The sequence below is a fragment of the Squalius cephalus genome, assembly GCF_949319135.1.
Source record: "Squalius cephalus genome assembly, chromosome: 9".
NCBI classification, from domain to species: Eukaryota; Metazoa; Chordata; class Actinopteri; order Cypriniformes; family Leuciscidae; genus Squalius; species Squalius cephalus.
This window is the reverse complement of record NC_137130.1, coordinates 38,540,744-38,684,922: the sequence shown is the minus strand read 5'-3', so window position 1 is coordinate 38,684,922 and position 144,179 is coordinate 38,540,744. Positions and strand designations below refer to the sequence as shown.

General features: G+C 40.7%; 3 protein-coding genes and 1 long non-coding RNA gene across 4 annotated transcripts; 2 read left to right on the top strand and 2 right to left on the bottom strand.

Annotated features, from left to right (window-relative positions):
• The first annotated feature begins 10,543 nt into the window (after window positions 1-10,543).
• Window positions 10,544-41,268, top strand: LOC307164171 (sacsin-like). Its single transcript, XM_079880627.1, has 8 exons — window positions 10,544-10,594; window positions 17,483-17,570; window positions 17,685-17,796; window positions 20,355-20,501; window positions 28,480-29,908; window positions 29,996-30,084; window positions 30,182-40,319; window positions 40,473-41,268. The coding sequence occupies exons 1-8, from the start codon at window positions 10,560-10,562 to the stop codon at window positions 41,260-41,262; spliced, it is 12,828 nt and encodes a 4,275-aa protein (XP_079736753.1). The 5' UTR covers window positions 10,544-10,559; the 3' UTR covers window positions 41,263-41,268.
• On the bottom strand, window positions 19,126-19,803 carry LOC307164182. The gene is made up of 3 exons (XR_013822233.1): window positions 19,732-19,803; window positions 19,583-19,646; window positions 19,126-19,507 (listed from the first exon to the last, which is right to left on the bottom strand). It is a non-coding gene; the product is annotated as an uncharacterized lncRNA (long non-coding RNA).
• A 13,147-nt stretch (window positions 41,269-54,415) lies between the features above and the next one.
• On the bottom strand, window positions 54,416-55,312 carry LOC307163963 (putative nuclease HARBI1; the record flags this gene model as incomplete). The annotated part of the gene is made up of 1 exon (XM_079880310.1): window positions 54,416-55,312. The coding sequence occupies one exon, from the start codon at window positions 55,310-55,312 to the stop codon at window positions 54,416-54,418; it is 897 nt and encodes a 298-aa protein (XP_079736436.1).
• Window positions 55,313-91,338: 36,026 nt separating this feature from the next.
• Window positions 91,339-132,119, top strand: LOC307164363 (sacsin-like; the record flags this gene model as incomplete). The annotated part of the gene is made up of 7 exons (XM_079881158.1): window positions 91,339-91,373; window positions 93,600-93,687; window positions 93,803-93,914; window positions 95,964-96,110; window positions 119,130-120,558; window positions 120,656-120,744; window positions 120,842-132,119. The coding sequence occupies 7 exons, from the start codon at window positions 91,339-91,341 to the stop codon at window positions 131,740-131,742; spliced, it is 12,801 nt and encodes a 4,266-aa protein (XP_079737284.1). The 3' UTR covers window positions 131,743-132,119.
• Window positions 132,120-144,179: the final 12,060 nt, after the last annotated feature.

Genomic DNA, 144,179 nt, shown 5'->3' with positions numbered 1-144,179 from the left:
CCAGGTAATCTTGGATGTCCTTGCCCACTTTTCCACTGAACAATAATAAGTCTATATAACTTTTTCCCCAGTTTACCCTTGGTGATGATGCCTTTTCATAATTTCCCATAGTTTCAGTTAAAATATTAACATAATTTTGATTTGAAATAAAGACAGTAACATCATCAGCATAAGCTGATATCGAGATTCCATGCATGACATTTACATCAGGAACCTTAATTCCATTGAGATCTCTTCTTAGCCTGCACAACAATGGCTCAATAACAAGGCTATATAATTGTCCAGACAGTGGACAGCCTTGCCTAATCCCTTTTAACACAGGTATTGGTGCACTCAATCCTCCACCAGCTTTCACAATCACAAAAACTTCAGAATATAGCAGTTGAATATATGATGAAATTCTTCCCAAACCCAACATTTTTCAGAACCTCAAAAAGATATGTATGATTGACTCTATCGAAAGCTTTCTCTTGGTCTAACAAAAACACACCCAGGTCAACATTATTGAATTGATTAAAATCAATGACATCTCTCAACAAAAAAAGATTATCCGTAATTGACCTACACTGTAAAAAATAATTCTGTGAAAAAACGGTAAAGTACTGGCAGCTGTGGTTGCCAGCATCATACTGTAAAAATACGGCGTGTTACTGTTAAAGTTTAAACAGCTATATGCTGTTAAATTATAGTTTCAGACTGTAGCTGACAAAACGGCATTTAGCTGTTTATTTCAAAAACAGTAACATATCGTATTTTTACAGTATGATGCTGGCAACCACAGCTGCCAGTAGTTTACCGTTTTTTAACAGGATTATTTTTTACAGTGTATTAGGAATACAATATGTTTGATCTCTGTGAAGTAATAATTCCAAAACATGTTTCAACCTATTTGCTAAACATTTTGAAAGTATTTTATAGTCCATGAACAGTAAAGAGACAGGTCTCCAGTTCTTTAGAAGGCACAAATCCCCCTTTTTATGGAGCAAAGAAAGGACTGCTCTTCGACAACTTATAGGAAGTAACTTATTCCTCATACAAGTCATTTCCCAGTACATTCCGAAATGTCTGATAAAACTCTGCTGGCAATCCATCAATTCCTGGAGAGCGGCCATTTGATAACTGTCTCATTGCCTCAGTGATCTCCTGAAAAGTAATTGGTCCATCCAAAGATTTTTTCTGTTCATTTGTCAGTTTTCGGTAGATCCCTCAACAAATCAGAAACACATTCAAGATCACAAGTCTCAACATCATACAAGTCCGTATAAAAAATAACTGCCAGGTTCCTTATTTCCACTGGGTCAGAGGTTATGACCCCATCAGGCCGACGAAGATGATACATTTGCTTTTGTTGGACTCTTTTCTTTTCAAGATTAAAAAAAAATTTGAGGAAGGAGCATCCATGTCTTTAATGGAACAAATTCTTATTAACGCTCCCTTCACTTGTTCTTGTAATAATGAACCAAGTTCTTTCTTTATATTCTAATGTTCATTTTGTATCTTTCCATCATCATTATTTTTCACAAGAATATTCTACAAAGCTCGTATATCCCTTTGAAGTTTTTGTATCGCTGCTTTCACCATAGAAGTAGAATGTGAAGATTCTTAGGTTTGCTTTACCAACCTCCCATCACATAAGAAAATTTTCATTTTTAACTTCCAGTCATTCCAAAAGAATTTGAAATTCTCACAAAGTAAAGCATCCTGCAATATTTTAGTATTAAAATGGCAACAATAATTTAGTTTTGAAGTTCTTTTCATATTTGTAAAGGCCACCCATTGGCCCAACAACGGAATCCAACGGATGTGGGCGAAGGTATAATGAGTACATGTCTTTTCAGCGCTCCAGTGAAGTTCACTTAATTTATTAGAATTTAGTTTCAATATTACTTTAGCTCTACGCTTAATCTGACTCCAATTTCAAATGATTATTAAAATTAAGATCACGTTTCTTATTAGAAAATATTCATAAATATTGATTATGACTTAATTTCGATCTTTGATTATTCTGAGTATCCATACTTTCAATTATTAAATCATTATGGACCCAATGCCGCATAGAGATCATGTCGGCCGGATCATGTTTCTCACGGACACAAACTTGTCAGTTCTGACTTTAGTCAGTGGATGTAGGGTTTGCTAATACCTAAAGGTCGGTTGCCTACTGCTCACTCATACAAAAAAAGTGTAGTTCTCCTCAGACCCTGAGTTCCTCTGGCACTGTTGATACCGTCACCAGAGTGCATGCCCAGTTGGTCAGCCCTGGTGATTGGCTAGGTGCTCAATGTGCATGGTTCCCCCTGTGCATGGTTCCCCTGTTGGGCAACCCCCACGTTTATTTCCACGGTAAGTCTTTTCCGAGCACGTGTTTTCCCTCGGCAAGACCCCTCTTGCCACCTCGAGGTTAAAACATTCCACCCTGCAGGCTGGGTACCTCTGAGTTTTCCATATGCATCCCGCTCTCGGGTCATATGTGTATTCTAAGTCCTTATACTAGCTTATAGTCACTGCACAGGAGGGAGATCGGCCACCAGCACTTGATGTCTGTCAGATCACCCTTTTTGGGTAGGAGAGTCAAGACTGCTCTTCTGCAACTCAACGGCAGTAGCCCTCCGGCTAAACTGCCTCCAGCAAGTCTTCTCCAAGCTCCGACCAAAATGACTTATAAAAGTCAACTGGCAGATCGTCAATCCCTGGTGCTTTTCCCAGCTCCATACCTTGGAGGGCTTTACACAGTTCCCCATAGTCAAAGCACGTGAAATCCTTACGTTGACTTCCTCTGACACTTTATCAAAAAAAAAAAAAAAAACACTAAATAATCTGGACCAAGCTCTATTTTATATAAAGACTCACAGAAAGTGACTGCTCTCTTAGGAATGTCTTTGGGGTCAGTTAATAATGCTCCAGATTCAGAACATAAAGCATGAATGACCCTGCTCTGTTCATTTTTTCTTTCCAAACTGAAAAAAAAAAACCTTGACTGTGCATCCATCACATTTACACTTAAAAATCGTGACCTGACCAGAGTACCCTGTGTTTTAACCCCTAATAGGTCAGATAACTGAGTCTTCTTATTTTTCATGAGAGAATCCACATCGCTTTGATTTCCAGGCAAGTAAGCCAATTCTTGCAGTTTTAAAAGTATCAGTCTCTAAGGTGTTCAATCTCAGACTTACCTCTCTAGTGACATTCTGAGAGTCTTGTTGACAAAACTGCTTTATCCGGAATTTCCCGAAATTCCACCAGTGCTGCAGTGTTTCAAAAATAATTCTTTGTAGTTTTAAAAATATCGCCCAAAAAATGTAACACTTTCTTTGAAACACTTATCACCCAATAAAATGGTATGTAAATGCCAATAAGCAGTCTCTGGCTTAATAGAGTTTAAAAAGATAGGACACTGCTAGCAGACCAATCACAGCGCTTGCGTCCGTGTAGAATTGACACGTTACATTTTTGGAGAGGCACCTCTCCAAAAAGAAGGGTATGCATGCTACACACAGCCTACGACGTAGCTATGGCGTGAGTTCAACGCAGACATATAAATTGGGCTTAAGTTGGACTCTGTGCTATTAAAATCACCACTCAAGAATAAATGCTCATCAACATTTTGTAAAACAGAACGCAAAGTATTTAAAAATAACATTATTTTAACAACTGAAGTTGGTATATATACACAAATAAAAACAAACACAACATTTTCAAGGCTCTTACTTTCAATAGACTACCTTTGATAACCTCTTGGAGCTTACCTTTGATAATTTGATAAGAGTGTGGGCTGAAATCCTTAGCAAAAAGAATAGCAACTCCTCCACTAAGTCAAGTATTATGACTTAAAACAGCAATCCCATTCCATTCTACTGCCCAGTCAGCAGCATTATTAGGATCAGTATGTGTCAGATTCAAAGTAGTAATATTAACATGATACATACAGTGAGGAAAATAAGTATTTGAACACCCTGCTATTTTGTAGTAAGTAGTTCTCCCACTTGGAAATCATGGAGGGGTCTGAAATTGTCATCGTATGTGCATGTTCACTGTGAGAGACATAATCTAAAAAAAAAAATCCAGAAATCACAATATATGATTTTTTAACTATTTATTTATATGATACAGCTACAAAGAAGTATTTGAACACCTGTCTATCAGCTAGAATTCTGACCCTCAAAGACCTGTTAGTCTGCCTTTAAAATGACCACCTCCACTCCATTTATTATCCTAAATTAGATAGGCACCTGTTTGAGGTTGTTAGCTGCATAAAGACACCTGTCCACCCCAGTAAGAATCCAACTACTAACATGGCCAAGACCAAAGAGCTGTCCAAAGACACTAGAGACAAAATTGTACACCTCCACAAGGCTGGAAAGGGCTACGGGGAAATTGCCAAGCAGCTTGGTGAAAAAAGGTCCATCTCACCTCGTGGGGTCTCAATGATCCTAAGAAAGGTGAGAAATCAGCCCAGAACTACACGGGAGGAGCTGGTCAATGACCTGAAAAGAGCTGGGACCACCGTTTTCAAGGTTACTGTTGGTAATACACTAAGACGTCATGGTTTGAAATCATGCATGGCACGGAAGGTTCCCCTGCTTAAACCAGCACATGTCAAGGCCCGTCTTAAGTTTGCCAATGACCATTTGGATGATCCAGAGGAGTCATGGGAGAAAGTCATGTGGTCAGATGAGACCAAAATAGAACTTTTTGGTCATAATTCCACTAAACGTGTTTGGAGGAAGAAGAATGATGAGTACCATCCCAAGAACACCATCCCTACTGTGAAGCATGGGGGTGGTAGCATCATGCTTTGGGGGTGTTTTTCTGCACATGGGACAGGGCGACTGCACTGTATTAAGGAGAGGATGACCGGGGCCATGTATTGCGAGATTTTGGGGAACAACCTCCTTCCCTCAGTTAGAGCATTGAAGATGGGTCGAGGCTGGGTCTTCCAACATGACAATGACCCGAAGCACACAGCCAGGATAACCAAGGAGTGGCTCTGTAAGAAGCATATCAAGGTTCTGGCGTGGCCTAGCCAGTCTTCAGACCTAAACCCAATAGAGAATCTTTGGAGGGAGCTCAAACTCCGTGTTTCTCAGCGACAGCCCAGAAACCTGACTGATCTAGAGAAGATCTGTGTGGAGGAGTGGGCCAAAATCCCTCCTGCAGTGTGTGCAAACCTGGTGAAAAACTACAGGAAACGTTTGACCTCTGTAATTGCAAACAAAGGCTACTGTACCAAATATTAACATTGATTTTCTCAGGTGTTCAAATACTTATTTGCAGCTGTATCATACAAATAAATAGTTAAAAAATCATACATTGTGATTTCTGGATTTTTTTTTTTAGATTATGTCTCTCACAGTGGACATGCACCTACGATGACAATTTCAGACCCCTCCATGATTTCTAAGTGGGAGAACTTGCAAAATAGCAGGGTGTTCAAATACTTATTTTGCTCACTGTACTTAAGGAAAAATTAGGCTTTCTCACTGTCCTCATTACTAAGCTCAGAGTTAAGTTTCCTCTCTATTTTTTTCAGCCGATAGACCTATTTATAAGCCCTCCATCATGAAGCACTTCGTTTTCTCAACAAACCGCTTTACGTTAGGAAAGTATTCATTAACACACACTCCTCTCTTATTTTAAGTAGCTCTAAGGAACAGTTTAATGTCATATACCTCATAATGACGTCCAGAAAAATCACGTCAAGAAAACACTTGAATCAGACGATTCACTATCACTTTCCGTTTCATCCTTACCAATTAACTTGGTTTGCATGCTTAACAATCAAAGCTTCTCTAGCCTTCTTCCTCTTTAACGGGACTTTAAACTCTGCCTGCCCTGTTTCCATTTGAGTATCATCACAGATTTCTCACAGTAGATTGCAAGTCATTATTGAAAGCATCGTTCAAATGCCTATCTGTCTCCATAACAGCTGCCCCCGCCTGAACATTAGACACTTCTACACTGATAACTGTGTTTTCAATTGCTAATTCTTTACCATCAGTTACCATGATCACAAGAAAATCATCATCATTTTTGTCCTTCACTGCTTGTAACCATGATACACCCGGAGCCTCGTCTGATGGTCCTGCTTCATCGGGTTCAGCATTAACGACCACATCACTTCCGACAGCGACTATGTCACCATCAGCTGACGGATTGTTCAAGTTTTTTGCGGGACAAGCATGGATTAAATGACCAGATTGCCCACAATTAAAACATTTCATTTTGTCAGTTGTTATGTAAATAATGTAATCGTACTCATCAGCCCGAAAATGCAAGGAAACATCTAAATCAGCATCGTCATTCATAATCATGTAAACGAAACTCCTAATCGAAACAACATGTTTTAGTAAAAAAGCGATTCACTGCCAATAGGGATCTTTTTAATGGGAGAGACCAGTTTGCCATAACGAGACAAAGTTTTGGCTAATATCTCATCACTTAAGAGCGGTGGTACATTGGATAATGTGACTCTTTAGCACAGGGGTAAAAAGATCATCAACAACTATCCCTGCTTCAGCTAGCTCGTTAGCCTTTTCAGCAGTGCTGAGAAATATAACTGTAGCGTTATTCATCCTGGAGGCAGACAATATGATATCATGTCAATGTCAATGTCAATGTCAAATTTATTTATATAGCACCATTTATCCCAACCGAGGTTGTCCAATGTGCTGCACATATTGTAATAGACAATTGCACAAAACAAATAAGCAATAAAAACATTGTAATAAAACAAACATTTCAATACCACTTCCTCACTAAGTATATGCTAATTCAAAAAGATGCGTTTTTAGCATAGTTTTAAAAACAGATAAGGATGATACAGAGCGAATACACAGAGGTAAAGCATTCCATAATCTGGGGGCAGCTACTGAAAAAGCCCGGTCGCCTCTGCACCTCAGCTTTGACTTTGGGATACATAGCAGTTTCTGGTTAGATGACCGGAGAGAATGAACAGGACGATACTCAGTGAGTAATTCCGAAAGATACGGAGGGGCCAGACCATTTAATGATTTAAACACCAAAAGAATAATTTTGAAATTTACTCGGTAACGCACGGGCAACCAGTGCAAAGAACGTAAAACTGGTGTAATGTGCTCCCGTTTTTTATGCCCAACAAAATGGCCCACTGACAAGCAGCATTTCTCTACACTAACTGCGGACGCCACTTTCACTCCATGACGCCGGGTCAGTGAACTCAAACATGGTCAAACAAAGGTACATTATAAGTGTGTTTGTAATATGCAAATTTAATAGCAACTCTAAATTCTACCAATGATTTAAAAAGAGACAACAAATCAACATCTTGACCAGCATTTTTACATTGATGTGTTTTCAGGATTGCTAACTTAGCTCGGTCCATTAAAAAATTGGCAAGCACTGTTCGCGCTATGACTGTTTATACTTGCAACCAAAAACCAGGTGACTTTCTGGGATTCAACTCCTGACAGCTCTCGCAATTTCAGCCATTGTCAAAGGGTTCTCAAGATCCATCTTGTCCCTGTTTGATAATTGTGGTAAATCCCTCAGTAGAACGTCAGCTTCTACTCTATTACATGGCTCTGAATGGTAAAAATCTTTATAAAAAGAAATAGCAAAAGCATTCATTTCTGTTTGTGTTGTAATACTCTTCCATCTGGAAGCTTCAGTTGATGAAGATGCTTATGCGGAGAGAAAAGCAGTAGGAGAATCCATATCATTTAGGCGGGTGAACTTGGCCCTTAAAAGAGCAGTTTTGCCTTGTTCTTCCGCTAAGCTGCGTAAAAGAAATGTCTTTCTTTCGAAAGAGTCAGTGGAGATGAATCCTGTGGCACTGTGACTGCTTTGTCCAAGGATTTCTTGTTCAAGGGCTTTCATTTTCTCCACTAGGGCACCCCTGGTATGTGCAGTAAACTGCTGACAAAAGATTTTTATCTGCACCTTGCCCACATCCCACCATTGACTCAAAGATGTGAAATTTCCTCTCTCCTCTCTCCAAGAATCCCAAAAGAGGTGAAAAGAGTGGATAAAGCAGTGATCCTGAAGTAACCCGTCAAAGTGCCAAAGTGAATCATAAGATTTATAGTGGAGTCAACAGAAATAGCCATAGAAATATAATGATGGTCTGAGAGAAAAGTGGGTGAAATAGAATTTCTAAAAAACCTTCCCCTATTACACAATTCAGTATAAAAACAATCAAGTCTAGCTCCAGACATATTATTTTAATTCATTTTCATCCAAGTATACAGTCTAAGCCCAGGAAATGCATCTCTACACAAATTTATAACAAAATTATAATAATCAACTATACTTTTCAGAATCTTGGCTGAAGGAGGATGTGGTTCATTATGATTCTGATCCAATTGCTGATTTAAAGTGTGATTAAAATCCCCCCTGTATAATAATATTATACCGGGGACAGTGCAATAACGCATCTGATAGTTTTTCAAAAAAAGCAATACGCCCCGGCCATCACTTGGAGCATACACATTAAACAGAGAAAAACCTAAAGTAACATCTACTCATAATATTCTCCCTGGTATTATCTCAAAACTCTTTAAAATACCACAAACCTGGGGTGAAAACAAAATTGCTACCCCTGCACTAACATTTGTGCCATGGCTCAGAAGCACACTACCCTTCCAAACACTAAAGCACGGTTCTGAAAATCTGTGTGCGTTTCCTGAAGATCACATCAGTCTTTTTAAGAATTAAATAATTTAAAAGATCACTTCTTTCTACTGTACTACGACAACCATTAAAGGAGACATATCATGCTTTTAAATTGTTCCTTTTTACATATAAATCATACATTTGTAGTCTATATAAAGCGGAACTGCAATGCTTGGGTCTGAATTCCTCATTATTATAGCTCCACAGGCCCCTTTTCTACCCCTTTTCTGATGTGCGTCTGAGAGCAACTCGTTTTGGTGCGGTCTCTTTAAATACAATTGAGACACGTCATACCCCGCCCCCTCTCCAGTTTGCAGAGGTTCAACTCCACCCCGTTCGGCCATTTTTGTAGTTTGATAGCAGAGATACGATTATCTAGCGGCACAGAAACTTTTTATTCACACGTTATTAACAAAATGTCAACAACGGAAGACTTGTCCAGCCAGCCTTACATGTTCGAGCCAGAGTCGGAGCAGGAGCGAGATGAAAATGAAGACGACGAGCCTGCAGAACAACGTCTTCATATGGATGTATCGCAATGGTGTGTACTGTATTTACACATGAAACTTTGGTCTTCCGACCTTTTACCACCGTGTCGATTTATTTTGATTAATATGTGCGAGGGAGAGAGAGCAAGACAGCGTCTATTTTGGAGACGGTGTCTTGTTTACACTTTCGGCTGGCTCTGAAGAGAGAGAGTGAGCGTGCACGCGACCGAGTCTCTCTCTCTGCTCGTTCTTTCAGTTAAACATGCGTCCTGTCACAAGCGCGGCAGTTCATCTACATTAGACGGTGTAATGAAGCGTGTGGGTTACTACATCCAACAACCGAACATTTTAACTTACCCTCTCATAACTTCTGCATCCTTTAGCTTGGACTACAAAATCACAGCGAGAAATAAAAATGGCGGATTGCTCTAAGTGGTGGGCCGGAAGTCAATGTCCTTATTTGGCAGTTCCGCTGCAAATACTGTGACATAATAGTTCAAAAAACGTCATAGATAACAGAAAAATCGGAACAGGTTGAAAAATATGACCAAAACAGAATATATAGATATATATAAAGATATCAACGAAGCACCTGAAGAGAATAATGTCATATTTTCTGTACTTCTAAACACTCCAAATATACAACAAAATGCATTTAAGGGCTAAAAAAGTGCATTTGGCATGATATGTCCCCTTTAATATTTAAAGATCCAATATTTTAAAAAGTCATGACAAAAATTATAAAGGGGTATAAAACAACCCACCACATCTGCCTTTTAACACTTTTCATAAGATCAATGTTTTTTCAGACGTGAATTTCTAATCATGCTAACAAGTTTTTTAAGGCAGTGGCGTTTTGGTTGATTTAGTTCCTCCAACATCGCCTTTCACATAGTAATACGCATCGCAACAGAAAATGCTGGAAATCAAAGAATGTGCAGGAGCTGGAGGATTTTTCTGAAGAACAGCGGACAGTTTCACTTCTAGACTCATGAACAACCATCACAAAACATGAAAACAGTCGTAGATCAACCAACAACACACAGTGCTCTGACCTGGTTCAGTTGTGTAAACTCAGATATTATTTTCTCTTGTCGACTTTACGGAAAAATCTGTTATGCTGTTTAGCCTATTCAGTGCAGTACAAAATAAAGAACAAAATAAAAATTTTATGATCGCATAAAAATATTTTTTTCTTCAAAAATCATATTTTTTTCAAAGATTAACATTTAGCAGATTCTGCGAGGTGTGTGTAATCTTTTTTATTGAGATTACATTTACAGTATTGTAACAGTTTCCACGGAATAACTGTTCGAAAAGTTGGCTTCTTTTAAGAATTTGGAGAATTTTAAAGTTAATTGTTGTTCTTTAAACAGATTTTTTTTTTTTTTTTACCACACAGGAGAATGTAAAAGAAGAACAATGAGTTCAACATCGAGGCAAAAGAAGAAAAAGAAGTATGTGGTTTTATTCACTACATGTTTTTGTAACGATTATGTCCAGTTCCCTTTCGTAAAGGGAACTCCCGCTGCATCGATACTCGGTACTTTGGGGAATGCCTTCGGCATGAAGCGTCTGAAGTCTACTATACAACTATCCCAATCTGGATTGGTGCAACGTCATTACGTCACCCGTGACGTCGCATGTGACGGTGATCCGGAAGCTATAAAACGGTCACAGGAACCAGGAAATGTTAGCTTCTGGTCTTCAGCAAGCGCTCTATGTACAACTTGTCAGTCTTATTTGGTGTTGTTTGTCCCGTGAAAAGAGTTATATATACATATATATATTATTATGGCCGAGAATCAGTTCAGGCAGTGTGCGTCCCCTTGCCCGCGTTATCTCGCTGAGGGTGACACACACTCGCTGTGTGTAGTTTGTTTGGGAGTGGAGTATGCACAGGTAGCGCTCGAGGGTGCTGTCTGTGCTAACTGTGAAATCATGCCCCTGAGAACGCTCCGCTCCCGGCGAGCTATGTTTAATGAAAGTGGCCAGCCCCGCGATCCCCGTGGATCAGGTCCCGCGTCTGTCGAGGCAGCGCGGCGGCTGCATTCATGGGGATCGCAGCGGGATCTAGTGGATGATGTTGAGACGGCTTCGGCCCTTTCTCAGCATTCTGAAGCTAGTTCCCATAGTTCCGCTCAGGGTGCGGAAGCCCGTGCTGCGGCTTCTTCCGCCCCAGCAGTGGAACCGATGCTCGAATTATCTGGTTCCGAGGAGCTAGATATTTTGGGCATCGAGGCAGGGGAATGTGAAAGTTCGCCACCCCATTCCCCTGCCTTTGAGGAGCTGCTAGAGGTTGTGACCAGAGCAGTTAAAAAATTAAATATCGACTGGCCATCTGAGACGCAGGAAGCGACTGTAAAAAGTAAACTCGATGAGCGCTTCCTGCAGTCTCGGTCACAACCTCTACGCCGGAGTCTGCCATTTTTTCCTGATCTCCACACCGAGGTGTCGAGATCGTGGAACAAGCCCTTCTCCTCAAGAATATCTAGCCCCAATGTCCATCTATATTCGAATATAATGGGTGCTAGGGAGGAGGGCTATGGGATGATGCCCAGGGTTGAAGAGTCGTTTGCGTCGCACCTCTCCCCTGACGTTGCGTCATCCCTGCGGGCTCCGGCGCTTCCCACTAAGCCCTGCCGTACAACATCGGCTTTAGTTGGGAAGGCATATATGGCGGCAGGTCGGGCTGGTAGTTGTCTGCATATGATGGGGCTGTTGCAGGCATACCAGGCCGACCTCCTCAAAGAGGTGGACGACGGTGGGGAGGTCGCCTACGACGACATCCGAGAGATGCGTCGTGTGGTCGACTTGTCTCTCCGTGCTACCAAGGCCCTTGCCATCGGCCGCTCCATGGCAGCACTGGTAGCCACGGAGAGACACTTGTGGCTGAATCGGTCGGGCATCGGGGACAAGGACAGGGCTTGTCTCCTCGATGCCCCGGTTTCGCCTTCTGGCCTTTTCGGCGACGGTGTCAACAATGTCGTCGATAGGTTTCAGGAGGCGAAACGACAGTCAGCCGCATTCAAAGAGCTTATCCCCCGCCGTCGTTCCAGGTCTCGTGGGTCTGCTGCCAGGGGGTAGTCCTAGCTCCTCACACCTGCTGAGGCAGAAGGAGAGTGTGGCCTCTCGTGCTCCCCCCCAAGGGGCTTGGAGGCAGAGGCAACACCCTCAGTCGAAGCCTTCCAAACCGAAAACAGATCTGAGGACTGTTATTCAGGCGAGGAAGGCTTCGACTAAGAGGCCATGACGGGACATCCAGGCCTCTGAGGGCATCCCCCTCCGCGGGGGCTTTTTAAAACTTCGCTCCGCGGAGCCCTCAGGAAATCGATGTTGCTTCCCGCCGTCAAGTGCGCTTCGGGACGCATCGAATTCTAGCGAATGTATCTCACAGAATGTTCCTATGAAATCTATTATTCTGAAACGTTTGCTACCTCTCACGAGGCCTGTAGAAAAAATGATTCGGTTAGTTCCTGCTAGAAGAGTGCTTCAGGTCACCGAAAATATAAATGAGAATAAAGATGAAACTAGAGATGTGAATAGAACACCTGAGGTTAGTTCTGAGAGACTGATTCCCTTAGTAGATTATTTAGACACCTGGAAGGGTCTTCAAAATATATCTCAGTGGGTCCTGAGTACAGTTGAGAAAGGATATAGAATCCAGTTCCAGTTTAGACCACCCAAATTTAGTGGTGTTATTCATACGCTGGTATCTCCTGATCAGGCTCAGGTGATGGAAGATGAAGTTCAGACTCTCCTAGCTAAGGAGGCCATAGAATATGTGCCCTTAGAGCAGAGGGATTCCGGGTTCTACAGCCGGTACTTCATAGTTCCAAAAAAGGATGGTGGGCTGCGTCCCATTATAGATCTTAGGGTATTGAATAAATCTTTGAGGAGATTTAAGTTCAAAATGTTGACGATACCTATGATCATTCAACAAATCAGATCCGAGAATTGGTTTGTGACGATAGATCTTAAGGATGCATATTTTCATATTTCCATCATCCCACATCATAGGAAGTTTCTTAGATTTGCTTTTGGGGGAAAAGCTTATCAATACAGAGTTCTTCCTTTCGGCCAAGCCTTATCACCTCGCACCTTCACTAAATGTATGGACGCTTCCCTTGCTCCATTGAGACTTCAGGGGATTCGTATCTTGAATTATATAGATGACTGGCTTATTTTAGCTCAGTCAAAAGAGCTGGCGATTCAACATCGAGATGTTGTTTTGCGTCATTTGAGGTGCTTGGGGTTGAGACTCAATGTGAAGAAAAGTTCCTTAACTCCTCTTCAGAGGACTATGTTCCTGGGAGTAGAGTGGGACTCAATCACGATGCGGGCACAATTGTCTCCTGCTCGTATTAATACTATTTTAAACACAATGAAGAGTATTAGGTTAGGCCAGGCTATCACTGTCAAACATTTTCAAAGAGTTTTGGGTCTTATGGCTGCAGCTTCCACGGTAATTCCCTTTGGTCTGCTCCATATGAGGGCCTTGCAGTGGTGGCTCAGGAACAAGGGGTTTTCTCCTCTGGGAAACCCTTTTCGCACGATCAGAGTTACGAGCAGATGCCTTCGTTCTCTTGTCATTTGGAAGAAACCATGGTTCCTGTCTCAAGGCCCGGTGTTGGGAGCACCATGTCAGAGAAAGACTTTGACTACGGATGCGTCCCTCACGGGCTGGGGTGCGGTTATGGAGGGCCGTTACACCCGAGGTACTTGGAAGGACCATCATCTCTCATGGCATATTAATTGCTTGGAGATGTTGGCCGTATTTTTTGCCCTGAGGCACTTCCTTGTGGACCTCAGAGGCCATCATGTTCTTGTTAGGACAGACAATAAGTCGGTGGTCTCTTATATCAACCGCCAAGGAGGTTTGAGATCTCGCCCTCTTTGTAGACTGGCTCATCAAATTCTTCTTTGGTCCCAGGACAAATTTCTCTCTGTCAGATCTATTTATATTCCTGGGGTTGAAAATATGGGAGCAGACATCCTGTCGAGGCAGGGGCTGAGGCCCGGGGAATGGCGGCTCCACCCTGAAGTGGTTGAGCTTATATGGAGAGAGTTTGGCCCGGCGGAGGTTGACCTGTTCGCTTCTCATGAGAACTCTCATTGCCCGCTCTGGTACTCTCTCTCACATCCAGCTCCTTTGGGCTTGGATGCCATGGTACAGATATGGCCGAGGTCACGTCTGTACGCTTTTTCCCTGATCGCTCTGCTCCCTGGGGTTCTAGAAACGGTCAGGAGGTACGGAGTGAGACTACTCCTTGTAGCTCCGTACTGGCCGGCCCGAATTTGGTTTTTGGACCTTATTAGTCTCTTGGAGAGTCCTCCATGGAAAATTCCTATTAGGAGAGATCTTCTGTCTCAGGCTGATGGTACATTATTTCATCCCCGACCAGAGTTATGGAGACTATGGTTCTGGCCCCTGAGGGGGTCCCACCCATAATTAGGTTGCCCTTTCCACCGAGGTGGTCAGGACATCCACACTAGAACCCCACTCTACTAGGAACTAAACAATTAAGTTAGGGAGGGCATTGAACCCAGTTTATTACTGCCCACTGGCTTCAGTACTGGTGTTCCATCCCGCTCTCTAACGGGATCTCCTGTTCATGCTTAGGGCCTCTGTGGCGGCCTAAGTGCCCTCCGCAAGCCTTTAGGGTGTTCTCAATAGGAAGTTCCCGCTGAAACTCCATGTTCCTGTAGATTGGAGGATGAATCCTTTTCATCCAGCCTATGGGCATCAGGCTGATGGGTTATCCCTGGCACCCATCATGTCCTGTGGATGACATATATGAATATATACAAGTATATATGAGTATATAGGAGAATCTATTGAGTCTGCTTCATGCTCGTTTTACTCCCTGGAAGAGGGGTGGTGCTGCCCCCTCTCACTTACTAGCGTGGGAGCCACTCTACATTATTGTTGCCCCGGTACCGAGGTGCCGGTAGGCGATATCATGATTCTTCAGGTATTCCATCCTCCATCGCATGTGTCGGATGGTCAAGGTTTAGCCTTGGAGGTTCCTATGCTAGGCCTCGGGCTGGGAGGAGTCAATTCAATTAGTAATGTATCAAGGGTTAGGAGCTATTCCCCATCTATCAAGTAGACAGTTGGTCATCTGCAGAAACCACTTATAATTGAAGTACAAGGTGCGCTTTTGCCTTCACCTCTTATCTAATACTTTCTACTGTCTGGGGTTTCCCTTTCCATGAGGTCAGCTGAGCCTCCGGCTCCTCACCTCCCCTTCTTACACCAAATCTTACAACAAGCTAGTTTGGATCTGCCCTCTACTCATTCTATCATCCTTGAATGTACCAGATCTTTGTACCAGGGCGTTTTTCTCTCAGTGTGGCGGCGTGGGTATTTGTTCCCCAAAGTATCGAGTATCGATGCAGCGGGAGTTCCCTTTACGAAAGGGAACGTCTCGGGTTACGTATGTAACCCTCGTTCCCTGAGTAGGGAACGAGACGCTGCATCCCTCGGCCACACTTTTCGTGCCCCTGAGAACGACTTGCTTTGACCAATTAGAAGCTAACATTTCCTGGTTCCTGTGACCGTTTTATAGCTTCCGGATCACCGTCACATGCGACGTCACGGGTGACGTAATGACGTTGCACCAATCCAGATTGGGATAGTTGTATAGTAGACTTCAGACGCTTCATGCCGAAGGCATTCCCCAAAGTATCGAGTATCGATGCAGCGTCTCGTTCCCTACTCAGGGAATGAGGGTTACATACGTAACCCGAGACGTTTTGTTCCTGTTTGCCTGTGTTCCCCTTTGCTAGTTTGTCTCCTCATTTTTTGATTGAGTTTGCATGTTCCTGGTTACGTTAATCATCCCTGTTTGCATTTAAAGTCCCACTGAGTGCCTTGAAAGGCACAGCATTATTCAATGTGTTGATGTAATGTCCACTGAATCAGGAAGACAGGACGGGGCATATCTATCAGCTCGTCCCCTTTTTAAATAGCCAGTAGTGTTTAGTTTAAATCACAGCTCGGCCAGAGCCGTTGAGTTCAGTAAAGCCTCAGTTTCCTCCTAATCTCTAACCGTTTCTCCTCCTGATCTCCTCCATATCGCTTTAAAATACAGCATTCTGTGCAGAATTCAAATGGGTCTGAAAAGTTTTCTGGTCTGTGCCGACTCTTCATTCGCCCCAATGGAAAGCATATTTACATTGTCTGAATGCACTATGTGCTGCAGCTTTAGAATCTATTTATAATGTAGGGGGCGGAGCTTCAAATTCTAGAGAGCATTTGATTGGACAGAAAATCTGATGAAGCTGAAGTGCAAAATGATGCCATCAAAATCATTGTTTTGAATGCTTATATCTTGTAAATGCAAATTGCACAAACACATTAGTAATTGATGATTAACTTAAAGTGGTGTTTGATTGTGATTTCACTTTTCTAACTTTAGTTAGTGTGTAATGTTGCTGTTTGAGCATAAACAACATCTGCAAAGTTACGACGCTCAAAGTTCAAAGCAAAGGGAGATAAAGAAATCGCTTTTTAAGGACTACAACAAACGGCTGGTAGGGACTACACAACATTCCTCCCGGGTTAGTGACATCACCAACCCTAGAATTTACATAATCCCGCCCTGGAACGTGATTTATAGATTATCAAGACAGAATATGCTAATCAATGACTAGAAGATAACTACACATAAGCTACATAAACTCATCAAGTAACCATTAAGAAATGTCCTGTTGCTTCTACATGTTGTCACTTCTTCTTGAGTCTCTCCATCTTTGTCTGAATCCGGTTTGAACATAAAAGGCTAAAACTTTTTGAAATTTTCAGTGCATGTCTGTGTGAGGTTAAAGGGGTGGTATAATACCATTTTCACAAGATGTAAAATAAGTCTCTGATGTCCTCAGAGTGTGTGTGTGAAGTTTTAGCTCAAAATACCCCACAGATATTTTTATACAGCATGTTAAAATTGTCACATTTTGAGGGTGAGCAAAAATGCACCGTTTTGTGTCTGTTCCTTTAAATGCAAATGAGCTGCTTCTCCCGGCACAGGGGGCGGAGCTTCAACAGACAAAATTTGTATGTATACAACTAAACGCGTCTCCGTGTGGACAAGGCCTTAAATACACACGATAAAGAGATGATAACGAACAGGTGAGATGATTAGATGAGTGTTCATGACAACTGATTACTGGCGGGAAACTGAGACAAAGAAACACATGTGACTGATGAAAACAAACTAAAAGTGGGAAAACAGAAACTAAGAACTAACAAAACTGAATAGACGAGACAATTACATGAACCTTGATTTTGCTCTGTCTGTGTTTTGTGCAGTTTGTAATAAACTTTACATTGTTCAATGCAGAAATAAATTTGGTGCGACGTCTCCACCATTCATTGATTACCTGAAAGAAATTTTGAGAAGGTACCCAGATGGAGGACAAATATTGAAGGTAGGCTAAAAAAGGTTTAAATATTGCCTGAATACTTTCACATCATTGTTAAATGGTATGTATCTTAAATATCGTATCGTATCTTTGCTTAATATTAATCCTGTAACGTACCAGGAGCTGATCCAGAATGCAGATGATGCAGGAGCTTCACGTGTGGTGTTTATTCATGACGAGAGGCATTATGAGACTCAGAGCCTGTGGACTGAAGAGCTCAGAAAGTATCAAGGTATTTGTGTTGCAAACAGATTTAAATCACACTAGACTTAAACTTTATAAAATTACTGTAGAGCCCGCCACAAAGGACATTACAGTCTAGGGTTTTACATTTGTCCTCATTCATATGTCACATGAAGAGTTTTGCAACTACACCTTCTGCCTTTTTTTAATGGGGAGCGAGTTTTGAGCTCTGAAAGTTACAGTATGTTTTTATATTAAATCCAATTTTTTGGCAGCGGCTTTTTGCACTGAGTGAAAATAGCATAATTTCTTAGCGATAGATGATATTTACACCGTGCAAGTAGCAATAGATTCTTATTACACTACAAGTAGTTAGATGCTATTTATACTTCAAATAGTGGCAGACAGCATTTGCACCTCAGTGTTGTTGTACATTATACAGTATGCAATTATAACTTAGAGTGTAAATTATTATATTTATTAAAATTATTAAATGGATGCTGCCTTATTGGGACAATAAAGCCGTCCCTACACCCACCCCTAACCCTAAACACTTTATTATTAAACACATGTATTATTAAACACATAAACACACTTTTTTTTCCACTTTTCGAATGTTGTCTTCCTTTTTATTGAAAATACATGCCTTTCCGATCTGATATGCGATGAGAAAAGGAAGTAGAGCGAGTTCAGCAAAAGGCAGATTATGATCTCAGGTCGATTTGGGTCAAAACTTTCTTCCACACACTTTACCCCTACACCATTGCTACTGTTAATAATGCAGTGATTTAGTCTGGCCCAACCAGACGTCAGTGGGCGGAGTCAGTGTAAATAGACTCTGCCAACAAGATGGGCTATTTGCTTATCTTTCAGTTTAGTGAATAACAGTATAAGTGTTTAAGTATAAGCTTTATTATATGTGACTATATCAGTAGGAGTGGATTGAAGCTCAACTGAAGCTCTGTAAATGTTGTGAGGATCATGAGAACTATTTGCATGTGTGGCAGAGTGGGGGGCTAAAAGAGCAAAGCTAGACAGCAAGGAAGTTAACATCAAATAAACTGATAAGATTTTCAATGTAGCCAACTACGCCACCTTGGGACTTTCGCCCAAGGATATACTCAGACAACACAGGTTCGTTTCTTTGGCAAAGAGGACTGAGACGGTTCTGACAATTAAAAACAACAATTTATTACAAAATCTTCTCACATTGAAAAAACACATTCACTAATAAATACCTTCCAAACATTTACCTCTTAATTACCTACATGTTAGCACAAAAAGGAAGGCATCACTAATAAATACCTTCCAAACATTTACCTCTTAATTACCTACATGTTAGTACAAAAGGAAGGCATTTAAATTACAATTAAAATAAAATAAAGAAAGAAAAACAAAAAAAACAAAAACTGGGGATTAATCGAAGACACTAACAGGAGAAAGAATCTCTGACCCACCTTGTAAGTAATCACTCACTACACCCACACATTAGTGTCCCACACGACAAAGGCAATGAAACAAATCCACACTCAAGTGTGTTTAACACTGCACCCCAAATGGAGGTGGGCCAAATGACCCCCGTTCAGATGTCCCAGAGAGAACCCACTTAAGTTACAGATTCCATAAAAATAAATAACCAAAACAAATTTATAAGGGAGACAAAAACAGCAGCGTAGTTTGGGGTCCGTGTATCCTGCTGATTACAGATGCACTTATACGGCTCTGAGCTGGAAGCACGCCGTTAGGCACGCCCCCCCAACCTGCACACACATTCACAACAGTGAGATTTAAACACTTTTTAAATCAACAGAATCCCCCAAAGAAATCATACTCACTGCATCAGGACAATGTATATAAAATGACTGCATGCTGCAACATGCCCTCACTGCACTGTAGCAACTGCAGAACAGGCTTTAGGTTACACACCAACATTAAACAAAAATAATAAATTAAATCACCTATCACTTTACACCCATCCACATACCTGAGATTGTACAAATAAGCGACCCAAACTACACGACTCCATCAGGAAAAGGCAGAAAAAGGGACAGCGAGAGAGTAACCAGAAACAGCTAAACAAACTCTGCTATGGGTGTCTTGCTTTTATTATAAGTGCAATCATGATAATGAGTAACCAGCCGGTTTCTAACACAGCTGAGTCTATGGGGAGATTATTCCCATTCTCCACCAGGGGGAGTAACAGAGGGAAATACCCAATCTGCTACACATGGGAAAAAATTATCTGATTGTTGATTGGACATTGATGATAATTGGCAGCAAGATAATAAATTTGAACCCACTTTGCCATTAATAACTGACATCTGTGCTTCTCTCTTTAAAAGCTCTGGTCACCAGTATTGTGCCTCAAAACTCTTTGTATCTCAAAACCAGGTCAAAATCACAGTTTTGTCCTAAAATAAAATAAAATGAGCTGAAAATAAGGGAATTCAGTAAATACAGTATGAGAGACATAACTCACTTTTTATATGTCATGACCAGTATTTGTCCAGATACTGAAGGTCTTTACTGCGCTATAGGCAAAGTGTGTTATTTTCAAAGTTGTTTGGTCAGTTTTGTCTGATCATCTGTTTGTATCTTTGATCGCAGGACCGGCTCTCTATGCCTTCAATGATGCAGCCTTCACAGAGGAAGACTGGGAGGGAATCCAGAGAGTTGGCAGAAGCATCAAGCAGGATGACCCAACAAAAGTCGGGAGATTTGGGATCGGCTTCAACTCTGTTTATCATATTACAGGTGAACTAGACTTACAAGTTACTAAAACGCAAACCTTCATAGAATGATGTACAGAAAGAGACTGTTACAGAATACAGTAACCTTTTTTATTGGCTAGTCTATTATTAATAGTAAAATGTGTATGCTTATTTCCCTTTTTCTTTTCCATCATCTAACACTCACTTAAAATTAATCTTTAAATAAAACTAAAATAACATAAAATATATAAATTTAATATTATATAATTATATAATTATATAAACGCATAAAAATTTAACTCTTTCCCTGCCAGCATTTTTTTTTTTTTAAATACACAAAGATCGCAGAGGACCCCAGATTATTGTTGTTCAACCTTCACACTCTTACTTGATCTGGACAAACTGAGCATCATTAGAAATATTTAAGACTCCAGCTTCAGTATTCACCACTGTTTATGATAAAACTAGGTTGCAGTGACATTAATGTCCTAATTTATTTCAGGAGTGCAAAATAATCAATCTGTATTTTTTTTAATATTTTGAATAGAATAACAACACATTCATATTCAGTCACTGAATATGTCAGTCTGCTCCTGTTTATTTGTGTAGACATAGTTCCCTTTCGAGGGAACTCGCGATGCGTCAATGACGCTTTGGGAACGCTTCTGCGTGATTGCGTCTGAAGCACTTGTATCAACTAGTCCAATGGCGAGAGTGGGCGTCACGGGCGGGTGACGTGATGACCAGGAAAGGATAAAGGACATCCGGTTTAGAACCGCGCTAGCTTCTGTGCCTCAGCAAGCGCTCTGTGTTATACTGTCTGTGTTATTTATTGTTGTCTGTCACAAGCATAGATATTATGGCGAACAAAACAACCTTAGATCGTGTGTTCCTCCCTGCCCTCTGTCTTTACGGGTGGGGATACACACGATGTATGTGTTGTTTGTTTGGAACGGAGCATGTTCTGTCAGCGCTCGAGGGTGCTGACTACGAGCATTGCGAGTTACTATCGTACTCGCTCCGTTCCCGCTTGTCACTCTTTAAGGAGGGTGTTCAGGCCCGCATTCCTCGCAGTACCGACCCCGTGTTGCCGAGGCAGCACGGAAGTTGGTATTGTGGGTTCGCAAATTGATCTCGCGGAGAGGTTAGAGACGGGCTCCGCCTTTTCTCTGCTTTTATCCGAGGGATCCAGCGCTCTCTCTCTGGGATCGGAAGCCCGCGCTGCGGCTTCTTCCATCCTGGTTAGAGAGCCCGGTGTTTCAGCAGTCTATCTCTGAGGAGGTAGAGTGCTGAGCATCGATGCATGTTCACAACCACAAGCATATAATATATATCTAGACAGGAGTATGGGAAGCAAACAGCTTTGGATTGTGTGTTCCTCCCTGCCCTCGCTTCATTACGAGTGGGGACGCGATTCATGTGTTGTTTGTTTGGGAGTGGAGCATGCACGGTCAGCTCTAGTAAAATAAGGGGACTGACAGTGTTCATTCATAAATTCCCGACGTGTAACATTTGCACTATCGAGAGTTTAGCTCTGCTCCCGATGGCTTTCTTCTCGAGGGAAGAAAGTCAATAAAGATTATTTGGCTCGGATCTCGCGTGTGCTGAGGCAGCGCGTAGATTACGGGGTCTGCAATAACAATAATAGTGGACTGGCTACGTTCATTCATGAACATTACCGACGTGTGTTCACTATCAAGAGTTTCCCCATGCTACTGTTTATTTAAAAAAAAAGACTGCAATAAGAATCTAGTGGTTATACAAATGCAATGCATTGATTAAAGAGATACATAGTGTATTGCAAGCTACGAATTTAGGATTCTTTTATTGTATCTTGAAACTATTTTTATATATAAGCTTATATATAAATATATATTCAGCCACAGACTATATTAACTTGTCTGGTTGATCTTTTGCTGTTTGATTCTGAGGAATTAAATAAGTGGGCTGCATTTAAATTTGCTTATCTGACTTTCATTAGTTAGATTCATGTATAAGTTCAGCATTTCATCCAGACTGTGTAACTTGTCTGGTTGATCTTTTACTACATTTAATTTGGAGGAATTAAATGGTAAAATTATGTGCTGAGCATCGAGTTAAGGGAATTGAAGATTCTCAATCTCCTGTGTACAATGAGTTTGGAGTTTATAACTTCGTAAATGGGGCTGCTGGGCGGAGCAGCGTCATTTCCTGTGCTCCCCCTCAGAAAGATTGGGGACCAGAATGGCATTCTCAACAGAAGCCTTTAAAGCAGAAGATGGATCTGAGAACTGTTTTTCTGTGAAAAAGGCTTCGACCAAGGTCCTGATGCCACTGGTGTCAGACCTCTGGGGGCAACCCCGACCGGGGTGGAGCGGTGTTCACCTCAGTATACGGTGCCCGCCCCACCTCTGTGCCCTCAGGAGGCCGTTCTGCCAACCCCGCCACCCTTGGTGCCTCGGGGCGCAGCGAGCACATGGCTCAGTGTCATCACGACACCGTGTCAAACTCGCACCCTCTTAGGGGGTGCGAAAACAGTCGGTTCAAAAACAGTCAGTTCGGTTGTTTCCTGCCAGGATGCTTCAGGTCACCGAAGTGGCTGTTACAATAACATCAGAGGCCAGAGACTGGTACCCTTAGTAGATTTTCTGACAGAGTGGAAGAATCTGCTGAATATATCTCCATGGGTCCTGCAAATAGAGAGAGGTTACAGAATTCAGTTTCGTTCTCCTCCATCTTGTTACAACGGGTGCTACTCGTGTTAGTACATCCCGAGCAGGCTCTGGTAATGGAGCAAGAAATAGAGTCTCTATTAGCGAAGGGAGCTATAGAGCAGCTGTACTCGCCCGACAGAGAATCGGGGTTTTACAGCGCTACTTTATTGTTCCAAAAAAGGATGGGGGGGGTTGCGTCCCATTTTAGATCTCCGTCTGTTGTATCGTGCAGTCATGAAACTCAAGTTCAAGATGCTCACACTCAAACAGATTGTGACTCAAATCAGATCCGAGGACTGGTTTGTCACGATAGATTTAAAAGGCGCTTACTTCCATCCTCCCTCTACAAAGGAAGTTCCTGTGGTTTTCTTTTGGGGGCAAAGAATACCATTATCGGGTGCTTCCATTCGGTCTAGCTCTATTACCCCGCACGTTCACAAAGTGCGTAGATGCAGCTCTGGCCCCGTCAGGCTGCAGGGCTACACGTTCTGAACTACATCGATGACTGGCTGATTCTGGCGGAATCAGAGCAGTTAGCGGTTCGGCATCGAGATGTCGCCCTCGCTCCGATGAAGAAATTGGGGTTGAGACTCAATGCCAAGAAGAGTGTGCTTTCTCCATTACAGAGAACCACTTTCCTTGGTGTGGTATGGGATTCAGTCACGATGCGAGCCACACTATTGCCCGTTCGTGTAGCTACTATCCTCACAGCCACAAAAGAGTTGAAGCTAGGCCAGTCACGCACTGTAAAACAGTTCGAGAAACTGTTGGGCCTCATGGCAGCAGCGTCCAATGTGATACCCTTTGGCCTACTGTACATGAGACCCTTGCAGTGATGGCTCAGAGCCAGAGGGTTCTCCCAGAGGGGAAACCCACTTCGTACGATCAAGATCACGCAGCGGTGTCTCCGCGCCTTGGTTATATGGAGGAAAAACTGGTTCCTATCCCACATGAGCAGTCACGCACTGTGAAACAGTTCGAGAAACTGTTGGGCCTCATGACAGCAGGTCCATTGTGATACCCTTTGGCCTACTGTACATGATACCTTGCAGTGGTGGCTCAGAACCTTTGGTTGTTTCTTCCGTGGTGCTTTTAGACCAGGATAGGAGTATGGCGGCTTAGAAGCCTTATTATATATGTAGATATCCCTGTAGGATATGGTATGCGGCAGCCTGGTCCTCTCCGCTCACATTCGTAAGGTTTTGCAATTTCGACCTGGGCGCTTCCCCAGGTTCTCAAATGCTCTTGTCTTAGTTGTGCAGTATTCACAACCTTTGGTTGTTTCTTCCGTGGTGCTTTTAGACCAGGATAGGAGTATGGCGGCTTAGAAGCCTTATTATATATGTAGATATCCCTGTAGGATATGGTATGCGGCAGCCTGGTCCTCTCCGCTCACATTCGTAAGGTTTTGCAATTTCGACCTGGGCGCTTCCCCAGGTTCTCAAATGCTCTTGTCTTAGTTGTGCAGTATTCACACAGACAGGTTCTGTTTTGTATGGCGTATTGGGCATTCTCGTTCCCAAAGCGTCATTGACGCATCGCGAGTTCCCTCGAAAGGGAACGTCTCAGGTTACGACTGTAACCCTAGTTCCCTGAGAAGGGAACGAGACGATGCGTCACTTTGCCATACTTCCTACATCCCTGTGATCGACTTGCTTCGGCCCTTTTCGAAGCTAGCGCGGTTCTAAACCGGATGTCCTTTATCCTTTCCTGGTCGTCACTTCACCCGCCCGTGACGCCCACTCTAGCCATTGGACTAGTTGATACAAGTGCTTCAGACGCAATCACGCAAAAGCGTTCCCAAAGCGTCATTGACGCATCGTCTCGTTCCCTTCTCAGGGAACTAGGGTTACAGTCGTAACCTGAGACGTTTCACTGAATAGTGTTCATCGGGGCTTTTAGTCCAAAAGTGCTAAAATCTGGAACTATTGATATATTTATTACACTTCCACAGTCAGTTCTGTACACAACAAACACAGAAAAATGCTTCTACACTTGAAACATGAAGCTAATAAACACACAATTAAGATATTAAATGATTTGCATGTGATTTTCATGCGATTTGGCTTATTTTCATAACAATAAAGGATTACATGAAATTCTAAGCAGGTGCAGCGGTTCTAATAAAAGGTTATAAATAAAACATTTCAACAACATAATATGACCAAAACACACATTAGATCGCAATAGAAAGTTAATGCAAACACTCCACATAATTTTTTATACATTTAAAATAAATATTGTTAACATTTGACATTATATATCTCTATATTATTAATAACAGTCAGAGTAATTCTGAGTCTTGAACGGTAAACTCTCAAGTGTTGGCTTTCTAAATATATGTTAGTTGTGTGTCTGTTCAGAATGACTTATGAGCAGCAACCTTTTTATTTTGGGTATGTCATTTATGACCCCCTTTCCAAAATGGGGGGTGCAGAAAAATGGGTAATAAAAGTTGTCAGCCACCGCCAGCGTTTTTGAATTTTTTTTACAAAAAGTTCATGGCGCCCAGAATATTTTGTCATGAATATTTGAACATTCAATACTGTATATCAAAAGAAAGAACAGAGCCTCTGCTTAAAAAAAAAAATTATTATAGCTTCATTCATACTTTTTTATCATCACTTGAATGATTTTGTACTAGTTGAGATCTGTCATAACGTCCCCTACTGTATAACAGTGAAAACACAAAAAGCCAAAAAAATCTGTCAATTGCGGGGAAAGAATTAATATTGACTTCTTGTATTGGGCAACATTTTAATATTTGGTGCACTCATTTATAAACATGGCATACGCACAAAATGGGGCTGGAAACGTGCATACGCCACTTCCCATGCAAAGGTTGTGATCTTTTAAAAAACTTGACGGGAGAATTTAATGGCGCTTTTCCACTGCATGGTAAGGCTCGGTACGACACGGTACGGCTCACTTCACTTTTCCACTGCGTGGTACGACTCGGCTCGGCTCGGCTCGGCACGGCACGGCACGGCTCGGTTCGCTTTAGCTTGGTTTGCTTTTCCACTGCAGTTAGTACCGCTTCAAAGTGGGTGGGATTATAGAATGATCGTTATTGTTGCGGCAACCAATGAGAGGAACGTCTGCACTTCGTCCACTGACCACGATTCAGCCATTTCTTTTTTGAAGTTTTTTTTTTTTTTTCAAGAAAGTCAAGCAAGTAGTTTAAAAATAGGTGCTACTGCGGTGGCTGTTACTGGCTATTTAAATCTAGCGGGTTTGGTGTCTTGTATTGCAAATACAATGACGCTGGTAGTGACGATTCTATCTGACCAATCGTGATCTGCAGTGTTTTCACGTCACATTTTAGTATCGGTACGGTACGCTTGGTACCTCAACAGAGCAGTGCATGCAGTAGAAAAGCGCCACAAAGTGAGCCGTACCGTACCGTGCCGTACCATGCAGTGGAAAAGCACCATAAGTGTACCTGTAAGTACAGTACCTGTTAGCCATGCGTACGCAAATTTTCGAGACACCGATGGTGAGCTGAGGGACTGACGGCAGATGAAGGAAAACCACTTTAAATCCTCATTATGAGTCCTAATCATAAATACATAAATACAGTGCATGTTCACAATAACAGTTTAAATAAATACAAAATTATTAACGAGAAGTTCTGAACACTTTTTTAATATTCTAATAAATATTTGTATGGGATGCAATGCTGTTGAACACATTTCCTGTGGCATGCTGTGTTTTAATGTGTTAACGACAAAGTGCATGATAATAGCAGAACTCATGGTCTGAGAAAATATTTTTGTGCAACTAATAATCAATAATGCAGAATAAGGCCTATTTGTTTGCACTAAATATATAAAGCAATTAAAATAACTATTTGGCCAGTGGAAAAGATTGAGAAAAAACGTTCTCTAAAAATGTATTTTATACAATTTTGATTTATTTATTCAAAACAAAAGCAAAGATATAGGCTACTAAATGATTTTTAGCAATGGAATGTGACGGCACATCCCTATCTCACATTTTCCTAATGTCTTGTACCGTTAAACACTGGGCTTTATAAATGGAGTTTTATAAGTCTAAATATTTTTTGGTATGCCATTTTTGGCTTTTTGGTATGCCATTTTTGGCCAAAATAAACAATAATAATAAAATATAATTTTGGGGGGGGTTATTTCTATAACCTACAGAGAACGTCACCATCAGAGGTTATTTAAGCCAAATTCTAGTCGTGTTTGCCGCACGTGTTCACAACCGGTCAGATGTGTTCTGGGAACGTTCTCAGCAGGTAATTTTGGAGTTTTGTTTCATGTAAACTAATTAAAATGTTGCAGATGATACCAATATGCTACAGATATTATTCAAATGCTGAAGTGTGTTATTTTTTTATAAACAAACTATATTATGCTCGAACACACTCGGTCTCTCTCGCGCACTATCGAGCGCACTCTCCAACACACCGGTCTCTTTCGGACACATCGGTCTCTCTCGCGCACTATCGAGCGCGCTCTCCAACACACCGGTCTCTCTCGGACACATCGGTCTCTCTCGCGCACTTTCGAGCGCGCTCTCGGACACATCGGTCTCTCTCGGACACATCGGTCTCTCTCGCGCACTATCGAGCGCGCTCTCCAACACACCGGTCTCTCTCTGACACATCGGTCTCTCTCGCTCACTATCGAGCGCGCTCTCCAACACATCGGTCTCTCTCTGACACATCGGTCTCTCTCGCGCACTATCGAGCGTGCTCTCCAACACATCGGTCTCTCTCCGACACACCGGTCTCTCTCGGACACATCGGTCTCTCTCGCGCACTTTCGAGCGCGCTCTCGGACACATCGGTCTCTCTCGCGCACTTTCGAGCGCGCTCTCGGACACATCGGTCTCTCTCGCGGACTTTCGAACGCGCTCTCCAACACACCGGTCTCTCTCGGACACATCGGTCTCTCTCGCGCACTATCGAGCGCGCTCTCCAACACATCGGTCTCTCTCCAACAAATCGGTCTCTCTCGCGCTCGCGGCGTTCGCCTCGCTTTTGTTCGCCTTGCTCTCGCCTTGACTCGCCATGACTGCCGCACATAATTAATTTTAAAAAGTAACGGACAACGCACCATATGGTAGCGGTAACGGAGTTAATTTATTTAAAAAGTAATGCGTTACAGTATTAGTTACTGTCAAAAGTAACTGAGTTACAGTAACGCGTTACTGCCCAACACTGTAAATGACACCCCTGATCAGCTGCAACATCAGTTTTTACAAATAAATGCCCCTCAGGGTACTTGTGGTGTCGGATTCTGACATGTAACACTGGCGACGCTAACAATATTTATAATTATTATTATTGTTTATTTACAGACTTGCCATGTGTGTTCAGTTCTGAACACCTGGCCATTTTTGACCCACAAAAGATGATGTTCGGAGATGATGAAGAAGGCTATCGATGGTCTTTGAATGACGAGGAGGACAGAGAGAGCGTTTTGAACTTGAAAGATCAGTTCCAGCCCTTTCAAAATGTAGTCAGTCAAGTCAACAGTTGTTCCTGGGAGAAGATCATCAGCGAGGAGCAATACTTCAAAGGAACGCTTTTCCGTTTTCCTCTGCGCAATGAGGCTTCTGAGATCTCAGATAACTTGTATGACTCCACAAAAGTTACACAGCTTTTTGACAGTTTCATTGCTGATGCAGACATCAGTCTTCTTTTCCTGAGAAATGTGTCATCCATTACTTTGCTGCATATTGACACCAATGGTTTCTGCAGCAATAGGCTAAAAGTTTCAGCGTCAAATCAATTTGACACTGACCTTTCTCTTGTTAAGCAGGAATCATTTGACAGAAACCCTTTTTTCAAAACGATATCGCACATTTCCCATCAAATGGAAGAAACAAAGTCCCAGTGGCTTGTGACACCTTGCCTTCTGAAACATGGATATATACCAGAGATTGACTCTCTAGCCAGTAAGCTGAGCTTCTACCCTCAAGTTGATGCAGCTTTTCGAATAGATAAAGACGGATCACTTTGCAATGGGCGACTAAGTTGCTTTCTGCCACTTCCAAATAATGAATCAAACAAAACTGGGCTTCCCATTCATATCAATGCTTGCTTTGGCCTGACAGATAATCGGAGGTTCATTAAGTGGCAAGAGGAGGATCAGAAGAATGACGAGTCTGCAAAGTGGAATGAGCTACTTATAAAATATATTCTTCCTCATGTATATCTTATGATGATCCTGGATGCCATTCAGTTATCCAGAAACTCGACCCTGCCTGCTGCCACTGTGTACAATCTCTGGCCTGACCTATCCAAGACTGTACATAAAGACAGATGGCATGAAGTTGCAACAGACACTCTGAAGCGTTTAATTGAATACAAGATTTTTCAACTTGCCAGAGATGAGAAAATCTGGGTGTCTCCCTCAGATGCGGTTTTTCCAGTCAACAATATATGTAGTGACACAATGTCTGCGATATCAAGATTATTGATTGCTGAAGGAGAGAACCTGGTCACAGTCACAGAACATATTTTGAAAGATGTTCAAGAAATCTTCCCTGAAAATGATACCTTGACATGGGTGACTCCATCTTATGTTAGAGATGTCCTTCACAGAAGTGAGGCTGAAAACCTCAGTAAAGATGACAGATACTCTCTTCTTGAATTTGCTCTCAGTGATGAGAAGTACACAGAACTACAAGGTCTTAAGCTTCTGCCTCTCAGTGATGGAACCTTCACTTCATTTAGCAATGAAGTGCAGAACACTGTTTTGATCGACAATGAAAAGTTTTCACGGTAAAGTTGTCTCTTTCCTACTTTAATTGTTTAGCGTGTTTATATTGTGTTTTCAAAGTAATTATAGTCTGTTTTTTCTTTCTTTAGAACATTGCTGCCATTTTGTAAAGAAAGATTTATACCCAACGATCTGAGCCATGTTTGCACTAAGCAACTAAGGAAACTAGCAACAAAGAGTAAGAAAATTGTTTAATATATTTTATCTGGAGTGCTTATAAAATATTTAATTAATATCATGCATGTTTGTGAAATTTGGTCTCACTATTTTTTCAGGCACATACAACATAATCGAATTGGATGCAAATCATGTTGTTGCACTCACCAAGAAGCACTTACCCATGGACTGGAAGGTGACCCAAGGTCATGTGACATGGAAAACAGCAGAAGATCATCATCCACCAAAGAGCTGGCTGGCTGAATTCTGGAAGTTTCTTAGAACTGAATGGAATGAGTTAAATCACTTTATTGACATGCCTTTAATACCACTGGAGCCACTACAGAGTTCAGGCAATTCTATATTGTTAGCAAGGTTGCAGAGTAACACAACTTTGATTTTTCAGAGTAACACATTGTCTAGCTTGTCAGATCATGTTCAGAAAGTGTTAGGAATGGTGGGGTGTACAGTCATAAAAAAAGATGTGTGTCTTAGACATCATGACATTGAGAGATATGTTCTTCCCGCTTCACCAAGAAGTGTTCTACAAGTCTTTGTGAACTCACACAGAGATCAGGTCATCAAAGGTATTGCCTCTGCTTCATCACAGGAAAAAGAGGAGTTGAAAGTGTACCTCTCTTCTTTGGATTCTCTCTCAAATGCTGAAAAGATCCTGCTTTCCATGTTGCCAATCTTCAGAATGATGTCTGGGAAATATGTTGCAGTTCAATCAAAGCAAGCAGTTGTTTCAACCACCAAACCAGCCATTCCAAATGATTTTCCAATGCCTGAGACCATTGTAAAGTGTGCAAATGAAGCTGATCGCAGACTTTTGACTCTTCTGAATATTGAACTCTTAGATGCCGCTAAGGTGGCTGTTCATTTGGTTGACTGCATTGAGACAGCCTCTTTCCAAAAAGGTGAGGAACAGACAGTAATGACCTGGATATTGAATAATGGTAGTCTTCTACTTTCACAAAGTGAGCAGCTGCTCATGAAAACTAAAAATCTCAAATTTATTGAGACAACTCATGGACAACACAAACAAGTCTCAGATGTTTTTGATCCAAGAAACAGGACATTTCAGGATCTTTTCGAGACAGATTTCTTTCCCCCACCTATTTACACAAAGACAGAGGAAATGCTTCAGAGTTTGCAGCGCCTTGGCCTAAGGACAGAGCAAAAAGAAATATCTACAGAAAATATACTCCAATTCATAAATCATATTGAAAAGCTTTGTGTCCACTCACCAGATAAGGCATATAAAAAAGCACATACTCTTGTTCGAGTCCTGAATGAGAATGATTTCCTTTCAAAATTCACCAAGGCGCAGATAGAAGAGCTGAAGCAAAGGCAGTGGGTGCCCTGTGAAAATCCAAAGTTCTTGAATGGAAGCATTTGTAGAAATCTTAAGAGAGGTCTCTATACGCCAGTTGAAGTACGGGATTCAAAGTATTCTTCAATTGTTGGATATGTAATGCCACTTGTCTTTGAGCTAACAGGACATGTCTGCAAAAATCTTGGACTTTATGAACCCCCTCCTGTTGAAAAAGTCTTGGAGAACCTCTCTGCACTGAGACCAATGGTCAACCCAAATTCAGATTTTCAGTTTAAAACTGAGCTGCACAGTATTTACAAATTCATGCAAGACAACATGATAAATTTCACAGATTTAATGGACACAAAAAGCATCCCCTGGATTTGGAATAAAAGTGAGTTTGTCTGTCCAGGAGATATAGTTTTAGCCTATCCACCTGAATTGGATCTAAGCCCCTACATCAAAAAAGTGCCTGAAGAGTTTTTGCAATATGAAAACCTACTAACAAAATTTGGGGTGAAGAAAACACTGTCCGATGAAGAGATTGAATACATACTCCATGACATAAAACAAAGAATTGACTGCAGGTATCCTCCTCATGGAGACTTGACAGAACTTAAAGTGTCAATTGTCATTCTTGACTGGATGCGAAAGAATGAGAAGCTTTTAAAGGACAGTACCCCTGTGCCTGTCATGGTACAAAATCAAAACTTTACTCTGCAGTCTTTGTCCAAAACTGTCTTCTGTGACATCAGTGCTGAAGGACTTGATGACCTGAAACAAGACAATGAGGAGTTCTATGTCATTCATGAAGAAGTTCTACCCATCACTGCAAGATGGTTGAAAGTCCCATTCTTAAGTACTCGCATCTTAAAACCACAGTTCATTCAAGCAGAGCAAGAGTCATTTGGAATAGAACAATGTGGACAGTCTGAACCAATTACTCAAAGAATTAAAAACATTCTGAAAGAGTATGATGAAGAAAGTGACATTTTCAAAGAAATGCTACAAAATGCTGAGGATGCTGGGGCAACCACATGTAAATTCCTCCTTGACTTCAGAAAACACAAAGACCCCCCTGAAACTCTCTTTGATCATGGAATGGCTCTCTGCAATGGACCATGCCTTTGGATCTTCAACAATGAGCTTTTTTCACAAGAAGACTGGAGAAACATTGTCAAAGTGGGATCAGCATCAAAGGAAAAAAAAGTTGAAATGATTGGAAAGTTTGGCCTTGGATTTAATACTGTTTACCATGTGAGTGATATTCCTTCAATTTTGAGTGGGAAAACCCTTCTCATTCTTGATCCAAATGTCACCCATTTGGAAAAGCACATTCTCAGCAATGGACACCCAGGAATTAAACTTGACCCATTCCAGGAACGACTGTACAAAAGGTTTCCTGGACAGTTAAAATCTTATGAAGGAATTTTTGATTGTGATTTGTCAGTGCAAAACAGCAAGAAAGCTTACAATGGCACCTTGATTAAATTACCATTTCGCACTCAGGAGGAGGCCAACAAGTCAGAGATCAGTTCAAAGGTATATGATGAAGAGCGAATTAGGAGTTTTAAAAATCATTTGACTGACAATTCACAAACACACCTACTATTTCTGAAAAGCATTACATCTATGTCCCTTCAAATTGTCCCTGAAAACGCATCTACTCCTCTATGGAATGATCAGATTCAGACTCCTCTCAAAATATCCAGAGAAGTCATGAATTCATTTGCTGTCTCGAATGACACTCGTTTCCAAGAGATCGAGAACACCTTCAGAAATAGTGATATCAAATCCCACAACATTATTGATGTCAACAAAGCACACATTGTTAAAATAGTTCAGGAGAACTCAGATAAATCCCTCACCCAGTACTGGCTTTTGTACTCATGTTTTGGAACACATGATTCTTTGCAGATGTTCCAGAGAAGAAATGAACAAGAACCTGTTTTTTCACTTCCAATTGGTGGTATAGCTGTACCTTTGCATAGAGAGGCAAACACTAATGCATGGTCCCCCGATGAAAGCCTCTTTGGCCAGGCTTTTTGCTTTCTTCCTCTCTCAATTGAGACGGGTCTTCCAGTTCATGTCAATGGAACTTTTGCAGTCACATCAAATAGGAAAAGTCTATGGGAAAAAGGAGTGAAGTCTGAGTGGAACAAAGCTTTACTGAAAGATGCTATAACCTCTGCTTACATCACTACACTGCTTGAGCTGAAAAAAATGGCCCAAAATGGACATATCCAGAACTATTCCTTCCATACATTCTGGCCTAACACAGAGACAGTAAGCAAAGCATTTTTACCCATGGTTGAGTCTTTCTACTCAGCAGTTGTGCAGAATGCCAATGGCAAATCTCTGGAGTTTTTCAGCAATGGACATGATTGGTATTCTATGGACAGTGTGAGATTTCTGAATCCAAAAATTGAGGAGAACAAAGTAATTGGAGGCATTGCCATGAAAGTGTTCTTGAGCTTGGGAGCTTCATATTCTAGTGTTGTTTCTCTCCCATCATGGGTAAGACAGAGTTTCATCGATTGTGGCTTCGAGCCAGAAATCAAACAGAGAACAATCAACTGGCCTGAGTTTTACAACATTGTTTTTGAGAACTTGAGTTCTGTGGACACACACAGCAGAAATACTCTTGTAATGAATGCCATTGACTTGAATGATCCTGCTGTTGATGACCTACTGAAAAGCTACCCTTGTATTCCAACACAGAGTTGTAAGAAGCTTCAATTAATCAAACGACTTGTGAATCCTTCTGGCAAAATGGCTTGTTTGTATGAACTTAAGGAAGGACAGTTTCTTGAAGGGACAGAAACGGACTTTCTCTTTCCAAAAAGGTTTAAACGACTTTCAGATTTGGGAATGCTGAGTGACCGCCTCCCTTTAGAGGACATCATAGAAAGAGCAGGGAAGATATCCAGTGTTTGGCAACAGGATAAATCAGAATATCGTAAAGGTCTTCAGTGCCTTGTGGAGTCAATGAAAGACTCCTCAGAAGATGTGAATTCTCTGCACTGGCACACACTGTCTCAAATACCATTCCTTCCTGCCTTAGTTCCTTTAGTTCAGCAAAACAAGAAGGCCACTGTTCTTAAAAAACCCTGTGAAGTTTACAGTGACAGTTGTCTCAATTTAGTAAGCATGACTGGATTCACAGTTGATCATTCAAACCTTCAAATACACAATTATGATCCAGTTCTCCAAAAATTGAGAGTACTGACAAATCCACCAGTTGAGACGGTGCTTCAGCAGCTGTTAAAAGCACACCAACACTGTGATACATTTGAAAAGACAGCTCTCTTCAACATTGCCCAGTCTTGCTATGAATATCTCAATAATTACTTGTTTGAAAGAAAAGATCCCAATCCCATTATTGAGCATGCAAAATCATTTCCATTCATTTTCATTGAGGATCAATTTGTAAATGTGAGGTCAGTGGCCAGAAGTACAGAATTTGAGGAGAAACCATATCTCTATGTACTTCCAGTAATCTTCTCCAAATTTGAGAGGCTCTGGGACTGCCTTGGTGTCAACAAACAATTTACAAAAGAGCAATTTGTTGCTGCACTTGATGAAATTGAGAATTTAAATAAATCTCAACCTCTTTCCACGTCAGACCTCAATAAGTATGTCGCAATACTCATAAATGGGCTATACAACTTTAAAGACGAAAAGCCTACAAACTGTCTCATACCTGATAAGAGAGGTGTGTTGACATCTTCTAAAGAGCTGAGATTTAATGACAGCCCATGGATGCCTGTCTCAGCTGGTGTCAAGCTCGCCCATGATCTGATACCTCGGCCTGTGGCCTGTCATTTTGGTGTAACAACAACAAGACACCATACTCTGAAGAATCATTTAGTCAGTGAGTTTTCCCTTCATGCCAAAGAGTTTGGACAAACTGAGAAACTTCCTATCCGAATAAAAAATATAATTGATGCATATCCCTCTAAAAAGGATATTCTGAAAGAGCTCATTCAAAATGCTGATGATGCACAGGCAACAGAAATTCACTTTGTGTGGGACAAAAGAAAACATAAGACAGAAAAGATATTTGGAAAGAAATGGGAACTGGTTCAAGGCCCGGCTCTTTGTGTGTACAACAACAGAACATTTTCTGATGATGATCTGCAGGGGATTCAGCAGCTGGGGAAAGGAGGAAAACATAGCACTTTAGGGAGAACTGGAAAATATGGACTTGGCTTCAATTCTGTGTATCATCTGACAGACTGTCCATCTATCCTGACCGGTGACAAGTGGCTCTGCATTTCTGATCCAAATCTAAAATATGTGGAAGGCATAACAAAACAGTCCCCAGGCTGCATGTTTTCAGTTGATGATGAATTAAAAAAATCTTTTGAGGATGTTTATCATACATTTCTTCCAGAAATGTTTGCACTCAGTTCTGGAACCATGTTCAGGCTCCCGCTCAGGACAGAGGAAATGGCAGAACAATCTGAAATATCTAGACACACAGTCACAGACCATGACATGAAGGAACTTTACTTTGCCTTGACTGGAGATCCTGAAGGACTAATTCTCTTCTTGAAACACATCACAAAAATACAGTTCTTGGAGATCAGTGAAGATGGAAAGGGTAAAAAAAGTTCTTTCCTTATTGAAAAGAAAATCACAAAGAACTTGGTAAGCAAGGAAACCTTTGACAGACATGTTCGAGAATCCCTCATGTCAGGAACAGCTGAACCCTGCAAAACCATCTATGACATGCAAATCTCATCTCGAAATAAACACAGTCATTGGATGATTGCAGAGTGCTTTGGCTTTTCAAAACAAATCTATGAGCAAAAAAAAAAGCATTTTAAAGTTCCTCAAGCTGCTCTGGCTGCATGTTGGAAAAGCTCATCTGACCACACATTTACTGGCAAGGCATTTTGCTCTTTGCCTTTACCTGGAAAACTTGGGTTACCAGTTCATGTGAATGCAAATTTTGAAGTAGATTCTTCTAGAAGGGACTTGTGGAAAGAGGATGGCGATAATCTGAAGACAGAGTGGAACCAGTCACTGAAAGTAAACATCATTTCACCACTCTATGCTGACCTCCTGTTACATCTGTGTTCAGTCATGAAGGAGGATACACCAACAGATCTTGTAGTCCTTAAGTCACAGCTAGAGACTTCTTGCCTTAAGTACTTTCCCAGCACCATGCATCCTTTTCTATGCATTTCTCTGGGAGAAGACAAAGTCTGGCATGAGATGATCCATGAGGTCTATAGATCAATAAGCCTGCGTGATCTTCCTGTCATACCTACTGTACACGCTGTTTCTGTTGAGTCATCACACCTTTCACAACAAAAATACACAGTTACCTGGTGCAGTCCATCTAAACAACATTCAGAAAATTGTCCATATTTTACAAGTAAGGACAATGATGAAATTTTCGAAATTTTAGATGACACCGGGATGAAATTAGTGCCTAACACCTGCAAAATTGATGAAATAAAAAAGAATTTTAAAGCAGCTGGTGTGAATGTGACAGAAGTCAGCGCTTCAACAGTGATGAACTTCTTGAAGCAAAGATCGTTAAATGATCCTTCACAGACAACCAATAGTTTGCCTTTGCCCATCAACCAGACCTTGATCAAAAACAAAACAAGATGTTCAAAACTTCTGAGTTTCTGCTTGACAAATGCCAATGAGAAAAATTTCTATGACCTCAATGGGTTGCCTCTTCTCCTCACAGAAGATCAGATGTTAAGAGTCTTTGACTCTAAATCCCCAAAGTTGATATCAAGATTTAGCAGTCTTTTCCGAGGACATCAGGAAATGTTTGCAGACAGTGAAATCAATAGACCTCATGTCCAAATTCTGTGTGAGGGAAAGTTAATTAAGGACTTAACAATTGACATAGCAGCAGCGTATTTGAAACCAGAACTTACTCAACTCCTCAGTCAGTCATTACCTGATCAAAGGTGCCAGCTGTACAAAGCGGAGGCAGAGACCAAATGGCTGAAAACATTATGGATCTTCTTTGAGGATCAAGGAAAATTCTACCAAAATGAAAATATGAATGTCTTCAGTGAGATAAAAAAGCACTTTGATGACAGTCCTATTTTACCAGTCATTTGCCCCAGTCAAAATAACACACATTTCTTACAAACACTGGGAAACATATCAAAAGTGATTCTGAAGCCAGATGAAAAAATAGCATCCATTCTCATAAAACTCGGGTTCATGAAATTAGACTCCAGCTTTTTCATTGGTCTCATTCCTGAGTTCCGTTTCATGTATGTGAATCCAGAACTCCTGCAAACAGGAGACATCAGTGCTGTTTTAGAAGAGGTTTATCATGTACCTCATTCACAGTTTGAGGAGCTCTCAAAAGATGAATGTGTAGATCTTCAACGCTTCTTACAGAATGGGATCAGAGATTCCAAAAAGAAGAGTGGACATGTGAGTATGCTCAAGTCCTTGCCCCTGTTTGAGTCAATAACAGGAAAACGGGAAAGGATCGATTTACATAGAATGATTTTCATTCTAAATTCTAAGCATCAGAATGACTTTCCAAACTTATACCATGTTGATGGATGTGACAGTATTTTCCTGAAGAACACCTTGGTGAACCAAGACTTGGCAGAATGTCTAAACATACAGATTCTAGATGATCTGGAGTTCTGTGTACAGTTTATTCTTCCTTCTGTGCACATGATGACAGAGGCCCAGCTTCTTGATTTAATGTTTTTTTTAATGAAATTTAGACCAGTGGACCCCAGGATTGTCTCTGCATTGAGAGACGTCAGATTTATTCGAGACATCCATGGCTCTCTTCAGGTGGCTTCATACTTCTATGATGACAATGTACACCTTTACAGGGTAATGCTTCCAAAAGAGAGATTTTTGCCAGAGACGTTTTGGGAGATTTTCAGAGATGAATGTACTGAATCAAAGGTTTGGGACAATGTCCAAGGTAAACAAACTAAAGCACATGAAGGACCTCTTGATCTCTTGAAGGACCTTGGATTGAATCATGAAGTGTCTGATGAGCAAATCATTCAGTTTGCAAAACAAATTGAATCTGAAACTAGAGGCAACACTCCTCTGGATGTTCTTGAGGAAAGATCAAATCTCCTGTTTAGGACTGTTTTGTCAAAGAGTATTTACAAAACCTCTAAATTACTGAAGAGAGTTGCTAACATTAAATTCATATTTCCTGTGAAAATTCAGCAAAAACTTTGTGATTATAACAAGGCCTTTGCTCAAGAGAGGGAAGTATTTGCAATCAGTGGATCACTTATTGGCAAAGACAGTGATCACCATTATCTGATATGGACATCTATGCCAATCCTACCTTCAGAACTCTGCTCTTCACATCACATAAAGAAAATGAAGGATGTCGGAGCCTTGGAGACTCCAACCCTTGGACAAATAGTTGCTAATCTGAAAAACATCTGCACATCTCAGTGCCACAGTGACAGATTGCTGGAAACAAGAGAAACAGTATTTAACAAATTGTACGCATACCTGCAGTCAATAAATTTTGATGCCTCTCTGTTCTCAGACCTCCCTATTATCTTGGTGGAAAACAGGACAAAACTTGTGAAGGCCAAACTGACAGCACTTGTGCTAAATGATGCTCTTGAGTTTAGGCCTTATTTGTACTGCATTCCCTCAAAGTATATAAAATGTGAAGACTTCTTCAGGAAGATTGGTGTAAATGAGAGGCCCACCATCAATCAATATATCACTGTTCTTCAAGAAATCTATTCTGATAGTTCTGACAAAGACAGCCTTCAGGCAAACCAGCAGATAGCTGTGAAGCGTGTTGTACAACATCTGTTTTGCCTGCTGAATGAGGAACAGAACAAAACTTGTTTCCGAAACAACCCACTTTATCTTCCATCAACAGATGGAAGACTCTATGAATCCAACACTTTGTTTTTCAACGACACAGTCTTCCAGCCTGCAAGACTTGAGGGTCCTTTGGAAACCAAGCTGAAATTGCTGGAAAAATTAAACTGCTGTCATCTTGGAAATGATCACTATGAACATCAAACATTGTTGCAGTTCCTTCCTCAGCAAGTTCGCCCCAAATTTCTCTCGGATGTAATTTCTGAAAACCTAAAGGGAGAAAGTGTCCAATATTGTGATGAAGGGGGATGTGAATTTAGTGGCTGGTTTGACAAACACTTGTCTTCTGCTGCATTTCTTCATGGACTAGTCTGTCTCATCAGAGAAGACAGCAAAGGTGGGGTTTCACAGTCTGAAGCTGCAGGAAAGTGTGAAGAAATATTTTCTAAGATTCAGATTATCTGTTGCAAAACTCTTCAAACTGAACTTCTGTTAAACCATGAGCCACTTGAAGGTAGTAAGGCTGAGACAGATGTTTATGTGAAAAAACAGCAAGATGGGTGCAGATTCTACTTGAAACACAATGATGACATGACCCACAAAGTAGTGAATGAAGTTAATATGTGTCTTACTAAAGAAATCAATGTTCTTCTAAAGAACTGTCTTACCGCCTCAAGCCTTCCAGTCCTTGGGCATCTTCTGCTGTGTGATAACATGGAGGATGTTGAGAAAACCTTGGCAAATCATGGCATTCATAACAGTGGCCACGAAGAAGGTTACAAATCCTTACCGAAACCTGGATGTCTCATACCTGAAGAATGGCATGACTGCCTTGATATGAACTTCCTCAACAACTTTGAAAGTGGAGAGTATGTTGGCTTCAGCAAGGACGAATCCAGTGAATATTTCTATGCCATTGTTATCAACCGACTAGATGATTCAATAGGACAAATGAGACATTTTCCTGCCAGATATAAAATACAAGTTGGCAGTGATGACTTCATTGAAGTAAGCTCTCTTGACCTTTACCAATTTAAACGAGAAAAGAAGGCAACTGTGTCAACAGGGTCCACTTGCACAGATATAGAGCGTCTTTTAACATCCAGGCCTCCACCCAACACAGGGTCCACTTGCACAGATATAGAACGTCTTTTAACATCCAGGCCTCCACCCAACACAGGGTCTACTTGCACAGATAAAGAACGTCTTTTAACATCCAGGCCTCCACCCAACACAGGGTCTACTTGCACAGATATAGAACGTCTTTTGACGTCCAGGCCTCCACCCAACACAGACTTTCCAGGGACATTTGAAGAAATCAAAAGAGAAATTGACCAAAATTTAAAAGATATCTGGAATATGTCAAGTGAGGACAGACAAAAAGCCCTCAAACGTCTTTACCTCCAGTGGCATCCGGACAAAAACCCAGGCAATGAAAAACTTGCCAGTGAGGCTTTGAAATACCTGCAAAACAGAATTGAGGAACTACAACAAGGGAAAACTGTACATAGCACATCCTCAACCTGTAGAGACTTTCGAGATTTCTATGACACGTGGAACACAGAGGCACGAAGACACAGGAGGGGACGTGAGAGTTTCTATCAGAACTACTCTAGAAGCCACTATAACTTTTGGTCATACCACAGAGAAACACCAAGGCCAAACACAGGAGAAGCAAAACGCTGGTATGAACAGGCTCAATGTGACATCAGCGCAGCTCACAATGACACTGGAGGAGATTGCTCAGAGTGGTGTCTGTTTAAGGTGCATCAGGCTGTGGAAAAAGCCCTGATAGCAGCAATGTACAGGAGAAGTGGAGAGCATCCCAAAAGCTGCTCAATAACTAGCCTTGCTCAGCAGGTGTCCCATTACAGCTCACAGTTGACTTCTTTACCAAACACTGTGAGGCAACTGACTGAACTTGGTGTTGATGGCAAAAAAACTCAGTATCCGAACTATCACCAATTTCCTCACATTCCAAACAAGCAGTTCAGCGTTGATAATGCTAGAAGTGCACTGGATATTGCAACAAAGCTTTTAGAAAAAATAGAAGAATACATTTCTTGAAGTAGCTTGAAACTATCGACTATGTTCCACTGAGATAATCATGAGGATCTATTCATGTAACAATGCTTGATCTGTTTAGTACTGCTACTGTACCATGCATTCTTGAATTTCTTAACTCTATGTAAGCATGTTTTGATAATTATAAGTCTGCTTCTCTTCTTGCTTACTGTTATAGCCTATTTAGCATATTTTTGTATACTGGGCATACTTGTATAGCAAACAGTAGAGCAATGCCAAGGTCATGAGTTTGATTCCCAGGGAAAGCATGAAATAAATGTATATCTTGGATGCAAATGTAAGCTATTTTGGATAAACATTTTTTGCAAAATGTGCATTCAAAATTACATTAGAATTAAAATGTCAATGTGTCAATCATTTAAAAGCATGGTTTTATTAAGAAATATTAACAGAAGTCAAAATCTGTGTCAACCAAATATTCACTAAATGACAGAACTGCAATTAAAATGAATATTAAGTCACACAATCATCCTGCGATACAGGTGCTTTATGTGCTTTACAATCTTTGCAGCAAAACCATTTCTTGAGTTATTGCAATATAAAATATGGATGAATGCTGTGTGATGAAAATACAAATTACAAACAATCCACAGGCATATGAAAATATTTAAGGTCATGCTGTAATTCTGTGAAATGAAGTGCATTACACATTTTCACATGCCCTTGAAAATCCAATGGTCCAAGAATCTGGATCCTGCTTTTGACATCAGGCACTCCAATGCCCATTTGGGCCGGTCCTCCTCACACAGGGAACATTCAACACGCATGTGTCGTATGTGCAGAACGAGTGTGAATGAATAAAACCACTGGTCAGCTAGGAAGCCGTCCCGCAAGAGCATTTGCTGCTTCTCCCCTCTAGAGTTGATAGGAATGACTCCAGGGTCCACTACCACAACAACCCCGATTATGAAATAGTGCTCTTCCAGAACCACTTCCAGAAGGTCCATGACAATCACAACACCTGACAGCGATATTATCACTGGTACATGTCATATACTGTAAACAAAGGGAAATCAGTTTCTCTCTTTGGTGGAAGCCATTCAGTTAACAGCCTGGTCACTGCCATGCTATCAAAATAAAAGTAGCCTAATGGCAAGAACACTCTTAATAATAATATGTACTTAATTAATTATGGATCCCCTAATAAGTAGGGTATGCAATGTTCCTCATATCAATAAACAAATATACCTTTTTATTACATCTTAGGTCTGCACATGCAACAATTGACAACAACACTTCATTCTCGTGTTCTACACAGCTTGCCGGTAATTGTGCCACTACTGACACCTGGTGGTTAGTCTAGAAATACACCATCAAATACACTTTCCCCCGGTTTCACAGACAAGGCTTAAGCTAGTCCTAGACTAAAATGCATGTTTGAGCTGTTTTAACTTGAAGTAACTTGCACAGACAAATATTAAAATATTTTTTTCTCAGAATGCACATCAGTAATGTTTTTTATTTTTTTATTTTTTTTTTCTATAGCACGTTTATTAAAGCTACTTAAATGCCCTAATTGAACTAAGGCCTAATCCTGGCTTAGTTTAAGCCCTCTCTGTGAAACCGGGCCTTTATCATGACAGGGTAAATCAAAATGACACTGATTAAAATAAAAACGAAAGGATATTTAGGCCTTAGCCAGCTTCTCTATAGCTAAGCAAGAATGTTCTTGTGTACTTCAAAAGATTCAACACCTTCTGCCACTATAACCCATGGGTTAAAATAAGCCATAAAAATATAGAAAGGCCTAGTTTTTACAGACAGGGCTTAGATTAAGCCAGGATTAGGCCTTAGTTTAATTAGAACATTTAAGTAACTTTTATAAACGTGCCGTAGAAAAAAAACATTACTGATGTGTCTTTAGACTAAACACTGACATATTTTAAGAAATGCTCTGTGAAAACAGCTGAAACATGCATTTTAGTCTAGGACTATCTTAAGCCTTGTCTGTGAAACCGGGGGCAAATATACGAAGACTGCATAATCACTTTACTTATTAATGCGAGAAAGTGCGACACACAATATGACAGGATAGTCCCGCCCTTTAAATAAGAGTCAATCAGCGATCCGTTATGTCATTGTGTCGCTGCAGTTAAAAGCTGGTTGCTATAGACCCGTATGGAAAAGGTTTGCTAAAAACTCCTGTGATTCTTATACAGGGCTTGACATTGACACCCGCCAACCCGCCAAATGCGGGTGGATTTTGCTCGTGGCGGGTAACATAGTCACTCCAACTAGCCACTTTGGCGGGTTGAATAATTGTAGTATTTTCAAAAGGCATCTGAAATAAGTGTGACACTACAACTCCCACGAGTATTAGGGCTGTCAACGAATATTCTAAATTCGAATATATATTCGAATAGTTTTAAAAGACAGAATTTCGAAGGTGAAAATTAATATTCGAATGTGGAAAAACGCCCGCGGTAGCAGAGGCGCGGCTGTCTGCTTTGCGAGTGGGCGCGCTGCCTGAGGGGTCTCAGGGACAGGTCATTTTATTTAACGTTACAGAAACATTACTAAAGTGTAGGCTACTGTACTGACTGAATAGATATTGCACGAATAAGGTAGGTTAGATACAGCAGTTTCATACACTGCAGGCTTCCACTGGTTTGATTTTTTACCGTTTCATGTCAAAGAAAAGTTCCATGTTTACCACAGCACAGCTCGCTCGGAGCATTCAATGTCGGTTCTATATAGCCTACTGTAAAACTTCAATTAATGTTAATAATATTTGTTTCAATCACTGAATGAAGCCTGCTATATACTGTAAGAGTCGCGATCTTAAATTGCTTGCACAAAACTCTTGATCAGCACTCAACATTGTTGTTGTTCATTTAAACCGTTATTCGCAGAGAGCGTCACGCCTCATTCGCGCCGCAAGACCTCCAGACGCGCGTAAACGCGTCTTTCTCTTTACATTGACTTAACATTGAAATCACTCGCGCCAGACGTTCTATTCGCGTTTGGTGTGAACCATAGACTGTAAAAAATGGTGTGAACGCAGCATGAGGGTGAGGGCGAGAGAGAGAGAAAGAGTGCCTGCGAGTAAGAGTGAGCGAGCGAGTGAGTGCGAGCAAGCGAGAGTGAGGTCTGCAGTCTTGGCCATTAGTTGATTTACTTGTTTTTGTGTAGGTAATACGTTGTCAAATATGTTTCAATTTAAATAAACTACCTATACAAGTAGTTATGTCTCTTTGTATTAATTTGTCCTGTTATTGACGTAATGCGCATCATTGACAAAATGCGCAACCAGATAGTTCGAATATAGAATAGTTCGAATATAGGCTATGTGGTTTTTTTTTTTAGATGGGAACATTCGAACATCATTTTTGAGCAATTTTGACAGCCCTAATGAGTATTACATGCACACAGTGTTGCCTTGCGCTTGCGCGCTAGTGACCGACAACACAGAAACGAAGAGACCGCTAGCTGCCCTGCTGGAGTTAGGCCTACGTCGTATGCCAGTGGAGCTGTGTGGCGACATATAATACATAATACATGGTTTTATTTAAAAAAAGGAGCTTTATCCCATACACAAAAGAAATATATTTGAAATATATTTTCAGGATATATTTTGGAATATATGCAAATATTTGAAATTGGCCCAATAAATATATTTCATACTTATATTTCATATATTTTTGTTATATTTCAGAATATATTTCAATGTATTTGGAATATATGCCACATATATTTTTGACACTTTTGGGGACCCATACAGAAAAAAATACATTGAAATATATTCTGAATATAACAAAAATATATGAAATATAAGTATGAAATATATTTATTGGGCCAATTTCAAATATTTGCATATATTCCAAAATATATCCTGAAAATATATTTATTTTGTGTATGGGTACACACAACCTTATCAGAGCTAATGATAATGACCTGTATTGTTATATATTTATGTAGTCTTGATTTGGGTGTGTACAGTGGTTTTACATTTAAAAGGGTTGTAAATCTAGTTCAAGTAAATTTTAGCACGCCATAGTCAACTTTTATCAGGTAATTTCACAACAACAAAAAATGTGGCTAGTAAAAATGCTGTGTGGCTAGTAACTTTGGAAAGTCACTAGCCACATTGGCTAGTGAGCTAAAAAGTTAATGTCAAGCCCTGTTCTTATATGTTCCAACAGAATTTTGTAAGGGACATATATGCTGCAAAAACCACATATATAAATTGCATAATATTAATGTATTTTTAATCATATTATGTCATATATGTCCGACATACAACTGAAGCCATATAGATTTTCATGATGTAAAAACATAGGAAAATAATGCTAATTTAATATGAATGTCCAGCATGGATGTGTATAAAACACAGTGCAGTTTACCAATCAGTATAAGGCTGTAGCTACTTCACTCATGCTTGTTCTTATCTGGTCCTAAGTCGAGCCCTATGCCTGTAGTCAATCATGGTTATATACTGTATAATCAGCCTTCGTAGATGAAACACAACATTTAAACTACACACACAAGCACACATTTTAATTACAAAATTATTTATTAGAGTGTGTTCTACAAGATACAGTTGCATATTTCACATCAATAGTTTTCATTTTAAATCCTGCATCACCAGATTTCATTTTCATTTGTGACAATTTCTCTAAACTTTATCACAGTACCACTATGGTATACAACAGTTCTATTCTTAACCTACAAACATAAAACTTTCCTAAATGTCGAAGTGATTCTTATGGGTAAAAAATAAATTCTAAAAAATCTAAAAAAATAATTCAGTGGCTTAGTAAATATCACAGCAATAATTAACTTTATTCACTTAATAAAATCTCTGAATATCATTTACTTGATAGTTTGAGTTGAACATACAGAAATAATTGACTAAAACTCCAACAATTAATTTTGTCTGAAATTTACAGTTATATTTAAGTTTGAAGTTTTTCACTAAAATAATTTAGTATTTGACTAACCAATTATTTATTTAAAATACACTGAGCTACACTGAGAACTGTGCACAGAACTGTGCACTGTTTGTTTATTGGCAGGTTATGGAGTCAGTCATGTCGCAGCATCTTTCGGCTGTGAGTGACGCAGGACGGCGGTCTAAAGTTAGAAGTTCCCCCGCAGAGGCGAGTCTATCTCCGGGATGGGAACCAGCGCTGATCCGGTGGATAACAGACCGGTTGATTACACTTGAATTACTTGAATGTTTAGGCCTAAATGTTTAATTTTTACTTCGAAAATGTTTCTTACATGAGTTTAAATGTAGGCAATATTGTATACGTGTTAAAAATATTAGAAAATATGCTGTATTGCTGTAGGCTACTCATCGACAATAAAGGCCAATGTCATGTAGTTATACCGTTGGTTGTATGGAATATTTTTACAAAGGTTTAGAGCAGGGGTCGGCAAATAACTTTGGCCGCGGGCCAATATTTTTTTTAGCCAGTAGGTGGCGGGCCAGCTACATGGAGTAGGGATACAAATTAAACTGCTTAAAATACACTCTGTATTCACCCGCTTTATATCCCGAGCTGACGGGTCCGCAAAATTTAGATCTCATTTCCAGAATCTCACATTCAAATGTCTCTAACGGAAAGAGAGCGATTAAGTAGCCTATAAAAATTATAAATGTTATACAAAAATTGTGTTCGTGTCAATATAAATAGGCTATTATTTTAACATTTTACTGTCAGCAGAGAAATGTCACAGAAAAAAATAATGAAATAGCCTATAAATAACAAATAAATATCAAATCACTCAAGCAACATAAATGAAAACCATATTGTCCAACTGACAAATGAAGTAGCCTAGGCTATTTTCTGCCAAACTATTTCAAACATCCTTGCACAAAAAAAAAGAATGTTGTTGACTGACAATGGTTTTAGTACCAAACAGCTCCTCGCTAGGCTACAGGTGGTCAGAATGAAGTGCTGATGCGCTGTCAAAACATGTCGGGAGTGGGCTATTGTCAGTCAGACCGCCCGCTCTGTCCAAACTAGGTACACCAGAGTTCTGACCGCTACCGTCTTTATACTTTAAAATAGAGTCCTGCACGGGTTCGGGTACCCGACGGCTCACCCGCAAAGTTTGCTTAAATGGGTGAAAAATATCCAACTGTGTCGGATACGAGTGCGGGTCGGGTCGGACACGGGGGAAACACGGGTTTAAAACAATCACATTCAAACGTAAAAATATATGCATATTTTTAGGAACACATCTACAAAAATATGCCTGTATTTCAAGTTTATAAAATAATTTAAAATCCACATCAGTTTATTTGTGCCCACGCACCACGCCCTCCCAGGATCTATAACGTTACCTAGGTTACTTTTACTTTTAAAAATTCATCATAACCTAGCGCGCGCGATCTGCAGTTGTCGAGATGGATGGTGAGGAGTTGAAGAAAAGAATAGCTAGAGGAGATTGTAAAGTTGTCGACAATAGTCATCAAAAATCAAGTCCAGTGTGTGGGAGAAATTTGGAGTTATCTGAAGAAAATATTGTTAAAGGCTTTGCTGCATGCATTTTCGTGTTGGATAGCCGCAAATGTGGAACTTCATCGCAGGAAGCACGCAGATAACTGTGGTAACAAAGCAGTTCTATCGAACAGTATTTTTCAAATTTAACACTGTTAAGTAGCCTATGTGTGGTGTGCAGGGGGTGTTTGAACCCAACATTGTCAGATGTAGGCGCACGGCCATGGCTTTTCTCAAGTAGTGGAAGAGTTTTGTGCAGCATTTAGTGCAAATATATTTTATCAGGTAATACATATTATTTATCAGTGTGTTATACCTGAATAAATAATAATGAAAAAAAGTTCAAAAGTCGGACTGTAAGCGAATGAGACTTACAGCATGATTGCTATTCACACCCTTATTAAAATGGCTGTAATCTGTTACCACAATAATACGCAGGTTACTGGTGTAACCTTGGTTCTATGAATAGTGGAAGACCGCCAGAGACGATCGAACATAGTGGAAGGAGTCGCGTCTCGTGAGCCATATCGAGAATCTCGTATTGATTTGTCACCTGTGACCCTGACCGATGACGTGTTGGAAGCTATATCCGCTTCATTCGCGTCAAGGTCGTTCTCTGAAGTCATTCTCTCAGTCCGAGTGACCAGAGACTCTGGCGGTCTTCCACTATTCATAGAACCAAGGTTACACCAGTAACCGGCGTTCTATTTCACTGTTACAGACCGCCAGAGACGGTCAAACATAGTGGAAGACGAATACAACCAAGTCACGAGGGCCACCCACCTAGATACTGTCCACTAACACAGCAGAACTGATCAAAGGAATAGGGGCCACATTGATCCTGTAGAATCTTATGAACGTGCAAGGTGACGTCCATGTAGCCGCTGCACATATTTCAGAAAGGGACACCCCACGTAGTGCTGCCCAGGAAGTAGCAACTGACCGAGTTGAATGGCATTTAATAGACGTTGGAACTGTCTGACCAGCCGACTCATATGCCTGAACAATGGTATCCACCACCCAATGAGACAACCTTTGCTTCGACAAGGGTGAGCCTCACTGACAGGCATCAAAACGGACAAACAGCTGATCAGTGGTGCGCCACGAAGCAGTTTTCAACACATACTGTCGCAATGCTCTCACTGGACACACAGCTGTCTGGGAAGCCTCCTGATTAAACGCTGCAAGCTGAATGGGTTGATTCACAAAGCGATCAGACAACACCTTAGGTCGGAAAGCTGGATTCGGCCAGAGTGTTGCCTGATTGTACTCGGGCCCCCATCTGAGACATTGTGGACTCACTGAGAGGGCATGAAGCTCACCTACTCTTCTGGTTGATGTTATAGCCAAGAGAAAAGAGTATGAAGTGCGGAATGAAGTGCCAACAGAAGATGAGCCATGGAATTCCCCACACGACTCAAGCCTGAGACAGTATTATAAATCCTCACCAACAGATCATCTGTGCGTCTACACTCTGGGTTAGGACAGCGAAAGTTCTGTCTAAGAGCCTCATCTGGTGACACTATCAGTGAAGAAACGCATGGCTCAACTGGAGGCATGTTACCAAGGCCCTTCTCCTCGGCCTCAGCCATTGCTGCTAGTGTACGAGCCACACGATCAGGTCTGGATAAAGGAGCTGACCGAAACGCAGAAGAGACAACATCTATGAAGTCAGGACAACTCGGCATTAGGAAATCCTCTTGCCGGGAAACTGAGCGACGCAAGAGGTTTGACTGGCCTGGCCCAGGAAGTGGAGGATCCAAATTCCGCTTGGCAAGCGCCATCTTGAGTGTGTCCTGCAGAGAGAAAACCACTGAAGAAGGCGCATCCTGAAGGCTAGAACCGTCGTCACTATGGGAACGTTGGAACTCGGAATGTGAGGGTATGGTCTCCTGCATGGGCGTATAATAATCCTGTTCCTCCCGGTCTAAGGAGTCAGAGGCCGCAATAGATAAGGTGTCTGATTCTCTTCTGGAAAAGCTGGATGCCGGCTCACACCTGGGCAAGGGAGGAGCTAAGACACCCATATTCCCCTCACTCATATTCTGACGAGTAGGGGGTACAGATAATAAGGCCTTAATACCCTGAACAGCGTTCGCAAGCTCAGCTACTTGCTGGGTCAACGTACTTGACTCCGAAGAGGTTCGCATCTTCTTCGAAGGCCTTCCAGTCCCACTGGCCACACGCTTGCTGGCCACACGCTTGCTACTCACATGTGACGCTGCCTCAACTGATGGAGCAGAATCCCGGAATTCAGGATCTAATTCAGCCAGCCGATGTCGTCTCATCTCCAAGGACATCAAACCACATTCAGGACACGGGTCTACTAAAGCCTCTCAGAGATGATCAATGCCTAGGCAAGTGGGACATTGCATATGAGTATCCATGAGATCCATTGGACCTGAGCAGATGGAGCATGAAGCTGCCATAACCTCCAGACCAGTAGTTGGAAAAAAACCCTGGTCAACCAATGGGATTATAATCACAATACAGGCAGAAAGAAAAACAGCCACTCCAAATAAAAAGGCTTTGCAGTTGCTACGATAAGCCTTGTCAATGTATCACCCTGGTTAACCAATGAGCATACACATAGCAGTCGTTAGACAATAAACAATACTACACGCAGTCTGAATGAACCCTGGTTAACCACTAAGTTCACGTGAGTACTCACCTCAACACTGTTAGTAGCGATCGGATCCAAACAAACCCCATTTAGGCAATAAACAATCTCTCGAGATCTCTTCGCGAGAATGACAAAGAGAACGACCGTGACGCGAATGAAGCGGATATAGCTTCCAACACGTCATCGGTCAGGGTCACAGGTGACAAATCAATACGAGATTCTCGATATGGCTCGCGAGACGCGACTCCTTCCACTATGTTCGACCGTCTCTGGCGGTCTGTAACAGTGAAATAGAACTGCTTGATCTTTTTAAAATGATTTAATTGATATATGTCTGCTAGGTGTTAAATTAAAATTCAACATTAAAATTCGTCTAAACCTGTTATTCATTTTTTCTATTTTTGATCTGAGCGCACAATCAGAAAATCGGAAAATGAGTTATTCATTTTGTCCTTTTAGTTCAGGAAATAAATAATGGAAAAACAAGTTGTTTTTCATTTTTTATTTTTGGTTTTAATAAAAAAAAAAACACAAAAAAAAACGATTGAACTAATGATACGCAGGGCCTATTTGTAAACCGTTATTGTAAAATAAAAATAGGCTGATTAAAAAAAAAAAAAAAAAAAAAAAAACGGATTTCCAAAATAATCCGGCGGGCCAGAAAATATTGCTGACCCCTGGTTTAGAGGAAATAAAAAAGTTAATATTACTGGCATATAAACGCATTTAATATTACTCAAAAATATTTGCCGTATACAGCGATTCAACATTTTAATCACTGTTCTAGAAACATATTTGACTCAACTTTGTTTATTTGCAATAATATGTTATGATTTGTTCACAAACAACAGGCCCAGATAGTTCACAATCTATCTATAAATTACAGAAACGTCTGTCTGTCTGTGTGTCTGTCTGTCTGTTTGACTGTCTGTCTGTCTGTCTGTCTGTCTGTGTGTGTGTGTGTGTGTGTGTGTGTGTGTGTGTGTGTGTGTGTGTGTGTGTCTTTTAACCGCATATCTCTCGAACCGTTAGTCCGATGGATTTCAAACTCGACAGGTGTCTCGCTACAGGCACGAGTAAGTGCAGCGCCAAGTTTGACTTTGTTTGGAAGAGAAATGCAAAATATATCGTTAAATATATCATTTTTAGAAGGTTGTGGTTTAAAAATAAACATTCTGACATTAGAGGGTTGCATCGGTCAAAGAATCCCCAAGAAGGTTATGGTTTAAAAATAAACATTCTGACATAAACACTCAGGCCACGTCCACACGAAGCCGGTGCGTTCCCTATCCGATTTTTTTTTTTCCTCGTTCTAAAAATAAATTCCGTAAACACTGCGTCGTCTCCAGAAATATCTGCGTACACACGAAACCACTGAAACCGACTGAAAACGGTGTAGTATATATACCAGATCAGTATGGGGCGCTATAATTCTGCCACAGAGATACACTATACATGGAGAAGAAGACTTTGAGCATGCGCATAACCTTGCGCGCTGTATACGGACCAAGAAGAAGACGACGAAGATGGTGAACGCAACAACTTCAAGAGCAAGAGTGGAGTCTTTCGTATGGACTGACGATGAAGTCGAACTACTACTTAGAGTCACACTCGACTACAAGTCCACTAAGCTCCAAGAAAACGTTGACTGGGAGTCGTGTCACTCCAAATATTGTGATATAACGGACGCGTTTCAGGCACAGTATCCGAGGGAGCTAACCGAGAAGGATTTCCCTCACGATGCTAGCATGGTCTCAAAAGCCCAAGTCACCGCAAAGTTGAAAAATATACGCAGCAAATACAGGCATGCGGTGGACACAGGGCGTCAAAGTGGTCAAGGACGGGTAGTACTCATATTTTATGAGCTTTGCGAGGAGATCTGGGGTGGTTCGCCTGCTACACGCTCCATCGACGCCAGCATCGAGACAGGTGACCTGGAAGAGTCGTCTACATCGACAGTGGAGCTGCCTTCCGATTCTCCAAACTCCACTGAATCCCTCGACTGTCTTCCATCTGCGGTTGTAAAGCAGCGCCGGGATTTGCTCCAGGTAAAATTTGCTCCAGGTTTATGATTCAAGCTTAGCGAGTATGAATGTGTGAGACATATGAATGTGTGCGGCAATATGTAAAGTGCTTTGGTGGCCATGGGTCCGTTGAAAGCGCTGTATAAATGCAGTCCATTTACATATGATACAGTATTGTTTTATGTGGGCATACACTGAAAAAAAAGATTAATTTAATTTACTAAAAAATGTTATGGTAAGTGGTTGCAAACAATTGATTTTAGCTACATTTAAACAAATGCATTAAAGGAGCATTGCGTTGGTTCTGAAATTTCTAACAGTTACTGACACCAGTGGTCATTAGAGGAACTGCAGCCAGTCTCATGCTCGTTCTCGGTGCACACACGCTTGTACGACCACATCAACCAGGGTTGCCGCAGCAACCACTGACTCATCGAGATTAACCAGCATAATGTTTGAGGTAAGAAAACACCATTTGAAAACACTACCGATTGCCGCTGCTTACTAATAATGGCTGCCGTGCCGTATGGATGTAAGCCCAAGTAGACGAGAACGCGCATGACGTCACATTTTGTGAATTTTCGCGCTGATTCGGGCCCGACTCCTCCACACCCAATTGAGCCTACAGGCTGATAGAGGAAACCGTGGTGGACAGTCAAGATGTCATTCTTTCTATTACATCATGGTTGGCTCATACATGTACAAATGAAAACTCTATCTTAAAGATTTTTTTAAGTAAAAACCTACACAGAGCCCCTTTAAAGGAGAACTCCGGTCAATTTTAACATTGAGCTCATTTTTTTGTACATTTGGAGTGCTGTCAATACAGAGAACAACGACAAAAATCGGTGTTGCCTACACCGAGTTATTCTATTTTTAAAATTTGCACCCTGTTGACTTCAATGGGGCAAGTACTAAACCTGCTTTTAGGCTCTTAACATCCTTGATGTGTCATTACAAGTGCACAGAAAATGTGAGTGATTCCTTCTGAGTGAACACGAGTGGATCTGACTGCAGTAGATGTGAAAGATATGTATAAAAATGATGTTATTTAAGCCAGCGCAAATACCTGTTTACATCCTGTTTTTCGGTTGAAGTCCAAAGTAGTCGATTGCCGAGTTCACGCGCATAGGTTTAGTTACCTATGATCACGCGCGTGAACTCGGCAATCGACTACTTTGGACTTCAACCGAAAAACGGTGCAAATTTTAAAAATAGAATAACTCGGTGTAGGCAACACCGATTTTTGTAGTTGTTCTCTGTATTGACAGCACTCCAAATGTACAATAAAATGAGCTCAATGTTAAAATTGACCGGAGTTCTCCTTTAAGTTGAACTTAAAGGAATAGTTCACCTCAAAGTTGAAAATTGTGTCATCAGTTATTCACCCTCAAGTTGTTTCAAACCTATATGAATTTCTTTCTTCTGCTGAACACAAAGAAAGTTATTTTGAAGAATTTCGGTAACCAGACAGTTTTGGAAGTCATTGGGTACCAACAACTGTCTGGTTACCGACATTCTTCAAAATATCTTTCTTTGTGTTCCGCAGGAGAAAGAAATTCATACAGGTGTGAAACAACTTGAGGGTGAGTGAATGACACAATTTTCACAATTAACTATTCCTTTAATAGTTAAATTTAATGCATTTGTTTAAATGTAGCTAAAATCAATTGTGTGGAACCACTTACCATAACATTTAGTAAATTCAATTAATTATTATTTTTTCAGTGTAGTTAGGATGGATGCATGTTCTTTATGTAGGTGTGTTGGTTTAATGCATTATTCACATAGCTTTCTGAACTTTTTTTCTTTATTTTGCATAGTAATAATGCAAATTTTCTCTGCTATATTTAAGGCAAAGTTGAACAGCCATAGAGGAGACAGGCTGAAGAGGAAGGTTCCCACCGATCCGGCAGAGGAGGACCTTAAAATAAAGAGGATGTTGGAGTTGATGGAGGACTCTTCTAGACGCAACTCCGACAACATGCTGCAGATAAATACAAACATTGCTAACATTACCAGCACCATGGGTTTTTCCTTCATGAGGGAATTGTTCCTTCATGGGAAAAAGCACACTCAATGACCATCCGTGCCCTACACAAACTTAGCCCAAAGTACTGTTCTTGAGGTGTGGAGCCACCGTTTGCATATTCCTTCATCAAGTAAGGCAGCAGAGGGTAGGCTGGGTCACCAAGAAGATAAATTGGTATGTCCTCCTCGTTGTCCACAATCTGTTTTTTCAGAGGAGGGATCTGGCCAGTCTTAAAGTACAGGTTGAGCTTTGAATTAGCAAAAACCCGTGCATCGTGTACACTCCCGGGCCACTTTATCACAACATCCATAAATCTGTACTTATAATCACAGACCGCCTGTACATTGAGAGAATGTTTGCCTTTCCTGTTGATGTAGTCCATCGAGTTGGTAGACGGCTGCTTGATTTCTATGTGTGTGCCGTCGACCGCTCCCAAACACTGTGGCATGCCATGAGCACGATGGAAACGCAAAACCAGATACTCGGCCTCAGACTCCGTAAAAGGCAACTTGATGTACTTTGGACCCAGGTGGACAGCGATCGCTTTGCAGGTTTGCCTGACAACAACAGACACAGCCTGTCGCGACACGCCGAAGGCGTTAGCAGTCTTCCTTAGCCGTCCCTCGTCGCTCAAATAATACAGAGTTAACGCAACCCTTTTGAGTGTAGTAATTGGTGCCCTCATGTTTGTTGTTTGCCCTTCAACATACGGACTGAGTTCCTCGCTCAGGGCGACGAGAGATGCTTTGGACATGCGGAAATTCTCCCTCCATTCATCTTCCACAACAACGCCATTGACAAAGTTGTCCCACCAACTGCTAGTTCTACCTGGTCTTATCCAAAATTTTCTCCTGGTTGTCTTCCGCGGTGGATCTAAGAGCATGTGGTGTATGGTGTTGTCCATTATCGCTTGTTGCTCACCACAGTTGCATAGAAGCAATAGATTTTGCTGTAATAAAGCTAGTAGGCTTAGTAGCTTCTGCAGCACGAACACAATCATGTAGTCCGCCATTATTGTTGTAGCTGTTACGTGTGACGCAGCCGACACGTGATGTGATGACATCATCGTTTCACAAAATATACGGATTGGCTTTACACACGAAACCGCAAGGGTGTCGTTTTCAGATTTATCCACTTTGGGACCCGGTTTAAAAAAATAGCGGTTTCAGTCTCCCAAAAAGCCAAAAAGCCGGATCCGAAATGCCAATACGATAAAAAATGTATACGTATACAGCGAAACGCGTCTCCGTGTGGACGGGCCCTCAGTCAGCTACACTGTTTACTACTGAATATTATAGTTTGGTTCCAGAACATGACAAATCCATTTTGATTAATTTGAGTAAAAATGTGTTCTCTTACGAGAGGTTCTCTCGTATTGCGTAAGTTGCTTACGCATCGGGAAAGTCTTCTTTCTTCGAGATCTGAAGCCAAAAATTATCCTTAATTTTGTATTCATTGTCAACGCAGTGCGGCAGCCGCCCTCCACACCCCTCTAACCGTCAAGATGGGTGTGGCCAGTGTGTATATAAACAGGGCTCACAGGCTGAAATTCTGATTTTCTTGTCTTCAGCGAAGCTCTTCGCATCGCTGGATCTTGAGAGCCGCCGCCGTTGAAACCAGCGACCAGCAAGCCTAGGACAGCGCCTGAGGAAGCCGGCCGCCTTCGCCGCCTTCAGCCATCCGTGCCTGCTACGCTATCCGGCGACATATCCTTTTATTACTGCTGTGTGTGCTCGCCCTGCGACACACACTATCTCTCACTGTTCTAAAAGAGCGCGAGGCGTTTTTGTCAAAACGCCTAGTTTTTTTCCTGCGGCTCGTGCCGCGCCCCGCTCAGCAACAGAGACCGCCACCTCTTCTGCGCTCTCTGCCTGGGCCGCGAGCACGCCGCCACCGCACTCTCTATGGGCGGCTACCCCGAGTGCGAAGAACTCTTCAATGACTTGAAGTTTTCGACCAAGCTGTCGCTCCGCCTGTCCCTGCCGATAGGAATAGGAAGCGCCGCTCACAGAAACCACCGGAGACTGATATGACTGAGGTGCTCGCCGGAACCTCTCCCTCGAGCTTCTCTCTCGCTCTCTCCGCCCCCCCTCCCGGCCGCTCAACCGCCGGCTCTCGCCCGCTCCGCCGCCGCGTCAGGGGATGAGGCGAATGAGATAGACACCCTCCCTCTGTTCGAGCCGCGCTACTGCGCCGCTCACAAGGGATGGCAGAAATGGACGGTCTCGGAGCGAGCTTCCTCTCCCTCTGTTCGAGCCGCGCAAACTGCGCCGCTCACAAGGGATGGCAGAAACGGACGGTCCTGGAGCTCTCTTTACGTTACAAGAAAGCTACTCCGTCCTCGCACGGACCTACCTCAATTTCTCACACATTTCTCAGTCCCCTCTTAAGTTCAGGCGACTGGAATTGTTCATATTGCAGTATACGAGCCTGTTATAAATACACGCACGCCTGCAAGCAAACGCCATCATCACAAAAGCTAATGTGTTCTCCCCTGTGGCTCAGTGGCAGAATCTTAGGCTTTTGTGCCAGAGACCCGGGTTCGATCCCGGCTCTCGCGGCAGATAAAAATTTATGCTGTTCGCTTCTCCAAGCTCGCGACCAGTTTTTCTTACATACAGAAAGCGAACCCGCACTCCCCCTTGTTGGGCCGCGCAGATTGCGCCGTTCACAAGGGATGACAGAGCGGACGGTCACGAGCAACGTTCAGCGCGCGCGCCTCACTCACCGGCGAAAAGAGGAGAGAGAGTGTTTTCGTTTCGCTGTGGCCGGACAAACCGCCAATTCTCAGTCCCCTCTTAAGTTCAGGCGGCTGGAAATATTACTATTGCAGTAAACGAGCCTGTTTTTTATACACGCACGACTGCAAACAAACATGAGGTCGTCTCTTATATGCTCGCGCTAACCGAAAGCTAATGTGTTCTCCCCTGTAGCCCAGTGGCAGAATCATAGGCTGTAATGCCAGAGACCCATGTTTGAGCCCAGCTCTTGCGGCAGATACATTTTTTTACTGTTCGCTTCTCCGAGCTCGCGGCCAGCTTTTCTTACATACAGAAAGCGAACCCGCCTCTCGCACCACTCGCACCACATGGTGCTCGATTATTTATGAGCGTCTATACACGAGGGAAGAAAAGACGGTTAAGTCCCGCTGCGGCTGGACCACCGTCAAAGCTTCACGCTCTGTCAGTCCCCGTTGCCACGGCTACTGCAGATGTTTACCTCGCAGCCAACCACCGTTCTCACGGCGACCCAGAGAAATCTCAAATGAGCATAATGTCCGGTTGCACGGCTCACGCCGTATGTGTTTCAAATGCAGTGAATGTGCCCACGTTTCCGTGTTCACCCCTGCACACAAGCACTATAAATCCCGTGTCTCTCACAGAGCCCACTCTCATAAAGTAGGCAGAAGCCGCTCGAGTGTTAAAAGTAGGTCACGTGTCCACCTCACCGTGCCCACACCTACTCACTGCCCGCTCTGTCACACGGCCTCTCACGACCGGTCATGTTTTAAATGTAAATCCTGTGCCCGCCCTCGAGCGCTCACACATACTAACGAACATTTCGCCCCCGACGCCGCCCTCGCGCGTCGCGCCTCACACTATATGTTCCCCGTCCAAGCCACCGGGACACTGTGTGTAAAACGGCCAGCTATCGCTGTGTGCGATCCGCCGTATCTAAGCACAGAGAGCGCGCGCGCTGCGCCCGCCCCTCCGTTTCGAGCTCTCGAGCCCGCGATGCGCGGCGATCAGAGCCCGGAGGCCATTCTGCCCCTGGCTGCACACGCAAGAGCGTGGGAAGCTCTTCCAGGCGCATCAGAATGGGTGCTAAGCACAGTAAAACTAGGCTATACTCTGCAGTTCGCTCGCCACCCCCCGCACTTTCGGGCGCATACTGAGACGAGAGTGAATGGGGAAGTAGCACATCTACTTCGAGCAGAAATAGCCACACTTCTGTGCAAAGGGTCTATAGAACCGGTTCCCCCTTCTATGAGCGAGTCGGGCTTTTACAGCCGATATTTCCTCGTTCCCAAGAAGGACGGAGCTCTCAGACCGATTTTGGATCTGAGATATTTGAACAAAGCTCTTATGAGAAGACCGTTCAAAATGCTCACAACCAGGCAGATCCTCGTGCAAATTCGCCCGAGGGACTGGTTTATCTCTCTCGATCTAAAGGATGCATACTTTCAGATCCAGATAATACCCCGTCACAGGCCATTCTTGAGATTCGCCTTCGACGGTCAGGTATATCAATACACCGTCCTGCCGTTCGGCCTGTCTTTGGCACCCCGTACACTCACGAAGTGCATGGACACGGCTCTCGCTCCCCTGAGAGGTCAGGGGATGCGAATTTTGAACTATCCGGACGATTGGCTAATTCTAGCACAGTCAGAGGCCGAACTCATCGCCCACAGAACAGTGCTTCTCAGCCACCTGGAAAGCCTGGATCTGGACACTGTAGCAATGACGGCCCGCCTATCGCCACGGCGCGCGCGCTGCGTTCAACGCCTGACTGCGTCCTTCCAACAGGGCAGCACCGCACCTCTCAAGACATTTCAGAGGATGCTGGGTTGTATGGCTTCAGCTGCAGCAGTGCTTCAGCTGGGTCTATTGTATATGCGCCCGCTGCAACGCTGGTTGAACGCCCGAGTGCCTCTCAGAGCCTGGGCTTCCGGCGGCATTCGAATCAGAGTGACTCAGAGCTGCGTTTCAGCACTGAAGCCCTTGTTAGCGGCCGACTGGTACCAGCGGGGAGTGACAATGGGAGCCGTCTCACACCGCAAAGTTATCTCGACGGACGCTTCCACCTCAGGTTGGGGCGCTCTTTTCGAGGGCAAACCGGTCTTTGGCCTGTGGTCAGACCACCATCTGTCCGTGGTGTCCTATGTGAACCGACAGGGCGGTGTCAGGTCCAGGAACCTGTGCAACCTGACAGAACGCCTTCTCGTGTGGGCTCGCCGCTCGTTGCGCTCGCTGAGAGCCGCGCACGTGCCGGGCCATTTTGAATGTCGGCCCAGACAGACTGTCCAGAGACATTATTCCCCCGGGAGAATGGTCCCTGCACCCTCAGACAGTCCAGTTCCTCTGGCGCCTATTCGGCAGAGCGGAGGTCGACCTCTTTGCGTCGAAAGACAACGCTCACTGCCCGATATTTTTCTCGAAAAGCGAGGATGCGCTGTCCCAAACCTGGCCCAGCCTCCCCCTGTGCGCTTTCCCTCCGATCTCCCTGTTACCTCAGGTCATAGCGAGGATCAGGGAAACGCACCACCCAGTGCTTCTCATAGCCCCGCTTTGGGAGAACCAAGTCTGGTACCCAGAGTTAGTGAGGCTGTCGCAACTCACCCCCATGGCCGATCCCGGTGAGAAAGGATCTCCTCTCTCAAGCCGGTGGATCGATCTGGCATCCCCATCCGGAGCGATGGTCTCTGCATGCATGGATAATCAACGGATACCCGTTGACCTGCCAGAAGGGTTTGTGAACACGATCACACAGTCTAGAGCTCCCTCCACGAGACGGCTTTATGCGTCTAAATGGTCTGTGTTCTCTAAATGGTGCGCTACTAAGAGCTTTGATCCACGTACATGTGGGGTCCCGCGAGTGCTCTCCTTCCTACAGGAGCTGTTGGATAAGGGCAGGTCCCCTTCTACGCTCAAAGTGTATGTGGCGGCTATTGCAGCATTCGCTGAGACGACGCGCAGCCGGGCAATAGGAAGGAATGAGCTTATTATCCGTTTCCTCAGAGGAGCCAGATGGATGAATCCCCCGCGGCCCCCCTCGGTTCCTATCTGGGATCTGTCCTTGGTCCTGGAGGCCCTGAAGGCTTTTCCCTTTGAACCGCTTGAATCCGTGGATCCAAAGTACCTTTCGCTCAAAACCGTTTTTCTGATAGCTCTGTCTTCAGTAAAACGCGTGGGGGATCTGCACGCGCTATCTGTTAGCCCTGCATGTCTTGAGTTCGGACCAAATGACTCAAAAGTCATTCTCAGACCGAGACACGGTTACATCCCCAAAGCGATTGGAACCCCCTTTAGGGCACAAATCATCTCCTTTTCGGCTCTGCCAGCATCCGATAACGGTGACAGTGATAACCTCCTATGCCCTGTTAGGGCGCTGAGAGTTTACATCACGCGCTCCGCCGCTCTCAGGCGTTCCGAGCAGCTCTTCGTTTCTTTTGGCGGACGCACCAAGGGTCTCGCCGCCTCGAAACAGAGCCTGTCCAGGTGGATAGTGGACGCGATTGCAGCAGCTTACGCCTCCAAACACCTGCAGTGCCCTTTGGGTATCAGAGCCCACTCCACTAGAGGCATGGCCTCTTCGTGGGCCTGGTCCAGCGGAATTTCTATTCACGATATTTGTATGGCAGCGGGCTGGGCCTCCCCATCAACATTCGTGAGGTTTTATAACCTGGAATTTCCTGCCTTGCAGGCTAAACTATTATCAGTATAAGTGGCATGTATGCTCTGCCCAGTCGATTATGCGCAGACTACGTTCACATACTGGTGATATTTCTGGTATGGCACCAAGGGAAGGAGTATTTTGTGCTCAGACCGGCTGTGCCGCTTTGTTCCTTTATTCCCCGTTACGCGCTTGTGTACTGGTGCTGGCCCGGGCCGCTGGCCGCCCGCCCTACACTCTGTCGCGCTGGGATTATTCTCCCCACAAATAGACTGTGAAACCGCTCTATTTCTTTCCCTAATATGTGCTTATGTACTGTGTGGGCCCGTGTAACCCCTCTCACCCGGGTCCTTCACACCCCGCTCCGTGCGGGTCTCGAACCCGGGTCTCCGGCATGAGAGTCAGGCGCTCTAACAAGGAGGCTAAAGATTTTGATTTTCAAAGATTTATTATAAAAACTGATTATTTTTTTCCAAAAATGCAATAAATTCATGACACTTTTTTTTCCAAAATGCAATTAATCCATTGAATCAATATAAAAGTTATTTTTTATCATATTGAAACTGTTGAAATCAGCCATCGCTAAGAAATATCTCCTGAACTTTTTTGTTCAGCGATCAGCTCACAAAAACTGATTTTGCATGGGCACTTTGCACTGCTCCCTGAATCAACGCGCTTATTCATTTGTTGATGTAAACTGAATCTATAAGTCAGCTATGCTGTTTACTTCTGAATATTATATTTCATTCTGGTGCGCTTAACGTTATGCTACTACTGTGTAAATCCTATTCACCAACTAAACATCCTATTCAATGCCTTCACATTGTCTTTCACGGGCATCATTTGTAGTAGCCTATTCACAAACTGTTTGCTCAAGCATAGCGTTTTCTCGGAGTTCACGTTGTGCTTTCTACCATGCACAAATAAAAATGTCACTGAACTTTTGCTGTGTAATTGTAACAATGTGCACTCAAACACACCAAACCAACAATTACTAAAAACACACTTAAAAACTGATTTTGCCCGGGCATTTTGCACTAGTTGCTCCAAGGGCACATTCATATCAGTAATGCCATAAAAAATCAGCAGAATGGAGTGTTTATAGCGTTAAAGTGAATGGAACGGTATAAACAATTTTAAAACTAAGCTTCATGTTTTACAGTCTTGCATTCAATGTAGATTACAAGATGTAGTAAATTACAAGCATACACGCAGCAACGATTACATATTAGAATAGAAGAATAGAATAGAATGAGGCATTTATATAGCGCTTTCATATGTACTACTGTACACCCAAAGCGCTTCACAATCATATCAGGGGTCTCTCCTCAACCACCACCAGTGTGCAGCATCCACTTGGATGATGCGACGGCAGCCACAGAACAACGGCGCCAGTACGCTCACCACACACCAGCTATAGGTGGAGAGAGGAGAGAGAGTGATAGAGCCAATTCAGTGGATGGGGATTATTAGGAGGCCATGATTGGTAAGGGCCAATGTGTGGAATGTGGCCAGGACACCGGGGTTACACCCCTACTCTTTACGAGAAATGCCATGGGATTTTTAATGACCACAGAGAGTCAGGACCTCGGTTTTACGTCTCATCCGAAGGACGGTGCTCTTTGACAGTATAGTGTCCCCGTCACTACACTGGGGTGTTAGGACCCACACAGACCACAGGGTGAGCACCCCCTGCTGGCCTCACTAACACCTCTTCCAGCAGCAACCTGGTTTTTCTCAGGAGGTCTCCCATCCAGGTACTAACCAGGCTCAACCCTGCTTAGCTTCAGTGGGCAACCAGTCTTGGGCTACAGGGTGATATGGCTGCTGAATAAACACTATATTGTGTTTATACAGCAGCAGCAAGCCATTTATGTGAGAACACTGTGACTAAGCATTGCGGACCTGGGAAAATGTTTAGTGAAATGCATGTATACACATTTAACTGGGGCTCACACTATTTTCTCAACTTCCATCGACACCTTCATTATTTTTCCAAGGATGAGGTTTTCGTTTATGCACATGTGTTCAGGGTGATTTCAGTTGAATGCGTGGTAGAGTCATGCTTTGTTACTTAGCTATTGTTCCAAATTACTTCAACATATATATAAATAGGAGAATAGAGGTTTTTGACAATGACGATTATCAAATTACATGAAATCATCATAATATTTGCTCAGGTAGTTGTGGGGGGTTTCTCATCTCATCTCTTTTAGCCTGCAACATGATATAATTTGTTGAAGCCACACATAATGAATTCACCTATAGGTGTATAGCTTTTACATTTCCTGAATTAAGGATTCAAACTTGCTGCTAGTTTTTTTCAGGCCCAGTAGCACATTTACTGTCAAAGCTGTGGACCCTGGGTGTGGTAGAGTGACTGAGATTTTTTGGGTCTATAGATCTACCCTCATCAACTGTTCAGTCTGAAACCCACCCAGCTTCCTGATCTGTCCTCAATACATCAGCATATAAGTTGGCATCATGTATTTCCTTATATTCCTGATGCAATTTTTTTTGCAATCAGGAATTAAATGAACACAATAAGGAGAGTGAATCCTGGTTCTACTTGCTATACTTAAGACAAATCTCAACCTCATCGATGAAAATTCTTGAGTTGTATCATCAGTCAATCAGCCCACTCATAAATGTAATATTTTCTACTTCCAAACATATGTAAATTAGATCCTGTGTCTTTAGAATCATTTGGTGTTAAATTACTATTTTATCGGCACTGAGCACTCTTTGTTTTCAGTTTGCAGCTAACGGGGGTCCTGATCAATCATTTTCTGTTTAACTAAAATTACGATGTATGGTAATGCTTTTATTGATGTTATCTGGAAATGTTCAGCCAAATCCTGGGCCTACTAAATCTATGCATTGTTTACCCACTCCCTCAGATTTGAAAAGTAGAACAGGCCTTGGGTTTATACATTAAAATTTTGGTCCCTAAATTGGATATGATGAAGGGTAAATACAACAAACGCTGACATAGGGCCCTATCATACACCAGTCAGGCGCAGTTATAATTTTCACGTCCTGTGTCACATTGTTTGAATAGCAAATGTATTTGCGCCCATTTGTGCGTCCATGGGCATGCTGGTCTGAAACAAGGTGTGTTCAGGCGCATTGGTGGCGCGTTGCTATTTTGAAGAAACTGAAAGAGACTGTGCCATTGACCAACTGAATCCTGGTCTAAAGTCAATGGCGCAATTTATTATTATTTTAGAGCACGTTAGTAATATGCTCCTATAGACAGGTCCACAACGCGCATACACTCTGCTTATTACACAAAGGGACGCACATCAGCACACAAACATGCCAAATATTAAAAATAAAAGGATTACAATGTAAAAGATTATTATTGTGTACATAAAAATATGGTGGAATCCGCCTTGTCCCGTAGATGGTCTGCTTGCACACTATAACCTTGCGCACGAGCAGATCCGTCTGCGCTCTGGAGACGCGTTCAGTCTTTCCACTATCAAATTCCGCCATGTAAATAGCGAATATGCCATGGCGCGAGCGCAAGTGGCTTTTAAAGGGAATGGGAGATGAGACTCTGATTGCTTTATTTCACGTTACACCCAAAACACACCCCTTACTCATTAAGAGAATAGGGACAACCCTTTTAGACCATGCGCATTTTTCCCGTTGTTAAACTAGCAAACTATTTTACATTTTCCTGTTGGGTAAAGGAGGTGGAGTGGCCATTTATGTCAAATCTAAGTTTGTTAGCTCTGTAACTTTGTCAATTACTAGAGCTAAACACTTTGAGGTCTCAGCCATCTAAGTGGGTGTTTCAAAAGTCTCTAATATCACTGTGGTTGGCTGCTATAGATGCCCATCTGCCACAAAGGATGCTCTCAAAGACTTTTCAGATATTTTACATGAGTTAAATTAATAAATGAGTTCATCCTTATAGGTGTTTTAAATTGGGACTGACTCTCAGGGAGCTCAAATTGTTTTTTAAAAAAAATCATGACTTCTTAAACCTTGCGCAACTCATAAATGCACAAACCAGGCCAGATCCTAAAGTGCAAAATAAATTTACCTTACTTGATTTAATTATAACAAATACTGCTCTCAACTTTACTTCAACTGGCATATTCTGCAATGATGTCAGCGATGACTGTGTCATTGCTTGTGTCAGGAATGCAAAAGTCCCTAAGGTAAAACCCTGTTTTATTTTTAAAAGATATTTTTGAGTAGCAGGATTTCTTGCATGATTTATACTACAGTGATCTTAGTAGAGTAACTCTAATACAGGATGTTGAACTGGCATGGGAATATTTTCAATCATTTTTTCTGTCCATCTCTAGTAAACATGCTCCCATTAAGAAGTTCAGGATCAGGGGTAGGGACAATCCTTGGTTTTAAGACAGTCTTTCAGAGTTAATTCATTTAAGAAATAAATCATGGGCACAAACCAGATTTTCAAACGCCTCTGCTGATTGGTCTACATTTAAAACAGATCTACAGATTAGAAAGTCTAAATCAGAGTTTTATTTAAATTCAGTCACAGAGAATTTAAATAACACCTCAAAATTCAATTCAATCTCTGTCAGGGACTCATGTAGCCTCTAGCCTTCCTGTATACATTCAGGCTGACATATATAAAATAGGATAAAGCTGCTATGATTAACCAATTTAATAAACACTTTATTCATTCTGGGTCTGTATTTGACAGTTTAAATGCAGATACAACTGTCCCATGTTCTGTGGTTACATCAGTGATTGGAAATCTGGATGTGTTTGTTTTTTAACATGCTTCAGTATAACTTTGTAAAGCCATTGACCAAAAAAAAAACAAAAAATCTGTATGCCCAGATAACCTAGATCCTTATTTTTTAAAGGTGGCAGCGGATGTTATTGCAGAGCCAGTTACTTATATTTTTAACATGAGTCTTTTGTCGAATTCTATACCTAAAATTTGGAAAGCTGCTTATTATTTTTAATTTTCCCATTAATTAAAGGTGGTGATCCCTCAGACCTGAAGAACTACCGTCCTGCTTAAGATCCTTGAATCTCAGGTAAATATACAGTTAAAACAGTTTTATTTGATATTAATATTTTTAATCTTGTTTTAGAACTGGTCAAAGTACCATTACTGCTGCTACAGTGGTGATAAACAACCTTATCACCTCTATCCAAGGCATTTGATTCAGTGGACCATGAATTGCTGCTGAACAAACTTAGCAGTGTTTGTTTCAGACCAGGGACCAGCAATTATTTGGCAGATTGGACTCAGTGTGTTCATATGGAGGATCACAAATCTGATTTCCTTGATATATCTAAAGGGGTCCCCCAGGGTTCCACTTTGGGAATTGGATTTTGTTTTCTATTTATAAAAATGATTTGGATGCTATTATTTATACACTTGCTCCATCCATTTAACAGGCGGTTAACAGCAAGAGCTTCAGACTGCATTTTAGTCATTGCAAAGTGCTCTGGTGAGCTTAAAATTGATTTTAAATTCACAGAAAACAAAGTTGTTGTTTTTTTGTTTGTTTTTTAAAGCTCACAAGTGCATTTTTACATCTGGTGGTTAAACTTTTGAAAGGGTATCCTCTTGCAAGTACTTGAGCGTTTGGATAGACGAGAAACTTTCATTCAATATGCATATTGCTAAACTAATCGGGAAGCTGAATAAGTGAAGATTGGCTTTTATTTTAGAAATAAATCGAATTTTACTTTTAACGCCAAAAAATTGTCTGTGATTGAATATGGAGACATTATACATGCATGCAGCCTCCTCCATCTTAACGAGCCTTGATTCAGTGTACCATCCTTCATTATGCTTTATTACAAATGCATAATCATGTACTCATCATTGCATTCTTGAGTGGTTGGACATCACTAACCATACGTAGAAAACAGCACTGGTACATTTTTATGGTAACACTTTACAATAATAGTACATGAATAATCATGTACTAATACCTGAATTAATAATTACTTTACTATGAACTAATGATGAGTTAAGACATGTATTAATGAGGTACTAACCTTAATTACGACATGAGTATCATGAATTCCTACATGAATATACCATCTTAACTACGCGTTAGTACATGCTTGTTAATTAATGTATTAATTAACATTTCGAGGTAAAGTAAATCAAACATGCTCTAGATCAGAAGAAAGATGTACTAAAAGGGCACAATGTTAAATTGTTCATAAATTTAACACCATCAATTGTCACATACATCAGTGAATGACACAAGATGTCTTGAAATATTTATATTAAACCTACTCATTGAACACACATTCCGTTTTAAGTGATTCCACTGCTGCCTTCAAGTGTAAAATACCTACTACACTAGCATATTCATTAAACAGATGCAATTTTCAAAATTAAAATCAGTGTTAGCACAGATGATGGTTATTTTCTGGATTTGTTTACTGTCTTTATATCATAATGCAGTCGGATGTTAGTCTTGTTTGCTGGCTCTTCTTTGGGGCCACTATTGCCCCTTCAAAATTTGTCCACTTTTTTCCTACCGTTCAGTTCCTTCTCCATCTAAATTCAGGCACAGCACCTCTGCTCTTCCACTTCTTTACAAACCACCGACAAGCACCAAATGATATCTGATTTAGAAGAGCTGAATATGTATAAAACATGTGTAATTGATACATTTTTGAAGATTTACTCTTGGAGGGCCAAGACAAGAAATTACATGATACATTAACAAATCATGAATTCATGTTACTTTCCAAGTAATTAATGATGAGTTAGTAATGATGTGCCCCCCCAAGTAAAGTCATGACATTATGATACATTAACAAGTCATGAATTCATGTTACTTTTACTTCATGGCGGGGCACATTATTACTAACTCATCATTAATTACTTGGAAAGTAACATGAATTCATGACTTGTTAATGTATCATAATGTCATGACTTTACTTGGGGGGGCACATCATTACTAACTCATCATTAATTACTTGGAAAATCCAAGAGTAAATCTTCAAAAATGTATCAATTACACATGTTTTATACATATTCAGCTCTTCTAAATCAGATATCATTTGGTGCTTGTCGGTGGTTTGTAAAGAAGTGGAAGAGCAGAGGTGCTGTGCCTGAATTTAGATGGAGAAGGAACTGAACGGTAGGAAAAAAGTGGACAAATTTTGAAGGGGCAATAGTGGCCCCAAAGAAGAGCCAGCAAACAAGACTAACATCCGACTGTATTATGATATAAAGACAGTAAACAAATCCAGAAAATAACCATCATCTGTGCTAACACTGATTTTAATTTTGAAAATTGCATCTGTTTAATGAATATGCTAGTGTAGTAGGTATTTTACACTTGAAGGCAGCAGTGGAATCACTTAAAACGGAATGTGTGTTCAATGAGTAGGTTTAATATAAATATTTCAAGACATCTTGTGTCATTCACTGATGTATGTGACAATTGATGGTGTTAAATTTATGAACAATTTAACATTGTGCCCTTTTAGTACATCTTTCTTCTGATCTAGAGCATGTTTGATTTACTTTACCTCGAAATGTTAATTAATACATTAATTAACAAGCATGTACTAACGCGTAGTTAAGATGGTATATTCATGTAGGAATTCATGATACTCATGTCGTAATTAAGGTTAGTACCTCATTAATACATGTCTTAACTCATCATTAGTTCATAGTAAAGTAATTATTAATTCAGGTATTAGTACATGATTATTCATGTACTATTATTGTAAAGTGTTACCATTTTTATTTATAAAGCAATGCTATAGGTAAACTTCCAGCTTATCTCTGTAAACTTATTTGTCTTAGTTCCAAGTGTTTGGTTTTTAATGTACCTCGAGTTATTGCATAACTGGGGAAAACTGCATTTTCCTACCATGGAATAATTTGCAAAAAGATCTGAAACTAGAAAAATTTGTGTCTATTGGTTAATTTAAAGGCATCATAAAGAGAGTGGTAATGGAGGCTTGTGATTGTTTTTGTTGAGAGGATACTATGTTCTAATATTTCTGTTATATTCTCTGTAATATTTTGACACTGACAAATGCTATTTGACCGCTGAGGCAAGATCAGAAGTTTGGTTATCGGCGTTGTGCACTATCCTTGCAGCACCAAAGTAGAGTTAATATGAGGCAATTATTTCACAACCTTTACCATATAGGTACAACGGGGCTAAAGGTGCACCGGGGTAAAAGGTGCATTTGACTTTATTCTTTTTTAAACCACTAGATGGCACAAAAATTCAGCTCTGCACTTTTCTTACACTGAACAAAATTATAAACGCAACACTTTTGTTTTTGTCCCCATTTTTCATGAGCTGAACTCAAAGATCTAAGACTTTTTCTATGTACACAAAAGGCCTATTTCTCTCAAATATTGTTCACAAATCTGTCTAAATCTGTGTTAGTGAGCACTTCTCCTTTGCCGAGATAATCCATCCACCTCACAGGTGTGGCATATCAAGATGCTGATTAGACAGCATGATTATTGCACAGGTGTGCCTTAGGCTGGATAATGTGCAGTTTTATCACACAGCATAATGCCACAGATGTCGCAAGTTTTGAGGGAGTGTGCAATTGGCATGCTGACTGCAGGAATAGCCACCAGAGCTGTTGCCCGTGAATTGAATGTTCATTTCTCTACCATCCCATACACAAAAGAAATATATGTAAATATATTTTATAGTGTCAAAAAATATGTGGCATATATTCCAAATACATTGACGTTGTCCACTTATATTTATCATTTTGAAATATATTCTGAAATATAACAAAAATATATGATGTTATGTGTGAAATATATTTACATTTATAACATGTAATGTAAAATATATGACAAAATATATGGTCATAAAATGTTTAGCTTGCTAAAGAAGGGTCGAAAATGTATTTTGATCATAGTAATTCCTCTACCTTTTCCCCTATACACAACAGTAGGCTACCATATTTCACTACTGTATTATGACACACAGCTATAATAAATACTGTACTTACATTTAAAAGACTGCAATGTAAAATGACAGATAGTTGCTTTCCTATAGGACTATTAGGCCATATTAGGTGGCACGTACCTCACACTAAGTGCAATTATTAGATTTATTGTTGTTTTATTGACATCTTTCCTGAAGTCATTTAAATATTGAAAATATGCACAATATTTATGATGCAAGTATAGCAGTGTCACTCCAACAGTGAAGTGCACTTAAACAATAGATAGAACTCAGTGTCTAACACTGCATACACACACTATTAAATATCTGTATTCAATTCTGTAAAAATAGGGAAAAAAAACTCTGCATTCTGTGTTATTTCCCACATAAAATTGTAATTTTAGGCCAATAAAGTTAGCAAAGGGGCAGCCGTGGCCTACTGGTTAAGTCTTTGGGCTTATAATCGAAGGATTGCCGGTTTGATCCCCGACCAGTAGGAAAAATGTGGGCGGGGGAAGTAGAGCACTGCTCTCCCATGCCCACATCCACAGCTGAAGTGGTCTATCTAAAAAATAAATTGAAAATGTGCAGTTTGTTTGTGAAAATGTTGACTTTTTACATTTCAAAATATATTTACATATATTTAACTAAAATATATTTATTGGGCCAATTTCAAATATTTGCATATATTCCAAAAATATATTCTGAAAATATATTTCAAATACATTTCTTTTGTGTATGGGATAAGCCGTCTCCAAAGGCATTTCAGAGAATTTGGCAGTACATCCAACCAGCCTCACAACCGCAGACCACGTGTAACCACAGCAGCCCAGGACCTCCACATCCAGCATCTTCACCTCCAAGATCGTCTGAGACCAGCCACCCGGACAGCTGCTGCAACAATCGGTTTGCATAACCAAAGAATTTCTGCACAAACTGTCAGAAACCGTCTCAGGGAAGCTCATCTGCATGCTCGTCGTCCTCATCGGGGTCTCGACCTGACTGCAGTTCGTCGTCGTAACTGACTTGAGTGGGCAAAAGCTCACATTCGATGGCGTCTGGCACTTTGGGGAGGTGTTCTCTTCACGGATGAATCCCGGTTTTCACTGTACAGGGCAGATGGCAGACAGCGTGTATGGCGTCGTGTGGGTGAGCGGTTTGCTGATGTCAACGTTGTGGATCGAGTGGCCCATGGTGGGGTTATGGTATGGACAGGCGTATGTTATGGACAACGAACACGGGTGCATTTTATTGATGGCATTTTGAATGCACAGAGATACCGTGACGAGATCCTAAAACCCTTTGTTGTGCCATTCATCCACGACCATCACCTCATGTTGCAGTATGATAATGGACGGCCCCATGTTGCAAGGATCTGTACACAATTCCTGGAAGCTGAAAACATCCCAGTTCTTGCATTGCCAGCATACATGTCATGCCAATATGCCAATGCCAATATCCAGCAACTTCGCACAGCCATTGAAGAGGAGTGGACCAACAATCTGATCAAATCTATGTAAGGAGATGTGTTGCACTGTGTGAGGCAAATGGTGGTCACACCAGATACTGACTGGTTATCGGACCCCCGAAAAATTTGGCTGATCCTTGAAGCTGATCCTTTGGCTGATCATTTGTTTGTTTCCTGATCACCTGCCACCCATCAGCGCACCAATCATTGCACTACATAAGCACACACACATCAGCCTCAGTCTTTGTCTGTCCTCTCCTCCTGTCTTCAGCGTTCCTTTCCCTCCTCTCCTCTCCTCTCCTCTCCAGCGTTCCTTTCCCTCCTCTCCTCTCCTCTCCTCTCCTCTCCTCTCCTCTCCTCTCCTCTCCTCTCCAGCGTTCCTTTCCCTCCTCTCCTCTCCTCTCCTCTCCTCTCCTCTCCTCTCCAGCGTTCCTTTCCCTCCTCTCCTCTCCTCTCCTCTCCTCTCCTCTCCTCTCCTCTCCTCTCCTCTCCTCTCCAGCGTTCCTTTCCCTCCTCTCCTCTCCTCTCCTCTCCTCTCCAGCGTTCCTTTTCCTCCTTTCCCTGCCTCTGTGTACATCCCATATCACCGTGGATCTCACCTGTCACCGGCAACTGAGGTGTGTGCTATCCATATTTCTGCCCATCCTTCCCGTCTTTTTCACTGGCTCTATGAAAGACAGAAATAGACGTTCATATTCATCCTAGATCACCGGTTTCCATGGCATTGCCATCCTCTATATTCACCTGTCTGCATTGCTCAGTGTTGTTTAAATAAACCCGTTGTTCACTTACATCTGTTCTCTCTGAGTCTGTATTGTCACAGTTGGGTGTCTACCTTAGAGATAATCACCATATTTAAGATGAAACTATGTAAAAAATATATTTATAATAAAATATAATTTATTTGTTACTACTGTAAAGCTTTATTGAATTATTATGGGATCTCATTCAATGCTTTCAGAATCTTTCCTTTTTTTAAATAATTTTGTTTCTGTATTTTTAAAATAAACAATTTAATGACAGTATATTTATTGAACAAAAAAAAAATATTTTGTCAAAATAAACAGAATTTTTTTAACAAGTATTAACTGAGACATTATTAAAAACATTGTTTTAGCTAAAGTATTTGTATCAATAATGTATGTTTTTGTCCAATGCTGGTTTTACCCCGTGTGTCTGTGGGGTAGAAGAATAAGTATGATGTTGTTGGTGATGATAAAACAACAAATTTACAAATTGCTGTCGGGCGAAAACCTCGTATTTAATCAAACACTGTCATTGAAGTTATCGCTATGGTCAGACACTTGTACTTGTCATTATAATATTAACATTTTATGAAAATCAAGCTCTGAAGCTTCTGAAGGTTTTCCTAACCACGTCAAGACATCCTTTTATGCAGAAGACTTTTTGAAGGTATTCAGTGTTTTTCCTTATTTAAAATAAGGTATTTTCACCAAATATCCTGTGTTGGAATTGATTTGTTAAAGGGGGGGTGAAATGCTATTTCATGCATACTGAGTTTTTTACACTGTTAAAGAGTTGGATTCCCAAGCTAAACATGGACAAAGTTTCAAAAATTAAATTGTACGTTTGATGGAGTATTTCTGTACCAAAAATACTCCTTCCGGTTTGTCACAAGTTTCGGAAAGTTTTTTTCGAGTATGGGTCTGTGTGACGTCAGATGCGGCGGAATTTCCTTATATGGGTCCTAAGGGCACTTCTCCCGGAAGGGCGCGGGCGCACCTGTAGACCAGAGAGAGAGAGCGAAAGCAGTAACTCATCTAGCGCTGTGCTCGGCTGCAGTCACAGGGCTTTTTTTGTTCCCTGCATTTCGACGATGATTGTTTTATAAACAAGGCCCAGTTCGACGCCGGATATAGCAGTCCCAACGATAAAGGTTCACGGTCGTGCGTTGGAACCGCAGGCAGTGAGTAAAACTCATAGACAAACTTCTTCAAATGTCTAAGTGTTGTTAGCTATCGGCACGTAAGCTCCGCCCACACGGCACGCCTCCAGCCGCTCGCTTTTTTCCGGAAAGACTCGGTACAGCCTATCTTTCTTTTATAAATATAATGAAACTAAAGACTTTTTGGAGATTTGAAGGATGCAATAATACTCTATAGGTACTCAAGATTAACATGAGATTGACTGAAACTGAGTGTCTAAACGGATAACGTCTCGCCTGAGACTCTACATGTTGGGGAAGAGATGGTGAGCTGAGACTGTTGATTGAGCCTCTGGTGTCATAAGGGGATACTCGTCCGAGCATTGGGAGGTTTCCGGTGTTTTGAGAAGAGTTAACCTGTGCTGCGGTTTCGTCCAAAAGCTGATCAATGTTTCTACTACGCCAAACCCTGTTAGTTCCCACTCGTACAGTGTAAGTGAGAGATCCAGTCTTAGACAATACTGTACCGGTTTGCTACTTTGGGTGTGATTGTCTATAATCTCTAGCAAGCACATTTTGGCCAACTTGCAGAGTTCTGAGTGCTGACAGTTTCAGATTTTGGTTACACTGCTTGGTTTGCACATTTCGGCGTAAGTCAGTTTTAAAAATAATAATTTGTTACATTTATATAGCACTTTTCTGGAAACTCAAAGCGCTTTACAATGTAATGTAAATGCAGTAGTTTAATGTAGTACTGACACTAAAACTCTGTAAACTTTTTTTTTTTCTCACACAGAAATTTTCATTTTGGGTGAATTAATCACAAAACATTGTCACTATCCACGACATATTGATGCATTTTTGTATTGTGACACAATATATATTTTTATACACCTAATATATTTAATTTTTCGATCTTTTATTTTTGCTGCTATGCATTTTGTAGTGCCAGAGGGTATTGCATGATTTCCAATGAACACAGTTTCAGGCTCCCCTCTCTGCTGAATTGTCAAGTATGTGATCAGCATTTTTTTAACTGTGTTATTAGTCATTTCATTAACTATTATCCCGTCGTATCTGCTGTTGGTGATACGCTCATCCACAGTGCTATTTATGGTCATTGCTATAGCCTCCTCCATCTGACTGACAGTCTCGTGGTGGGTGTACGTGTGTGCATTGTTCAGGTTTGGACACCCAGCAGACTGTAAGAGGTGTATTAGGTTAGGATAAATGTGGCTCGGGGTGTTTGTATGTGCCATATGCAACACAACCTTGAACTGTTTAATGCCTCATTACAGGCAGCCTGTGATTGTTCGACATTCTTGACCATTGCCACGCTCTTGTTGAGCACCCGTGAAGCTTTGATGTGACTATCGCTACTTTTGGGATCATTTAAAGCTGATTTCTGCATCGTCATGCAGCCTCGGACAAATCCGTTACTCATGTTAGCTTTTCTACAGATGTCGCAGAACATTTTGCCACCTTTCCTCCTCACCCATGTGAACGCAGTACTCCCTTCCTGACCTCCTTACTGCCAGTTGGTTCCCCCGTAACATCAGCTCCTCTTTTTTCACCTTTTTTAACACGATCACAACTATTTGGCCTTTGGAACAAACTTTTCACACTCAGCTGCCGTGACATTTTTGCAACTGTATGCAGCGGTGACCCTACAGGGTTAAACCTTTTTCCAAAGGACATCCTGGGATTCAGGGGCGGCGTTAGGGGTGGGCTAAGGGGGCTGGAGCCCTGAATGTTTTCAGTAAAGCCCCGAATGTTTTTATTACTATACCATCAATGAGTTTCCATGCCCAATAAAGTAATTTATATTAGAATTTAAATAAATAAACAAATAAATAAATATCTCTCGACTCTCACGTCTACAGTGTCTGTCAATTTACGCGTTGTCATTCACACCCGACAAAAACCACCCACTGAGTCTAGTGCTTCTGACTGACATGTAAACTGGCCAACCATCGATGAGCGTCTGTACGATCCAGCCAATGAAATTAGATCTTTTGGAGCCAGGTGGTTTGTTGGCGTGTAGTATTTTACTAGATCAATTTATTTGAAAAAAAAAAATGGATATTTCAAAATTCTTCAAAAAAAAGGAAGTAAAACACCCCCAGCCAACACTTGAACGCCAAGATACAACAGCTTCAGGTATCTGTAACTTTTAATCATAGTATTATATTTCTTAATCGGTTTTAAATTGTGTCTGATTTAACGTTACATTTTGAACATCTAACAGTTAATGGTTGCGCAGCACAGTCTTTAGGACACACACACACACAGAGCGGTTATAATGTTTGGTTAGCACGGTCTTTGGCAGACTTTTCGTGTCAGGGCAACAATTCAATAAACAAGATAATAAAAAAAAACATATTTCGCAAAGGAAATGGTTCCAAACAAAGCATGTTGTTGTGCTCTGCAGCAACACACAGCGGTGTTTACTGAATAAATTTGCGTGAGTAAATGATTCACTGACCCATTCATAAAAACAGTTGCTTACTTTTTTTCTGAATGAATCATCTGTTTCGAACGAATCAATTGATTAAATGACTGACCGACTCACTCATTAAGGCAGTGGCTTGCCGCCACCTAGTGGCAAAGTACCATTCTAATTTTTTTCATCATTTCATATTTCTGTATTCCAAATTTTATATTTGATACATTAGCCTCATAAGATTATTTATGCAATTTGTAAGTGCTGTGTAAGTGCTCCTTCAAAAATATAAGTGTATAGAGCCCTGCGTTTATAATTATACTTGGCTTTAAGTGTTTGTGTGTGTATTATGTGTGTGAGTGTATAAAGTAAGAATAAGGTAGCCTGTAAAATGTAATATGTGCAGGAAGAATGGGTGAAGGTTTTTTTTTTTATTATTATTATAGATTCTTTATTCACCTTTTTTTTTATGAGGCTAAGGTTAATCTGCTAGACTGAATAACTTGAATCTGTTTACTGTAATGCATAAACACAGAGATAAGGTCCATTGACCGGTATATGTTTGTATAGTAAAAGTATGTCAGTGCACTGCTTAATATTTACTTCTTATCCCTGTTCTACCAGGACGAGTGTAGCCAGTCAGGCTTGATTGGAAAAGAAAAGAAAACTGAGAGACAGAGACAAAAAAAAAAGTGAGATAGAGACACAACCTCAGCATGTGTCAGGATACAAGGGATAAACTTTAAACATTTTATTTAAACATTTTTTTTTTTTTTTTTTTTTTTTTTTTTGTATATTTTAAACAAGGTAAATCTTTCTGACTTATTAAAATAAAAAGTCACATACATGGATTTTTTCTGGGCTAAGCCCCAGATCTCCACTCACCCTAGAACCGCCCCTGCTGGGATTATTTATGACCACAGATAGTCAGGACCACAGTTTAAAGAAAAAGTTCACTTAAAAATTTAAATTCTGTCATCATTCATACCCCATTGACTTCCATAGTAGAAAAAAAATACTAAAGAAGTCAATGGGGTCCATCAACTGTTTGGTTACTGACATTCTTCAAAATATCTTCTGTTGTGTTCAGCAGAAGAAGCTCATACAGGGTTGAAACAACTTGAGGGTGAGTAAATGATGACAGAATTTTTATTTTTAAGTGAACTATTCCTTTAAGCACGATTTTAAAAACGAGAGGCATATTTTGTCAAAACACTACACACAATTCACACATCCACACACACGGGTAGCAGAACACCTCAGATCTTTTGCAAAACGAAACACTTCATTCAACACTTTACGATAATTTTGACACTGTATGAAACATGCATGGTTCATACAATCATCCTCAGATTTGAAAAGAAGCATGATCACACTTGTGGCTTTACTTTAATTGTAGTTATAAGTTGTTATAACTTCTCATGCTTTTTGCTTTTTGCACATAATATTTTTTTATACATTTAAAAATTATATTCTTAATATTTTTATATGTTTGAGCTTATCTCCATATTAATTATTAATATTAATGAACAGTCTGAGTAATTCTGAGTCGAAATGTAAACTCAAGTGAGAGTTTTCTAAATATATCTTTTTAAATATATGTTGGTTATGTGTCTATTCAGAATAACTTATGAGGTTAATATCTGGTTGATAACTACTGCTTTATAGTGATAACAGTGATACAGGAAAAAGATTCAAGGATGCAAACAGTTCAATAAAAGACTCTAAAAGAACAGTGTCATTGTTCAGCTGAAGTCAGTTTAGTGTTGATCCATTGTAAAGATCATCAATTATTAATTTAGTTCATTTAATCTATAAAGCAGTTCTGCAGAAAACAGTGATGTCATCATCCAGCTCAGCTCAGTTTTCATCCAATATTGTCAGTGCAGTTAAATCAATAATATTGTAATGAGGACTTCAGCTGAATGGGATCTATGTGCGTTTTTTAAAACACAGCAAGTTCAGAGTACAGGCAGTGTGGATCGAGTAACCAGGGCGAACAACAATATCAGAGGCAGGGCAGTAAACGTGGTCATAACAGGCAGAGGATCAGGTAATCAGAGGTAATCAAAGGCGAAGTCAAACAAGAGCAAAACAACACAGGAAATGATGCTCAGAAATGTATCCGGGGCAAACAAGACTTCACAAAGAGTGAACTGAGGTTCTGAGTGATGAGGAACAGGTGGGCTCTTGGAAAATGTAGTCCAATGTTAACTCTTTCCCCGCCATTGACGAAAATTTTCGGCTTTCCGTTTTTTCACTGTTAAACGGTAGCAGCTTTGATTAGCTCGCCTTGATGGCTCCTGGTATTAAAGGGGTCATATAATGTCATTTTTGTACAAGCTAATATGATTCTTTAGGGTCTAAATTAAAAGTTTGTAATATACTTTAATTAAAAATTCTCATTAGTATTGTAAGAAAACACTCATTTTACCTGGTCAAAAACAGCTCTGTTTTCAGCACGCCGTTTCAGTGCATGTGCCTTTAAATGATAATGAGCTTTGCTCACCCCGCCCCTCTGTTCTGTGCGGACACCGTTTGTAACACAATAAAACAATAACCATAACGCGTCGTTCATTATAAACGTGGGATTATGAATTGACAGCTCGCTCACGAGGGCGCGAGGGCAGGGCTGTGTTGAAACGCTGCTGTCAATCAGCCATCGTGGAAGGGGCGTCGATTTTGTGACGTCACAATATCGAACAGCTTGATTTGAGACAGGAGGAAACATATAAGAAGATTTAAAAAAAACAACTGGATGGATTTTTATCATTTTATGATGGTTGTGTACAGGCACTGCCAACACACATTTCAGTACAATCAACTTGTAAAAGTGCATGTACCATTATATGACCCCTTTAATGGCATTGAAGGCGAGCTAATGAAAGGTGACGGTGAAGCCGTAGTCTGTCACATACACAAGTTTTGCCAAACAAATTTTGGGCCACTGGTGAGTTTCCTATGCTATGGACGAAATCCCTGTTGGTTACCATCTCAAAGAAAGGGGATACAATTAAATGCAAAAATCACCATATAATAGCCTCATCTGCCACTGAAGTAAGATCATCCTTGAGATCATCAGGAGCAGGATGAAGAACGATATTGAATCGCAAATGGCAGAGGAACAAGCCAGATTCAGACCAGGTAGAGGCACTATCGAACAGATTTTCTTACTCAGATTGATAGTAGAGAAGTACCTCGCTCTGCAAGACAAAGAGCTTTACTTGATCTTTATTGATTTCAAGAAAGCCTTTGATTGAGTGTGGCATCAAGTCCTTTGGAAAGTACTACACCACTATGGAATCCATCCCAAGCTGATCAGTCTGATTTAGAATACACAACGTGCTATAAGAGTCGGGAATGATGTGACAAATTAGTTCTAGCAAACAGTCGTCTGCATTTTGTCTCCAGATCTCTTCAACATCTATCTGGAACACTTTATGTGAGAGGCACTTGGTCTGGAGAGCCACGGAGTATGTGTAAACAGCAGAACAGTTAACAACTTGCGTTTTGCAGATGATATTGGTCTCTTGACACAATTACTTAGACGTGCTTTTGGACAAAGAGTCGACAATGTCAGCTCAAAGTATGGGCAAGAGATTGTATGACAAGTGACTATAAAACGGAGGGGATGCTACAAAGTACAAAATCTGAGCTAACAGTGAAAAATAGAAACTGGGACTAGGACTGTTGCTCAGAGGGAAGGAATTGCAGCACGTGGAAAGATTCAAGTATCTTTGGAATGACTCTGATTGCAAACTGTGAATGTAATAAAGACATCAGAATAAGAACAGCCACGGCCTTAAAGTTATGAGCGATCCGGACAATATCTGGAAATACAAAAACATCAAGAAATATAGCTAAAAGCAGCGATTGGGGGCCAAGCCCCTATGGCTACTAGACATCTAAGATCACTTGGTCACTACCATAAATTATGTTTAACCTGATCGTCAAAATTCACATTAGAAAGAATAGCCTTTGATTAGCATCCTATTTGATTGACATGCTAAGCTAACTAGCATATGGCAACAAATACAGGCAAGGTCACATTTGGAGACGAATATATCGGAATGGTAGAGAAAATCAAAAATCGGCTTAGTCATTTCTGTGCGTCTCGGCCCAAAGGTCAGTTTGAGTCGATTTTGGACAAAATTGGCCAAAATTTGTAGGAGGAGTAGCAGAAAAAGTGTTGTCATTTGCTTCAATATAGCGGACAGTCACAAGGAATCCATAGACATCAAGTTTAGGATTTTCTGACTACCTGTTCAAAAGTTATGAGCAAAAATAGCCTTTTTCCAGATCTCATGACCTGTAGGTGGTGTTGTTCCCAAATTTGGCATGGCCACTCAGATCATGGTTCCGATGAAGCGTACCAATTTTCGTTTTGATTGATCAAAGTTTGGCCGATAAACAGCCTCTGAACCAATTTTGGGTCGACCTCGTAAAGCTTGTGACATCATAACTTTTGAACAGAAATTAATAAACAAAAATCTGTTTAGTCATTTCTGTGCGGCTCAGTCTAAAGATCATCTGATCAGATTTTGGAAAAAAATCTTCTGTGTCGAACTCCCACCATAGCTGTCGTAGGCTGTGTGTAGCACGCGTACCCTTCTGCGTACCCTGACGTGCACCTCTCCAAAAATGTAACAACGCGTCATTTCTACGCGTACGCAAGCGCTGTGATTGGTCTGCTAGAACCCCTCCCTCGGGTTTCACATGCTCCCTCTGCATGTGTAATTGCGTGTCAATGCAGACAACGACTCAGAAGTTTAAATGAAAACCAACGTGTTGCCTACATCGTAGAGTCTCCAGCATCATCAGTGCTGGCAAGATACAGTGTTGGACAACAAGTTCTACTGAGAATTGCGCAAGATAGAGACAGATGCCGTTTAGCGTCGACTCGTGCGAGAGCCTACGTTGAAGTGTAATAAACTGTATGGAGATATGGCATAGAAGAAGAAGACGGTAGGGGGTGCTATTACACATCCTCTGAAAGAGAACTGAATCTGATCAAATCCGAGCGGCAACCTTCCAGTCTCTCTTTTGAAGCCAACACGGAAGTGAATTAAACTGCAATTCATCGACTGGCCTCTAGAGACAGGCTCCAAAAGGGAGTCAATTCCACATATCTCCTCATGTTAAAATGCCCAATTTTACAGCAGAAAAAAATATGTTTACAGCCTGGAACAAAAATTGGGTTTGGTATATATAGCTAATATTGCCCTTCATGGCTACTCTGAGGGGGGTGAATTTTTTTATAACTCATCCATTTAAATTATATTAAGCCTTAAAGTTCTGCATAATTAAGGGCGTGGCCACTTGAGTGACAGGTGGATTGTCTTCTGTCTGTTAGCGTCACGTCACCTCAGCTTATTCAAGCTGCAGAACTTGGCATCTCTGCCGTGTTTCTGCTTTTTTTGGGATAATTTCATACAATTTAGTAAACGCATTATACCTTCGCCCACGTCGTTGGACTCCGTCATCGTCGAGAATCGACAGAACAGAACTGAACTGACATGTATGCGCATGAATCACTGTCTCACACACACACACACTCTCAGATCAATACTGTAAGTTACTGCATAATACATTTTCAACTAGCAGAATAATACAGCATTACGACACACAAAGTCTCAGTTTTAGCTATATCTTTTAACTATTATAGTATTTCTAAGGGCAAAAACATGAACTTTAACTATTGGCTTTACATCATCAAGTCAGCTGTCACTTTAGCGCGAGGCTCTGTGCGGTCGCACACTTGGCACAGCACTTGCAACGGTACTGCCAGTAGCATATAGCATTAGCTCCTTAGCCTGAGCTAACTCAATCTCGTCGAGCTAGGCGGGCATGGTTTCAGCATCCAGGCCCCTCAGCTTTATCCACGTCCCGCCTCTTTGCCAATTTTCTGTTATCCGGGAGTGATGCGCTGTCAAGATGGCGACGACCGGCTCCGCCCACATTAGGCTTCAAAAATCAAATGCATATGTAAAATAACACAATCATCAACATTAAACAGTATTTAAATCAAAACTGCCTAATGTTACTGAATGAAATGTTGACCCAGGACGAGCAACAGGACTTTGAAGCTTTGTTTTTTTTTTTTTTTTTTTTTTTAAAGCAGAGGCACTTCTCTTTCTTTTGATATATTGTATGTGTCACGGATACATCCGTGTCACATACATCACGGATACATCCATACGTCAGCGCCAGCTCTCTACACTCCGCCCACCCGATCTGCATCCCCGGAATACTAATCACCTGCACCTGTCTTCACCACCTGTCATCAATCTCCTGCCACTTCCCTCACTCCTTATATTCACCACCAGTTCCCTCAGTCCTTCGTCAGGTCTCGTTGATACCTACTCAACATTCTGACTCTCTCATGCAAATACCAAGACTCAACTTACCTTCTTCAGCTACTTACCTGCCGTCAGCCTGTTCTCCGACTCCCCCGTCTTCATCTGCTATCCTGCTTCCGATCGTCAAAACTCATCCAGTCATCTTCAACCTGAAACTAGTGATGGCCAGATCGAGGCCTCGTGAAGCAATGAAACAGTTGAACCAAATGTGCCATATTGTTTCGAGGCTTCGAATCAATCCGACACCCGTCTCAACGGTGACACCTAGTGGTCACTTGCAGGTGTTGATCTGAAACAACCTTGACAAGCCATTAAAAAAATGTGTTGTTTTTTTATTATTGTATTTTTCTAATATGTGAAGCTTGTAACCTATAGGCTCCTCACTGTGCATAATGTTATTTTGGTCCTTCAAAATGAATATTAATAAAAGAAATCAAGCCACAATGTCTCACTTTTTTAGAGATATTAATTCAAAAATATTAATTTCTCTGCTGTGGAAGGACTTAGCCTACTTCTTTTTTTACAGATAATTTCTCCAGCCTTTGAAAAAATCCTCTCACAAGGGACACTTGTTGCTGGCATACAAAGATATTTTTTAGCTAGGACATACAAATGAGGAAAGATTACTGCTCTCTCTTTCCAGTAAGTTAGTGGATCATGAGTTCTGGGCAAATACGCATCGTTGATGTATTTTTTCACTTCCACTGTGGCATTAGCTGTAGCATTGTGTGTCTCATATGTAGACCTATAAAATGTATATTCACACAATATTATATTATATTATATTATATTATATTATATTATATTCACATTGAAGCTATTTTTAACATGATTGGCAGTTGTGATTGGGACATTAGTAGGGCATAGGGCTATGGACTTTTTAAACAGTGTCCCAAAAATTTGTAATTATATTTCAATTATAATTATATTTCAAACAGTGCATTGCTTAGATGGCCCAGCAGTGTCAGTTGCAGGCCTTGGGTAATGATACCATCCTCTGCACCCTGCACAATGGCAGGATGAGTGCTCCTCAAATGGCGCATCATGGATGATGTATTGTTGCAGTAGGCTAGCTGGCGATCACAATACACACATCTCACTTTATTTGGGGTTTCTAAACAGAAATACTCCCACACCACAGATGTACGGCATCTCTTCTGGGGAGCCTCCATTTGATCTATCTATCCAAATCTATCTATCCAAATCTATCTATCTGTATCTATCTATATGAATCTATCTATGTATCTAGATATGTATCTATAATCTATCTATGTATCTAGATATGTACCTAGATATAATCTATGTATCTATATGTATCTACCTATAATCTATCTAGATATTTATATATGTAGCCTATCTATAATCTATCTGTATCTATCTATTAATCTAGCTGTCTATATTTATATTTAGGCTATGTATTAATGTGTCACTATATACTCTAGCCGCGTTTCCACCGCAGGAACTTTCCCCAGGAACTAGGAACTTTGGGCTGGTACTCGATGTGTTTACACCGCAGGAACCAGGGTCTAAATGAAGTTCCGGGTAAATATTTGCCCCTCCGATAGTCCCTGCTCACGAGGTAGTACTTTTTCAAAGTTCAGGAACTTTCAGGGGTGGGACTTGTGCGCTGCACAAGCTGATTGGTTGTGTTCACGCCGCATTTTGGTTGGATGACTCCACGCAGCATTTTCTTTATTTTTAACCTCCCTTTTAAAAAGTGGCTTCATGCAGTAAAGTTGTCTGTCTGCAAATATGGAATTTAATAAAAAAAACTGGGGGACTGGCGACGAGTTTCAGGCTTTATTATTTGGGTATTTGTGGAAGAGGAAACTTTCTGCGCGTTCGTCACAGCCATCTCACGGCCAATGTCCGCAATAGCTGATAACATACAATTTTATATCTAACGTTAGCATTACGAGCTCTGAACACGCTTTATCAGTGCTCGTCTCTTTTCTGCCACAGCTTTTAATATTAAGTCATTATGTTTACACATTGTCATCTATTGCAAGGCAAACCATGTTACAAATTTACTATAACAGGATTGAAATAGCGCATTGAGGTTGGTAACAAACAACTATTTACAAGACTGTCACTATTTATGATTGATAGACGGGGTTCAGGCTTTTTTTAAGAGTATTTGCGCAAAAGGAAATTTTTGCGCGTTCGTCCCAGTCATCTCACAACGTACCTTGTCTAATTTTATACGCATACGAGCTTTCTGAACACGCTTTAGTATCAGTGCTCGTCTATTTTGTTATGTTAATTAGCCTACCTCGTTAGTAAACCAATAACTGCAGCACAGTTTGAATCTCCTCCATACTTATAAATGTGGCGCTCAAAACTGATTACTGTCCGTCGCAGACTGGGAGGAGCAGTTGCGCGCAGTTTACCTTCCCGGTACTTTAGACCGCGGTGTAAACGCAGAAAGCAACCGGTCTGGGGCAAAAAAGGTTCCTGGGAAAAAAGTTCCTGGGACAAATTGTTCCGGGTAATTTCGGTGGAAAAGCGGCTTCTGTCAGTCTCAAGCCTATCAGTCAATGTGTAGTGTAAATTTAAATGTAAGCCTAAATAGCCTAACTAATCAAATCTCACTATGTCACTATATAATCTAAAATCCGCTATCTCGAAATCAAACTCCCAAACAAAAACCCACGAGGTCAAGATTCGTTGATTTCACTTTTATACAGATGTGCGATTGTGTGGTCTGTTCCCGACCGTGTCAATCAAACGCTGATTCGGCGGACCACACCTGATGAAACACTTAGTGAAACACTTCGAGGCTTCGTTTGGTCATAGTCACGTGACATGGGTGTTTCGAATCACGCTTCGGATCAGTGTTTCGACACATCTGCGCTTCGGGATCTCGCAAAGCTTCGGAACGACTGTTTCGCGTCAGCCATCCTTACCTGAAACAGATAAGAGACTTTGTCAGATCCATCACATCAATAAACTCTGCAAGATTAATTCACTTCTCCTCAAACTCACCTGCCGTGAATGTTCCTTGTGTTAATAAACATCCTTGCAACTTACCTGTTTGTTCTGTGCTGATTTGTGACAGTATGCTCCAATACTCATACTACAAAATATTCTGGGGAAACCTTTGTTAAAATGATTTAAAAAAAAATGCTGTCGGTGGCTGCCAACTTTTTTTTTTTTTTTTTAAACGCTAGCAGGGAAAGAGTTAATACTCAGGTGAGTGAGACCTGCGGTAGCTGACTGTGGAATTATCACCAGCATTCGTGACAAATGTTGTTGAATATTAAGCACAGGTATATCTTATATTCCTTTAGTATTTTTCCATGACTGCCTTACAAGGAATTGTTTTACAAGTAGGATTATTTTTGCTTCCTCATTTTACTATGTAAGCTGTATGTAAATAGCCTATCCCATGTAAATAGAGACTGGTCAGGATTGGCTGAACTACAGAGCAAAGTTTGTTGTAAAGGTTAATTTTGTTTTTTAACAACTCTGTATCATGAAGATGCATAACTTTTTTTTTTTTTTTTAAGTAGGCATTTTTATTTCTGTTTTAGGTTTGCACCAGTTACTTTAAGTGTCTGGCTAAGTTAAAAATTAAGCTATTTTGAGTGAAAACTGATTTATTTGACAACTCATTTACTGAACTATGAGCGAAGGAGGAGTGTAAGTTTCATGTTCACTAAACAAGCTCTTTCTAGTGAACAGAAACCTAGAGTGGCTTTATCTGTCTCCTCCTGATCGCTGGAATACACTCTGCATCAGAGCACTGAAGGACCACTTAAGGTAGGAGAGAAAATGAAATGTTACGGTAAAACTTTATTTCGATAGTCCACTTTAGACATTCTACTAACTATAAGTAACTTTGCAACTACATGTCAACTAACTGTCTTTAGAGTATTAGTAGACTGTATGCTTAATATTTGCTAACACTTTATTTTGATAGTTCCCCAACAGATATTCTATTGACTATAAGTAACTTGGCAACTATAAGTTAACTTATTCTACTAACCCGAACCCTAACACCTAACCATAACCTAACAGTCTACAGATAGTCTACTACAGTCTACTAATACTCTAACGAGAGTTAGTTGACATGTAGTTGCAAAGTTACTTATAGTTAGTAGAATGTCTAAAGTGGACTATCGAAATAAAGTGGAACCAACGTGACTAATATAATACTAATGTAACATAACTTAACATAAAAACATTTTTAATTATAGACCTAAGTGTATATATATGTATCATACAAATCACATTTAGTTTTTTTTTTTTTTTTGCACTAAACTGAATGAGCTATTTCACATTTACATTTTACAGTTGTTCTTATTCTTTTGGAAATCATATCTCAATTATCTTTTTAAAGTATTTTAAAAAGATCTTTCAAAAAAAATAAAAAAATAAAAAAAAATAAATAAATAAATAAATAAATAAATAAATATATATATATATATATATATATATATATATATATATATATATATATATATATATATATATATATATATATATAGGGTGTCACGATTCTCCAAATCCTCGATTCGATTACATTTACGATTCTAAAGTCACGGTTCGATTCGATTCTCGATTTAAAAAAAAAAAAAAAAAAAAAAAAAAATCGAAAGCACAAGCTATGCCATTTTTAGACTTTTATGCAATATAATAATATCTGACCTTTGTTCGCAATGTACCACACACTACACTGTCAAATTTAAAACGTTTAACAACATAATGTAACAATAACTTATATCTTCAGTCAGTTGGAAACTTAAACAATATAACCTATTACCTATTATAGTCCCGGGGCTCCCTGGACTCCTCAGAGCAGTCACAGGCGAATAGCACGGCGTTTTAAATTGGGTTCCCACAGCGTTTGCAACACAGTACGAGAGAACGTTCTCGTAAGGGAACGTACTTGGTTACTTGCGTAACCTCGGTTCCCTTAGAGATAAGGGAACGAGTACTGTGCGTTGCCTTGCTATTTCGCTCATATCTGGTACTTCGCTTCAGTCGATTTAAACCTAAAGTCCTTTGGCGAGTTTTCTCTGAATTTATACACTTCAGCCGCGTCCAAATTGGCGCGCTCGAGGTTAGCACGGCGCCAAGCGCTCTCATTGAACCGCACGCCACTGCTAACTCGCCATAGGTTCGTGCAGTTGCCGCAGCACAGCCAATCAGCCTCGCTCAGACGAGCTATGATGCTCTCGCTGTGCAGCTGCAATGCGTTTTAAAAAAAGGCTTCAATATTCTCGAGAAAAGGAGTTTTACCTATTACAGGCAAGCCGAGGTGACGTGACATATGGGGCGTGGCAGCATCGACGATTCCATTTTTTGATTCGATAATCGAGATTGAGCATTAATTTCGATCGATTTCGTGACACCCTTAAAAAATATATATATATATATATATATATATATATATATATATATATATATATACATACACACTCACCTAAAGGATTATTAGGAACACCTGTTCAATTTCTCATTAATGCAATTATCTAATCAACCAATCACAATTTTGCAATTTTGAGCGTGGCATGGTTGTTGGTGCCAGACGGGCCGGTCTGAGTATTTCACAATCTGCTCAGTTACTGGGATTTTCACGCACAACCATTTCTAGGGTTTACAAAGAATGGTGTGAAAAGGGAAAAACATCCAGTATGCGGCATTCCTGTGGGCGAAAATGCCTTGTTGATGCTAGAGGTCAGAGGAGAATGGGCCGACTGATTCAAGCTGATAGAAGAGCAACTTTGACTAAAATAACCACTCGTTACAACCGAGGTATGCAGCAAAGCATTTGTGAAGCCACAACACGCACAACCTTGAGGCGGATGGGCTACAACAGCAGAAGACGCCACCGGGTACCACTCATCTCCACTACAAATAGGAAAAAGAGGCTACAATTTGCACGAGCTCACCAAAATTGGACAGTTGAAGACTGGAAAAATGTTGCCTGGTCTGATGAGTCTCGATTTCTGTTGAGACATTCAGATGGTAGAGTCAGAATTTGGCGTAAACAGAATGAGAACATGGATCCATCATGCCTTGTTACCACTGTGCAGGCTGCTGGTGGTGGTGTAATGGTGTGGGGGATGTTTTCTTGGCACACTTTAGGCCCCTTAGTGCCAATTGGGCATCGTTTAAATGCCACGGCCTACCTGAGCATTGTTTCTGACCATGTCCATCCCTTTATGACCACCATGTACCCATCCTCTGATGGCTACTTCCAGCAGGATAATGCACCATGTCACAAAGCTCGTATCATTTCAAATTGATTTCTTGAACATGACAATGAGTTCACTGTACTAAAATGGCCCCCACAGTCACCAGATCTCAACCCAATAGAGCATCTTTGGGATGTGGTGGAACAGGAGCTTCGTGCCCTGGATGTGCATCCCACAAATCTCCATCAACTACAAGATGCTATCCTATCAATATGGGCCAACATTTCTAAAGAATGCTTTCAGCACCTTGTTGAATCAATGCCACATAGAATTAAGGCAGTTCTGAAGGCGAAAGGGGGCCAAACACAGCATTAGTATGGTGTTCCTAATAATCCTTTAGGTGAGTGTATATATATATATATATATATATATATATATATATATATATATATATCTGCACATGAAATTTGATAAAGGGATGAAAATTGTCATTGTACATGTCGGGATGAAAATGACCATTTTCAGCCATTTTTGGTAATTTTCCAAAGAAACAAAGTTTTCAACCTATAAAACTTAAAGTGCCACCTATCGCACGTTATATGTTTGCATGCGTTTACATAATTTTATAAAATTCTAAAGTTTCATTTAGTATAGGGCCAGGCATTTGGGAACACTTGGTCACATTTTTTGGATGGCCCTCTTACACCCATCCAAATGCTAAATCTATAAATTTTTACAAATTATTTTATTTTATAATAATTATTGCTGTAGGAAGTTACAAGATTTATATTAAATCTATAGTTGACTAAAGTTACATTTTTGATTGACACAACATTTTGATTGACACCAGTGGTTCTTGAGTCAAAGTTGTTCAGATTGAGGAGCTCTAACATAAGCATTTGTGACCTTTGTATTTCCTGACCCGATTTGTCCCAGCCTTCAACAGGACACGTACTCTGAACGTGGATGATATTGGCCTCTATTTTATGCCTGCACACAGAGCAGTGAAAGAGAGAAGATAGTAAGTCTTGTAGTGTTGTTACAGCTCCACCTACAGCAGTTCTCTCTAGCTCTGCTGCTCTCAGTGTAACAGTAAACATTACTCATTAACATTATATTGTACTTAATAAAACTGCAAACAAAAATAAAACTTACATCTGTAATAATCTCTCTAGGAAAATTACACAGACTTTAAACAATTCAATGTTGTCTTCTTGAACGTATTGCTTTGTGATCTTTTAAAACATTTAAAACAAAGAGCAAATATAATATTGAATATAAGACAGATTACACAGTTTACATCATCCACTTTTTGTAACTCTTAAATGTAGTATGAAATTAATGGAAATAACATTTTTAGTAAAACCATGAATTAAGTGCTTTATGAAAAAGTTTGTACCAAATATTTTCTATACAGAAAATGCAACTACGTGAACAGAGTAAATTCATAAAAACTAAATTATAAAAAGCAATTACCTGCACACAGTGCAGCGAAAGAGAGAAGATAGTAATTCATGTAGTGTTGTCACAGCTCCACCTATTCAAAATACATTTCACCTCGTTAGAAATCACATGGAAAAATGGCACACATGGAAAGATCATAAGGTGCATCAAAACGGACATAAAACTACCCGTATAAATAAGAACAGAAAAAAAACACTCAGTGTCTATTGTGTGCAATCCTTTTCATACAGTGTCTAACATTTGATGTAAAATTATATTTTTAACTTTTAGCGTGGAGCTACAACAGAAACGACTTACCCACAGCAGTCCTCTGTATCTCTGCTGCAGATCGTTCGAACTCAGTAGGCTATAGCGCCACCAGCGCAGCCAATAGGAAGCTTGATACCATTACTGCAGGATTTACTTAAAGAACCCTCAAACTATGATATTTATCTCGTTACACATTGACTACACTATAGCAGTGGTCTCAAACTCAATTCCTGGAGGGCCACAGCTCTGCACAGTTTAGCTCCAACCAGCTCCAACTCACACCTGCAAGGAAGTTTCTAATAATCCTGAAGACCTTGATTAGCTGGATCAGGTGTGTTTGATTAGGGTTGGAGCAAAACTGTGCAGAGCTGTGGCCCTCCAGGAATTGAGTTTGAGATCACTGCTATAGTGTGTTTGCAAGTATGTGTGACTTATCACATGATATACAATAATTTAAACGTATGTAAAATGCGATAGCACCTCCTGGTGTGGTGTGTAGCCTTCTTGAGCGTCAGTGAATGTTTGCAGCTTTAGTAATAGTTGTATATGAGTCCCTCTGTTGTCCTCAGTGTGAAAACATGGATCTCAAAATTTGGAAAGGTGAAAAAAGCTTTAAATATGAGATCCTTCTCAACTGAAACGGAAATCAAATCAACTGGAAATCAAAGAATGTGCAGGAGCTGGAGGATTTTTCTGAAGAACAGTGTGCAGTTTCACTGCTAGGACAAACATGGGACTCATGAACAACAATCACAAAACATGAAAACAGTCATAGATCAACCAGGTTACAACACACAGTATAAGATTCAAGTGTGCAGTATGTAAAGTTTGAAATAGTTCAGTTGGGTAAATTAATCTATTATTTTCTCTTATGAACTGTATGGAAAAATGAATTAGGGCAAAGTGCAAATGTTTATGATCCCTCTTATTATTTTTATTTTTTTTAAATGATTAACATTTTGCACATGTGTGTGCCTCAGTTAACCCTTTCAAGGGAACTTGCGCTGAGCCATTGACGCAGTGGGAACGTCTATACCCACGCCGCCATAATGAACAGTGTTTGTCTAGTGTGAATCGAGAAAGCACTAGGAGGAGAGCACCTGAGCCCCAGGTGTGGAGCCCAAGACTAGGTCGTAAAACCTCACGAATGTGTGCGGTGAGGACCAGCCTGCCACATCACAAACATATTCAACAAACTCCTGACACTAGAGTCTTAGAGGCAGCCATATTATCAGATGATAGTATGATAGTATGTCAGGGGTGAACACACAATCTGAACTGCTGCTTGCTCGCCATAATATATATATATATATATATATATATATATAAAAGACAGACAACACCAAATAAGACACACGATTCACATAGAGTGCTTGCTGAAGTCACAGAAGCTAGCATTACACTGTTTGGGCAGGCTTTATTGTTTCCTGGTTGGTGAACCTGGTCGTCACACCATTGGACTGATTTCACTTGTGCTTCACGACACAATCACGTAGAGTGTTCCCACAGCGCGTTACCAATCGACGCAGCGCGAGTTTCCTTGAAAGGGAACTGTGATTTAGGCCACGATTTGAAAGTGATTTTTTTTTTTTTTAAACAGGAGAATGTAAAAGAAGGACAATGAGTTCAACATCAAGGCAAAAGAAGAAAAAAAAGTATGTGGTTTTAATCACTGCATGTTTTATGCATAATCCCATAACTGATATAATGGAGTGGAGTGTTAAGGTACTATAGCCGCTTTCCGACCAAGTATTTACAGGAACTTAGTTATAGGAACAGTCCACTTATAAACAGTTCTAAGAACTACTCTCCTCAAACTCGGTTTGGCTGTTTGCGTTCGCACTGGCCAAGTGGCCATAGGAACTGGTAGGAGGGGTAAGGGAGTGATGCAAGCACGGTGACTTTTATTTTGACGGAGCGACGGACCTTTATTTTGACGGCGCTGAGAACGCCAGAGCAAACAATGCTCGCATTCTCTGTGTTTATTAGTTAGCGATCTGTCTAACAGTACTGTTTAATATCTTATTAGATAGAACTGTTATAGAAAGTAGACAGTATATGAAAAAAAAGGTATTAGCCTATGCCGTGTGGTTGATGTCCAGTGTTGCTAGCTGAGCAGAAATACATAATCATGTTTGACTTGGTCCCCTCAAAGTTGATTTTCTCTTCAGCATAAAGGTTTAGAGGCCCATCTATCACTGTTTTACATGTTTGTATCTAGTTTCTGGAGTAAATATATAGGCTATAATCTGTGTGTTTACATATAGCTGTTTTAAAAATGGCAGGTGCTGGTGTATTGCGTGCGCTCGGTCATCAGCGTACACTAACGTCACGGGTAGTTCCTATAGCGCTGGTTTAGACCCTACTCTGAAGTAGGAGCTCAATTAGTTCCTCCAAATGGAGTTCCTAGAACTAAAGTCGTTCCTAGTCGGTGTGTTCGCACTGCAGGAACATCCGGGTACTTTAGCCAATAGTTCTAGGAACTGTGAAAATGTTCCTCCGGTCGGAAAGCGGCTATTGAGAGTCATCAGATAAAGCACATATATGAAAAAAAGTCATATTAGCCAATAAGTTAATATGTTTTGAAATTAAATTAAATGAGACTACTGTACACCCAAAGCGCTTTACAATCATATCAGGGGTCTCTCCTCAACCACCACCAGTGTGCAGCATCCACTTGGATGATGTAACGGTAGCCAGTGTGCTCACCACACACCATCTATAGGTGAAGAGGAGAGAGAGTGATCAAGCCAATTCGGATTATAGGGATTTTTAGGTGGCCATGATTGGCAGGGGCCAATGGAGGGAATATGGCCAGGAAACCCCTACTCTTTACAAGAAGTGGGTTTTTTAATGACCACATACCCTTTTCCACCAAGGCAGTGCTGGTGCTGGTTCGGAGCCAGAGCCTAGTTTCAAATCGGTTCTTTGTTTTTTTTCAACACCCAAAGCACCAGCAACCAGTAAAAGTGGTTCTTAAGTAGCACCAAAACATTGCTGGGCTAGAAGTAAGAACCGCTTGCGTCAGGGGCTGGGGGCGGGGTTACCGTGACCAACAAGACGAACAGAAACTTGTGACCGCCATTTTTTAAATAGCAGCTAATCAAGCTAATAGCAGCTCGATTGTAATCTCCGTCTATGCAAGTTACGGATGTTGTTTGGATGCCGATGTAGGTTCGCAAAGCCATGAGCATCAATAGTAACGCAACGACCGCCATTGTTGATGGAAGTCTTGATGCATAGGAGCGGTGCGGACCGATCGGAGCTGCGGGAGTGTTTGGAGAGCATACGACTCCTTGTGCTTTTGGATCGCTTTCGCAGTGCTTTGATGTCATGTGCCGATCGGTCTGCGAAAAGCCTAACCATCTCAAACAAGCCTGGTGTGTTTGTTTTTAGCGCTGCCGCGCAACATGAGATGTGACGTAAGATCTGGCTCTGTGGCGGCTCTCTGGCCTGTGGAAAGGCAAACCGGTTCTTAGAATGCTTGTCAGTTGAACCAACTCCGAACTGGCAATAGCTCTGGCTCTGAACTAGCACCCGGTTCTTGCTGGTGGAAAAGGGGTAATAAAGTCAGGACCTCGGTTTAACATCTCATCTGAAGGACGTGCTCTTTGACAGTAAGTGAGCACCCCCTGCTGGCCTTACTAACCCCTTTTCCAGCAGCAACCTAGTTTTCCCAGGAGGTCTCCTATCCAGATACTGACCAGGCTCAGCCCTGCTTAGCTTCAGTGGACAACCAGTCTTGGGCTACAGGGTTATATGGCTGCTGGATTACAAATAATTCCAGCTGATTTTGTACTTATTTTATTACACAATGAACCTTGAATTTGCTCTGTCTGTGTTTTGTGCAGTTTGTGATTAACTTTACATGTTCAATGCAGAAATAAATTTGGTGCGACGTCTCCACCATTCATTGATTACCTGAAAGAGATTTTGAGAAGGTACCCAGATGGAGGACAAATATTGAAGGTAGGCTAAAAAAAGGTTTAAATATTGCCTGAATACTTTCACATCATTGTTAAATGGTATGTATCTTAAATATCTCATCGTATCTGTGTTTAATATTAATCCTGTAACGTACCAGGAGCTGATCCAGAATGCAGATGATGCAGGAGCTTCACGTGTGGTGTTTATTCATGACGAGAGGCATTATGAGACTCAGAGCCTGTGGACTGAAGAGCTCGGAAAGTATCAAGGTATTTGTGTCATTAACACTGACAGCAGATTTAAATCACACTAGACTTAAGATTTAAAAATTACTTTAGAGCCTGCAACAAAAGATTGTTTAAGGTTTTACATTTGTCCTCATTCATATGTCACAACCATGAAGAGTTCAGGAGTTTCACTGCTTACCTTCTGTTTTTTAAACAAGGGAGTAGTTTTGTTTTTATAGTAAATATTTTTTTTAATTCAGAGATCAATATTTCAGAAAGATTTATCTAAACATTTTTACTTTGTGACTGACACCAGCGACTATGCTGTGGAGAGGCTATTCATTTTATTCTGCAGAAAAAAGTGAAACTGCATTCTGTAAAAACTTCAGAATAAGCAGCAAAGGGACTTCCAGTGTAGCGCTGAAGCAGATGGCTTGTTTGAAATAATGTCTCCAGACCGGTCGATTGTAATCCCCTGGAAAATATAATTGGGAAGTTAAAAACAAGCTAAAGTTTAACATGGAAGGGGAGAAGCAAAAAAGGGTTAAAAATAAAGCAGGCTCCAAACAGGAAAAAGGACGGTAATGGAAATAATGGCGATGCCGGAAAAGCAAACAAAGCAGTAGCTAGCTCTGGTATACAGGTCATTTGAGATGAAATACGAGCGTTTAGAGCAGACTTCAAAAATGATATGGGTGCATTTCGACTCTCACTTCGGGATGATATGCGGAATGAGCTGAACAATTTTAGAGAAGAAATTAATCAGAAATTTAAAGACTTCTCAGGCGAACTGCAAACCACGAACACCAGAGTGAGGGAAGCAGAACAACGCATAGCCGACATGGAAGAATGGAATGTAGAAGCAAGTGACGCACTCCTTGAAGAATCAAGATGCTCTGCAAACAAAGTTAACCGACATAGAGCAACCTAATAGAGTTTGTGACAAGGTTTATAAAGTCGGAGCTTGGCCTGTTGTTCACGGAAACAGAGATTGGAATACAGCGCTGCCACAGAGCACTCGCACCAAAGCCTCCCCACGATGCACCACCCAGATCGCTGGTTCTTTGCTTACAAGAGTTTAGAGTGAAAAAACAAGTACTGCACACAACATGGAAAAAGAAAGAAGTTTGATTCGAAGGAAAGAGGATCGATATATATATATATATATATATATATATATATATATATATATAGCTTCGTAACTTCTCCCGTATATATATATATATATATATATATATTGTGCTTTGTGAACTTGACAGGCAACACCAAATAAGTCAGACACGTCAACAGAGAGCACTTGCTGAAGAACAGAAAGCTGACGCTGTTGTGTGCCGGCGTCCCTCTGTAGCTTCCGTGTATGCCCTCACAAGTTACGTCATGATGCAACACCAATCATGATTGGCTTAGTTTCATTCATGCTTCAGAGACGCTACGCTGGGGGGCGTTCCCCAAAGTGTCAAAGTCGATTCAGTGTCTCGTTCCTTTCTCAGGGAACAAGGTTTACAATCGTAACCTGAGATGTTTCTGGTGTTGGCAGTCTCATTAAATAGCATATTGAGAGCATTGTACATTTACTGTAGACTGATAATATTAAAATACACAAATAACATTTTAAATAAAGGATAAATCAAGCAGTATTTTATTTCGTTCTTCTAACTGCTACTCTAAACCGGAAAACAATATCCTAGAGATTTTGCTCAGAACAAACCAATTCATTTTTAATTCCTGATTCGAGAATAACAGTCTACGTTACTGCTTGATTATAGGTTTATAGTCGTTAAGTGTGTCCCCAGCTTTAGCTACTTTGGGAGCAACCAAAATAATAAATTAGACACACTTTTCCATTAATAACTGACATCTGTTTTCCTCTTTTGAAAAGCACCAGTCACAACTGTTGTATCTTAAACTGTTTGTATCTCAGATATCTAAATCTAGGTCAAAATCTTTGCTGCAAATACGTGCATATAGTACATATACAGTATGGGAGACATGATTCATTAGGAGCAGTCTTTGACAATACTGAAAGTATTTATTATAGGCAAAAGACTACTCTTTATTTGTTTGATCATCTGTTTGTATCTTTGATCGCAGGACCGGCTCTCTATGCCTTCAATGATGCAGCCTTCACAGAGGAAGACTGGGAGGGAATCCAGAGAGTTGGCAGAAGCATCAAGCAGGATGACCCAACAAAAGTCGGGAGATTTGGGATCGGCTTCAACTCTGTTTATCATATTACAGGTGAAATTCAATACATTAACAGATTGGCTCTTATAACCTTTTTGGGTATTCTACTAAGTGCCTGCTGAATCCTACAATATCACTTGTTGATTTATGTAGCGTTAACATCACAATATGCCAGTTAACTCTTTCCCTGCCAATGACGAGATTTTCCATCATTTATGACACGACGCTTTCCTGCCATAGACAAGTTTTTTCTGGCAATGCCTGTTTTCACTGTAATATAGTAGGGGGCGCTACTACACATCTTCTGAAATAGTACAGAATCTCCTGATCCAAAAACAAGCAAAGGAGAAGATCTGGGGTGCTTCTCATTTCTTATTTGAACATCCTTGCTTCCTTTCCTCGCTTCTCAGCTCCAGCCTTTCGGATATGAGGGGAAGTTACACCTGTGTATCCTTGCTCATGACTCCTCAGGAAGCTTCCTCGCTTCTCGTTCCTCACCTCCTTGCGATGCAATTAGAGAATTGAGATGTTCTTCAAGATCGCTGAATTCGATCGGTTTCCGGGTCAAGGGCTGGAGGACGGAGAAGCGAGGAAACAAGGAAGCATCAATTTGAGTATTGAGAAGCACCCCTAAAGAAGGGGGTAGAAGATTGCTTACGTACATATAAGCTAACATGATCATCAAACATTCAACAACCTATAAATCAAAACTGCCTAACATTAACGAATGAAATGTGGAACCCATGAAGAGGTAATGACTGTGAAGTTTTAGGGGTGTTCATGGACTCGATCTACTCCATTTATGTGTTGATCATTGTTCTGAATCCGATCCAGATGTAGTCTTTGACAGTTTTCTCAGTTCAATTTTTTTTTTTTTTTTTTTTTTGCTTTTTAACAAAACGTACCCACATCTGGACTGTTGATAAAAATTAATGTAGCTAGATTTTTTAAACATTTTTTGTTTGTTTGTTTAAAATATTCCAACAACAAAATATTCTGGGGGCCATGAAAGTTTTGTGAATAGGCTCGCAACTATTTTAGAAAACACCAGCAGGGAAAGGCTTAATGTATTTTCAAATTACAGTATACATTACAATATGTAACTAAAGCTACTAATTATCAAATTAAACATTTATAATTTTATGTATTCTCTAGATTAACCTGCTGAATTAGCACACCCTACACAAGTTACTACTAAAGCAAATCTTCATAGAATGATGTGCTCATATTGTAATAATTCATTTTCTTTTTAAATTCTATAATGTTAAATATACCACAGGGTAGGCTATATATGTTTTCAGTATTATTACTGCAAGTATCACAACAGAAAGATACTGTTGCAGATAACGGTTACATTTTTTTAATGGTTAGTCTATTATTAATATTATAATGTGCATGTTTATTTACCATTTTTTACATTTAGATATCCTTTCTATCATCTAACACAGTAGTTCCCAAAGTGGGGGTCGCGACCCGGAGCGGGGGGTCGCGAGATGATTTACAGAAACGTAATTTTTTTATTTGTTTCTTTTTTTTTTATGTTAAAAAAGGTTGTAATGATGTGAGTATAAATTTAGGATAATTTAAATAAACTGGAAATAAAACGTTTGCTCCGATTAATTATGACAGTGTGACATGTCAATCACAATTTACAGCACAACAACATGCGCTAGCTAGCTAGATGCACATTTGGTGTTTTCTAAACAGCGATCGGTCTATTTTGAGATCTAAACTTGATAAAAAATGAAACGGTGGTTATTATCATCAAAAGAGAACGAGAAGGGAGCAGAGATGCCTGCTGATGAGAGAGTGGGATCAGCAGAAAATACAGAGGGCAGAGAAGAGGATGAGCCGCCAGGACTACCCTCCACCTCTGGAAGGGCAGCCCGCCAAACCCGTGCCCCGCAAACGGACCATCCCTCCTCGAAAGCCAGAAAATACAAAGAGGAATACATAAACTATGGTTTCACGTGCATTGTTATAAATCAGGTACAACACCCTCAATGCGTTGTGTGCTCCGAAGTCCTCGCACATGAGAGTCTGAAGCCTGTGAAAATGCAAAGACACCTGAACACCAAACACCCCAGCCTCACAGATAAACCCACTGACTTTTTCCGCAGAAAGGAGAAAGAGTTACAGGGACAAAAAAAAGTAATTTTTAAACAAACAGCTATCCCCACTAAAGCTCAGAAGGCTTCATATGAAGTGGCATATTTAATTGCAAAGACCAAAAAGCCACACACCATTGGAGAAACTTTAATCAAACCAGCAGCAATAGTTATGAGTCGCGTCATGCATGGAGATATACTGGCCGCTGAGCTGGAACAAGTGCCGCTCTCTGATGGGACTGTATCCCGCCGCATTACAGACATGGCTCAGGATATCAAGTGTCAACTGATTGACAGAGTGAAGAAGAGTGGGAGGTACGCCTTACAACTGGATGAATCCACAGACGTGTCCAGCACCGCTCAACTCCTTGTATTTGTCAGATATATTTTTTGAGGGGAAACTAAATGAGGAAATGTTATTTTGTACGCAACTGGAGGGATCATGCACGGGCGAGGACATTTTCAATAAGCTGGACAGCAAACTTAAAGATGAAGGACTATCTTGGGGCGAGGGCAATGCTCGGAAAAAAGAAAGGACTAAAGGCACGGGTCCTCCAAGTTGCACCTCACCTCAATTTCACGCACTGCATCATACACAGAGAAGCCCTCGCGTGCAAAACCCTGAATGCGGAGTTTAAACATGTTCTTGACACTGCTGTGAAGATTGTTAATTACATAAAATCACGTCCACTGAACACACGACTGTTTTCCACTCTCTGTAATGAAATGGGATCAGAGCACAAAGGCCTGCTCCTACACACAGAAGTCAGGTGGCTGTCGCGAGGAAATGTGCTGAGACGCCTGTACGAGCTGCGAGATGAGGTGCGCATTTTCCTCACAGACCAAAGATCCCCACTTGCTGAGCATCTGTCTGATGCTGACTGGGTGACAAGACTGGCATATTTGTCATGTATTTTTGAAAAACTCAACGGACTAAATTTGTCCCTGCAAGGTGAAAACACAAACATCTTGTACCTTAATGATAAAGTGCAGGCATTTGCGAGAAAGCTGGTGCGTTGGAGAGAGAGAGTGGAAATGGGACGCATAGACATGTTTTCTGAACTGGAAGAATTCATGGAGGAAAATGCACTCAGTGTTAACAGCATCAAGGCGTCTATTACGGCTCACCTTCAGTCTCTTTTGGATCACTTTCATAAGTATTTCCCTGAAGGAGACGCTCCCGACCAATATGACTGGATAAGGTCACCATTTAATGTAACCACGGCAAATCATCTGGCGTCTGAACCCTGAGGACGGCATTTGACGGCAAGACGCTGGATGAGTTCTGGGTTTCTGTCGCGCTGGAATATCCACAGTTGTCGAAAGCCGCGTTGGATGTACTCATGCAATTTGGCTCAACGTATTTATGCGAAAAGACATTCTCCGCGCTGACTTACATTAAGAATAAACACAGGTCACGGCTTAACGTGGAAGATGATCTGCGGGTGGCGATTTCCAAAATTGAACCTAGAGTGGACCTGCTTTGCTCCGCGCACAGCGCCCATCCATCACATTAGTCGTTTTTTCTGAATAGCCTACAAAGTTATTGTTGTATGCGTGTTATAGGCAGCTTGTTCGTATTCTGTCTGTAAGCATTTCACAGTTATGGATGTATTTGTTTTTGTCCATAATTTGTTAATAAAATAGCCTGGCTTAGAGATTGTGTTCCTTTTTGTTTTAGCTCTGTCAGTATGTAACCAAATCGCAAATCCTCACAAGCTGTCGGAGGGAAACACAGAGAGGAGAAAGGAGGGGGAGGAGGGGGAGGAGGGGGAGGAGGGGTTTCACGGGTCGTCAGCAGTCTAATATTGAGGGTCGCGGTCTGAAAAGTTTGGGAACCCCTGATCTAACACAGTTAATCTTAAAATAACACCAAAAAACATACATTTAATGACACTGTTAAATATAATATTTTGCAAATCTCAAAACTGGACATTGTAATGTTGTTCTGATTCTTAAATTCACTTAAAGCATTTAAAGCATCTGTGGGTTACGTTATGTTTGTTATGTTTCCTGAGAAGGGAATGAGATGCTGTGTCATGTTGTAGACACTATGGGAATTCTTTGTGTGTTCATTGACGCCCGTGAGTTCAGCTGATGTAGCGTAGCGCATCATCAAGTCTATAAAACGGCACAGGCATTTTCTACTGTCTGATAGAAGACCTGCCGCAACACACATCTTGTGAAAGAGAAGAAGGCTGAAGCGATTAGCGCAAGTCACAGATCTTATAGGCTCAAGAGGATGGATCATTGGAGGACCAATAAAGGACCTGTGAGCCTGGGGTTATGATCCATAGCCAGACTTTAAAAACTTATGAATGTGTGCAGAGAAGATCTTGTTAAGGGGGGCACCCTTAGATACTGTTGTAGAAGAAGCCACTGACCACTGACTACCACAAAGTAACCCGCACACCTCAGAAAGGGTATCTGTAATCCAGTGTGATATACATTGTTTGGTGACTGCAGCACCCCAACAAGAAATGTTTTTAGACAAACATTTTCTTTATTTGCCAAAAAATGGCAGACTGCCGGAACATAACACCTCTTGCTTAACATTATAAGCAAGTCAATAATATAGCCCAACATTACTAATCAATCCAAACAATATCCATCAGTTTTGGTTGAAAATAAAGCTTAATTTTCCTACAAATCATCAGAAATGTCCAAAGTTATACTGTATTATAAAGTATTAAATTATAATGATAAAAATCTGTGAGAGTAATTTCTTATTTTTTTGTCAGGAAATCTTACGCATCCACTGAGAAAAAAAGCTGTACACTTCTCTACACTAGAGATAATCTTGTGGATTTCCATATGTTTGCTTCAAAATTTGGAAGCTTCAAAATGCTTTTTTTAATTTGTTTTAATCAAAAATAGGGTGTTGTGAGCATTAGTGAGTACTGTATAATGTTTGTTTCATTCATATTCGTAGCTGGAGAGCGCCCTCATGCAGAAAGTCCACAAGTGAGACTCATAGAAGTCATAAAACTTATGACATTCCAGGAAATCTTTTATATGGACAAAAGCCATCCGGATATCGCTGTAGCAGAATAAAATGCAAATAGAGACATTTTGACCTATGAAACATGAAGACAATAAACATACGAAAGCAACAGAATATGGTTTATCTGTCTTCTAGACATCTTGGGTAATTTTCATTAGAACAAAATAATATAATTTGTTCCTCATTCTGTCAGATCACAAAAGGAAGTTATTTCAAACACTCGACTGATGATATGAAGTGAGTTTGGAGTAAAGACATCATTAAATGTTCTCTTTGATGGTCAGCAGTTTTGTAGATACTTCTCATTTCAAGTTTGGAAAGAGGTTTGGCATGTGTTGCATGTTATATGTGACTCAAACTCAGCTTGCAGAGATGGAGCATCATTTACTGCAAAGTATGAACCGCTCTGATCACAGCGATGCGCATCACCATGAAACACGCATATATTTAAAACAACTATTAGTTGTAATGGTTAACACCAAAAGACAAATGGAGAAATCTGTCTTCATTCTCTAATAAAGTTTATTTTCATACTTTTATACTATGTTATACTAAGTCAGTGAGAAGTTTGCACCCTGTATAATATTTAAGAAATGCTGTTGCATAATTTTATGAGATTTTTTTATTTTGGTGAATCTCAGGTGATATGTAAATAAAAAAAGAAACTTCCCAGTGGATAATACCATGTTTGGTTTGGTAGTAGGGCTGTGCAATCCAATATTGACACAAAATAATTAATAAATTAAAAAAATATATTTTGACAATAACAATAATTATGCAATATTTTTGAGTATGTTATTATTCTGGTACAGCAGACTCCCAAAGGTAGATATTCTTCATATTCTGTGTGGTTGGTTCCAAGCAGTAACAGAATAAACCAACAAGTTTTAATTGATTTTTTTATTCTTTATATGGGCATTTGTACCTTTATAAGGGCAATTTTTCTATCCTAATTAAATGTATACATCATCTTATATTTAATTAATACATTTTGGAATAAGAAATTATAGGGCTGTTAGCAAGCAAACCAGTCTCAACAAAATTAGTTTTTCCAATGCAGATAACAGAAGCTGCATCTGAAGTGCCATTTAGATGCATTTACACAGGCTGTAGCTCATTAACCTACAGTTATAAATGCATACATTTTTTTTTTTTTTTTTTTTATGTTTTAAAAATAAAATGTTGAATACTGATATAAGAAATTATTTAAATGATAAGATTTAAATATTACTTAAAGCTAGGGTAGGTAATCCTGTTCAGAAAAAAAAACATTCCAAATTTGTTTAAACTGTCTTTATATACCAATACATAATTAAAATGTAAGTACTCTGAAAAAGAAAGTATAAAAATCGAGTGTCTGTAGACCTCTCACGACTGTTGTAAACACAGGTCATTATTTCCATTCACTCCACCCCCTCCCTTCTGGGCTCCTTCCAAAGCCACGCCCCCAAAACACATGAACGCGCGACGCCAAACGCTCAGGCTCAGCTGAAGACGCATTTATTATTTACCTGAGACGAGCGGAGAGGAAGGAGCGCAGTGCATGCAGTGACATCATGTCAGAATCACATGTAATACAATACCTAACTTTATCACTATGAATATAAACAAATATGATGGCTTTTAGTACTCACTATCAAGCTAGCATATCGATACTGGTAAAGTTTAAAATATATTTTGTTTGATTCGGTAACGAGCTATATTTAGGCTATAGGTAACGAGCTATATTTATAAGGCAAAGCTAGGTTGCATTGATACACGTTTTTCCATTACCATCAGTTACACTGTGATGAAGGTGAATTTCGTGTAAGAGTCATAACATATACGGTGTTTTGCATGTAAGAGTTTCCATGATGAAAACATTGTTGACTCTGATGAGGACTAATGTTACACTCCGGTGACAAGTACCGCATCGTCGGTTCGAGGACAGGTCCACTCCGGGGTCGAGGGCGAAGCAGAGGAGGTCGTTCAAGAGTGCGGGCAGGGTCCGAGGAAGTAGTTTAGCAAAGTAGCAAAGCTGGCATTGGTACTTTTTGCTGCATTTTCTCAGCCATTGTGCCGCAAACTCCTGCTTACTCGGTGTAGTGAGCTGAATATTTCCAGGAACGGTGACATGTGATGATGAGTGCACGCAGGGCTGTGCACGCAGTGGTGCTCGGGCACGAGACATGAAGGCATCTGATTGGTTCTTTACATTCGCACCGAATGGCAGTGATTGGTCAGAGTTTTTACTGTCCTGCAGCTGCTACAGAGGTCAGATTTTTTCCATTCCTTTTTCTGAACACATAATGTATTGACTACTATCAGAATGGAAGGACCATTTCACCCAGTATAAAAAAAAATGTTTCTGAACAGGATTACCTACCCTACCTTTAAAGATTACTTTAAATATGATACTATGAAACTAAAACTACCAGTAGGTGGCGGCAAGTCACTATTGAGTCACTAAAATGAATTGTTCACATGGCTGATTCATTCAGGAACAAAGCATTTGACTGTATAAATAAGTGAGTCATTGAATCTTTAATGCAGCTGATTCGTTCAAAAGGACATATTCATTTACACTGCTGCGTGACATTCTGTAAGAGACGAAACGTCTAAAATGTAAGTTACTTAATATAATATCTTTATTCAACTGCAGAATAAAATCTGTACCAATACTACACACATTTGCAATCCTGCTGATGTTTGGGAAAAACAGAACTCTTTGTGTGACATTGCTTAACATGCTAAAATTTGAAGGAGAGTCAAGAAAGGAAACTTCACCAACTAATAATTCTCCAAGAAATAGTATTACATAGAACATAGTAATCATAGAACAATAAACGTTAGTCATATAAGTCAAAAAGCTTTCTTACGCTAATTCAGAACAGCTGCAGTCTTCTAGATGTAGTTCTCCAGCGAACTTACATGTGAGGTCCCTCTCAACTGTAAGTTGAATCAGATTTGCTTCTCTTTTATGAAGCATACTCCTTCGGTGGTCGCTGAACACATTCTTTAGTGTTGAAAATAAACTCTCGCATGTAGCAGTTGATGCTCCAAATGTTAATCCAAGCTTCAGTGTTTGCAGCATGGTAGGCATAGCGGATAGAGTATCGTTGTATCTTTGCAAAATGCTAGCAGTTGTACAGTTTTCATCTGATTTGGCAATTTCATCTTGCAAAAACTGCTGTGCCACAGAAAACACTAATTCTCTCACTAAATCTGGTGGACATTTCTCCAACTACTGCATCCAGGATTCTAAAATAAAGTCTTTTACATTCTGTCTTTTCTCCTTCCATTCTGTTTCTGTTCCATTGTGTCCTCTCTTCTCTTCGTTGTTTCTGTGCAGGGATTGCGGGGGTTCTGCATTCTTTCTCTGTTTGCTTAATTCCTCCCAAAGCAAGTCAAACTGATTCTCACATCTCAGTTCCACCACACACTTGAGTGCACTCTGGATCACTCTGGTAAAAGGACTTCATGATAACAGTGACTGCGCCAGGTGTCCAGTCCAAGCCGTTAGCAAACGCTTCAGTTTTTGTCCATTGTAGTACACGCCAGCCACTGTAGGTTTTCTGAAGTAATTATAAAGAGAGCTGCATACATCGAAAAAGTATGCCAGTGCACTTTCAGAAGACATGGCATGCACGATAACCAGGTGGATTTGGTGGTTAAAACAATGCACATTTGGCATTTCTCTACTGTATTTAATAGACAACATATGTTTTTTTTGCTGAATTCATGCCTTTTTAGTCCCTTCCCAGCAAACACAGAACGTTGGCGCAACGTAGCCAACCTTCTAACAACATTTTAACAACATGGCCAAAAGGTTGCTATAACTACGTTGTGTGGTGAAGGTTGTTACAGCGTTGTCACGATGTTGACATTAAACCATCGTTCAGGGCCATTGCTTAAGGTTGTGCATAGGGTGTCTGGACAACCACTGGACTACATAATGCACTCGTCACTGCCCTGAAGCGCGAAAATCAGCCTTTTAAATTCCAACCACCTGTTGTTGGGCTCATTGTGTTCTCATTCATCATCGAGCAAGGATACGTGAGTATTGCGTTTAGCCTACCTATCAAACACAACCTACAACTTTAATTTCTAATTTGATTAATGTTGCATCGCTCGCACTGTTTAGTTTTTCGTTTGATCTTTCCGCTATTTAGTCTCACTCGTTTCTTTGCTGCTCTGGATTTGTGGATGTTTCCCCGGTGACACCTGCTTTCGGCTACTGTCCGCCAGACCCGGTTTTGTTCATTAAATGTTCTGATCTGCCTTTGCTTTTTATGTTTTATTTTTTATACTTAAAATAAATTTGTATATTCGTTTATTTATTTATTTTTTATTTTTTTTCACAAATGTATGACTTTTGGAAGTGCAATTTGATTATATGCAGTTTTAATAAAGTTGAATTAACGAAACCTTCTGTCATTTTTTCTCTTCAAAGTGTAGGCTACACTTGCAGGTGTTGATAGCCCCATTAAATAATAATATAGGCTAGATAAACAATAAACGATAAAAAGTATATAATTATCTAACAAAATACACCATATAAAAATGTTGTCAGAACGTCGTCTCTCAGTTGCTGAATGTCGCGCAACAACGTTGCTACAGCCCTGTCGCGTCTTACAATTCTACGTTGTTACAATGTTGCAAGCACGTAGACAGCGACGTTGCCATAGCAGAAATGCAACGTGCCAGAGACGTTGCCACAACGTAAATGTGTTTGTTGGGTTAGTCCCTGAAGTGTCAGCAGAGATTGTGTTAACTAGACTCTACCCTGTGACGCCCTCATCGACACGAAAGCCATCGGCACTAATCCTCAACAAACCCGTCTCCATACCCGTGTAATGACTCCCATCTTCAATCAGATGGAACTGGATAATATTCTGAATGTTCCAATCCAATCGCCTTTTTGCTTTTTTTTTTGCGTTTGTCGCCATTGGCTTTCCCTTACGAAAAAGAAGTATACTTCAAGTTCATTTTATGAAGTATACTTGAGTAATGTTCAAGTATATTTTTAAGCATACTTTATGTAGTAAGTATACTAATGTCAATATGTACTAGTAGTAAACTTGTAAGTGTACTATTTTAATACCGCTTGGGACTAAATTGGCCCACTTGAAGTATATAAAAGTATATGTTTAAGTGTACTATAAGTGTAACAGTAGTAAACTTTAAGTGCACAACTAGTAATTATGTTTCTCATTTGTACTGCAAGTGAACTTATGGGTATACTAGTAGTTAACTATTTTAATACTTGTAGCAACTTTAAAGTATACTCTCAGTAAACTACTAGTTTAGTCATTTTATACATGTTTTCTTTTAGTGTACTCTCAGTAAACTACTAGTTTAGTAGTTTTATACTGCAAGTATACTAGCAAGTTTTCTTTTAGTGTACTCTCAGTAAACTACTAGTTTAGTAGTTTTATACTGCAAGTATACTGGCAAGTTTTCTTTTAGTGTACTCTCAGGAAAACTACTAGTTTAGTAGTTTTATACTACAAGTTTTCTTTAAGTGAACTTAACATTATACTTATAGTTTACTATTTATATATAATTTTTGCACTTGCAGTAGGCCTATACTACTATGTTCTAATGTTATTTTTTATACTTGAAAAATACCTTTAACTGTACTTTAATTTGAAAAAAAGCTTCATGCATCCTTTTTTATCAACACTTGAATGTTCGTAAGTTTCATAAATAAAGGCAACATTTTAAACAAAAAAGATGAGAAAAATCTCATTTTTGTCAAAGACTAAGTTACGCCTTGATCAGATCCAAAACGATGATCAAAACACAGATAGAGTAGATCGAGTCCAACACCAACAAAGCTTCACAGTCATTTCTCTTCATGGGTTACGCTTCCTTTCATTTGGAAACATTAAGCAGTTTTGATTTACAAGCTGTTTAATGTTTGATGATCACATTATTTTACATTTGAGTGAGCAATCTTCTATCTCTTGTTTCAGCTTCTTCTTCTCCTGTATTTTGATCCGGAAATTCTGTACTAGAAGATGTCATATAGTGCCCCCTACCGTATAAGAGTGAAAACATGGATAGCTGGAAAATTCAGTCAATGGTGGGGAAAGAGTAAAGTAGAATAAATTCCTATGTGCACTACCAGTGGACTAGCCTACTCAAAAATTCAGATACGCAGAATTAGAAACATATCTGTTTTATATCAATATTTTAATCAATATTTTTCAAACATTGTAAGTTTCATAAGACTGTATATGAAAAACTATGTAAAAAAAAGTATATTTAATAGGCTACTCGATCAAAAGAGTTAACACAACTACAAGTCAAGTATATTTTGAAGAACTAAACTTTTAAGTATATCTCGATCAAAAGATTGAGTACAAGTAGAGGCCAAATATACTTGGACTTTTCTCTCAGTATAAGTCAAGTACACTTAAGTATATTTCTGAGAAGTACATAAAGTATATTTTTGAGAAGTATATAAAATGTAGACTGATAGTATGCTTTCTTTTTAGTTGAAAAGAAGTATAGTAATAGAACACTTGAATAAACGTATTTTTCGTAAGGGAATTATTTTTGCTGTGTACAAGATCAGGTTCAGTTCCATTACTCTATTCCACCCGAAAGCTTGTTACTATATAAACTTGAACATGTTAGTTTATAAGACAGTGTGTAATATTATGTTTAAAAAAAAAAGTATTTAATAAGTTACTCAATCAAACTAGTAAACACAAGTACAAACCAAGAATACTTAGTATACTTAATTATACCTTTAAGTATATCTCGATCAACAAGTAGAGGCCAAATATACTTAGACTTTTCTGTCAGTATAGGTCAAGTATACTTAAGTGGAATTTGAAGTATATTTCTGAGAAGTACATAAAGTATATTTCTGAGAAGTACATAAAAAGTAGACTAAAAGTATACTTTCTTATTTTTAGTTGATAAGAAGTATACTAATAGCACACTTGAATAAACTTCTTTTTCGTAAGGGTTTGGCTTGCTTTATGTATTATTAGTGTTCATTGTCCCTGTTAAATAAACCTGAAATAAATAAACAAACAAACAAATAAATAAATAAAGCAATTACAGACAGCACTGTAAGATTACATTTGTTTGAATGCAATGCATTAGCGAGAAAGCGATTGTGTGTGTGTGAATAAGTGTTACCTGTTTAAAATGTGCTTTCACCCGATCCAGCCCGATCTCATGAAAGTGTGTATCTATAGCACAAATTTTATTTCTCGTACCATTTATACGCCAAAAATAGTTTTTGCTTGCAAACTATTTTTGGCATATAAATGGCACGAGAAATAAAAATTGTGCTATAAATTACGCACTTTCATGAGATCGTGTTGCCCGATCATATTCAGTAGGCTTGAGAACTATAACCTCCCGCAGCCACTCATGTCCATCGGCGTCCTCATAACCTTCAAATTTTTTTCTGATTTGAGTGATCCATCTGTATCATGCTAGCTAATCCTTACTAAAAATGCAGTTCTATAATGAGCCGTTGGCATGAATTGTACTCGTGAAGGAGCGGTAGTGGAGCGCTCTCGGAGCGAGTGAAAACCACGACACTCCGACTTTTAAAAAATCCACTCCACACTCCATTCAAAATCACACCACTCCACTCTGCTCACATACTCTGCTCAGAACTGCTCTCCAGCCTACCGTCATCTTGAGCTAGTTACAGTGGTTGCTCTTTCTGCTTGCCTGTCATGGTGCCCCGTTCCCTGCCTACTGTTTGGACTGTAATCACCTCCTCTTCCTCACTATCTTGTCTAGTCTGCTGTTTTGTTAATAAACCCCTGAACACTCATTCTGCATTTGAGTCTTCCCTCAGAGATCTGTGACATCTGTATTGTAAAAAGCGCTATATAAATAAAGATGACTTGACTTGACTTATTTTGAACAGGGGCATTGTTATAGCCAGTGGTTGTGAACGCATCATCTGTCCCAGCTGAGCCAAATGTACACCATGCATAACAAAATGCAGCATCCCGTTCAACAGAATATTCGAGCCACTCTCTATATTTTAACCAAGAGCAGCTGAACAGCTATTTCCACTGCCAATAAATGATCGACTGGGGTAATTTTCTAAGCACATCACCCTCACTCTCACCGCAGGACACCCCTGCACACACCGGCGATAAACCCCAGCAAGTGCCGCGGCCGACGCGATAAACCCCAGCAAGTGCCGCGGCCGATGGAGCAAAGTGACTTAGGTGATGAAGACCCCCTTTCTTATGTCCATAATGATAATTATTCATATGGTAGTGCAACATCGACAATTAATATTTTAGGCTAGACTACTGTAAAGTCCTGTCTTAGCTGTCTCAGAGACAGCTAATAAATTTCCTGAGCGGGATGCACACACAACACGCAACCAAGTGAGCAATTAAAGAGATAGCTTCACCTGTGCACATCACAATCACGAAAGGACATAACCAATCAAGCATTAAACGCATTAAAGCAACACTAAAGATTATTTTTTACCTTAAAATAATGTTTCCAAAATCGTTTCAGTGGTTCATCAAGTCGTAACAGGGTGAAAGGAACTTCTGCATTCGCTTTGCGTCCCTATATCTGCTATAACTGCACTACGCAAGTTTGCCAGATCGGGTAGCATTTCTGTAGTTCGAATGAGACATAAGAAATTTGACTTGCTTTACGGCAAGCGTTACAATAGTCATTATTTTGTTTTTCTTCGTTTCTGATGTCGTAATACATCATACTTTCATAAAATCATGCAACATACTCTACCTTGTCTGTGAACATCGTTCATTCCAAAGCCGGTGCTGGATAAACAGCGACCGTGCGGGCAACGGTAGGCTGCGGTAGGCTAAATTATTTACGACAGCAGTAATAAATACGGAAGTGGATGCACGCACTAGTTGCTTTTCGCTGAGGAGCTGAGAGTAACTCGGAGTCAGCGATGGTCCAGCTATAGTGGCTAAGGGACTACATCTCTGTTCCCTCCTTCAGGGAACGAGGGTTGCATAGACAACCGAGACGTTCCCTTTCAGTCGTTCTGCTATGTCCATCTACTATGGAAAGTGCCACTAGAGCTGCCATCTTCCAGTGCCTGGATGAAAGCCTCCTGACCCCCCACTATTTTGAGGCAGAGAAGGGCAAGGCTTAGGCCAGGGAAGTCAACTGCTGTTCCACAGGACCACTGGGAAAGCGTACCCTATCAAGGAAGGAAGGGACACTGCGGTAACCACATCCTGCCGAAGGGAGGTAACATGTGGAGAATACACATAAGGACTGAGCGGATGACAGGCAGTACAACATATGGAATGTCACTGGGATGACTCCAGCCTATAACAGGGGGGAGGATCAACCGGACAGTGACAGGGAAGACACAGGCTTGCCGCAGGGAGCCGTACCGTGGAAGAATACACATATGGGATCGCTGTGGGGATCACAACATATGGACACAGCCTAACACAGGTTCCACCAGTGCACACGAGTGATAGGCCTGGCTTCGGACATTCCGCCACATTCGTTGCCGAAGGGTATGGAGGAACTTGACAGGGTTCGGCTAATAAGGGGAACTCACTGGAGCAAGAATTGCGCACGTATCCAGTCCATAGGAGGTGAATGGACTGGATACGACACTTCAAACCATGCTTAAAGTGAAACTGGCTTCATGTGAAGGGAGCCCATGGGAAGCAATGGTTCTACACATAGGCTAGTTCTCTAGCGAACGTGTATAGGTGTCGCCCAGCATTTGAGGTGGAGGAGACAGCTCTCACTCCAACTGTTAGCAGGAAGGAAGCACTGAAGTGATCGAACATTCTTCGGGATCTCCTGACGGAGAGAGGACTCATTTCAACGAATAGGTTCAACTTCTAAGGGGGAGCGAGCCTCTTTTTTAAGAGTTGCTCTTACAGAAGTGATGGTTTCTACGGCATTAACCATTTTAGCAGTGGTAACCAGAACCTCCGCATCCTGTTATTTTTAGAACCAGACCTGGAACTCTCCAAGGTTGAGGGTTTGGCGACAGGCCAGAGTGTTTATCACACGGAGCGTGTCGCTCTGCCAGGGCCACCTCGGGACTCTGTCGTGAAGCCAGTGCTTAAGTGGTCTTCATATGGAGGAAGCTGTGTGGCTGCGTCTGCCATATGCCCCAGAAACCTCTGAAAAAGTTTAATTGGGACCCTTTCTCACTTCTTGAATAGCACTGAGCTTACACACCTCTATCTGAGAGATGCATTGGACCGAGACCATCTCCATACTAGAAAAGAGATCCTCAACCCTTGGACGAGTTTACTCTTTCCCAGTTGACCTGAAGACCCAACTGGCTATGGAGCACTCGAAGGGTAGGACCATGTACTGATACTTCGGACCTTCGAACACAAGAACACAGGAGGCCTGTGGAGCGGAAGGATAGAGATCTGAAGTACATGTCTTTCAGGTCGAACGCTGCAGACCAAGCTTGGGGACGGGGCATTTTTGAAAATGCATCTCTGTGTTTAGCAAATGAATGGAGGCTTACGAAAAAGGGCATGTTTCAGTTGACACACATCCAAGATGGTCGTAACCCACCAAACATTTAGGGTACAATTAAGTATGGGCTAATGGAAGCCAGACTTCATATCGGCTTGAGGGAAGGCTAGCTCGCGTCCTTCGCCAGTAGGAATGCGACGTACAAACACAGGACAGGAGCACTGCTCAACACCCAGGTGTGATGAATCTCACAAATTTTTAGGAGCATCTCTGCTCAAAACCTAGGTATGATGAATATCACTGAGCCTGGGCGGAAGCCGAGCGAAATGAATCACAAGCCGACTCTGAAGGTACCGTTTGGGGCCAGGCTGGACCATTTGGAAGCATTTTAGGCTTCCATAAGACCGGGCCAGGGGCCAGGGAACCACAGACCACGAGGCGGGGCAGCGAGGTGGAGGACAGGGACACGGCTCAAGAGGCCCGAAGGCGGGGTCTGAGTGTGCAATGCAACACTTACCTGTCTCCACAAGACGGCCAGGGATGTGTGAAAAGGCGGATGACCGGGTCCTCGAACCGCACCCAGCTGCCGTGCTGGCGAACAAGGGGGGGCTGAGGGGTGCAAGGCTTTACAGGGTCGCACACCGCCAGACTTGCCCTCTTGGGAACCAGGAAAAGAGGAATTTGCTCTTTCTTTGAAGTGTGGTTACCGCTTGCTCCGCCTTTTTGGGAGCCAGTGGTGGAACAGACACACACACAAACAAAGACTCCACCCGGCCTTAATCCAGGGGGAGGGGATCGGTCACCAACTCCAAAAGCACCCTCCTCCATCCCTGAGTGGCCTGCTCAGGAATGCTTTCGCTGTCGCTTGCCACCTGGCTTGGCAGCGCCTAGAGTGGGCTGGGCGACCCTACTGAGGCCAGCTCTATGCTGAGGCCTGGCTGGAGGCTGCTGCGGAGGCCCAGCGGGAGCAGCGGCAGGGGAACACCCTCGGCGACGAGCAGGCGGAGGAACTGCCACCGGCAGCCAACTCCAAAAGCACCCTCCTCCATCCCTGAGCGGCCTGCTCAGGAATGCTTTCGCTGTCGCTTGCCACCTGGCTTGGCAGCGCCTAGAGTGGGCTGGGCGACCCTACTGTGGCCAGCTCTATGCTGAGGCCTGGCTGGAGGCTGCTGCGGAGGCCCAGCGGGAGCAGCGGCAGGGGAACACCCTCGGCGACGAGCAGGCGGAGGAACTGCCACCGGCAGCGGGGTAGATGGCCTCCGTCTGCGCTTGGGCAGCAGAAAACTGCTGGGCACAGTTATCCGGCGCATTGCCGACCAGCCCAACCTGGGAATGGGGAGACCAGGAACCGAATCTTGTCCGCATTCGCCATAACAACCAGGCTGAGCCAACGATGGTGCTCCTGGACCACTAATGTGGACATTGCCAGACCGATCACGCATGCCACGACACTCGTGCCCCAGAGGGCGAGGTCAGATGTGGTGCGGAGCTCAACTATGAGCGCACAGTCTGGGCTAACCTTGTGCATGTCCATGAGTGCCATGGCCTGATAAACCTGTAGCAGAGAACCAGCACAGCCCATCCCGAGATGCCAATCATCCAACCGAGACTGTTCGGGACACGGTGGAGTATTCCACTCGAGCACGACAGCCTCGGCAGCCCGATTCAGTATAGCTGATGTTTCTGGATCTGGCTAGGGAAACGTTACTCTCTCAGAGGGAGATAATGCAGCCGAGTCATCATTTCCAGAGGTCAGCTCATCCTCCAATGCTGCAATCGGCATCCTGTCCTCTGGAGAGGCCCTACTGCAGTCTGAGCTGGAAGCTGTAGAGAAACAGATCCACGACCTTTTAGTGAGACAAGCCGAGCTGAGAGACCGGCGTTTAGCTCTTGAAACATCACGCGCCGATGCACACAAATCAGTGATTAACGTTACTAACCCGCTGACTCCGACCTCGTCTACTCCGTGCGTTTCTCAGCATTGGCTCCGAGCGCCCAGGTCACGATCAGCCATGGTTTCGTTCACTCCAGCTCCGCCACGCCACCACGAACCCTGGGTGGTTCCGCAGCGGAGGACGCGGGCCAGGATCAGAGCAAGAATCTCTACGCCCTTCCCGGTTTTCGAGATCTCCACCCAGAACCGTTTCTCCCCTCTTCGCGAAACGGAACGCGATGCTGTGATCATCGGCGATTCCATCGTCCGGCACGTCCACGCTACGTTAGGTAAAAGTAAGGTGCGTACTCACTGCTTTCCTGGTGCTCGTGTTTTCGATATTGCTGCGCGGGTACCCGAGATCTTGAACGGTAACGAGCGTGTCGGAGCCGTCGTGTTGCACGCGGGAGTGAACGATATCAGGCTGCGGCAGACAGAGGTTCTGAAGAAAGACTTCAGGAGCCTGATCAAGACGGTACGCAGCACATCGCCTGAAACAACGATCATTGTGTCTGGACCGCTTCCCACGTACCGACAAGGGCATGAAAAGTTCAGTAGATTATTCGCGCTAAATGAATGGTTAATGTCATGGTGTAATGAGCAGAAACTGCTCTTTGGAAATAATTGGAATCTGTTTTGGGAACGTCCTAGGCTCTTCCGCGCTGATGGCTTACACCCAAGTAGAATCGGAGCAGATCTTCTGTCTGATAACATCTCCAAGTCATTAAATACCGTTTGACTAGTAACCAAAAGTCCAAATTACAGTCTCTGCTGCACCAACTTAATTGATATAAATACTAGTGTAGAACATTGCATAGAAACTGTGTCTATTCCTCGTTTAGTGAGATCAAATAAATCTACTGCAGGATCTAGGAAAAATCTAATTGTTATTGAAACAGAAAATCTCGCTATTAGTGAACAAAAACAATTTCTAAAGCTAGGTCTTCTAAACATTAGATCACTCACACCTAAGGCAGTTATTGTAAATGAAATAGTCTCAGACAATAGCATTGATGTACTTTGCCTTACTGAAACCTGGCTTAAACCAAATGATTATTTCGGTCTTAATGAGTCTACACCATCAGGATACTGTTATAAGCATGAGCCCCGTCTGATTGGTCGTGGTGGTGGTGTTGCCCAGAAAACAGGTGACAAGTTTAATTCGTTTGAAGTACTTGTACTAAATGTTACGCTCTCAGATGTAAGAAAAAAATCCCTATTATCTTTAGCTTTGGCTACCGTATATAGACCGCCAGGGCCTTATGCTGATTTCCTAAAAGAGTTTGCAGATTTTCTCTCAGATCTATTGGTCAACGTCGATAAAGCATTAATTGTTGGAGATTTTAATATACACGTAGATAATTCAAATGATGCGTTAGGGACTGCGTTTACGGATTTATTAAACTCCTTTGGGGTCAAGCAAAACGTCACTGGTCCCACTCATCGTCTTCATCATACACTCGATTTAATTATATCATATGGAACCGATCCAACCGATATAGATATTATACCACAAAGTGATGATGTTACTGACCATTACATGGTAACTTGCATATTACGTACTGCTGTAATATGTCATGCTGCGCCGCGTTATCGACCAGGCAGAACAAATCCTCCCATCTACCATAGATAATTTCTCAAATTGCTTATCCGATTTGTTTATGCTGCTGTCTGAACCCAAACAAACAGATGAACTAGAAGAACTAACTAGCACTATGAGCACCATTCTCTCCAGAACATTGGATATTGTTGCACCTGTTAAATTAAAAAAGGTCAGAGAGAAAAGTAAAGCACTGTGGTACAACAATACTACGCATGTTCTAAAGAGAGAAACCCATAATTTAGAGCGTAAATGGAAACAAACTAACTTAGAGGTCTTTAGAATCGCGTGGAAAGACAGTATGTCACGTTATAAAAAGGCCCTAAAAACGGCCAGGGCTGATCACCTCCGCAAACTAATAGAAAACAACCAAAACAATCCAAGGTTTTTATTTAACACCGTGGCTAGACTAACAAATAAACATGTGTCACCGGAACAAAATATCCCGTTACAGTTTAGTAGTAATGATTTCATGAACTTCCTCACTGAGAAAATAGAAAGCATCAGAACCACAATTGTAAACGTTCAATCTTCAATCGCGCCTTATAATTCAGCCTCAATTATCACCCCGCAAGAACAATTACAGTGCTTTACAACTATAGAACAAAAAGAGTTAAATAAACTCACTTCCTCTAAACCAACAACATGTTTATTAGATCCTATACCAACTAAACTACTGAAAGAAGTGTTACCTGTAGTGGAAGAGCCTCTCCTCAATATTATTAACTCATCTTTATCTTTAGGTCATGTTCCAAGAACATTTAAACTGGCAGTTATAAAACCACTCTTTAAGAAACCACAATTAGATCATAATAACCTAGCAAATTATAGACCAATTTCAAATCTTCCATTTATGTCTAAAATATTAGAAAAAGTTGCGTCCGCTCAACTGGGCTCTTTCTTGCAAGAAAATGACATCTATGAAAAGTTTCAGTCTGGTTTTAGGCTGCATCATAGCACTGAAACTGCGCTCGTTAAAATCACAAATGATTTACTTTTAGCTTCTGACCAAGGCTGTATCTCAATATTAGTTTTACTTGATCTTAGTGCTGCGTTCGATACTATAGATCACACAATACTCTTAGATCGACTACAAAATTATACTGGTGTTCAAGGACAAGCATTAAGCTGGTTCAGATCATACTTATCTGACTGCTATCATTTTGTCTATTTAAATGGAGAAAAATCGACCATAACTCCAGTAAACTATGGAGCGCCGCAAGGATCTGTGTTAGGCCCTCTGTTATTCTCAATATATATGTTGCCACTTGGAAATATTATAAGGAAACATGGAATTAGTTTCCATTGTTATGCTGATGACACTCAAATATATATTTCATCACGGCCAGATGAAAACACTAAATTATCCAAATTGACAGAGTGTGTTAAAGATATAAAAGATTGGATGACGCGTAATTTTCTTTTATTAAATCCAGACAAGACAGAGGTACTACTTATCGGTTCAAAAAACCACCCACAAAACCTCTCACAATACAATTTTAACATAGTAGGATGTCCTGTTACTTCATCCTCTACAGTAAAAGACCTGGGTGTTATATTAGATTGCAACCTGTCTTTTGAAAATCATATTTCATATGTTACAAAAACAGCCTTCTTCCACCTTAGAAACATTGCTAAGCTACGTAATATGCTATCAGTTTCTGATGCAGAAAAGTTAGTTCATGCATTCATGACCTCGAGACTAGATTACTGTAATGCTTTATTAGCTGGTTGTCCTGCATCCTCAATAAACAAGCTACAGTTAGTCCAAAATGCAGCCGCTAGAGTTCTTACTAGATCAAGAAAATATGATCATATAACACCGATTTTAATATCACTACATTGGTTACCTATAAAGTCCCGTATTAATTACAAGGTATTGCTACTGACTTATAAAGCCCTAAACGGCTTAGCTCCAGTCTATTTAACCGATCTTCTATCGCCCTATAATCCATCGCGCTCTTTAAGATCACTTAATTCGAGGCGTTTGGTCATACCTAGGATATCCAGATCAACCAAAGGAGGGAGAGCATTTTCACATTTAGCTCCAAAACTCTGGAATTGCCTTCCTGATACTGTTCGTTGCTCAGACTCGCTCTCCCAGTTTAAAACTAGATTAAAGACGCATCTCTTCAGCCAGGCATTCATATAATATTTTTAATCTTACAATTAAATCCGGTCTATAGTTCATAAACGCCAGAGGAGAACTGGCCCCCAACTGAGCCTGGGTTCTCCCAAGGTTTTTTTTTCTCCATTAGGTCACCTGATGGAGTTTTTCGGTTCCTTGCCACTGTTGCCTTTGGCTTGCTCAGTTGGGGATATTTTGGGGATATTTCTTTTTTAATTTTATCAATCAATAAATTCCATTAGAAACAAACCTTGTTGTATTATTTTAATTTAATACTGTGAAGCTGCTTTGATACAATCTGTATTGTGAAAAGTGCTATACAAATACACTTGACTTGACTTGACTTGACTTAAATGAAACGACTGGTCAGTCCATTACAGAGGGACCAGTGCGCTCAACGGGGGGCTCCACTGGCTGCGATGTGATAGAGGAGTGAGGGGCCCACAGGGATTGGTTACTGGATGAGAAAGCCTCACTATGATCCTCTGATCACCCATCCCACACGGCACCGCAGCGGGGCGTGGTAATGGGGACTCCACCTTCACGCATGAAGGCGAGTCTCGATCTCAGCACCGCGATAGTAATATCCTCGCAATAAGAACACAAACTATCAACAAAAGCTTCTTCAACATGCTGCATATATGCACATACATTATATATACACATATATATATTATACATATATACATATACATTCTACAAACACGTGATACACTATTGTGACCGTCCATTTTGGGGGACAGGGAACGATCGCATCCAGAAACGCACGGGTGGAATGGCATCTTGAAAAAGACACAAACGCACCCATGTTGCTCTTTCAGGAAATGGGACCCATCACCAGTGTCGGAGCACACAGGGGAATGACCGTGGCAACACTGAACAGTGAACTGAAACAGTGAAGCACTAATTTTTCCGCCCTCTAACCAGCCGTCAACAAACACAGAAATTTGATGCAGTTAAAACAGCTATTCAGCGCTCAAAGCTCGCGATCACCGCTGCACTCGTGCTGTAGAACCACTAGCAACTGGGAGAGTCTTCCTAGAAGAACACCGATACACTCGCTCGTTGTATATAACAATACTCTTCAGAGACATCAAAAACGATCGGCTCCGAAGCAAAAAGCAACTAGTGCGTGCATCCACTTCCGTATTTATACCCGTACCATGGGGGTGGAGTGTGTGATGCGAATCATGCACGCCAATTACATTGACTCGTTCAATAGTACTCAAAGATGACAGGCTCCCTAGCGTGATCCCATTCAGTCGAACGTGAACAACTGAAAGGGAACTACCTGAAAATCACTTTTTATTTCATTTGTATATTTGTTCTATTGTATTTAATTGCATTATTTGTTTATTACTGACTGTTTTTTTAATTTATGTTAATTAGGCTAGTAGTTTTTGTTGTAGTATCAGAATTGTAAATAGAGAATTGTGATATTTCACTGGTATCTAAACATTTAAACCACTGACTCAACCAGGTCAATAGAAAAAAATCCTTAGCATTGAGCCATGCTGAAGCAGCTCTAAATATGCCCTGTGCTATTAAATGAAAGATAAAATATGACAGAGCATTAGAATGAACAGTGAAAGTAACAGATGCTTGTACAATTAATTTTAACAGGCATAATTAAGCATGTAAATAACTGAAGGGAATATTCAACAAATATAATTCATATTCTTTTGGTTTCTCTACCTAATATATTTAAAAATGACAAATGCAGTGAAAATAAAGGTATCATTATTGGTATCGGCAAAAATAAAAGTAGCGGCCTCCTTATGGAAAAAGTGGTATCAGTGCATCCCTAGTACTTGGTGTGTCGGATTCTGACATGGATTTGGAACAACAATATTTAAAATTATTACTGTTTATTTACAGACTTGCCATGTGTATTCAGTTCTGAACACCTAGCCATCTTTGACCCTCAAAAGAAGATGTTTGGAGATGATGAAGAAGGCTATCGATGGTCTTTGGATAATGAAGAGGACAGAGAGAGCCTTTTGAACTTGAGAGATCAGTTCCAGCCCTTTCAAAATGTAGTCAGTCAAGTCATCAGTTGTTCCTGGGAGAAGGTCATCAGCGAGGAGCAATACTTCAAAGGAACGCTTTTCCGTTTCCCTCTGCGCAATGAGGCTTCTGAGATCTCCGATAACTTGTATGACTCCACAAAAGTTACACAGCTTTTTGACAGTTTCATTGCTGATGCAGACATCAGTCTTCTTTTCCTGAGAAATGTGTCATCCATTACTTTGATGCATATTGACACCAATGGCTTCTGCAACAATAGGCTAAAAGTTTCAGCGTCAAATCAATTTGACACTGACCTTTCTCATGTCAAGCAGGAATCATTTGACAGAAACAGTTGTTTCAAAACGGTATCACACATTTCCCAGAAAATGGAAGAAACAAAGTCCCAGTGGCTTGTGACACCTTGCCTTCTGAAACATGGATATAAACCAGAGATTGACTCTCTAGCCAGTAAGCTGAGCTTCTACCCTCAAATTGATGCAGCTTTTCGAATAGATGACGACAGATCACTTTGCAATGGGCGACTAAGTTGCTTTCTGCCACTTCCAAATAATGACTCAAACAAAACTGGGCTTCCCATTCACATCAATGCTTGCTTTGGCCTGACAGATAATCGGAGGTTCATTAAGTGGCAAGAGGAGGATCAGAAGAATGACGAGTCTGCAAAGTGGAATGAGCTACTTATAAAAGATATCCTTCCTCATGTATATCTTATGATGATCCTGGATGCCATTCAGTTATCCAGAAACTCGACCCTGCCTGCTGCCACTGTGTACAATCTTTGGCCTGACCTATCCAAGACTGTACATAAAGACAGATGGCATGAAGTTGCAACAGGCACTCTGAAGGGTCTAATTGAATACAAGATCTTTCACCTTGCCAGAGATGAGAAAATCTGGGTGTCTCCCTCAGATGCGGTTTTTCCAGTCAACAATATATGTAGTGACACAATGTCTGCGATATCAAGATTATTAATTACTGAAGGAGAGAACCTGGTCACAGTCCCAGAACATATTTTGAATGATGTTCAAGAAATCTTCTCTGAAAGTGATGCCTTGACATGGGTGACTCCATCTTATGTTAGAGATGTCCTTCACAGATGTGAGGAGGAAAACCTCAGTAAAGATGACAAATACTCTCTTCTTGAATTTGCTCTCAGTGATGAGAAGTACACAGAGCTACAAGGTCTTAAGCTTCTGCCTCTCAGTGATGGAACCTTCACTTCATTTAGCAATGAAGTGCAGAACACTGTTTTGATCGACAATGAGAAGTTTCCAAGGTAAGGTGTGATACAGTTGTCTCTTTCCTACTTTAATTCTTTAGTGTGTTTATATTGTGTTTTCAAAGTAATTATAGTCTGTTTTTTCTTTGTTTAGAACATTGCTGCCATTTTGTAAAGAAAGATTTATACCCAATGATCTGAGCCATGTTTGCACTAAGCAACTAAGGAAACTAGCAACAAAGAGTAAGAAAATTGTTTAATATATTTTAACGGGAGTGCTTATAAAATATTTAATTAATATCATGCATGTTTGTGAAATTTGGTCTCACTATTTTTTCAGGCACATACAACATAATCGAATTGGATGCAAATCATGTTGTTGCACTCACCAAGAAGCACTTACCCATGGACTGGAAGGTGACCCAAGGTCATGTGACATGGAAAATAGCAGAAGATCATCATCCACCAAAGAGCTGGCTGGCTGAATTCTGGAAGTTTCTTAGCACTGAATGGAATGAGTTAAATGACTTTATTGACATTCCTTTAATACCACTGGAGCCACTACAGAGTTCAGGCAATCCTATATTGTTAGCAAGGTTGCAGAGTAACACAACTTTGATTTTTCAGAGTAGCACAGCATCTAGCTTGTCTGATCATGTTCAGAAAGTGTTAAGAATGGTGGGGTGCACAGTCATAAAAAGAGATGGGTGTCTTAGACATCATGATATTAAGAGGTATGTTCTTCCTTCTTCACCAAGAAGTGTTCTACAAGTCTTTGTGAACTCACACAGAGATCAGGTCATCAAAGGCATTGCCTCTGCTTCATCACAGGAAAAAGAGGAGTTGAAAGTGTACCTCTCTTCTTTGGACTCTTTATCAAATGCTGAAAAGAACTTGCTTTCCATGTTGCCAATCTTCAGAACGATGTCTGGGAAATATGTTGCAGTTCAATCAAAGCAAGCAGTTATTTCAACCACCAAACCAGCCATTCCAAATGATCTGCCAATGCCTGAGACCATTGTAAAGTGTGCAAATGAAGCTGATCGCAGACTTTTGAATCTTCTGAATATTGAACTCTTAGATGCTGCCAAGGTGGCTGTTCATTTGGTTGACTGCATTGAGGCAGCCTCTTTCCAAAGAGCTGAGGAACAGACAGTAATGACCTGGATATTGAATAATGGTAGCATTCTACTCACACAAAGTAAGCAGTTGCTCACGAAAACTAAAAATCTGAAATTTATTGAGACAACTCATGGAGAACACAAACAAGCCTCAGATGTTTTTGATCCAAGAAATAGGACATTTCAGGATCTTTTTGAGGCAGAATTCTTTCCCCCACCTTCTTATGCAAACAACCAGGAAATGCTTCAAAGTTTAAAAATCCTTGGCCTAAAGACAGAGCAAAAAGAAATATCTACAGAAAACATACTCCAAGTCATAAATTATACTGAAAAGCTTTTTGTCCACTCACCTGATGAGGCATTCAAAAAAGCACATACTCTAGTTCGAGTCCTGAATGAGAATGATTTCCTTTCAAAATTCACCAAGGCGCAGATAGAAGAGCTGAAGCAAAGGCAGTGGGTTCCCTGTGAAAATCCAAAGTTCTTCAATGGAAGCGTTTGTAGAAATCTCAAGAGAGGTCTGTATAAGCCGACTGAAGTAAGGGATTCAAAGTATTCTTCAATTGTTGGATATGTAATGCCACTTACCTCTGAGCTAACAGGACATGTCTGCAGAAATCTTGGACTTCATGAGCCCCCTCCTGCTGAAAAAGTCTTGGAGAACCTCTCTGCACTGAGATCAATGGTCAACCCAAATTCAGATTTTCAGTTTAAAACCGAGCTGCACAGTATTTACAAATTCATGCAAGACAACATGAGAAATTTCACAGATTTAATAGACACAAAAAGCATCCCCTGGATATGGAATAAAAGTGAGTTTGTCTGTCCAGGAGATATAGTTTTAGCCTATCCACCTGAATTGGATCTAAGCCCCTACATCAAGAAAGTGCCTGAAGAGTTTTTGCAATATGAAAGCCTGCTAACAAAATTTGGTGTGAAGAAAACACTGTCCGATGAAGAGATTGAAGACATACTCCATGACATAAAACAAAGAATTGACTGCAGGTATCCTCCTCATGGAGACTTGACAGAACTTAAAGTGTCAATTGCCATTCTTGACTGGATGCGAAAGAATGGGAAGCTTTTAAAGGACAGTACCCCTGTGCCTGTCATGGCACAAAGTCAAAACTTTACTCTGCAGCCTTTGTCCAAAACAGTCTTCTGTGACATCAGTGCTGAAGGACTTGATGACCTGAAACAAGACAATGAGGAGTTCTATGTCATTCATGAAGAAGTTTTACCCATCACTGCAAGATGGTTGAAAGTCCCATTCTTAAGTACTCGCATCTTAAAACCACAGTTCATACAAGCAGAGCAAGAGTCATTTGGTATAGAACAATGTGGACAATCTGAACCAATTACTCAAAGAATTAAAAACATTCTGAAAGAGTATGATGAAGAAAGTGACATTTTCAAAGAACTCCTACAAAATGCTGAGGATGCTGGGGCAACCACATGTAAATTCCTCCTTGACTTCAGAAAACACAAAGACCCCCCTGAAACACTCTTTGATCATGGAATGGCTCTCTGCAATGGACCATGCCTTTGGATCTTCAACAACGAGCTTTTTACACAAGAAGACTGGAGAAACATTGTCAAACTGGGGTCAGCATCAAAGGAAAAAAAAGTTGAGATGATTGGAAAGTTTGGGCTTGGATTTAATTCTGTTTACCATGTGAGTGATATTCCCTCAATTTTGAGTGGGAAAACCCTTCTCATACTTGATCCAAATGTCACCCATTTGGAAAAGTACATACTCAGCAAAGGAAACCCAGGAATTAAACTTGACCCATTCCAGGAACGACTGTTCAAATGGTTTCCTGGACAGTTGAAATCTTATGAAGGAATTTTTGATTGTGATTTGTCAGTGCAAAACAGCAAGAAAGCTTACAATGGCACCTTGATTAAATTACCATTTCGCACTCAGGAGGAGGCCAACAAGTCAGAGATCAGTTCAAAGGTATATGATGAAGAGCGAATTAGGAGTTTTAAAAATCATTTGACTGACAAATCACAAACACACCTACTATTTCTGAAGAGCATTACATCTATGTCCCTTCAAATTGTAGCTGAAAACACATCGACTCCTCCATGGAATGATCAGATTCAGACTCCTCTCAAAATATCCAGAGAAGTTATGAATTCATTTCCTGTTTCAAATGACACACTTCTCCAAGAGATCGAGAAGACCTTAAGAAATAATGACATCACATGCCCCAAAATTATTGATGTCAAGAGAGCACACATTGTTAAAATAGTTCAGGAGCATTCAGAGAAATCCTTCACCCAATACTGGCTTTTGTACTCATGTTTTGGGATGCATGAGTCTTTGCAAATGTTCCAGAGAAGAACTGAACAAGATCCCGTGTTTTCATTTCCAATTGGAGGTATAGCTGTTCCTTTGCATAGAGACGCAAAAACTAATTCATGGTCCCCTGATGAAAGCTTCTTTGGCCAGGCGTTTTGCTTTCTTCCTCTCTCAATTGAGACGGGTCTTCCAGTCCATGTCAATGGAACTTTTGCAGTCACATCTAATAGGAAAAGTCTATGGGAAAAAGGAGTGAAGTCTGAGTGGAACAAAGCTTTACTGAAAGATGCTGTAACCTCTGCTTACATCACTACACTGCTTGAGCTGAAAACAATGGCACAAAATGGACATATCCAAAACTATTCCTTCTATACATTTTGGCCTAACACAGAGACAGTAAGCAAAGCATTTTTACCCATGGTTGAGTCTTTCTACTCAGCAGTTGTGCAAAATACCAATGGTAAATCTCTTGAGCTTTTCAGCAATGGACAAAATTGGTGTTCTATAGACAATGTGAGATTTCTGAATCCAAAAATTGAGGAGAACCAAACAGTTGGAGACATTGCAATGAAAGTGTTCTTGAGCTTGGGGGCTTCATATTCCAGTGTTGTTTCTCTCCCATTATGGGTAAGACAGAGTTTAATTGATTGTGGCTTTGAGCCACAGATCAAACAGAGAACAATTAACTGGCCTGAGTTTTACAACATTGTTTTGAAGAACTTGAGTTCTGTAGACACACACAGCAGAAATACTCTTGTGTTGAATGCCATTGACTTGAATGATCCAGCTGTTGATGACCTACTGAAAAGCTACCCTTGTATTCCAACACAGAGTTGTAAGAAGCTTCAATTAATCAAGCGACTTGTGAATCCTTCTGGCAAAATGGCTTGTTTGTATGAACTCAAGGAAGGACGCTTTCTTGAAGGAACAGAAAATGACTTTTTCTCTCCAAAAAGGATTCAACGACTTTCAGATTTGGGAATGCTGAGTGACCACCTCCCTTTAGAGGAAATCATAGAAAGAGCAGAGAAGATATCCTGTGTTTGGCAACAGGATCAGTCTATATGTTATAAACGTCTCCAGTGTCTCATGGAGTTTATAAAAGTCTCCATAAAAGAAGATGTGAATTCTCTGCACTGGCACACACTGTCTCAAATTCCATTCCTTCCTGCCTTAGTTCCTTTAGTTCAGCAAAACAAGAACGCCACTGTTCTTAAAAAACCTGAAGAAATTTACTGTGACAGTTTTCACAATTTAGTAAGCATGACAGAATTCACAGTTGATCATTCAAACCTTCAAATACACAATTATGATCTAGTTCTCCATAAATTGAGAGTACTGACAAATCCACCAGTTGAGACGGTGCTTCAGCAGCTGTTAAAAGCACACCAGCACTGCAATGCATTTAAAAAGACGGCTTTCTTCAAGATTGCCCAGTCCTGCTATAAATATCTCAACAATTACTTGTTAGAACAAAAAGATCCCAATCCTATTATTGGTCATGCAAAATTATTTCCATTCATTTTTATTGAGGATCACTTTGTAAATGTGAGGTCAGTGGCCAGAAGTGAACATTTTGAGGAGAAACCATATCTCTATGTGCTTCCAGTCATCTTCTCCAAATTTGAGAGGCTCTGGGACTACCTTGGTGTCAACAAACAATTCACAAAAGAGCAATATCTTGCTGCACTTGATGAAATCAAGGCTTTAAATGGATCTCAACCTCTTTCCATGTCAGACCTCCATAAGTGTGTTGCAATACTCATAAATGGGCTATACAAAATCAAAGATGAAAAGCTTACGAACTGTCTCATTCCTGATGAGAGTGGTGTGTTGAGATCTTCAAAAGAGCTGAGATTTAATGACAGCCCATGGATGCCTGTCTCAGCTGGTGTCAAGCTCGCCCATGATCTGATACCTCGTTCTGTGGCCTGTCATTTTGGTGTAATGACAACAAGACACCATACTTTGAAGAATAATTTGGTCCGTGGGTTTTCCCTTCATGTCAAAGGGTTTGGACAAACTGAGAAACTAACTGTCCGAATAAAAAATATAATTGATGCATATCCCTCTAAAAAGGATATTCTGAAAGAGCTCATTCAAAATGCTGATGATGCAGAGGCAACAGAAATTCACTTTGTGTGGGACAAAAGAAAACATAAGAGTGAAAAGATATTTGGAAAGAAATGGGAACTGGTTCAAGGCCCGGCTCTTTGTGTGTACAACAACAGGACATTTTCTGATGATGATCTGCAAGGTATTCAGCAGCTGGGGGAAGGAGGAAAACATGGGACTTTAGGCAGAACTGGAAAATATGGACTTGGCTTCAATTCTGTGTATCATCTGACAGACTGTCCATCTTTACTGACCGGTGACAAATTGCTCTGCATTTTTGATCCAAATCTAAAATACGTGGAAAATGTAACAAAACAGTCCCCAGGCTGCATGTATTCAATGGAAGATGAATTTAAAAAGTCTTTTGAGGATGTTTATCATACCTTTCTTCCAGAAATGTTTGCACTCAATTCTGGAACCATGTTCAGGCTCCCTCTCAGAACAGAGAAAATGGCAGAAAAATCTGAAATATCTAGACACACAGTCACAGACCGTGACATGAACGAACTTTACTCTGCCTTTATTGAAGATCCTGAAGGACTAATTCTCTTCTTGAAACATGTCACAAAAATACAGTTCTTGGAAATCAGTGAAGATGGAACACAAACAAAATGTCTTTTCGGAGTTGAAAAGACATACACAGAGATGAGCATGGTAAGCAAGGAAAACTTCCAAAGCCATGTTCGAGAATCACTGATGTCAGGAACAGCAGAACAGTGCAAAACCATCTATACCATGAAAATCTCATCTGAAAATGAACAAAGTCAGTGGGTCATTGCAGAGTGCTTTGGTTACTCAAAACAAATCCATGAGAGAAAAACCAAGCAAGATCATTTCAAAGTTGCTCAAGCTGCTCTGGCTGCATGTTGGAAAAGCTCATTTAACCACACATTTACTGGCAGAACATTTTGTTCTTTACCTTTACCTGGACAAACTGGTTTACCAGTTCATGTGAATGCAAATTTTGAAGTAGATTCTTCTAGAAGGGGCTTGTGGAAAGAGGATGGTGATAGTCTGAAGACTGAGTGGAACCATTCACTAAAAGTAAACATAATTTCACCTCTCTATGCAGATCTCCTGTTATGTCTGTGTTCATTCATAAAGAACGATACACCTACAGCTCTTGTATTCCTCAAGTCACAGCTAGAGACGTCTTGCCTTAATTACTTTCCAAGCATTTCACAGAAAGTAGACAAAGTCTGGCATGAGATGATCCATGAGGTCTATAGATCAATCAGCCAATGTGATCTTCCTGTCATACCCACTGTAAATGCTGTTTCTGTTGAGTCATCAAAAATACAAAAATACACAGTTACCTGGTGCAGTCCATCTAAACCACATTCGGCAGAATGTCCATATTTTTCAACTGATGACCATGAAGGAATTTTTCAAATTTTAGATGACATCGGGATGAAATTAGTGCCAAACACCTGGAAAATGAATGAAATAAAAGAGAATTTCAAAGCAGCTGGTGTGAATGTGACAGAAGTCAGTGCTTCAACAGTGATGGACTTCTTGAAGCAAAGATCATTGAATGATCCTTCTCAGACAACTAGTAGTTTGCCTTTGCCCATCAACCAGACCTTGATCAAAAACAAAACAAGATGTTCACAACTTTTGAGCTTCTGCTTGACAAATGCCAATGAGAAAAATGTTTATGTCCTTAATGGGCTGCCTCTTCTCCTCACAGAAGATCAGATGTTAAGAGTCTTTGACTCTAAATCCCCAAAGCTGATATCAAAATTTAGCAGTCTTTTCCAAGGACACCAGGAAAAGTTTGCAAATATTGATGTTATTGGAATACACATTCAAATTTTACTCAAGGGAAAGATTATTAAGGGCTTAACAATTGCCATGGCAGCAGAATATTTGAAATCGGAACTTGAGCAGCTGCTCAGTCAGTCATTACCTGATCAAAGGTGCCAGCTGTACAAAGCACAGACAGAGACGATCGAATGGCTGAAAACTTTATGGAGCTTCTTTGAAGATCAAGAGAAATTCTACCAAAATGAAAAGATGAATGTCTACAGTGAGATAAAAAAACACTTTGATGAAAGCCCTATATTACCAGTCATTTGCCCCATTCAAAATAATACACATTTCTTACAAACATTGGGAAACATATCAAAAGTGATTCTGAAGCCAGATGAAAAAATTGCTTCCATTCTCATAAAACTGGGGTTCATGAAATTAAACATCAGCTTTTTCATTGATTTCAAAGACTTACTTTTCAAGTATATGAATCCAGAGCTCCTGCAAACAGGAGACAGCAGTGCTGTTTTGGGGCAGGTTTATCATGTTCCTCATTCCCAGTTTGAGGAGCTCTCAAAAGATGAATGTGTAGATCTTCAACGCTTCTTACAGAATGGGATCAGAGATTCCAGAAAGAAGAGTGGACATGTGGGTATGCTCAAGTCCTTGCCCCTGTTTGAGTCAATAACAGGAAAACGGGAAAGGATTGATTTACACAGAATCATATTCATTATAAATTCTGAGCATCAGAATGATTTCCCAAACCTATACCATGTCGATGGATGTGACTGTATTTTCCTGAAGAACACCTGGATAAACTTAGAATTGTCAGAAATTCTAAGCATTCGGATTCTAGATGATCTGGAGTTCTGTGTACAGTTTATTCTTCCTTCTGTGCACATGATGAAAGAGGCCACGTTGCTTGATTTAATGCAGTTGTTAGTGAAATTTAGACCAGTGGACCCCAGGATTGTCTCTGCATTGAGAGACGTCAGATTTATTAGAAACATCCATGGCTCTCTTCAGGTGGCTTCATACTTCTATGATGACAGTGTATCCTTTTACAGGGTAATGCTTCCAAAAGAGAGATTTGTGCCAGAAAAGTTTTGGGACAATTTCCAAGGTAAACAAACTAAAGCACATCGTCTGTTAAAGGACCTTGGATTGAAACATGAAGTGTCTGATGAGGAAATCATTCAGTTTGCAAAACAAATTGAATCTGAAGCTAGAGGCAACAGTCCTCTAGATGTTCTTAAGGAAAGATCAAATCTCCTGTTTAGGATTGTTTTGTCAAAGAGTATTGACAAAAACTCTAAATTACTGAACAGAGTTGCTAACATTAAATTCATCTTTCCAGTGAAAATTCAGCAAACACTTTGTGATTATCACAAGGCATTTGCTCAAGAGAGGGAGGTTGTTGCAATCAGTGGATCACTGATTGACAGAGACAATGATCACCATTATCTGATATGGACATCTATGCCAATCCTACCTTCAGAACTCTGCTCTTCACATCACATAAAGAAAATGAAGGATGTCGGAGCCTTGGAGACTCCAACCCTTGGACAAATAGCTGCTAATCTGAAAAACATCTGTAGGTCTCAGTGTGACACTAACACATTGTTAGAAACAAGAAACGCAGTATTTAGCAGATCATACGCATACCTTCAGTCAATACATTTTGATGCCTCTCTGTTCTCAGACCTCCCCATTATCTTGGTGGAAAATGGGACAAAACTTGTGAAGGCAAAGCAGACAGCACTTGTGCTACATGATGCTCTTGAGTTTAGGCCTTATTTGTACCGCATTCCATCAAAGTATATGAAATTTGAAGACTTCCTCAGGAAGATCGGTGTTACGGAGAGTCCCACGGTCAATCAATATATCACTGTTCTTCAAGAAATCTATTCTGATAGTTCTGACAAAGACAGCCTTCAGGCAAACCAGCAGAAAGCTGTGAAGCGTGTTGTACAACAGCTGTTTTGCCTGCTGAAAGAGGAACAGAATGAAACCTGTTTCCGAAACAACCCACTTTATCTTCCATCAACAGATGGAAGACTCTATGAATCCATCACTTTGTTTTTCAATGACACAGTCTTCCAGCCTACAAGACTTGAGGGTCCATTGGAAGCCAAGCTGAAACTGCTGGAAAAATTAAACTGCTGTCATCTTGGAAATGATCACTATGAACATCAAACATTGTTGCAGTTCCTTCCTCAGCAAGTTCGCCCCAAATTTCTCTCGGATGTAGTTTCTGAAAATCTGGAGGGAACAAGTTTCCAATTCTGTGATGAAGGGGGATGTGAATTTAGTGGCTGGTTTGAAAAACACTTGTCTTCTGCTGCATTTCTTCATGGTCTAGTCTGCCTCATCAGAGAAGACAGCAAAGGTGGGGTTTCACAGTCTGAAGCTGCAGGAAAGTGTGAAGAAATATTTTCTAAGATTCAAATTATCTGTTGCAAAACTCTTCAAACTGAACTTCTGTTAAACCATGAGGCACTTGAAGGTAGTAAGGCTGAGACAGATGTTTATGTAAAAAGAAAGAAAGATGGATGCAATTTCTACTTGAAACACAACAATGACATGGTCCCTAAAGTAGTCAATGAAGTTAATGTGTGTCTTACTAAAGAAATCAATGCTCTTCTAAATAACTGTCTGACCACCTCAAGCCTTTTAGTCCTTGGGCATCTTCTTCTGTATGATAACATGGAGGATGTTGAGAAAAAATTGGCAAATCATGGCATTCATAACAGTGGCCAGGAGGAAGGACACAGTGCTTTACCAAAACCTGGATGTCTCATACCTGAAGAATGGCATGACTGCCTTGATATGAACTTCCTCAACAACTTTGAGAGTGGAGAGTATGTTGGCTTCAGCAAGGACGAATCCGGTGAATATTTCTATGTCATTGTTATCGACCGACTAGATAATTCACTGGGACAATTGAGACAATGTCCTGCAAGATATAAAATACAAGTTGGCAGTGATGACTTCATTGAAGTAAGCTCTCTTGACCTTTACCAATTTAAACGAGTAAAGAAGACAAATGTGTCAACAGGGTCCACTTGCACAGATATAGAACGTCTTTTAACATCCAGGCCTTCACCCAACACAGGGTCCACTTGCACAGATATAGAACGTCTTTTGACATCCAGGCCTCCACCCAAAAGAGTCTTTCCAGGGACATTGGAAGAGATCAAAAGAGAAATTGATCGAAGCTTAAATGAAATCTGGAATATGTCAAATGAGGACAAACAAAAAGCCCTCAAACGTCTCTACCTCCAGTGGCATCCAGACAAGAATCCAGGCAATGAAGAACTTGCCCATGAGGCTTTCAAATACCTGCAGAAAAGAATTGAGGAACTACAACAAGGGAAAACTGCACATACCACATCCTCAACCTGTAGAGACTTTCGAGATTTCTATAACACGTGGAACACAGAGGCACGAAGCCACAGGAGGGGGCGTGAGAGGTTCTATCAGAACTACTCTAGAAGCCACTATAACTTTTGGTCATACCACAGAGAAACACCAAGGCCAAACACAGGAGAGGCAAAGCGCTGGTATGAACAGGCTCAATGTGACATCAGCGCAGCTCACAATGACACTGGAGGAGATTGCTCAGAGTGGTGTCTGTTTAAGGTGCATCAGGCTGTGGAAAAAGCCCTGATAGCAGCAATGTACAGGAGAAGTGGAGAGCATCCCAAAAGCTGCTCAATAACTAGCCTTGCTCAGCAGGTGTCCCATTACAGCTCACAGTTGACTTCTTTACCAAACACTGTGAAGCAACTGACTGAACTTGGTGTTGATGACAAAAAAACTCAGTATCCGAACTATCACCAATTTCCTCACATTCCAAACAAGCAGTTCAGCTTCAATAATGCTAGAAGTGCACTGGATATTGCAACAAAGCTTTTAGAAAAAATAGAAGAATACATTTCTTAAAGTAGCTTGAAATCACAGACTATGTTCCACTGAGACGATCATGAGGATCTTTCCAAGTAACAATGCTGATCTTTTTTTTTTTTTTTTATCTGTTTAGTACTGCTACCATGCATACTGGAAATTCTTATATCTTTGTAATCATGTTTTGATAATTCTAAGTCTGTTTCTCTTCTTGCTTACTATTATAGCCTATTTAGCATTTATATTATTGTATACTGGACATTCTTGTAGCAAACAGTAGAGAAATGCCGATGTAATGGGTTTGATTCCCAGGGAAAGCATGAAATAAATGTAAATCTTGAATGCAATGTAAATTACTTTGGATAGACATGTCTGCGAACTCTGTATTAAAAATGACAATAGAATTAAAATTTCAATGCCAATCATTTAAAAGTATGGTTTTTATTAAGAAATATTAATTCAAGTCAAAAGCTGTGTCAACCAAATATTCACTAAATGACAGAACTGCAAATAAAATGAACATCTTCCTGCGATACAGATGCTGTATGTGCTTTACAATCTTTGCAGCAAAACCATTTCTTGAGTCTATTGCAATATAAAATATTACATGAATAGTGACTCATGTTGTTCTCACTGTTTGATCAAGAAATGAAACTTCGATTTGAGCAGCATCTGGTTTCCTCCATGCCACTGCAAAAACCATGCCAAGCGTATTCATATGTTTCTGGTGTCCCAGTAATAACTTATTAAACAAATTCTGTACATAATTACAGCAGGCATATCGCCTATCCTTTACGTAGTGAGCACAATAAAAGAAAGCAAGCATTGTTAGAAGTGGTCTATACAGTGCTGGCCAACGCGGTGTACAGTGCATCTGAAAATACAAGCAATTATCACTCTTTAACACAGTAATGAAAAGAAAAATTAAAAGCCCTCATCTGCAGTGGTCAGTTTTTCCTGAAATACCGGTCCCATCTGTTATGGTTTAATGAAGTAAGGGAATTTATTATTATTTTTTATTATTTTTTTGAATCCGTAATATGTAGGAGACTAAAATGTTACCTTCTGCAGGAATATAAGATTAACTAGTCATGAATGGCCATACAGTTAGACAGTTAGAAAGACTCTTCATCTATTCACTGTTATTACCCTGATTTCTATCCTGCACAGTCTAAAAGCTCACACATGAATCAAACATTTGAATAAAGAATGTAAGGGCCCTATTTTAACAATCTAAGCCCATGGTCCAAAGCGCACAGCGCAAGTACGACAGGAAACGACAGGAAAAACTGAATGCTTCTCTGGCTAGGAAATGGATCTGCTCGTGCGAGAGGTTAAAGCATGCAAATAGACCATCTATGGAACAAGCTGGATTCCACCATTTATTTATGTACACAATAATAATCTCTTACATTGTCAAGTCAAGTCAAGTCAAGTTTATTTATATAGCGCTTTTCACAACATAGGTTTTATCAAAGCAGCTTCACAGTAATAAATTAAAACAATACATCAATGTTTGTTTCTAGTGGAACGTCCACGTTTGGTAATGCTGATCAATAGTATCGTTGATTGATTAATTAAATTAAATATCCCCAAATATCCCCAACTGAGCAAGCCAAAGGCAACGGTGGCAAGGAACCGAAAAACTCCATCAGGTGACCTAATGGAGAAAAAAAAACCTTGGGAGAACCTGGGCTCAGTCGGGGGCCAGTTCTCCTCTGGCGTTTATGAACTAGAGGTCGGATTTAACTGTAAGATTAAAAGTATTATATGAATGCCTGGCTGAAGAGATGCGTCTTTAATCTAGTTTTAAACTGGGAGAGCGAGTCTGAGCAACGAACAGTATCAGGAAGGCTATTCCAGAGTTTTGGTGCTAAATGTGAAAATGCTCTCCCTCCTTTGGTGGATCTGGATATCCTAGGTATGACCAAAAGTCTCGAATTTAGTGACCTTAAAGAGCGCGATGGATTATAGGGCGATAGAAGATCGGTTAAATAGACTGGAGCTAAGCCGTTTAGGGCTTTATAAGTCAGTAGCAATACCTTGTAATTAATACGTGACTTTATAGGTAACCAATGTAGTGATGATAAAATTGGTGTTATATGATCATATTTTCTTGATCTAGTAAGAACTCTAGCGGCGGCATTTTGGACTAACTGTAGCTTGTTTATTGAGGATGCAGGACAACCAGCTAATAAAGCATTACAGTAATCTAGTCTCGAGGTCATGAATGTATGAACTAGCTTTTCTGCATCAGAAACAGATAGCATATTACGTAGCTTAGCAATGTTTCTAAGGTGGAAAAAGGCTGTTCTTGTAACATATGAAATATGATTTTCAAAAGACAGGTTGCAGTCTAATATAACACCCAGGTCTTTTACTGTAGAGGATGAAGTAACAGGACATCCTACTATGTTAAAGTTGTATTGTGAGAGGTTTTGTGGGTGGTTTTTTGAACCGATGATTAGTACCTCTGTCTTGTCTGGATTTAATAAAAGAAAATTGCGCGTCATCCAATCTTATATATCTTTAACACACTCTGTCAATTTGGATAATTTAGCGTTTTCATCTGGCCGTGATGAAATATAGATTTGAGTGTCATCAGCATAACAATGGAAACTAATTCCATGTTTCCTTATAATATTTCCAAGTGGCAGCATATATATTGAGAATAATAGAGGGCCTAACACAGATCCCTGCGGCACTCCATAGTTTACTGGAGTTATGATCAATTTTTCTCCATTTAAATAAACAAAATGGTAGCGGTCAGATAAATAAGATCTAAACCAGCTTAATGCTTGTCCTTGAACACCAGTATAATTTTGTAGTCGATCTAAGAGTATTGTATGATCTATAGTATCGAACACAGCACTAAGATTAAGTAAAACTAATATTGAGATACAGCCTTGGTCAGAAGCTAAAAGTAAATCATTTGTGATTTTAACAAGCGCAGTTTCAGTGCTATGATGCGGCCTGAACCCAGACTGAAACTTTTCATCGGTGTCATTTTCTTGCAAGAAAGAGCCCAGTTGAGCGGACACAACTTTTTCTAGTATTTTAGACATAAAAGGTAGATTTGAAATGGGTCTATAATTTGCTAGATTATGTGGATCTAATTGTGATTTCTTAATGAGAGGTTTTATAACTGCCAGTTTAAATGTTCTTGGAACATAACCTAAAGATAAAGACGAGTTAATAATATTGAGGAGAGGCTCTTCCACTATAGGTAACACTTCTTTCAATGGTTTAGTTGGTATAGGATCTAGTAAACATGTTGTTGTTTTAGATGAAGTGATAAGTTTATTTAACTCTTTTTGTTCTATAGTTGTAAAGCATTGTAATTGTTCTTGCGGGGTGATAATTGAGGCTGAATTATAAGGCGCGATTGAGGATTGAACGTTTACAATTGTGGTTCTGATGTTTTCTATTTTCTCAGTGAAGAACTTCATGAAATCATTACTACTAAACTGTAACGGAATATTTTGTTCAGGAGACATCTGTTTATTTGTTAGTCTAGCCACGGTGTTAAATAAGAACCTAGGATTGTTTTGGTTGTTTTCTATTAGTTTGCGGAGATGCTCAGCCCTGGCCTCTTTTAGGGCCTTTTTATAACGTGACATACTGTCTTTCCATGCGATTTTAAAGATCTCTAAGTTAGTTTTTTTCCATTTACGCTCTAAATTACGGGTTTCTCTCTTTAGAACATGCGTAGTATTGTTGTACCATGGTGCTTTACTTTTCTCTCTGACCTTTCTTAATCTAATGGGTGCAACAATATCCAATGTTCCAGAGAGAATGGTGCTCATAGTGCTAGTTAATTCCTCAAGTTCATCTGTTTGTTTGGGTTCAGGCAGCAGCTGAGACAGATCAGATAAGCTATTTGAAAAATTATCTATGGTGGATGGAAGGATTGTTCTGCCTAATCGATAACGCGGCGCAGCATGATATTTTACAGGAGTACGTAATATGCAAGTTACCATGTAATGGTCAGTGACATCGTCACTTTGTGGAATGATATCTATATCGGTTGGATCGGTTCCATGTGATATAATTAAATCGAGTGTATGATTAAAACGATGAGTTGGTCCGGTAACGTTTTGCTTGACCCCAAAGGAGTTTAATGAATCTGTAAACGCAGCCCCTAGCGCATCATTTGAATTATCTACGTGGATATTAAAGTCTCCAACAATTAATTCTACACCTAAAGAGAAACTGAGGACATATAAATCTTTAGATGCCTATAACTATGTGCTGAATGGTCATGTAAAGACTTTCGTGGGACGATCCGCAGTTCTGCCTAGTCAGCGCCAAGAAGACGACAATGTAAAGAGTGACATATTACGGTGCAATTTTAAAGATGTGGATATTTTCTAGAAATAAAAATTCCAGATACAGCATACTCATTTTTCATCGATTCTTGCACCCAACAACACAACAAGATGACATTTAATAATAAAAATAATAATTTAAGCTCCTTATTATGTAGCCAAATCTGTGCTGGTTTGTATTGGCCGCCTCCAGTTTTCCATTTGTTTTGCCTCCAGCTAGCGCCGTGACGTAACTGTGACGTCCGCGCAAAAGGGGTCTATAGGTCTGAGAGAAAATCTGCAAACTCTTTTAGGAAATCAGCGTAAGGCCCAGGCGGTCTATATACGGTAGCCAAGGCTAGATATAATAGGGATGTTTTTCTAGCATCTAAGAGCGTAACATTTAGTACAAGTACTTCAAACGAAATAAACTTATAGCCCGTTTTCTGAGTAACATTGAGAATATCTCTATAGATTGTTGCAACACCGCCGCCACGACCAATCAGACGGGGCTCGTGCTTATAGGAGTATCCTGATGGAGTAGACTCATTTAGACCGAAATAATCATTTGGTTTAAGCCAGGTTTCAGTAAGGCAAAGTACATCGAAGCTATTATCTGTGACTATTTCATTTACAATAACTGCCTTAGGTGTGAGTGATCTAATGTTTAGAAGACCTAGATTTAGAAATCGTTTTTGATTACTAATAGCAACATTTTCTGGTTTAATAACAATTAGATTTTTTTCTAGATCCTGCAGTAGATTTATTATTTAATCTCACTAAACGAGGAATAGACACAGTTTCTATGCAATGTTCTACACTATTTATATCAGTTAAATTGGTGCAGCAGAGACTATGATTTGGACTTTTGGTTACTAGTCAAAAGGTATTTAACATTTTGGAGATGTTATCTGACAGAAGATCCGATCCGAATCTGCTTGGGTGCAAGCCATCAGCACGGTAAAGCCTAGGACGCTCCCAAAACAGATTCCAATTATTTACAAAGAGCAGTTTCTGCTCATTGCACCATGACATTAACCATTCATTTAGCGCGAATAATCTACTAAACTTTTCATGACCTAGTCGGTACGTGGGAAGCGGTCCTGACACAATGATCGTTATATCAGGCGATGTGCTGCGTACCGTCTCGATCAGGCTCCTGAAGTCTTTCTTCAGAATTTCCGTCTGGCGCAGCCTGATGTCGTTCACTCCCGCGTGCAGGACCACAGTTCCGACGCGCACGCCACCGTTCAGAATCTCGGGAACGTGAGCAGCGATTTCAGAAACACGAGCACCAGGAAAGCAGTGACTATGCACCTTACTTTTATTTAATGTAGCGTGTACGTGTCGAATGATGGAATCGCCGATGATCACAGCATCGCGTTCTGTTTCGCGAAGAGGGGAGAAGCGGTTTTGTGTGGATATCTCGAAAACCGGGAGGGTCGGAGAGAGTTTTCTTGGTCTAGACCTGACTCGCGTCTTCCGCTGCGGAAATATCCAGGCTTCGTGGTGGCATGTTGGAGCCGGAGTGAACGAGACCATGGCTGATCGCGACCTCGACGCTCGCCGATGTTGAGAAACGCACGGAGTAGACGAGGTCGGAGTCAGCGGGTTAGTAACGTTAATCTCTGATTTGTGTGCATCGGCGCGTGATGTTTCAAGAGCCAAACGCCGGTCTATCAGCTCGGCTTTTCTCACTAAAAGGTCGTGGATCTGTTTCTCAACAGCTTCCAGCTCAGACTGCACCGCGTGCAGCTCAAATGTGTCCTCACCTGCACCAAAAGGTAGACTACTTACATCTGATATATTCGCCATTTTAACAGATGGACAGTAAGTTAAGTTAGCAACGACGCTACCAGTGATGCTATCAATATTAATACTAATTTATGGCTGAAGTCTTGGATATAATCCGTCTTTTTAGTGGTACGGGTGTAGAGTAGACGCACGATAGGCGAAAAAATGTTTGTTTGTAAATGAGTGCGGAGAAGACGCGTTCAGCCGTGATCCACGGACGTAACCTATAAGAGTATCCAGCGTTGGATCACTAGGCTTGAGACGCATCTGCTCAACAGTCCGCGTTGTAACTATGAGGTGAGGAAAAGTAGAAAATGTTCGTTGTAAGTGAGTTTAAAGAGAAATCAAGAATTATAAATCAATCGATGGAGCTCCAAAGACAACAACGCGTTCAGACGCGACGTGACGTGATGTAATCCTTTTATTTTCAATATTTGGCTATAGTTTGTTTGCTGCTGCACACAATTTACACCCTGTGTGTGTAATGAGCAGTGTGTACAAGCGTTGTAGACCCGCCTATATGTGCACATTACTAACACGCTCTTTAAATAACAAAAAAAATACTGCACCATTGACTTTAGACCAGTTTTCTTTTGGTCAATGGTGCAGTCTATTTCAGTTTCCTCAAAATAGCAACAATGCGTCTGAACACACCTCGTTTTTAGACCAGCAGCCCATGGGTGAACAGATGGGTGCAAATGCATTTGCTATTTAAACAACGTGGTGCAGGACGTGAAAATGCTGAAACTAGCAAAAAAACACTTGTGTCGTGCCTGGGGCTGCATTGTGCTGGGTGTATGATAGGGCCCAAAAAGTCACTCGTTTTTATAAAGTAACCATGTCCAACACCAACAGCCGCAGGTGAAGTTATAGCGGGAGTCTTCTCTCTTGCCTTCTCTGAGCTCCATTGACTTAAAATCCTCCTGTAGTCAATAATTTTATCCCTTAAAATTCATCTTTGATGACCCAAATTAAATATTTACTTTTTTTTCCTTGAAAAAAATTCTTCATGCCTTAAAATATCTTGAATGTAACTCGACACCCTTGCCTCATTTAGTATATGCGGGTCTATGAATATGCAAATGAGCCCCGCCTCCACTCACTCACTCAGCTCAGAGATCCACTGGTTGACGATCACACATTGATCTGATTGGTTACAAGGTAGTTTGTGACGTCAGAAACACCAGCGATTTCAAAGCGTGTTTTTGAGACTGTCTTTGGTTCACTGCAGTTTTAGTGGGGCGTAATTGATAATGAATGGGGGAAAGTCACAGGATTGCACTTTGATTGGGTATGATTGGTTCATGCAATAAATCCTGCCTCTTGTTTTCATGCACATTATCAAATCGGCCTGAATGAAGACAATGATGCCGTTAATGGGAAAACTAATTAAAAAGTAAGTAAACAACTCAAGCCAAATATTCATAGTGTACAGGTTCATAGTGTAATACAGGTATAACGGAAATGTTCTACAAAAAACGTATAAATATAGCTCTGCCATAGCATTTCACTGATCTTTATTATAATGTATTTTGTTCAAGAGATTATATATGCTGCTTAATGTACTCTTATGTATTTATTTTGCAATGTACACAAGATAGTATATTAAAGTTTTCTTGATTTCAAAGTGTTTGTCTTAACAATTATATTTAATAATTTTTGCACTTTTAATATACCATTTTGAATACTGAATAAAACAGCTTTATAATAAACCATTAGTGTAATGCTAATACATTTCTAATGAGCTGAAATACTATTGAAATGTTCTTGAAGTACATTAAAATGAAGCTTCAAATATATTCTAACTGTAGGTTAAGAAATATGAAAGTATATATTAAATGAACTGTAAAGAAATACGCTTAAATGCAAGTCAAGTCAAGTCAAGTCATCTTCATTTATATAGCGCTTTTAACAATGTAGATTGTTTCAAAGCAGCTTTACATAGATAAACGTATAATTTATGGTAACAGAGATTGTTTTGGCTTTATAGCGGTTCTTTAGTAAAGTTATTTTCCAGCTAAAGTTAGTTATGATTGATTCACTTCCGTCGCAACAATCATTTGTTATTAAATTAGGGGCCGCTAAGATGACACAATTCTCTCTACATAGACTTTAAACGCGAACCTGTGAGAAACACTGATGGCGTTCACATGCGCATTAAGAATTTGTTCTATAGTTATGTGCGTTTGAATATATGTACGCAGGTTTGTAATTCCCTACAAACCAAGCCTAAACAAAGTACTGGTGTTTCCTTATAATTTTTGATACAGAATTTTATTTTATTTTATCAATTCGGGGTAGATACGCGAATTGAGTTTCCCGACAACGCTTTATCTGTAGAGTGGTAAAGGGATCCTCCATAGGGAGAGACTAGTTGGCACTTCAGCACTGCGTCCTTCATCAGATCTGGATACGAGTTAAGAGCTCGCTCAAGTACTGCGGAGCTAAACCATTTAGTGCTTTGTACGTGATCAGCAATATTTTAAAATTGATGCAATGTTTAATAGGGAGCCAGTGCAGTTTTGACAGAACCGGGCTAATATGGTCATACTTCCTGGTTCTGGTAAGAACTCGAGCTGCTGCGTTTTGAACTAGCTGTAGTTTGTTTATTAAGCGTGCAGGGCAACCACCCAGTAGAGCATTACAATAATCTAGCCTTGATGTCATGAAAGCATGAACTAATTGTTCCGCATTTGTTAATGAGAGCATATGACGTAATTTAGATATATTTTTAAGATGGAAAAATGCAGTTTTACAGATACTAGACACGTGACTTTCAAATGAAAGATTGGTATCAAAGAGCACACCCAGGTTCCTAACCGACGACGAAGACTTAACAGAGCAGCCATCAAGTGTTAGACAGTATTCTAGATTATTACGTGAGGAAGTTTTTTGTCCAATAATTAGAAACTCTGTTTTTTCAGAATTTAGAAGTAGGAAATTACGAGTCATCCAATTTTTTATATCCGCCATGCATTCCGTTAATTTTGTGAATTGGTAAGTTTCGTTAGGTTTTGAAGAAATATAGAGCTGAGTATCATCGGCATAACAGTGAAAGCTAATGCCATGTTTCCTAATGATATCTCCTAAGGGTAGCATGTACAGAGTGAACAGCAGCGGTCCTAGTACTGAGCCTTGTGGTACGCCATACTGAACTTGTGATCGATGAGACATCTCTTCATTTACTGCTACAAACTGATAACGGTCAGATAAGTATGATTTAAACCATGCTAGTGCAATTCCACTAATGCCAACATAATTTTCGAGTCTATTTAAAAGAATGTTGTGGTCGATAGTATCAAATGCAGCACTAAGATCGAGTAACACTAATAGAGAGACACAACCACGATCGGATGATAAGAGCAAATCATTTGTGACTCTAACGAGAGCTGTCTCGGTACTATGGTACGGTCTAAATCCTGACTGAAAATCCTCGCTTAAATGCACTAAATGTACTTGAAGTGGTTCCATTTTAGCACAATTTAATATATTAAAATATATTGCAAATAGCTTAAAATTGTTTTTAAGCATATCTTGAAATACACTTAATATACTTGAATTAGTTTCAAAATAATACATTTAATACGCACTTAGTATAGTATAATTTAAATATATTAAGTATGTCAAAAAAAGCGCAATTTAAATATATTTCCTTTTCTCCTGGGCAGTGTTGGGCAAGTTACTCAGGAAGTGTAATAAGTTGCTTTTTACTCATTACTCCTTTAAAAAGTCATAATATTTCTTTACTTATTACTTGGTATCATAAGCCGGTAATCATAAACCATAAGCCGTCTCCAAAGGTGTTTCAGAGAATTTGGCAGTACATCCAACCGGCCTCACAATCGCAGACCACGTGTAACCACAGCAGCCCAGGACCTCCACATCCAGCATCTTCACCTCCAAGATCGTCTGAGACCAGCCACCCGGACAGCTGCTGCAACTATCGGTTTGCATAACCAAAGAACTTCTGCACAAACTGTCAGAAACCGTCTCAGGGAAGCTCATCTGCATGCTCGTCGTCCTCGTCGGGGTCTCGACCTGACTGCAGTTCGTCGTCATAACCGACTTGAGTGGGAAAATGCTCACATTCGATGGCGTCTGGCACTTTGGAGAGATGTTCTCTTCATGGATGAATCCCGGTTTTCACTGTACAGGGCAGATGGCAGACAGTGTGTATGGCATATGTGGGTGAGCGGTTTGCTGATGTCAACATTGTGGATCGAGTGGCCCATGGTGGCAGTGGGGTTATGGGGTACCCCGTGTGTCTGTGTTCAATGAAAAACATATTTCTTCTGCAATCAGACACTAGGGGAGCAGTGACAAGCCACTTTTTTCTTAGGGTGTGCCTAAGTGTGTCTGGACCTCGGGGACCTGGTGGGTACGACCCTGGGTGCGTGGCCATTTCCGTGGGTGCTCGAGTTAAAGGGTTAGTTCACCCAAAAATGAAAATTCTATCAGTAATTACTCACCCTCATGTTGTTCCAACCCCGTAAGACCTTCGCTCATCTTCGGAACACAAATTAAGATATTTTTGATGAAAAATGAGCCAAGTCTGAATCCTCCATAGGCTGCTATGTGACCGAAACTTGCTGGCCCAGAAAAGTTATTAAAGAGGTCGTTAATATAGTCCAAGTGACTCCAGTGGCTCAATCTTAAGTATATCAAGCGACGAGAATACATTTTGTGTGCAAAAACAAACAAAAATAACGACTTTATTCCACTTTTCATTTCCTTCTCTCTGGGCCTCGTAGTGTTTTTGCGCTGCGCGTCTGTGTACACGTCATCACGCATCACACACATGACCGGCGTCGGCCAATAGTGAGCCTACGTGGTGACGTGTACACAGACGCGCTGCGCAAAAACACTACGCGAATCAACTAGAGGTCCAGAGAGAAGGAAATGAATAGTGGAATAAAGTCGTTATTTTTGTTTGTTTTTGCGCACAAAAAGTATTCTCGTCGCTTGATATACTTAAGATTGAGCCACTGGAGTCACTTGGACTATATTAACGATCTCTTTAATAACTTTTCTGGGCCAGCAAGTTTCGGTCACATAGCAGCCTATGGAGGATTCAGACTTGGCTCAGATTTCATCAAAAATATCTTAATTTGTGTTCCGAAGATGAACGAAGGTCTTACGCGGTTGGAACAACATGAGGGTGAGTAATTACTGACAGAATTTTCATTTTTGGGTGAACTAACCCTTTAAGCCCATGATTTGTTTTAGGCCCATCTGTAAAATTGAGCAGCAGAATTTATTTTTTAAAATCTATTTGTTTTGTGTTTATATTATATATATATATATATATATATATATATATATATATATATATAGTATGTGTCAAGTTTACAGATGCAGAAAAGTGTGTTGTGTCATCACTGCTCATTATCACACTACACTCCAATATTGCTTGTCAAATGAATAACTGAACATGAAATAATTTTAGTTCACGCTAAATGAGATTTATAAATAGAGATTGCAGATACATGACCCAGTAAGACTTCCAATACTCCTAAATAGGTTAAAAGGTATAATTAACTCAAAAAATGAAAATTCTGTCATAATTTACTCACCCTCATGTTGATATTTTGAAGAATGTTGGTAATCAAACCGTTTGCCCATTGACTTCAATTGTATGGAGGAAACGAGCAAACAAAAGAAAAATAAAAAAATGAAGATACATTTCTCACAATATCTTCTTGTGTTTAACAAAATTAAGTCATATTTGGGACGACATGAGGATGAATAAATGATAAAAGAATTTTCATTTTTAGGTGAACTATATCTTTAAGATAAATGTTAAAGTGTGTCCCCTAAAAAGCACACACTTTAACAACTCAGTACCATGCTGACGTACGTAACAGTTTTAGCTCTTAACTAGGCCTTTCTGTTTTTGGTTTGCAAATGTTACTCTAAGTGTCTGGATTAGTTAAAAACTATGCTATTTTGAGTGAAAACGTCCCGGGTTACGTATGTAACCCTAGTTCCCCGAAGGGACGGACGCTGCGTGTAATCGCAGTGGGAACGCCTCCAGCGTAGTGCGTCTGAAGCATGAATGAAATCAGTCAATGGAGAGAATGAGCGTCACGGCGAGTGACGTCATCGACCAGGAAACTATAAAGCACCCCAGAATCACAAGCACGCCAGCTTCTGATGTTACTGAAGCAAGCGAACCAAGGGGGTGCCGGGAGTATGGCAGGACACGCAGCGTCCGTCCCTTCGGGGAACTAGGGTTACATACGTAACCCGGGACGTTCCCCTTCAGGGACTACCGCTGCGTGTAATCGCAGTGGGAACGCAATACCCACGTCCCCATACGACCAAGTCCCCGTCATGTGTGATTTAGGAGACACAAGCCGACGAGAGAACCTGAGC

Bases quoted from the DNA above. Each gene is read 5' to 3' on its own strand.
- LOC307164171 (XM_079880627.1), top strand. From the start codon at position 10,560: ATGAGTTCAACATCGAGGCAAAAGAAGAAAAAGAA. The intron at 17,797-20,354 runs GTATTTGTGTTG...CTTTGATCGCAG, and splicing joins AGAGCTCAGAAAGTATCAAG to GACCGGCTCTCTATGCCTTC. The intron at 20,502-28,479 runs GTGAACTAGACT...GTTTATTTACAG, and splicing joins CTCTGTTTATCATATTACAG to ACTTGCCATGTGTGTTCAGT.